This window comes from Cervus elaphus, chromosome 20 (genome assembly GCF_910594005.1).
Source record: "Cervus elaphus chromosome 20, mCerEla1.1, whole genome shotgun sequence".
Lineage (NCBI taxonomy): Eukaryota > Metazoa > Chordata > Mammalia > Artiodactyla > Cervidae > Cervus > Cervus elaphus.
Window position 1 is genome coordinate 24,156,519 of NC_057834.1, and position 122,193 is coordinate 24,278,711.

At 41.9% G+C, this 122,193-nt stretch overlaps 1 protein-coding gene across 2 annotated transcripts; it reads right to left on the reverse strand.

The window, feature by feature from the left end:
* Positions 1–69,248: 69,248 nt before the first annotated feature.
* On the reverse strand, positions 69,249–119,933 carry GPA33 (glycoprotein A33). Of its 2 annotated transcripts, none has more exons than XM_043877369.1 (7): positions 119,762–119,933; positions 103,450–103,604; positions 96,920–97,136; positions 88,088–88,240; positions 71,040–71,159; positions 70,227–70,359; positions 69,249–69,838 (listed from the first exon to the last, which is right to left on the reverse strand). In XM_043877369.1, the coding sequence occupies exons 1-7, from the start codon at positions 119,802–119,804 to the stop codon at positions 69,700–69,702; spliced, it is 960 nt and encodes a 319-aa protein (XP_043733304.1). In that variant the 5' UTR covers positions 119,805–119,933; the 3' UTR covers positions 69,249–69,699. The 2 variants fall into 2 exon arrangements, with proteins under 2 accessions (XP_043733304.1, XP_043733303.1); XM_043877368.1 differs by lacking the exon at positions 119,762–119,933 and adding an exon at positions 106,200–106,351.
* Between the last annotated feature and the right edge of the window lie 2,260 nt (positions 119,934–122,193).

Here is a 122,193-nt window from a genome sequence, read left to right on the forward strand (position 1 = left end):
TGTTTGACTATGGTATTACAGCATAATTTAAATTCCATTTCTCTTAATGTGAATGAGGCTGAACGTGTTTTATATACATAAGAGCAATACATATATATATATACACATATATACATATATTTTCTGTTAACTAGGCATTCCTGTCCTTTATCCACTATGCTCTTGAGTAATTTTTACTTTGATTTTTAGAATCCCTTTATATCTATGACATGAGTTACAAACATTTTATCACTGCTTATTGTAATTTTTTATCTTTACCAATTGTTTTTGTCATGCTGAAATTTCTGTTTTTACATTGTTCAGATTTATTGATCTTTTCTATATGGGCCTTAATATTACATTTAGAAATGACTTCCCCACATTGAGATGAAAAATAAACATATATATATATAAACATATATATATATATATATACCATTTTTATTTCTCAGACTTCCAGAATTTCATTGTTTTATAACTTTTTGATCCATCCGAATTGTATCCTGGTGACGATGTAAGACTGTATTTTTGTATTGTATTCATATTGTATTTTTTTCCAGATGATCAACTAATTTCCCCAACATCATTTATTAAATAATCCACATTTCCACACTAATTTCAAAGTGTATATTTTTCATATTATAAATTCCAATATATATTTAGGTCTAATTCCTGACTTTATATTCTACTCTATTCATGTGTTCTAGTGTCCTGTTTTACTTATTATCGCTTTACAACAAGTTTTTAATATCTGGTATGGCAAAGGAACTGTTTTATTCATTTTTAATTTAACATCTACCCTTTGTTTTTCTACTTATTAATACATTTATTTACTAGTAAAACATTTATTAAATACCCTCCATATTCCTGGCATTATGCCACATTCAGGAGAGGAAAAAATTAACAGCAGTCCCTTATTCTTAGAGAGTTCACAGAGAAGTGGGTAGATGGATGGTACCCAATCAATGTTCAATTAATGTCAAATATCTGTAGTGTTAGTGGTTAAAAGTATGGGCCTTGGGCAGATAGATAGGCTCCATTCATATCTGGACTCCACCACTTATTGGCTGTATAGCCTTGGGCAAATTGTTCTTCTCATCTAAAAGTGGTACTAATAGCACCTACCTATGGGGTTGTTAGGAGAATTAGGAGATTTGATGTACTTAGAAAATTCTTGCACTATGTATATTCTAGGCGAGACAATCTCACCCCGACCCCCATCAGCCTTCAGAGATCTCTGCATACTCTGATAAGATGTCCTCTCCCCGGCCTCCTCCTCCTTGATTGGCAGGAATGTCACATGACCCAAGACCACAGCAACCCTCACACTCATGCTGGCTTCCCCACCATGAGCCTTGAGACTGTTGGGCCAATCTCACTGTGCTTCCCCCTAACAACCATGGCTCCAAACACCAGACTCTTAAGTCATCCCTCTCCCCTCCACATCGGAAGCCCCTACAGATCTGTATGTCTCTTTCCGGCCGGCCCCACTTCAAAGCCCTCCCCATCTTATGAGACCCTTCCACTGGGCCCTCTGGAAGTCAAGGGCAGTTGTGGGCACACCCTGCTGTATACACCACCTCTTGTTAGAATGCTCCTTCCGCTTCATGCTCTGTAGTCACCTCCCACCTTTTTATACGCCCAGACCTAGAGTTGAGAAGGGTCCCCCCTGCCTCTTCATTGCTCTTTAAACACCCTTTTCCTACCATCTCCCTTGTCCTCCCTAAAACCTAAACCCTAAGAACCTCCAGACTTAAGTGTCCATTGATAGACTGTCACCCACTACCCCTCCTGTTGTTGTCATCTACCCCACCAGAGCATCCTACTCATTCCTTGCCGATTTCAGCCCCAGGCTCACTGTCACCCTCTCCAGAGCTACTTCTACCATGGTTCTAGCTGATTTCAATCTCCACGGAGATGATCTTTTCAAATCCTGACCTCTTACTCCCTCTACGCAGTGAACTTGTCCTCAATCCCTCTTCAACTACCCACTCTCCTAGTCATGAAAGTGAAAGTGAAAATGAAGTCTCTCAGTCGTGTCCGGCTCTTTGAGACCCTGTGGACTGTAGTCTGCCAGACTTCTCGTCCATGGGATTTTCCATGCAAAAATACTGTAGTGGGTTGCCATTTCCTTCCCCAGGGGATCTTCCTGACCCAGGGATCAAACTCGGGTCTCCCGCATTTCCGGCAGCCTCTTTACCATCTGACCCACCAGGGAATCCTAATCATATCTGAGTCATTATCACTACTAATAACACGACCCCACCATACATTGAATTTCAAGTGTTCTGTGCTTGACTCATCACCTCACATTTTTAGTTCATTCCTTCTGGCACCCCAAGTTCAGCAATTCTTCTGTTGCACATGGGACCTACAACCTGTTGATTCAGTCGCCATTTCCCCCATCTCTTACCGCTCTTTGTCTTCACTTTGCTTTTTGCTAAACTGAAAGGCCCCAGTCAAGCGCTGTGATCACTCCCTTGCATACACATCCTCACTTCCTTTGCTCATCCTTTTCTCTTGTTGTTTGGCACAGTCCAAACCCTGCCAGAAACCCAGTCCTGTGCCTATTCTGTTTCAACACCCACAGATCTAAATATGGCAGGAGAAAGACACCCAGCCATGTTGCCCAGTCTTACTATGAATTCTTGATCCCCACCTGCAGGGGGCCCTTAATGCTGCCATATTTCCCTAGTCCCTGACTCTCCCACAGGTCTAGTGATTACACCTTTCTTTCTTTCCTTAAGACTCCAATACCCACCTCCCCATCCGCACTCCTAGTTTTGTACTACTAGAATTTCAATAAGCTCCCTCTGCCACAACTACCCAGTGACTGGCATCTGTCCCACATCTGCATCCTCCCCACCCCAGCCCACTGGACAGATGACTTGCTCATGCTCCTCCGTAAGGCCAGCACCACTCCTCCAGGCTGCATCTCATCCGTCTCACTCAGGGCATTGCACCTGCAACCTGGATTTTTCCTCTGATACCCTTAAAGCTTCCCACCCTATTTGATCATTCCCATTGCTGTACAAACTTGGTATTATTTCTCCCATTAAAAATCAAAAGCAATCCTCATACTCCTCTATTGTTCCACTCGGGGTTCCCTTTTAGAGTTAGAGCAAAGCTTCTCTTCCTTGCCTCAATTCCTCTCCTTCCATTCTTTCTTGAACCCAGTCAGGCATTTGTCCCTCTCACTCAACTATGACTGTTCCTATCAAGGTCACGAGTGACTTTCATATTGCTAAACTGAATGGTCAAAGTCTCAGTCCCCCTCCTCTTAATTAACCAGCAACCTTTCTCTAAAGAAATGTTGAAACACAACTGAACCAGGTTCTTCACTTAGTTTCCAGAACACCACATTCTCTTGGTTCTCTCCTATCTTAGTGATTGCTCAGTCTTAGCTGCATTACCCTCCTTCAAAATTTTACAGTCCTGAGGGCTCAACCTCCAGAAAGGATCAACCCAACTGACACCCTGATTTCAAACTTCTGGACTCCAGAACTGTGAGAATAATTTCTGTTGTTTTAAGCCACCCAGTTTGTGGTATTTTGTATGGCAGCCCTAGGAAATGAAGACATAGTTCAGTAAAGCTACTTAAAAGCAAGCAAACAAACCTTTAATGGCTTTCCATCTCAAATCATGAACAAGTCAAAATTCATTTTCTAGTTACCCAAACCTGCACTACCTAACTTTCCACCCTCACCTTTGCTCCAGCCTCACTCTTCTCCTAGCTATTCTGTAAACATTGCAGGCACACTCCTGCATGGGGTCTGCACGATTGCTGATCCATCTACCTGCAGTGCTCTTCCATAGATATCTATATAGCTCTCTTCTTACTTCCTTTGTTTGCCCAGATGTCATCTTCCCAGACATCTTTTCTTCAAAACAACTGTTCCCCCACATTCCCTAGCACCCTAACCAGATTTACTATTCACTATTGCATTTAGAAGTATCTAGGATACTTTGGGAATTCCCTAGTGGCCTAGTGGTTAGGACTCAGCAGCACTCTCACTGCCAAGAGGTTTGATCCTTGATGCACAAGCTGGACAACGAGGCCAAAAAAAAAAAAAAAATGGATTTTTCATACCTTGCTTCACTCACTCATTTTTTTCCTAGTTGATTTTGTTTTTTCCCCAAATATTAAGTTTTTATTTTGTATTGGGATGTAGCTGATTACAAAATAAAAATTTAATATTTTGGAAAAAAACAAAATCAACTAGAAAAAAATTAAAATTAAAAATATTTAATTTAAAAAAATGAGTGAGTAGCTGATTAACAATGTTGTGGTAGTTTCAGTTGAACAGTGAAGGGACTCAGCCATACATATACATGTATCCATTCTCCCTCAAATCCCACTCCCACCCAGGTTGGCACATAACATTGAGAAGAGTTCCAGGTGCTCTCCAATAGGTCTTTGTTGATTATCCATTTTAAATATAGCAGTATATACATGACCTTCCCAAAGTCCTTAACTATCCCTTCCCCTTAGCAACCATAAGTTCGTTTTCTAAGTTTGTGAACCTCTTTCTGTTTTGTATATTCATTTGTATCATTTCTTTTTAGATTCCACATATAAGGGATGTCATATGATATTTCTCCTTCTCTGTCTGACTTACTTCATTCAGTATGACTCTCTATAGGTCCATCCATGTTGCTGCAAATGGCACTATTTCATTCTTTTTAATGGCCGACTAATACTGCATTTTGTATATATGCACCACATCTTCTTTACCCATTCCTCTGTCAATGGACATTTAGGTTGCTTCTGTCTCAGCTACTGTAAACAGTGCTGCAATGAACATTGGGGTGCATATATCCTCTTGGACCATGTTTTTCTCTGGATATATGCCCAGGAGTGTGATAGTAGGGTCATATGATAGCTCCATTTTTTGTTTCTTAATGAACCTCTATACTGTTCTCCATAGTGGCTGCATCAGTTTACATTCCCGTGAACAGTGTAGAAGGATTCCCTTCTCTCTAACCCTCTCCAGCATTGTTTGCAGATTTTTTGATGATAGCATTCTGACCAGTATGAAGTGATATCTCATTGTAACTTTGATTTGCATTTCTATACTAAGTTGCAATGTTGAACATATTTTTATGTGCCTCTTTGGATAAATGTCTATTCATGTTTTCTGCCCATTTTTTGAGTGGGTTGTTTCTTTTGATGCCATTAAGCATCATAAGCTGTTTGTAAATTTTGGAGATTAATCCCTTACTGGTCACATTATTTGCAAATATTTTCTCCCAATCTGTGGGTTGTCTTTTTGTTTTGTTTGTTGTTTCCTTTGCTGTGCAAAAGCTTTTAAGTTTAAGTAGGGTACTTTTATTTCCATTATTCTGAGAGATGGATTGAAAAAGATGTTGGTTTATGTCAGAGAGTGTTCTACCTATGTTTTCCTCTAGGAGCTTTAGACCAGAGGAGTATCTGGTCTCACATTTAGGTCTTAATCAACTTTGAGCTTATTTTTGTGTATGGGGTTAAGGAATAATCTAATTTCATTATTTTGCATGTGGGTGTCCAGTTTTTCCAGCACCGTTTGTTGAAGAAACTGCCTTTACAATATTGTGTAGTCTTGCCTCCTTTGTCATAGATTAATTGACCATAGGTGCATGGACTTATTTCTGGGTGTTCTAGCCTGTTCCATTGATCTATATGTCTATTTTTGTGCCAGTACCATACTGTTTTGATGACTGTAGCATTTAGTATAGTCTGAAGTCAGGGAGCCTGATTCCTCCAGCTCCAGTTTTGTTTTGTTTTTTTCCAAAGATTGTTTTGTCTATTCAGGTTTTTTTTGTGTCGCCATAGAAATTTTGAGATTTTTTTTTTTTTGTTCTAGTTCTGTGAAAAATGCCATTGATAATTTGATAGGGATTGCATTGAATCTATAGATTGCTTTGGGTAGTACAGTCATTTTGACAATATTGATTTTTTCAATCCATGAACATGGTATATCTTTCCATCTGTTTATGTCTTCCTCAATTTCTTTCATCAGCATCTTATAGATTTTGGAGTACAGGCCTTTTGTCTTCTAGGCCTAGGTAGTTTATTCTTTTAGATGCAATGGTAAATAGAATTACTTCTTGAATTTATCTTTCTGATCTTTTGATGTTAGTGTGTAGAAATGCAACAGATTTCTGTGTATTACTTTTGTAACCTATGACTTTACCAAATTCATTGTTGAGTTCTAATAGCTTTCTGGTAGCATCTTTAGGATCTTCTATCATGTCATCTGCAAACAGTGACACTTTAACTTCTTCCTTTCCAATTTGGATTCCCTTTACTTCTTTTTCTTCTCTGATTGCTGTAGCTAGGACTCCCAAAACTATGTTGAATAATAGTGAGAGTGGACATCCTTGTCTTGTTCCTGATCTTAAAAGGGATGCTTTCAGCTTTTCACTATTGAGTATGATGCCAGCTGTAGGTTTGTCATGTGTGTGTATGTGTGTTAGTTGCTCAGTCGTGTCTAACTCTTTGCCACCCCGTGGACTGTAGCCCACCATGCTCCTCTGTCCATGGGATTCTCCAGGCAAGAATTCTGGAGTGGGCTGCCATTTCCTCTTCCAGGGTATCTTCCCAACCCAGGGACTGAACTGAGTCTCCTGAATTGCAGGCAGATTCTTTATGCTCTGAGCCACCAGGGAAGCAGGCTTGTCATAGATGGCCTTTATTATGTTGAGGTATGTACCCTCTATGCCCACTTTCTGAAACATTTTATCATAAACTGGTGCTGAATTTTGTCAAAAGCTTATTCTGCAACTATTGAGATGATCATATGGCTTTTATTCTTCAGTCTGTTGATGGTGGTATATCACATTGATGGATTTGCAGAAGTTGAAAAGTCCTTGCATCCCTGGGATGAATCCCACTTGATCATGGTGTATGATCTTTTTAATATATGGTTGGGTATGAACTGCTAGCATTTTATTGAGGACTTTTGCATCTATGTTTATCAGTGATATTGGCCTGAAATTTTCTCTCTCTCTCTCTCTCTTTTTGTGTGTGTCTGTGTGGTATTTTGTCCAGTTTTGGTATCAGGGTGATAGTGATGTCATAAAAGGAGTTTGGAAGTTTTCCTTCCTCTGAAACTTTTTGGAACAGTTTCAGAAGGATAGATATTACCTTTTCTCTAAATGTTTGATATAAAATTTGGCTGTGAAGCCATCAGGTCCTGGACTTGTATTTGTTGGGAGGTTTTTAAGTATGGCTTCAATTTCAGCACTTGTGATTGGTCTGTTTATTTTTTTTTTCCTAGTTCAGTCTAGGGAGACTGCACATTTCTTCCAGGTTATCCATTTTTATTGGCAAATGGTTGTTAATAGTCTCTTATGATCATTGGTATTTCTGTGGAGTCAGTTGTAATTTCTACTTTTTCACTGATAATTTTACTGATTTGAGTCCTGTCTGGTTTTTCTTGATGAGTCTGGCTAAAGGTCTATCAATTTTGTTTATCTTTTCAAAGAACCAGCTTTTAGTTTCATTGATATTTGTGATTATTTTGTCTCTATTTTATTTCTTCTCTGATCTTTATGATTTCCTTCCTTCTACTAACTTTAGGTTATGCTTGTTCTTCTTTCTCTGGTTGTTTTAGGTGTAAGGTTAGATTGTTTATTTGAGATTTTTCTTGTTTCTTGAGGTAAGATTGTACTGCTATAAATTTCCCTCTTAGAACTGCTTTTACTGTACCCATTAAGTTTTGAACTGTTGTGCTTTTGTTTTCATTTGTCTCTAGGTAAGTTTTAATTTCTTCTTTGATTTCTCCAGTGATCCAATGGTTGTTTAGTAGCTTATTGTTCAGCCACCATGTGTTTGTGTTTCTTAGAGTTTTTTTTTTTTTTCTTGTAGTTTATTTCTAATCTCATAGCCGTGTGATCAGAAAAGATGCTTGATATGATTTCAATTTTCTTAAGCTTACCAAGGCTCATCTTGTGGCTCAGCATGTGGTCAATCCTGGAGATGTTCCATGTGTACTTGAGATGACTGTGTAGTCTGCTGCTTTTGGAATTAAATTCAATTCATCTAAAGTGTCACTTAAGGCCTCTATTTCCTTATTGATTTTCTGTCTAGATGATCTGTCCACTGATGAAAGTGGGGTATTAAAGCCCCCCACTATTATTGTATTACTGTCGATTTCTACCTTTCTGTTTGTTACCATTTGCCTTACATATTGAGGTGCTCCTATGTTGGGTACATACATATTTATAATTGTTATATCTTCTTGGATTGAACCCTTGATCATTATGTAATGTACTTCTTTGTCTCTTATAGCACTCTTTGTTTTAAAGTCTATTTTTTCTGATATGAGTATTGCTACTCAAGCTTTCTTATGATTTCCGTCTGAGTGAAATGCCTTCTCCCATTCCCTTACTTTCAATCTGTAAATCCATAGGTCTGAGGTGGGCCTTTTGTAGACAACATATACATGGGTTTTTGTATCCACTCAACCAGTGTATATCTTTTGGCTGGTGCATTTAATCCATTTACATTTAAGGTAATTATTGACATGTATGATCCTATTACCATTTTGTTAATTGTTTTGGGTTAACTTTTTGTAGACCTTTTCCTTCTCTTGTGGTTCATGCCTAAAGAAGTTCCTTTAGCATTTGTTGTAAAACTGGTTTGGTGGTTATACATTCTCTTAACTTTTGCTTTGTTTGGAAAGCTTTTGATTACTCCACCAAATCTTACTGTGAGTCTTATCAGTAGAGTATTAATGCTTGTAGATTCTTCCCTTTCATCACTTTAAATATGTCATGCCATTCCCTTCTGGCTTGTAGAGTTTCTGTTGAAAAATCAGCTGATACCCTGATGGGAGTTCCCTTGTGTGTTATTTGTCATTTTTCCCTTGTTACCTTTAATATTTTATCTTTGTCTTTAATTTTTGTCAGTTTGATTACTATGTGTCTTGGTGTGTTCCTCCTTGAATTTATCCTGCCTGGGACTCTCTGTGCTTCCTGGGCTTGGTGGTTGACTATTTCCTTTCCCATGTTAGGGAAGTTTTCAGCTATTGTCTCTTAAAATATTTTCTCAGGTCCTTTCTCTCTCTTTTCTCTTTCTATAATGTGAATGTTGGTGTACTTAATCTTGTTCCAGTCTCTCAGACTGTCTTCATTTGTGTTCATTATTTTTTCTATATTCTGTTTTGCAACAGTAATTTCCACCATTCTGTCTTCCAGGTCACTTATCCATTCTTCTATCTCAGTTATTCTGCTACTGATTCCTTCTAGTGTATTTTTCATCTGTTTATTTGTTCATTAGTTCTTCTAAGACTTTGGTAAACATTTCTTGCATCTTTTCCATTCTTTTTCCAAGATCCTGGATCATCTTCACTATCATTATTCTGAATTCTTTCTGGAAGATTGCCTATCTCCACTTCATTTAGTTGTTTTTCTGGAGATTTATCTTGTTCCTTCATCTGGGACATAATTCAATTTCTTTTCATTTTGGTTAGCTTTCTGTGATTGTGGTATTAGTTCTGGAGGCTGTAGGGTGGTAGTTTTTCTTGCTTCTTCTGTCTGCCCTCTCATGAATGAAGATAAGAGGCTTGTGCAAGCTTCCTGATGGGAAGGACTGGCTGTGGGGAAAACTGAGTCTTGCTCTGGGTGGGCAGGGCCATCCTCAGTAAAACTTTGATCCAATTGTCTGCTGTTGGTCTGGGCACCCTCCCTGTTAGTTTTGTGGCCTGAACCCAGTCCTGGATGCTGCAGAGGTTGCAAGAATACACAGAAGAACTGTACAAAAAGATCTTTATGACCCAGATAATCACAATGGTTGATCACTCACCTAGAGCCAGACATCCTGGAATGTGAAGTCAAGTGGGCCTTAGGAAGCATCACTACAAAGCTAGTGGAGGTGATGGAATCCCAGTTGAGCTATTTCAAATCGTGAAAGATGATGCTGTGAAAGTGCTGCACTCAGTATGCCAGCAAATTTGGAAAACTCAGCAGTGGCCACAGTACTGGAAAGGGTTAATTTTCATTCCAACCCCAAAGAAAGGCAATGCCAAAGAATGCTCAAAATACCACACAATTGCACTCATCTCACACGCTAGTAAAGTAATGCTTAAAATTCTCCAAGCCAGTCTTCAGCAATACGTAAACCATGAACTTCAAGATGTTCAAGCTGGTTTTAGAAAAGGCAAAGGAACCAGAGATCAAATTGCCAACATCCACTGGATCATCCAAAAAGCAAGAGAGTTCCAGAAAAACATCTATTTCTGCTTTATTGACTATGCCAAAGCCTTTGACTGTGTGGATCACAATAAACTGTGGAAAATTCTGAAAGAAATCGGAATACCAGACCACCTGACCTGCCTCTTGAGAAATCTGTATGCAGGTCAGGAAGCAAGAGTTAGAACTGGACATGGAACAACAGACTGGTTCCAAATAGGAAGAGGAGTACGTCAAGGCTGTATATTGTCACCCTGCTTATTTAACTTATATGCAGAGTACATCATGAGAAACACTGGGCTGGATGAAGCACAAGCTGGAATCAAGATTGCTGGGAGAAATATCAATAACTTCAGATATGCAGATGACACCACCCTTATGGCAGAAAGTGAGGAAGAACTAAAGAGCCTCTTGATGAAAGTGAAAGAGGAAAATGAAAAAGTTGGCTTAAAGCTCAACATTCAGAAAACTAACATCATGGCATCTGGTCCCATCACTTCATGGCAAATAGATGGGGAAACAGTGGAAACAGTGGCTGACTTTATTTTTTGGGGCTCCAAAATCACTGCAGATGGTGATTGCAGCCATGAAATTAAAAGACGTTTACTCCTTGGAAGGAAAGTTATGACCAACCCAGACAGCATATTGAGAAGCAGAGACATTACTTTGTCAGCAAAGGTCCATCTAGTCAAGGCTATGGTTTTTCCAGTGGTCATGTATGGATGTGATAGTTGGACTGTGAAGAAAGCTGAGTGCCGAAAAATTGATGGTTTTGAACTGTGGTGTTGGAGGAGACTCTTGAGAGTCCTTAGACTGCAAGGAGACCCAATCAGTCCATCCTAAAGGAGATCAGTCTTGGGTGCTCATTGGTGGGACTGATGTTGAAGCTGAAATTCCAATACTTTGGCCACCTGTTTCAAAGAGCTGACTCATTGGAAAAGACCCTGATGCTGGGAAAAAATGAGGGCAGGAAGAGAAGGGGACAATAGAGGATGAGATGGTTGGATGGCATCACAAACTCAATGGACATGGGTTTGGGGGAACTCTGGGAGTTGGTGACGGACAAGGAGGCCTGGGGTGCTGTGGTTCATGGCATTGCAGAGTTGGATACGACTGAGTGACTGACCTGACCTGAACTGAACCCAGTCCTGGAGTATACAGGCTTTATGATAGGGCTAATAGCAACCTCCATGAAGACTTGCATCAAGACACAACTCTCAGGACTGCTGCTGCTAGTGCCTCTGTCCCTGTGGCACGTCACTGCCAACCCACCCTCTGCAGGAGAACCCTCAAACCCTCACAGGGTAGGTCTGCCTCAGTCTCCTGTGGAGCGATGAGTCCTTTCCCCTACTCCTGGTGTGCACAAGGTTTTGTTTGTGCCTTCCAAAAGTAGAGTCTCTGTTTCCTCCAGTCCTGTGGAAGTCCTGTAATCAAATCCTGCTGGCCTCCAAAGTCAGATTCCCTGGTGATTCCTAGTCCCTTTGTTGGACCCCCAGGCTGGAGAGCCTGATGTGGGGCCTAGAACATTCACAACAGTGCAACAACTTTGGTATTATGTTCTCCAGTTTGTGGGTGGCAACCAGGGCATATGGGATTTGAATTTATTGTGATTGCACCCCTCCTACCATCTCATTGTGGCTTATCCTTTATCCTTGGATGTGGGTGGTGTTTGTACTTCAAATAGGATGAATGATTCTTGCTTTGTCTCTTTTTAAGGGGTTATGATTATTGCCCAAATTTCAAAAGAAATCTACTTCTTTGTTAGTTACTCAGTCATGTCTAACTCTATGTGACCCTTTGGACTGTAGGCTGCCAGCTTTTCTGTCCATGGGATTCTCCAGGCAAGAATATTGGAGTGGGTAGCCATTCCCTTCTCCAAGAGATTTTCTTGACCCCGGGATCAAACCTGGGTCTCCTGCATTGCAGGCAGATTCTTAACTGTCTGAGTCACCAGGGGGAAATATTGATATTCTATCATTTCCCTCCCATTTTTTAGCTGAAATATTTCTACAAAAAGAAGCCCCTCAACATTCACCACACATCAGCTATCTAGTTTCCCTGACCATTCACAAAAAAGAGGGAAAATGCTTCATTTACCTATTTTCAAATTTCCACCTCTAACATATTCCAGTGGAGAAGGCAATGGCACCCCACTCCAATACTCTTGCCTGGAAAATCCCATGGACGGAGGAGCCTGGTAGGCTGCATTCCATGAGGGCACTGAGAGTCAGACACGACTGAGCAACTTCACTTTCACTTTTCACTTTCATGTATTGGAGAAGGAACTGGCAACCCACTCCAGTGTTCTTGCCTGGAGAATCCCAGGGACGGGGGAGCCTGGTGGGCTGCCATCTATGGGGACACGTCTGAAGCAACTGAGCAGCAGCATCTTCCAGAGGTGGTTATTTTAGCATCATTAAGAACAATAAATAAAAGTATTTTTATATGTTTTAATCTATGATAGTAATTATCTTTATTGTTGCTCAAGTTGTCCTATTTTTGCCCAGTGGGAACTCATTTAGATTGACTTCTGAATTCTGCTAACACAATTCAAATGGTCTGTGATAACTCTCTTACTCTGGTATGACAAAATATCCTAACTTAACTTTGTACATGTCTTGCCCTAGAACTGGATTCAGCCCTTTTTCCAAAGAGCCCTATTTTCTTTTCTGGCCAATAGTGTTTAAAGATGACAACCTGAGCTCTAGTGGTACCTCACTGGTACTAGGACACTGTGCCTAAGAAGACCTAGGTTATCCAAACACTGCTTATTCCAAAGAAAGGTTTGACTCTTGACTAGCTCCTAGGAGAGAACCTCTAACTAGTTCAGTTCAGTTCAGTTCCTCAGTCATGTCTGATTCTTTGCGACCCCATGAAATGCAGCACTCCAGGCCTCCCTGTCCATCACCAACTCCCAGAGTTTACCCAAACTCATGTCCATTGAGTCAGTGATGCCATCCAACCATCTCATCCCCTGTCGTCCCCTTCTCCTCCTGCCCTCAATCTTTCCCAGCATCAGGGGCTTTTCCAATGAGTCAGCTCTTCCCATCAGGTGGCCAAAGTACTGGAGATTCAGCTTCAACATCAGTCCTTCCAGTGAACACCCAGGACTGATCTCCTTTAGGATGGACTGATTGGATGAAGGAACTTGGGCCACACCAGTCTGTGCTAACAGTGTGAGTTATGGTGTGGGCCTTGGGCCACACAATATCTGTCAGTTGACCACTGGAGGACATACCTACATAATTGACCTCTAAAATAAAAATCCTGACATCAATGCTTGAGTAAGCTTCTGTGCTTGGGAAGTGCAAGTTGCTACACACTATTGCTGAGAAAATGAAATTTTGTCTGTATGACTTACCTGGGAGCAGGCAACTGGAAGCTTGTCCCTGGTCTGCCCTGTATGCCTTCTTCCATCGTTGATTTTAGTCTGTATCCTTTCATTGCAATAAACTGTAATCCTGAGTATAACAATTTTGTTGAGCTTTGTGGGTTCTTTCAGAGAATCACTGAGCCTGAGGTTGGTTTTGAGGACCACTGATTAGAGTCAGAAACTGTGTGTGGACCTCTTCAGCATATAGAACTAGAAAAATATGTATTTTTAAGATCTAATATACATCATTATTTCATACTGATGAAGAACAGGCCTACAGGCTCTTATTTAAACTCACTAATCTTGCATTTGTATCTTCTTTCAACCACACCAAAAAAATGTGGTTCTTAGTATTACCAAATAAGCACATTTCTTTAACCCTGTAATATGCAGTCTGAGGATAGCAATACCAAATCTACTACCAAACTGGGAACAATTTATGACTTTATTTTCTGTTGTTTTTGTCCTTTGGGTTAATCCCAGGGGAAATACATGATCAAATTACTGTTTTTAAAGTCATTTTAAATATTTCCTTTCTGAGAATTATGTTATTAACTGGATATACAGATATAATCACTTATTTTTGCTTTTTTAGGGATTATATTTTTATTTAATTTTAAAAAATGCTTGTTTCTAAAGACAAATTTTTGAAATATTCAGAAAAGCTCTTCTCTTTTCCCCTTCATATTTAACAATTAAATTTTTATTATTCTTTTATTGGCTTTTATAACATGAGCAAATACATATACGTGCATATATTACCTGTATATCTATCTGTAGATATATAATTATATTCACATCTCCCCTTTCTTATATAATTGGTAGCATACTCTAAGTATCTTTCTTCGCTTTGCTTTTCCCACTTAATATTCCCTAAAGAATCCTCTGACACTGTTGATGGGAATGCCAGTTAGTGTAACCACCATGGAAAACAATGTGGAGGTTCCTTAAAAAACTAAAATAGAGGTCTGTGGGGACTTCCCTGGTGATCCAGTGGTTGAAGAAGTGCCTTGCAGTGTAGGGGATGTGGGATTGATCCCTGGTTGGGGAACTGTGATCCCACATGCTATGGAGCAACTGAGCCCCCGTGCTGCAATGACTGAGGCCCCTGTTCTGGAGTCCTCACACCACAACTAGAGAGTCTGTGCACCACACGTAAAGATCCCCCATGAGGCCACAAAGATCCCACTGCCACAACTAGCACCTGACATAGCCAAATCAAAAAAAAAAAAAAAATGTACATGCCATATGATCCAGCAGTCCCACTCCTGAGCATGTATCCAGACAAAACTATAATTCAAAAAGACACAAGCACCTTATGTTCATAGCAGCACTATTCACAATAGCCAAGACAGGGAAACAGCCTAAATGTCCATCCGCAGATGAGTAGATTTTAAAGTGTCATACGCGGGGAGGAGCCAAGATGGCGGAGGAGTAGGACGGGGAGACCACTTTCTCTCCTACAAATTCATCAAAAGAATAACTGAATGCAGAGCAAACCTCACAAAACAACTTCTGATCGCTAGCTGAGGTCATCAGGCGCCCAGAAAAGCAGACCATTGTCTTCGAAAGGAGGTAGGACAAAATATAAAAGATAAAAAGTGAGACAAAAGAGCTAAGGACGGAGACCCGTCCCGGGAAGGGAGTCTTAGGCGGCCTTGCTTGGGCTAGGGTCCGGGCCTGAGGGCCCTGAGGACAATCGGAGGGAGCTTCTGTGAGGTGCCAACTTGAACTGTGGGAGACCGAAAGAGAGAAAATTAACCGGCCGGAACACACTGCCGGCCGTTCGCAGAACAAAGGGACGGAGAAAGTCCCAAGAAGAGGTCGCAGGCTGCGGACCCGCCCAGCCCCGCCGGAGGCAGGAGGCACGGGGGAGGGGAAGGTCGCGGCGAGACACAGGGCGCAGGCACCCGACCGGCACGGGCGGGGACTGGGGCTGGGGACGCAGAGGGCGGAAGGCGCGCGCACCCGACTGGCGTCAGCGGAAACTGAGACTGGGTCCGCGGAAGGGAGTGAGTGCGCCACACCTGGGGATAGTGCGCCCATCAAGCCCCTCGCTGCCTGGACCGCTCTGATGGGGAAGGCACAGAGAGCAGGCGCAGCTTTTCCTTCCGCGCTTTTGTGTAACACCCGAGGGCTGGAACCTAGCGCAGCGCGGGGCGCGCTCCATATAGAACAGCCGGGAGCCTGAGCAGCGCAGACGGAGAAAGCAGCGTCAGCCCCTCCCGGCAGCGCCAGCCCGCCCCCGCAGGGCCAGCCCCTCCCCGCAGCGTCAGCCCCTCCCAGCAGCGCAACGGAACTAGCTACCTGAATAAGAGTCCACCTCCGCCCGCCTGTGTCAGGGCGGAAATGAGGCTCTGAAGAGACCGGCAAACAGAAGCCAAATAAACAAAGGGAACCGCTTCAGAAGGGACTGGTGCAACAGATTAAAATCCCTGTAGAAAACACCGACTTCACCTGAAGGGCCCTGTAGATATCGAGAAGTGTAAGCTGGAACGAGGAGCTATCTGAAACTGAGCCGAACCCACACTGACCGCAGCAGCTCCAGAGAAACTCCTAGATATATTTTTACTTTTTTTTTTCTAAGTAAGGAAAAAAAAAAAATTTTTTTTTTCTTTTTATATTTTTTCTTTTTTATTTTTTCTCTTTTATTTTCCTTTAAAATTCCCTATTACTCCCCCATTACTCCTTAACTTTCATTTACATAGATTTTTACGATCTTTTTAATTAGGGGAAAAAAAAAATTTTTTTTTTTCCTTTCTTTTTTTTTTTTTCTTTTTCTTTTTTTTCTTTTTTCTTCTTTTTTTTCCTTTCCGTTTTCTCTTTTATTTTCTATTTTTCTTTTTCTCTTATTTCTTTTAAAGTCCTCTAGTACTCCTCTACTACTCTTCATTTTCATTTTCACTACACTATAACCTTACCAAAAAAAAAAAGAAGCCCTATCTTTAAACCGAAGATTATTCTCTCCCAATCTTGACTCTCTGTTTTCTACCTCAGAACACCTCTATTTCCTCCTTTCCCCTTCTCTTCCCAATCCAATTCTGTGAATCCTTGTAGGTGTCTGAGATACGGAGAACACTCTGGGAACAGACAGCTGCGTAGATCTGTCTCTCTCCTCTCGAGTCCCCCTTTTTCTCCTCCTGCTCATCTCTATCTCCCTCCTCCCTTTTCTCCTGTTCATGTAACTCTGTGAACCTCTCTGGGTGTCCCTAACAGGGGAGAATCTTTTCGCCATTAACCTAGAAGTTTTATTATCAGTGCTGTAGAGTTGGAGAAGTCCTGAGACTACAGGAAGAATAAAACTGAAATCCAGAGGCAGGAAACTTAAGCCCAAAACCTGAGAACACCAGAAAACTCCTGACTACATGGAACTTTAAGCAATAAGTGACCGTCCAAAAGCCTCCATACCTACACTGAAACCAACCACCACCCAAGAGCCAGTAAGTTTTAGAGCAAGATATACCACGCAAATTCTCCAGCAACACAGGAACATAGCCCCGAATGTCAACATACAGGCTGCCCAAGGTGACACCTAACACATAGACCCATCTCAAAACTCATTACTGGGCACTCCATTGCTCTCCATAAAGAAGAAATCAAGTTCCACGCACCAGTACACTGACGCAAGCTTCCCTAACCGGGAAACCTTGACAAGCCAATCGTCTAACCCCACCCACTGGGTAAATCCTCCACAATAAAAAGGAACCACAGACCTCCAGAATACAGAAAGTCCACTCCAGACACAGCAATCTAAACAAGATGAAAAGGCAAAGAAATACCCAACAGGTAAAGGAACATGGAAAATGCCCACCAAGTCAAGCAAAAGAGGAGGAGATAGGGAATCTACCTGAAAAAGAATTTAGAATAATGATAATAAAAATGATCCAAAATCTTGAAAACAAAATGGAGTTACAGATAAATAGCCTGGAGACAAAGATTGAAAAGATACAAGAATTGTTTAATAAAGACCTAGAAGAAATAAAAAAGAGTCAATTAAAAATGAACAATGCAATGAATGAGATCAAAAACACTTTGGAGGGAACCAAGAGTAGAATAACGGAGACAGAAGATAGGATAAGTGAGGTAGAAGATAAAATGGTGGAAATAAATGAAGCAGAGAGGAAAAAAGAAAAAAGGATCAAAAGAAATGAGGACAACCTCGGGGACCTCTGGGACACTGTGAAACGCTCCAACATTCGAATCATAGGAGTCCCAGAAGAAGAAGACAAAAAGAAAGGCCATGAGAAAATACTCGAGGAGATAATAGCTGAAAACTTCCCTAAAATGGGGAAGGAAATAGCCACTCAAGTCCAAGAAACCCAGAGAGTCCCAAACAGGATAAACCCAAGGCGAAACACCCCAAGACACATATTAATCAAACTAACAAAGATCAAACACAAAGAACAAATATTAAAAGCAGCAAGGGAAAAACAACAAATAACACACAAAGGGATTCCCATAAGGATAACAGCTGACCTATCAATAGAAACCCTCCAGGCCAGAAGGGAATGGCAGGACGTCCTGAAAGTAATGAAAGAGAATAACCTACAACCTAGATTACTGTATCCAGCAAGGATCTCATTCAGATATGAAGGAGAACTCAAAAGCTTTACAGATAAGCAAAAGCTGAGAGAATTCAGCACCACCAAACCAGCTCTTCAACAAATGCTAAAGGATCTTCTCTAGACAGGAAATGCAGAAAGGTTGTATAAACGTGAACCCAAAACAACAAAGTAAATGGCAACGGGACCACACCTATCAATAATTACCTTAAATGTAAATGGGTTGAATGCCCCAACCAAAAGACAAAGATTGGCTGAATGGATACAAAAACAAGACCCCCATATATGCTGTCTACAAGAGACCCACCTCAAAGCAAGAGACACATACAGACTAAAAGTGAAGGGCTGGAAAAAAATATTTCATGCAAATGGAGACCAAAAGAAAGCAGGAGTCGCAATACTCATATCAGATAAAATAGACTTTCAAATAAAAGCTGTGAAAAGAGACAAAGAAGGACACTACATAATGATCAAAGGATCAATCCAAGAAGAAGATATAACAATTATAAATATATATGCACCCAACATAGGAGCACCGCAATATGTACGGCAAACACTAACGAGTATGAAAGAGGAAATTAATAGTAACACAATAATAGTGGGAGACTTTAATACCCCACTCACAACTATGGATAGATCAACTAAACAGAAAATTAACAAGGAAACACAAACTTTAAATGACACAATGGACCAGCTAGACCTAATTGATATCTATAGGACATTTCACCCCAAAACAAGCAACTTCACCTTTTTCTCAAGTGCACACGGAACCTTCTCCAGAATAGATCACATCCTGGGCCATAAATCTAGTCTTGGAAAATTCAAAAAAATTGAAATCATTCCAGTCATCTTTTCTGACCACAGTGCAGTAAGATTAGATCTCAATTACAGGAAAGAAATTGTTAAAAATTCAAACACATGGAGGCTAAATAACACGCTTCTGAATAACCAACAAATCATAGAAGAAATCAAAAAAGAAATCAAAATATGTATAGAAATGAATGAAAATGAAAACACAAGAACCCAAAACCTATGGGACACTGTAAAAGCAGTGCTAAGGGGAAGGTTCATAGCATTACAGGCTTACATCAAGAAACAAGAAAAAAGCCAAATAAATAACCTAACTCTACACCTAAAGCAATTAGAGAAGGAAGAAATGAAGAACCCCAGGGTTAGCAGAAGGAAAGAAATCTCAAAAATTAGGCCAGAAATAAATGCAAAAGAAACTAAAGAGACCATAGCAAAAATCAACAAAGCTAAAAGCTGGTTTTTTGAAAAAATAAACAAAATTGACAAACCATTAGCAAGACTCATTAAGAAACAAAGAGAGAAGAACCAAATTAACAAAATTAGAAATGAAAATGGAGAGATCACAACAGACAACACTGAAATACAAAGGATCATAAGAGACTACTACCAGCAGCTCTATGCCAATAAAATGGACAACTTGGATGAAATGGACAAATTCTTAGAAAGGTATAACTTTCCAAAACTGAACCAGGAAGAAATAGAAGATCTTAACAGACCCATCACAGGCAAGGAAATCGAAACTGTAATCAAAAATCTTCCAGCAAACGAAAGCCCAGGACCAGATGGCTTCACAGCTGAATTCTACCAAAAATTTAGAGAAGAGCTAACACCTACCTTACTCAAACTCTTCCAGAAAATTGCAGAAGAAGGTAAACTTCCAAACTCATTCTATGAGGCCACCATCACCCTAATTCCAAAACCTGACAAAGATGCCACAAAAAAAGAAAACTACAGGCCAATATCACTGATGAACATAGATGCAAAAATCCTTAACAAAATTCTAGCAAACAGAATCCAACAACATATTAAAAAAATCATACACCACGACCAAGTGGGCTTTATCCCAGGAATGCAAGGATTCTTCAATATCCGCAAATCAATCAATGTAATACACCACATTAACAAATTGAAAGATAAAAACCATATGATTATCTCAATAGATGCAGAGAAAGCCTTTGACAAAATTCAACACTCATTTATGATTAAAACTCTCCAGAAAGCAGGAATAGAAGGAACATACCTCAACATAATAAACGCTATATATGACAAACCCACAGCAAGCATCACCCTCAATGGTGAAAAATTGAAAGCATTTCCCCTGAAATCAGGAACAAGACAAGGGTGCCCACTCTCACCACTACTGTTCAACATAGTGTTGGAAGTTTTGGCCACAGCAATCAGAGCAGAAAAAGAAGTAAAAGGAATCCAGATAGGAAAAGAAGAAGTGAAACTCTCACTGTTTGCAGATGACATGATCCTCTACATAGAAAACCCTAAAGACTCTACCAGAAAATTACTAGAACTAATCAATGAATATAGTAAAGTTGCAGGATATAAAATTAACACACAGAAATCCCTTGCATTCCTATATACTAACAATGAAAAAACAGAAAGAGAAATTAAGGAAACAATACCATTCACCATTGCAACAAAAAGAATAAAATACTTAGGAGTATATCTACCTAAAGAAACAAAAGACCTATACATAGAAAACTATAAAACGCTGATGAAAGAAATCAAAGAGGACACAAACAGATGGAGAAACATACCATGCTCATGGATTGGAAGAATCAATATTGTCAAAATGGCTATTCTACCCAAAGCAATCTATAGATTCAATGCAATCCCTATCAAGCTACCAACGGTATTTTTCACAGAACTAGACCAAAGAATTTCACAATTTGTATGGAAATACAAAAAACCTCGAATAGCCAAAGTAATCTTGAAAAAGAAGAATGGAACTGGAGGAATCAACCTGCCTGACTTCAGACTCTACTACAAAGCCACAGTCATCAAGACAGTGTGGTACTGGCACAAAGACAGAAATATAGATCAATGGAACAGAATAGAAAGCCCAGAGATAAATCCACGAACTTATGGACACCCTATCTTTGACAAAGGAGGCAAGGATACACAATGGAAAAAAGACAACCTCTTTAACAAGTGGTGCTGGGAAAGCTGGTCAACCACTTGCAAAAGAATGAAACTAGAACACTTTCTAACACCATACACAAAAGTAAACTCAAAATGGATTAAAGATCTAAATGTAAGACCAGAAACTATAAAACTCCTAGAGGAGAACATAGGCAAAACACTCTCCGACATAAATCACAGCAAGATCCTCTATGACCCACCTCCCAGAACACTGGAAATAAAAGCAAAACTAAACAAATGGGATCTAATGAAACTTAAAAGCTTTTGCACTACAAAAGAAACTATAAGTAAGGTGAAAAGACAGCCCTCAGATTGGGAGAAAATAATAGCAAATGAAGAAACAGACAAAGGATTAATCTCAAAAATATACAAGCAACTCCTGCAGCTCAATTCCAGAAAAATAAATGACCCAATCAAAAAATGGGCCAGAGAACTAAACAGACATTTCTCCAAAGAAGACATACAGATGGCTAACAAACACATGAAAAGATGCTCAACATCACTCATTATCAGAGAAATGCAAATCAAAACCACAATGAGGTACCATTACTCACCAGTCAGGATGGCTGCTATCCAAAAGTCTACAAGCAATAAATGCTGGAGAGGGTGTGGAGAAAAGGGAACCCTCTTACACTGTTGGTGGGAATGCAAACTAGTACAGCCACTATGGAAAACAGTGTGGAGATTCCTTAAAAAACTGGAAATAGAACTGCCATATGACCCAGCAATCCCACTTCTGGGCATACACACTGAGGAAACCAGATCTGAAAGAGACACATGCACCCCAATGTTCATCGCAGCACTGTTTATAATAGCCAGGACATGGAAGCAACCTAGATGCCCATCAGCAGATGAATGGATAAGGAAGCTGTGGTACATATACACCATGGAATTTTACTCAGCCGTCAAAAAGAATTCATTTGAACCAGTCCTAATGAGATGGATGAAACTGGAGCCCCTTATACAGAGTGAAGTAAGCCAGAAAGATAAAGAACATTACAGCATACTAACACATATATATGGAATTTAGAAAGATGGTAACGATAACCCTATATGCAAAACAGAAAAAGAGACACAGAAATACAGAACAGACTTTTGAACTCTGTGGGAGAAGGTGAGGGTGGGATGTTTCAAAAGAACAGCATGTATACTATCTATGGTGAAACAGATCACCAGCCCAGGTGGGATGCACGAGACAAGTGCTCGGGCCTGGTGCACTGGGAAGACCCAGAGGAATCGGGTGGAGAGGGAGATGGGAGGGGGGATCGGGATGGGGAATAAGTGTAAATCTATGGCTGATTCATATCAATGTATGACAAAACCCACTGAAATGTTGTGAAGCAATTAGCCTCCAACTAATAAAAAAATTTAAAAAAATAAAATAAAAAAAAAAATAAAGTGTCATATGCGTATACAATGGAATACTACACAGCAATAAAAAAGAATGAAATAATGGCATTTGCAGCAACATGGATGGACTTCAGTTCAGTTCAGTTCAGTCACTCAGTCGTGTCCGACTCTTCGCGATCCCATGAACCGCAACACTCCAGGCCTCCCTGTCCATCACCAACTCCCGGAGTCCACTCAAACCCATGTCCATTGTGTCAGTGATGCCATCCAACCATCTCATCCTCTGTCGTCCCCTTCTCCTCCTGCCCTCAATCTTTCCCAGCATCAGGGTCTTTTCCAATGAGTCAGATCTTTGCATCAGGTGGCCAAAGTATTGGAGTTTCAGCTTCAACATCAGTCCTTCCAATGAACAGCCAAGACTGATCTCCTTTAGGATGGACTGGTTGGATCTCCTTGCAGTCCAAGGGACTCTCAAGAGTCTTCTCCAACACCACAGTTCAAGAGCATCAATTCTTCAGTGCTCAGCTTTCTTTATAGTCCAAGAGATTATAATAAGTGAAGTCAGACAGAAAAAGGCAAATACCATATGATATAATTTACATGTGGAATTTAAAACATGACACAAATGAACCACTAAAAAAAAAAAAAAAAAAAGACTCACAAACAGAAAGAATAGACTCGTGGTTGCCAAGGGGGATGGGATGGGGGAGGGATGCACAGGCAGTTTGGGTTAGCAGATGCAAGTTATTACACATAGAATGGATAAACAACAAAGCCTGATGTATAGCACAGGGAAATATATTCAATCCCCTATGATAAACCATAAGGGTTTGAATATGCCTGCCAATGCAGAGTAAGCAAGCTTGATCCCTGGGTCAGGAAGATCCCTTGGTACTGTACTGTAAGATTAAATATATTTTCTTTATTTGGGGAGGGTTGCTTTGTTTTTTATGTTTCATTTGTGTGAAAAATATTATAAACCTATTACAACAGTACTGTATAGTCAATTGTGTTAGTTGGGTACTGAGAACTTGTTGAACTTACAAACAAATTGGACTTAGGAATGTATTCTCAGAATGGAACTCATTTGTATGTAGGGGACTTACTGTATAGAGACCATGGAGAATCACAGGTGACCTGTAAGCATATGGACAAAAGTATGTTCAGATTTTTCCAGCCGATGTTATGGAAAAACCTGAAAGAATTTTTGGCCAACCCAGTCCATCAACTCATTCAATCCTCACAGTAATCCTATGAAATAAATGTTATTTTTGGTTCTATTTTCCAGATAAGGAAACAGTGATCCAAAGGTTAAATATTAATACATTGCCCAGGTTCACATAGCTATTAAGTGAAAGAGCTAGAATTCCAGTCAAGCTACCTGGTTCTAGTGTCTGTGCTCATAACTGTATGCTAGTGTAAGTCACCTTTCATCTTTGATCATTTTAAACATGTTTATTTAATAGCCTATTAGATTTTTATTCTGTTTTACTCAAATTTGGGGGTTCTAATTCCCTGCTAACTAACAGGGAAATAGCAAGGAGGGAACACAGCTCCACCCATCAACAGAAAGTTGGATTAAAGATTTACTGACCATCAGAACAAGACGCAGTATCCCCCTCAGTCAGTCTCTCCCATCAGGAAGCTTCCATAAGCCTCTTATCCTTCTCCATCAGAGGCCAGACAGACTGGAAACCACAATAACAGAAAACTAACCAATCTAATCACATGGACCACAGCCTTATCTAACTCAATGAAACTATAAGCCATGCCATGTAGGGCCACCCAAGACGGACAGGTCATGGTGGAGAGTTCTGACAAAATGTGCTCTACTGAAGAAGGGAATGGCAAACCACTTCAGTTTCTTGCATTGAGAACCCCATGAACAGTATGAAAAGGCAAAAAGATAGGACACTGAAAAATGAACTCCCCAGGTCGGTAGGTGTCCAATATGCTACTGGGGATCAGTGGAGAAGTAACTCAAGAAAGAATGAAGAGAGAGTTGTGGATGAGACTGGTGATGGAAGCAAGGTCCGATGCTATAAAGAGCAATATTGCATAGGAACCTGGAATGTTAGGTCCATGAATCAAGGCAAATTAGAAGTGGTCAAACAAGAGATGGCAAGAATGAACATCGACATTTTAGGAATCAATGAACTAAAATGGACTGGAACCAGTGAATTTTACTCAGATAACCATTATATCTACTACTGTGGGCAAGAATCCCCTAGAAGAAATGGAGTAGCCATCATAGTCAACAAGAGTCTGAAATACAGTACTTGGATGCAATCTCAAAAACGGTAGAATGATCTCTGTTCGTTTCCAAGGCAAACCACTCAGTATCACAGTAACCCAAGTCTATGCCCCAACCAGTAATGCTGAAGAATCTGAAGTTGAACGGTTCTATGTAGACCTACAAGACTTTCTAGAACTAACACCCAAAAAAGATTTCCTTTTCATTATAGGGGACTGGAATGCAAAAATATGAAGTCAAGAAACACCTGGAGTAACAGGCAAATTTGGCCTTGGAGTATAGAATGAAGCAGGGCAAAGGCTAATAGAGTTTTGCCAAGAGAATGCACTGGTCATAGTGAACACCCTCTTCCAGCGACACAAGAGAAGACTCCACACATGGACATCACCAGATGGTCAACACTGAAATCAGGTTGATTATATTCTTTGCAGCCAAAGATGGAGAAACTCTATACAATCAGATAAAAGAAGACTGGGAGCTGACTGTGGCTCAGATCATGAACTCCTTTATTGCCAAATTCAGACTGAAAGTGGAGAAAACCACTAGATCATTCAGGTATGACCTAAATCAAATCCCTTATGACTAGACAGTGCAAGTGAGAAATAGATTTAAGGGACTAAATCTGATAGAGTGCCTGATGAACTATGGACAGAGGTTTGTGACATTGTACAGGAGACAAGAATCCTGTACAGGGGTCGAAGAAAAAGAAATGCAAAAAAGCAAAATGGCTGTCCGAGGAGGACTTACAAATACCTGAGAAAAGAAGAGAAGTGAAAAGCAAAGGACAAAAGGGAAGATACACCCATTTGAATGCAGAGTTCCAAAGAATAGCAAGGAGAGATAGGAAAGCCTTTCTCAGTGATCAGTGCAAAGAAATAGAGGAAGACAGTAGAATGGGAAAGACTAGAGATCTCTTCAAGAAAATTAGAGATACCAAGGGAGCATTTCATGCAAAAATGAACACAATAAAGGACAGAAATGGTATGGACCTAAAAGAAGCAGAATAGAAGAGGTGGCAAGAATACACAGAAGAACTACACAAAGAAGATCTTCATGACCCCGATAACCACGATGGTGTGATCACTCACCTAGAGTCAGACATCCTAGAATACGAAGTCAAGTGGGTCTTAGGAAGCATCAATGAGAACAAAGCTAGTGGAGGTGATGGAATCCCAGTTGAACTATTTCAAATCCTGAAAGATGATACTGTGAAAGTGCTTCACTCAATATGTCAGCAAATTTGGAAAACTCAGTAGTGGCCTGGAAAAGGACTGGAAAAAGATCAGTTTTCATTCCAATCCCAAAGAAAGACAATGCCAAAGAATGCTCAAACCACCACACAATTGCACTCATCTCACACGCTAGTCAACTAATACTCAAAATTCTCCAAGCCAGATTTCAGCAATATATGAGCCGTGAACTTCCAGATGTTCAAGCTGGTTTTAGAAAAGGCAGAGGAACCAGAGATCAGATTGCCAACATCCATTGGATCATCAAAAAGCAAGAGAGTTCCAGAAAAACACCTATTTCTGCTTATTGACTATGTCAAAGCCTTTGACTGTGTGGATCACAATAAACTGGAAAATTCTGAAAGAGATGGAACTACCAGACCACCTGATCTGCCTCTTGAGAAATTTGTATGCAGCTCAAGAAGCAACAGTTAGAACTGGACATGGAACAACAGACTGGTTCCAAATAGGAAAAGGAGTACATCAAGGCTGTATTTTGTCACCCTGCTTATTTAACTTATATTCAGAGTACATCATGAGAAATGCTGGGCTGGATGAAACACAAGCTGTAATCAAGATTGCCAGGAGAAATATCAATAACCTCAGATATGCAGATGACACCACCCTTATGGCAGAAAGTGAAGAAGAACTAAAGAGCCTCTTGACAAAACTGAAAGAGGAGAGTGAAAAGGTTGGCTTAAAGCTCAACATTCAGAAAACTAAGATCATGGCATCTGGTCCCATCACTTCATGACAAATAGATGGGGAAATTGTGAAAACAGTGGCAAATTGTCTATTTTTGGGCTCCAAAATCACTGCAGATGGTAACTGCAGCCATGGAATTAGAAGACGCTTGCTCCTTTGAAGGAAAGTTATGACCAACCCAGACAGCATATTAAATAGCAGAGGCATTACTTTGCCAACAAAGGTCCATCTAGTCTAGGCTATGTTTTTTTTTCTGTAGTAATGTATGGATGTGAGAGTTGGACTATAAAGAAAGCTGAATACCAAAGAGTCTATGCTTTTGAACTGTGGTGTTGGAGAAGACTCTTGAGAGTCCCTTGGACTGCAAGGAGATCCAACCAGTCCATCCTAAAGGAGATCAGTCCTGGGTGTTCATTGAAAGGACTGATGTTGAAGCTGAAGCTCCAGTATTTGGCCACCTGATGCAAAGAGTTGATTCATTTGAGAAGACCCTGTTGCTGGGAAAGGTTGAAGGAAGGAGGAGAAGGGGACAACAGAGGGTGAGATGGTTGGATGGAATCACCAACTCAATGGACATGAGTTTGAGTAAATTCTTGGCATTGGTAATGGACAGGGAGGTCTGGCGTGCTGCAGTCCACGGGGTCACAAAGAGTCGGACATGACTGAGTGAGTGAACTGAAATGAACTGATGGATATTTTCAGATATTGGTTTAAGTTGTATGTTATGAGATAACAAATCCAATACTTCTTAGGTTTTATTTTCTCAGTTCAACTAATATTTCTTAAGCACATGCTATGTCCAAACACTTCCAGCCACTGGAATCAATGATGAATTGATTCTCTCACCTCAGGAAACTAATGGGAAAAGGAATGCTATTATTCTCCTGATCCAGGCCGAAAGATCACCCCTAGAGAATATATTCTTCTTTTGCTTGATTTTCCCCATGTTTCTATTTGTGGTATGCAGAAATTGGGTATCAGCCCATTGGTGGGTTTCAACCACTGCTTCTGATCCCAGTTTCTACAGAGATGACTTTCAGTGCTGGAAGAGGAACTTCAGTCTCATCTTGTCTCATTTGTTTCTTCTATTGAAGAAGGAAAAATGATCCAGAGATCTTAACACTTCTTAAAGTCATACAGAGCCAGGATCCCTGGGTTTTAGGTCTTACTGGGTTATTTTCACAGCATCAACCTTATAGAGAACTTAAAGGAGCAAAAACAACACAAATGCAACCCCACCATTTGGTCCTATCTAGAGAATAACTCCTATTAATGGGGCCCTGGGCAATATTTGGTGGTGGCATTGCTTCTGCCAGGCTGTTCCCTAGCAGGTCTCACCCTTATGTGCCAAGCCACAGAGCTCTCTTGAGTCATGGAGCTGGTTCAAGGGTTCTTCAGGATGTTTTTAATTTCATGAGGAAGACCATAAAAGCCAGAAAAAAGTGGGAGGAGGAAGATAAAAGTAACACGCTGAGGGAAGGCTGCTCTGAGTTGATAAACCATATAGATCTTTCCCAAAAGTAAGGACAAAGGCTCATAACATTTAGTTGCTTAGGACTAAGCAACCAACATTTATTTAGGGGTTCTGGATCTCTCTCTGAAGCAGAAAGTTCTGCAATTAAGCCCAGGACTTAAAGGGTCAAACTGTTTAGGCCCCAGCTCTGTCACTAACCAGCTGCCTGAATTCTGCTCAAGATACATCAGCCTTCTGAACCTCAGATTCCTAATCCGTATACAGAGAGTGTGGTTGTCTGACTGAGAGTGTGGATGTGAGGATGAAAATGGGTCATTGAATATGGTTTGCAAAGTTCAGTGCTTCTTCCATTCCTGAACTGGCTATCAGTGAACTTCTGAAAAATCAGCTCCCTTCCCCCATGCCATCAAGCACGTGTATATATAATGCAAAATATTTAGATAGGAAGATTGAGTAGTTGTGATTCACTGAGGTTGATTTTTCTAGAAAGTGGCTCAATTAATGTTTTAGCACAGCTTTGAAGCCTGTGTCTGGATCCTGGGTGGGATGAGACACTTTTAATCCACCTCAGAAAGCTCTTGCTTGAAGGCAGCAGCAGCATGTGCTCTCCTCAGAGTGATATGAAATTAATTGCCCACTGGCACAGTTAGTTCATCTTCTCTCTAGGCAGCACAAAAGGAAGCTCAAAAACATCTCTGGTTTTGACTGCCAAGTAGGGGAGGGAAGGAAAGTAGCCTAAATCATCAGTCCAGGTGTCTCTACACACAAATCCGCTTCTGCATTTCTGAGATGCTTATCTCATGTTTTGCTGTGCATGCTTCCTCAGCCTCAAACACTCTGGCTCCCTGAGAGAACTATGTAAAGTCAGGGTGAGCTCCCAGCCTGAAAGTTTGAAAGATTACTTAAAATGGCAATAGACCAGGCTGATATGCTTATGCTTATGTCAATGCACCTGGGGATCTGGGAAGTGCATTTTAGGTGGAATAGAATGGCTTGTATTTCCATGGGTAGCCTTGTTTTGATTCAGGGGAAAAAAAAGTTATAGAAGACTGTCAAGCTAATTAAGCAATTCTCAGTTAAGACTTTAAACTATGGAGTACCTTGTGTTGATTTTACGCAGGAAAAGTGATATGGAAACATAAAAGGTTTGTTTAAAAAACTTGAAAGAAGAATCTATAGGGGGTTGAAGACAAGATGCCAGAGTAGAAGGACTCAAGCTTACCTCCTCTCCCAAAATCACCAAAAACACAACTAACCGCTGAACAACCATGACAAAAAGACTAGAACCTATCAAAAAGACATTCTATATCCAAAGACTAAGAGAAAACCACAAGATGGTAGGAGGGGTACATTCAGTTCAGTTCAGTCACTCAGTCGTGTCCGACTCTTTGAGACCCCATGAATCGCAGCATGCCAGGCCTCCCTGTCTATCTCCAACTCCCAGAGTTTACTCAAACTCATGCCCATCAAGTCGGTGATGCCATCCAGCCATCTCATCCTCTGTCGTCCCCTTCTCCTCCTGCCCCCGATCCATTCCAGCATCAGGGTCTTTTCCAATGAGTCACCTCTTCACATGAGGTGGCCAAAGTCCTGGAGTTTCAGCTTCAGCATCAGTATTTCCAATGAACACCCAGGACTGATCTCCTTTAGGATGGACTGGTTGGATCTCCTTGCAGTCCAAGGGACTCTCATTAGTGACTTAATCAAATCCCATACCCACCTGGTGGATGATCCACAAACCAGAAAATAATTTTATTGCAGAAGTTATCCCACAGGACTTAAGAGTTCTGAGTTTTACATCAGGACCCCAGTATGGGGATTTGGCACTAGGAGGAGGATTTGGCAACCAGAGCATTTGGTATTGAGGCCAGCAAGGCTTGATTGTAAGAACTCCACACGATGGAGGGAAACAGAAATCCCACTCTTGGAGGACACAGACAAAGTCTTATGCACACTAGGACTGAGGGAAAAAGCAGTGACTTTATAGGAGCCTGAGTCAGACATACCTGCTGGGGGGGTGGGGTGGGGATGTCTCCTGGGAATGTGGTGGGTGACTGTAGCTCACTGTAAGGTCAAGGATACTGGTGGTGAAGGTACTGAGGAGTACTCATTGGTGTGAGCTCTCTTGAAGGCTGTCATTTTGACACAATGACCTGACCCCAACCTAACAACCATGTAGGCTCCATTGCTAGGATGCCTCAGGCCAAACAACTAACAGGGTGGGAACATCACCCCACTAATCAGCAGATAAGCTGCCTAAAGTCTGCTAAAGACTTCCTGAGTCCATAACCAGCTCTACCATACCCCTTGACATGACCCTACCACCAGAGGGACAAGACCTAGCTTCACTCCAAAGTGAGCGGACACCAGTTCCTCCAACCAGGAAGCCTGCACAAGCCTCTAAGATCAGCCTCACCTACCACAAGGCAGACAACAGAAGCAAGAGGGGAATGGAGACTACAAACACAGAGAAAGCTAGACAAAATGAGATGACAGATGTTCCAGATGAAGGAACAAGATAAAAACCCCAGAAGAGCAACTAAGCGAGGTGGAGATAAGCAATCTACCTGAAAAAGAATCCAGAGTAAAGATAGTAAAGATGACTCAAGATCTCAGAAAAAGAATAGAGGCACAGATAGAAAAGATATAAGAGATGCTTAACAAAGAGTTAGAAGATACAAAGAACTAACAGAGTTAAACAACACAATAACTGAAATGAAAAAGTACTATAAAGAATCAATAGCAGATCATATGAGTCAGAACAACAGATAAGTGAGCTGGAAGATAAAATGGTGGATTTCATTGCAGTAGAACAGGGTATAGGAAAAATAAAGAAAAGAAATGAGAGCAGTTTAAAAGTCTTCTGCACCAACATTCACATTATAGGGGTCTCAGAAGGAGAAGAAAGAGAGAAAGAGCCTGAAAAAATTTTTGAAGAGACAATAGTTGAAAACTTCTCTAACGTGGGAAAGAAACAGTTCATGTAAGTTCAGGAAGTGCAGAGAGTCTCACATGGGAGAAAATCAAGTAGGAAAATGGCAAGACATGTATAATCAAGTTGACAAAAGTTAAAGACAATGACAAATATTAAAAGCAATAAGGGAAAAGCAATAAATAAATAAATAAAAACAGAAGGGAACCCCCATAAGGTTATTGGGGTTTTTCAGCAGAAACTCTGCAAGCCTGAAGGGACTGGCATGACAAATTTAAAGTGATGAAAGGGAAAATCCTACAACTCAAGAATACTCTAACCAGCAAGACTCTTATTCAGATTCCACAGAGAAATCAAAAGAGTTACAGACAAGCAAAAGGTATGAGAATTCACCGCCAACCAACCAGGTTTACAACAAATGCTAAAAGGTGGAAAAGAAAATCTCACAACTAGAAACAAGAAAATTATGAATGGAAAAGCTCACTGGTAAAGATAAACATACAGTAAAGGTAGAAAGTCATTCCACACACAAATATGAAATCAAAACTAACAATTATAAGAAGAGGACAGTACCAAAGCAGGATATTGAAAATGCATTTGAAATTGGAAGACAGCGACATGAAACAATCTTGTATATCTACATGTAGACTGCTGCATCAAAACCTCACAGGAATGGCAAACTAAAAATCCACACCAGATACATACACATCCAAAAGAAAGAAGAATCCCAACACTAAAGATAGCCACCAGATCACAAGAAAAAAGATCAAAAGAGGAAGAAGAAAAACTAAAAAAAGAAATCCAAAACACAATGGCAAAACATACACATCAATAATTACCTTGAATATAAATGGATCAAATACTTGAACCAAAAGACAGACTGGCTGACCGGATTAAAAAAAACAAACCCGTATATATGCTGTCTACAAGAGAACCACTTCATATCTAGGGATACACAGAGATTGAAAATTAGGGGATGGAAAAGCTACTACATGCAGGTAGAAATCAAAGTAGGAGTAGCAATATTCCTATCAAACAAAATAGATGTTAAAATAAAGACTGTTACAAGAAACAAAGAAGAACTACATAATGATCAAGGATCTATCTAGAAAGAAGATATAGCAGTTGTAAATATACATGCACCCAACATGTGAGCACCTCAATATATAAGGCAAATGTTAACAGCCATAAAAAGAGAAATAGACAGTAAAATAATAACAGTGGGGGACTTGAACACCTCACATACACAAATGGACAGATCATCCAGATAGAAAATCAGTGAGGAAACACAAGATTAAATGACACATTACACCAGATGGACTTAATTGATATTTATAAAGCATTCCATCCAAAGGCAGCAGAACACACATTCTTTTCTTTTATTTATTTTTTATTTTTATTTTTTTTTGTTAGCTTTTATGCACATTCTTTTCAAGTGCACATGAAACATTCTTCAGGAGAGAGCACATGCTGGGCCACAAAGCAAGCCAGGGTAAATATAAGAAAGTTGAAATCACATCAAGCATCTTTTCCAACTGTAACACTATAAGTTAGAAATCAACTACAAGGAAAAAAACTGTAAAAAGGGGGGTGGCTAAAAACTATGCTATACAACAACCAATGGATCACTGAAGAAATCATAGAGGGAGTCAAAAAATACCTAGAGACAAATGAAAATGAAAATATGATGATCCAAAACCTATGGGATGCAGTAAACATAGTTCTAAGAGGGAAGTTTATAGCAATAAAATCTTACCTTAGAAAACAAGGAAAATCTCAAATAAACAACCTAACTTTACACCTAAAGCAACTACAGAAAGAACAAACAAAACCCAAAGTTAGTAGAAAGAAAGAAATCAAAGAAAGGAGAAAAAAACAGATGAAAGAGAGACAAAGAAAACAGTGGAAAAGATCAATGAAAGTGAAAGTTGGTTCTTTGAAAAAATAAGCAAAATTGAAAAACCTTTAGCCAGACTCATCAAGAAAAAAAGGAAAAGGGCTCAAATCAATAAAATTGGAAATGAAAAAAAAAAGAGAAATTACAACAGACACCACAGAAATACAAAGAATCATAAGAGACTACTAAATACAGCTATATGCCACTAAAATGGAAACCCTAGAAGAAATGGACAAATTCTTAAAAAGGTACAATCTCCCAAGACTGAAACAGGAATAAATAGAAAATATGAACAGAACAATCACAAATACTGCAATTGAAACTACACTTTAAAAACTTCCAACAGGGGCTTCCCTGGTGGCACAGTGGATAGAATTTGCCTGCCAATGCAATTGCCATGTTTGATCCTGGGAAGATGCCACATGCTGCAAAGCAACTAAACCTGTTTGCCACAACAACTGAGCCCACGCTCTAGAGCCTGTGAGCCACAACTACTCAGCCTATGTGCTGCATCTACTGAAAGCCTGTGCACCCTAGCGCCTATACTCTTCAATAAGAGAAGCCATCACAGTGAGAAGCCTGAAAATTGCAATGAAGAGTAGCCCCCCCTTGCTGCAACTAGAGAAAGCCCACACAAATCAATGAAGACCCAGTACAGCCAAAAATAAAATAAGTAAATAAATAAAAATTTTAAAAAGTCTTCCAACAAACAAAAGTCTAAGACCAGGTGGCTTCAAGGGCAAATTCTATCAAGGTGAGAAGAGTTAACACCTATCCTTCTGAAATTATTCCCCCCACTCAAAAAAAATGACAGAAGAAGGAACACTCTCAAACTCATTCTATGAGGCCACCATCAGTTCAGTACTTCACTCAGTCATGTCCAACTCTTTGCCAACCTGTGGACTGCAGCATGCCAGGCTTCCCTGTCCATCACCAGCTCTTGGAGCTCTTGGAGCTCAAACTCATGTCCATCAACTCAGTGACCTCATCCTCTGTCATCCCCTTCTCCTCCTGCCTTCAATCTTTCCCAGCAACAGGGTATTTTCCAATGAGTCAGTTTTTTGCATCACGTGGCCAAAGTATTGGAGTTTCAGCTTCAGTATCAGTCCTTCCAATGAATATTCAGGACTGATCTCCTTTAGGTTGGACTGGTTGGATCTCCTTGCAGTCCAAGGGACTCTCACGTGTCTTCCCCAACACCATAGTTGGAGGCCACCATCACACTGATATTAAAACCCGACAGATACCACAGAAAAGAAAATTACAGGCCAATATCACTGATGAATATAGATGCAATTGTCCTCAACAAAATAGTAGCAATCCAAATTCAACAATACATTAAAAGGGTCATACATAATAACCATGTGGGATTTATCCCAGGGATGCAAGGATTTTGTAATATCTGCAAATCAATCAGTGTGATATACCACAACAAACTGAAGAATAAAACCCACATGATCACCTCAATAGATGTAGAAAAAGTTCTTTTGACAAAATCCAGACACTTCTTTATGACAAAAGCTCTGTAAAAAGTGGGAATAGAGGGAACTTACCTCAACATAACAAAGGCCATATATGACAAACCCACAGCTAACATAATTCTCAATGGTGAAATGTTAAAAGCATTTCCTCTAAGATTAAGAATAAGACAAGGATATCCACTCTCACCACTTTTATTCAACAGTTTTAGAAGCCTTAACCATGACAGTCAGAGAAGGAAAAGAAATAAAAGAGATCCAAACTGGAAAAGAACAACTGTCACTGTTTTCAGATGACATGATACTACAGATAGAAAATCCCAAAGATGCCACCAGAAAACTACTAGAGCTCACCAATGAATTTGGTATAGTTGCAGAATGCAAAACTAATACCCAGAAGTCTGTTGCATTTCTATACACTAATAACAAAAAATCTTAAAATTTGTATGGTAACACAAGAGACCCCAAATAGCCAAAGCAATCTTGAGAAAGAAAAACGAAGCTGGAAGAATTAGACTCCCTGACCTCAGACTATGCTATAAAGTTGCAATAACCAAAATACTATGACAAACTGATACAAAAACCGAAATATAGATAACTGGAACAGTATAGAATGCCCAGAAATAAACCCATGCACAAACGGTCAATCTATGACAAAGGAGGCAAGACTATACAAAGGAGAAATGACAGTCTCTTCAATAAGTGGTGCTGGGAAAACTGGACAGCTACAGGCAAAAGAATGAATTATAACACTCTCTAACACCAAATGCATAAATAAACTCAAAATGGATTGAAGACCTCTATGGAAGACCAGATACTATAAAATTCTCAGGAAAACATAGCAGAACTCTCTGACATAAATTGCAACAATATCTTTTTGGATCCACCTCCTAGAGTAGTGAAAATAAAAACAACAACAAAAAAAAATGGGACCTAATTAAACTTAAAAGCTTTTGTACAGCAAAGGAAACCATAAACAAAAAGACAACCACCAGAATGGAAGAAAATATTTGCAAACAAAGCAACTGACAAGGGATTAATCTCCAAAATATACACACAGCTCATAAAACTCAACCTCAAAAAAACAACCAACCCAATGAAAAAAATGAGCAGAATATTTAAGAAGACATTTCTCCAGTAAAGACATACAGACAACCAAAAGGCACATGAAGAGACACACAAAATTGTTAGAGAAATGCAAATCAAACTATTAATACAATGAGTATCACATCACACAGGTCAAAATATATCATCAAAAAATGTACAAACAATAAATGTTGGAGACCGTATGGAAAAAAGGGAACCCTTCTACACTGTTGATGGGAATGTAAATTGGTACAGTCATTATGGAAAATAGTATAGAAGTTCCTTAAAAACTGAAAATAGAATTACCATATGATCCTACATCCCTTCTCTTGGGTATATATCCAGTGAAAAGCATTAGTTAGAAAAGATACAGGCACTCCAGTGTTCAGCAGCACTATTTCCAAAAGCCAAGACATGGAAGCAACATAAATGTCCATTGACAGAGGAATTTACAAAGAAGATGTGGTGCATGCATACAATGGAATATTACCTAGCCATAAGAAAGAATGAAATAATCCCATTAGCAGCAACATGGATGGACCGAGAGAGTACTACACTAGGTGAAGTAGATCAGACAGAGAAAGACAAACATCATGTCATGTCACTTATATGTGTAATCTAAAAATATGAACTTATTTACAAAACAGAAAGAGACCCACAGACTTAGAAAACAAAGCTTATGTTTACCAAACAGGAAGGACTGGGATTAATATATACATACTACTATATATAAAATAGATAATCAACAGAGACTTACTGTATAGCACAGGGAGCGCAATACTCTGTAATAACCTATGAAAAAACTCTGAAAAAGAATAGATATATGTGTAACTGAATCACTTTGCTGAGTATCTGAAACTAATAATACATCATAAATCAACTACAAAAGTGAAAGTCTATGTCCCTCAATCGCGTCCCACTCTTTGAGACCCCATGGGCTGTGGCTCCTCTGTCCATGGGATTCTCCAGGCAAGAACACCATGGAGTGGGTTGCCATTTCCTTCTCCAGGGGACCTTCCTAACCTAAGGATTGAACCAGGGTCTCCTGCATTGCAGGCGGATTCTTTACCGCCTGAGTCACCAGGGAAGCCCCAGTAGAGTTTCTAAAATGACTGATAGGAAAGCTTTAAATTTTAAGGATATTAACCCTCTGCTGTGTCTGCTCTTAATTTTATACAATTAATCATTCACCATAATTTTAATTATGATCTATGATAGACAGAATTTTAGTTATGTGGCTAAATCTAAAGGCTATCTTTTACTGTTCATTCTCTGCATTTGTAAGCCAGAACATGAAGTACTTCCCATATTTCCTTCTATTTATTTTATGGTTTTATTTTTTACACAAAACTCAACATCTATTTGGAATTTATATTGACATGTAGCGGCGAGGTGAAATCTCACCTGACTCTTCTCCGAATACTAACTTGCCATCTCAGACTGATTCCTTTCTGTCTTATAATGTCTCCTTATCACCTGCCAATTTCTTAAACACACCAGGGCTTGATCTCTAGCAGACAAGCACAGAAACACAGCAGGGAGGCCGACTCGGCCAAGGTCAGACAGAGGGAGCTAATGAACAGCACAGTCAAGATCGCAGCTTCAATTCTTACCATACCCCAACTGCCCTAAAGTAACGTCAGCTTTCTTAGGCCATCATCTAAAAACATAACTAAATTAAAAAACTTCCCAACAAGCTGATTGACAATAAAGGGGAGTAATTTGATATGCTCATCAAATCTCATCAATTAGAGAACCAAATTTCTGCTTTTGGTCGGGGAGGGCTCTCAGAGAGACCTCGAGTGTATATTTTGGAGACCACCAGAACAACACACACAGACAGATGTGTGAGGGACCCATCTGTACATTAAGACCAGTTCACAGCCTAGAAAGCAGCCCAGCATCTCTCTGATAACCAGCAGAGATAACTGAGCTGTAGACCATATAGATGGGTTTCCTTTAATCCTGGAGTTGTTGTCCATAGGCTTGAAGATGTCTATGAAGTCCATGAAATTATATGCAACTGTGTATTTGTAGAGATTTTTTTCTGGGGAGAGGATTGTTAAAACCTTCATCAAAATCTATGGGTTAGCAAGGTTTCTGTTCCTAAAGACTATCCTAAGATTCAAAGACTACAGTTAAGTCCATGGACCTGTGATCTGCTGACCACTTGACAAGTTCCAGGAACATAATGTCACATATGCTCCATTTAAACCCCTCCCACCAGTGGAACCCTTTTGCACTGTGGTGGGAATGTAAACTGATCCAGCCAGTATGGAGAGCAGAATGATGACTTCTTTAAAAACTAGGAATAAAAAACTACCATATGACCCAGCCATCCCACTAGTGGGCATATACCGAGAAAACCAACATTGAAGAGAACACATGTACCCCAATCTTCACTGCAGCACTATTTACAAGAGCCAGGACATGGAAACAACCGAGTTGTCCGTCAACAGATGAATGGATAAAGCAGTTGTGGTACATATATGCAATGGAATATTACTCAGCCAAAGAAAAGAAAGAATTTGAATCAATTCTAGTGAGGTGGATGAGCCTAGAGCCTGTTATTCAGAGTGAAATAAGTCAGAAAGAGAAAAAATACAAAATATTGATGCATATATGTGCAATCTAGAAAAATTGTACTGATGAACCTATTTGCAGGACAGGAATAGAGACACAGACATAGAGAACAGACTTATGGACACAGTGGGAGCAGGAGAGGATGGGACAATTGGGAAAGTATCATTGAAATATATACATTGCCATATGTAAAATAGATACCTAGTGGGATGTTGCTTTTTAACACAGGAAGCTCAGCCTGGTGCTCTGAGACAACCTAGCAGGTGGGAAGGGATGGGGGATGGGATGGGATGGGGAATGGGAGGAAGGGTCAAGGGGGAGGGAAACATATACACACCTATGGCTGATTCATGCTGACGTATGGCAGAAACCAACACAACATTGTAAAGCAATCATCTTCCAATTAAAAGAAATAAGTTTAAAAAAAAGCTTCTCTCACTATTTCTCAACTTTCTCTTCCAAGTCCTTCCTCACCCTAAGTGCATTATGATTGTTTTCTCCATACAGCTGGACTTCTACAAGTTCAGCATTCTGCCCATAAGATCACCTGCCAATTTTAGGACTAAGACACAGAATAAAGGCTCATCAGACATATTAAAAGGTGTGAGGCTAAAAGAGAAGAGTGGAAGGACTTCCCTGGCAGTCCAGTGGTTGACTCCACACTTCCAATGCAGGGGGTAGGAGTTCAATTTTTGGTTGGGGAACTAAGATCTCACGTGCCAAGTGGTGTGGCCAAGAGAGAGAGAGACAGAGAGAGAGGGAGAGAGGAAGGTTGGGGGGAAAGCTTGCTGATTTCCACTGGGAACCATTTGGATTAGGATATCTGCATTTTAGCAGGATTTAAGCATTCCTTATCATGTTTCTGGAATGCCCAAGAGGAGTGCAATCACATGCCCTTTATACAATATTTCTATAAACAATTATATGGCTAAACATTATTTTGGAGAGTCTAACCAATTAAATAAGGAAAGAAAAAGAAATCATTAAAATAATACCAAAAGAAGAAATAGAAACATAACATAGATGATATTATATACATGGAAAAGTCAAGGAAGTAACAAAATTATCAACTGTAGCTAAAGAAGTTGTAAAGTATATACAAACATCAATATGACCCATGCTAATTACACTAATTAGTCACTATTCTCAACAAGAACAACTGCAACAAAATATTTAGGAAGCACATGAAAGCTTTGGGTCTATAAAGAGATGCGCCATGCTCACGCTGTGAAGATATCAGTTCACCCCAGGTCTAGTTCACAGATTTCCTAGACCATAATTCCTGGGTTTTAGTTATTTCTGTCTCCTCAGGACCTAGCCCTTAGCAGGCACTCAATAAATATTGTTTGGATAACAGAGTGAGCTCCATATCAATCAAAATCCTAAATGAATTTTTCTAAGAACTAGAAAAGTGATGCCAAAATTCATTTTTAGACAGAAACAGGAAAGAATAGCTGAAACAGAAGAGCTCACAGAAACCATGTGTACCAGATTGAAAACATGCTACAGATCAACAGTTAGTAAAACAGTGTGATACTGGTGTGCATATACATACAGACATACTAAAGCCATAAATCAATGGAAGAGAAAGCCCAATTGAAAAAATAGATGTAAGAATTACATGTTTTTTAAAAAGAGAGAATCATTATAAAACACTGGAAATGCCAAGTATCATGGTGTCATTTATTTTTGTAAACAACATTTAACCATACACCTCTTCCCTTAATCTCAGGCATCGTGCTGTTAAATGTGTTTTCAGCTCAATCCCCAGGGCCCTGTCTTAGCTCTGGTCACCACCTCTCCTCTCAGTCTGTCCGTAGCTTCCTAGCTAGTCTCCTTTCACCTTCTCCTCTTTCCCTTCCTCCACCTGCTGCCAGAGTTGTCTTCCCAAAGCACCCACTGAGTTTTCTCAACCTTCTGCATGTGAGGGCTCCCCAGATCCACTGCAATGGTCTCCAAAGCTGGAACAGAAGTCTTTCCAATGATGGTCTTCCACAGAGAACAAAAGCCAATCAATACTACCTGACTTCAAAAAGTTGGGTGTTCGAGGTCGTGGGTGATCACGTGTTTGAGTTCTGCCATACTGGGGTTGTTTGGGGATTATTATTAATCCTAGCATGTCCAGAAATGCAAAATCAGTGAGAGCACTGAAAAAGTTATAAGAGAGGATGAACAAGTATAATGGAAAGTAAAGAAACTAAAAGCTACACTGTGGGAAATAATGCCTCAACAGACTTTCCATGTACAGCAACATTGTCTATTCAGGGGTAGATGGTGGTCCATTTACACGAGGTGAAGAAAATTGAGTACACTGGTTTTAAGGCTTCTTAAAGCTTTGAGGAACTAGTTTACTTCTCCTACTGTATGGAAATGCATCCAGGGACTTGTGAATTGAAATATCACAGTCATTCGGGACTTGAGATCATGTAAATCTACACACAACCTTTCACAAGCTAATTTGAAAATAAGAGTTGGGTAGAGTTTTACCACTGTTAAGAGTCAGATATAGTTGTCTTTTTCCAGTTTGTAGACAAAAAAAAAAATTATATAAAGAATGTATTTTTCAGGGTTTTAAGTTTGTGCTATGAATTTTTCTTCTTTCTTGGAATTCTTAATCACCCATCATCTCTTCCTGCCTGTTATCAAGACTGCTAAAGTATCACATGTCAGAGAAGCTTCACTGAGCCCCCAGCACACCTCAGAGACCTCAAGGCTGAGCCCCTGTTCCATCTAGCCTAGCACTCACCGCAGCCAGTGAAGGAGAACTATCTGGTGTGTTTCCCCAAGGTACAGTGGGCGTGGGCTCAGGTCGCCGCTCCAGGGCATGCATCTGAAAGTGTCCAATGGCCACGTAAAGTCCAAGCTGGTGGATGTGTAAATGTTCACGCCGACAAATAACAGGTAGCTGGGAGCTGCCTACAAGAATTTCTGTGTAGTTCTGGCCATTTATATATTTAAATATTTGTATTTATTTCAGAATTTGTTTACTTAGTCTACAATTTGTGATTTAAAGTCTAGGAGGCAGAAACTTGGCTAACCCATGTGGAAGAACACTGAGAAACTATAGAAGAAATGCTGATGAAACATTAAAAGAGAGATTAAATTGACTACTAGATTAGGCTATTGATAAGGAAGACACCTAAAAAAGAATTGAGGGAAAGGAGAGGAAGAGAAACATCTTAGGACTAATTAACAGGAAGAGGCAAATAATAAGCCCTGAAATATCAAGACACAGGAAGCAAATCTTACAACCCAGAGGGCTGAGGTGAACTGAACATTGTTTTCATATCATTTACTACAAATAGGTTCTACCTATTCAAAATCAAGATATGGCATTAATATTTCCTTACTAACACCTAAAATCCACCAGAATAGGTACATTTGGCCGTATTCAAATTATCTGTTTGTGTGTCTGTCTCACCACTCAAGTTCCTGGGCATCGGTTGTGTTTTTAACCCCAGTCTCTAGCATTTGACAGATTCTCAATCACATTGGATATTCCCAGGTGGCACAATGGTAAAGAATCCGTTTTCCAAAGCAGGAGACACAAGTTTGATCCCTGGGTTGGGAAGATCATCTGGAGGAGGACACGGCAACCCATTCTAGTATTCTTGCCTGGAGAATCCTATGGACAGAGGAGCCTGGTAGGCTTCAGTCCATAGAGTTGAGAAGAGTTGGACACAACTGAAGCAACTTAGCACACACGCACAATGCACATTGGTTGAGTTGAATTGATAATCGAACAATGAAATTGACAACCAAACATTAATTCCATGGCAATTAAATGCACAAATGGCATGCATAAAACTTGAATGTATAGGAAACACAAATATAGTGATAATGGTCATTTCAACATTTAGTGGAAAAAATTAAAATAAGTAATGAATTTTAAAAAGACAACATCTGAAATTCCCCAGTGGTCCAGTGGTTAGGAGTCCACCTACAAATGCAGGGAACATGGGTGTGATCCCTGGTCTAGGAAAATTCCATGTGCCAAGGAGCAACTAAGCCAATGTGCCACAACTCTTGAAGCTCATGCACCTAAAGCCTGTGCTCTGCAATTAAAGAAGCCACTACAACCAGAAGCCTGCACACCTCAATGAAAAGTAGCCCCCACTTGCCACCACTAGAGAAAGCTTGCGCACAGCAACAAAAACCCAGCACAACCAAAAATAATTAATTTTAAAAAAAAAGATGTCTGGGGCTAAGAGGGTGTTGGTGATGCATGGCATTCATCGTGTCTTGCATGGTGATGTGCATTCTGGGGGACATTCTTGCTGTGAGTGTACTGCAGACAAAAGGACTGCACTGTTGTGTAAGCGGGCGATTTGCAGTACACGCCTGCCTGCTCGGTCACTCAGCTGTGTCCAACTCTTGTGATCCTGTGTAGTGCAGCCTGCCAGGCTCCTCTCTCTATGGGATTTCCCAGGCAAGAATACTAGTGCGGGATCCCATGCTCTTCTCCTATAGAAAAAAAGAAGAGAAAAATATAATCCATAGTCTCTTGCTGTGTGTGTGCATGCTAAGTTGCTTCATTCCTATCTGACTCTTTGTGACCCTATGGACCATAGCCTGCCAGGCTCCTCTGTCCATAGGATTCTCTAGGCAAGAATGCTGGGAGTGGGTTGCCATACCCTTCTCCAGGGGATCTTCCCAGCCCAGGGACTGAACCCACGTCTTTTACATCTCCTGTATGACAGGTGAGTTCTTTACCACTAGTGCCACCTATGGACCATCCTTTCTAGCGCTTTCCTCCATCTTTGCTGCAGGCTTTTCACTTTGATCTCCTTTGTGTGTTTCCTTTTACCATGTGCCATTAAAGATGCCTTCAAGACTTGTCCCTGACTCCTTTCTCACCACACACAGTCCAGGGCATCTCCTTGGTATCCATGACCTTAATCCTTCCTGGATGTCTGTGACCCTTAAAGTCCATAATCAGCCAGAACTGTTTCCAGAGCTCTGGGTACTTAGACCTCAGACCCCACAGCTCTTTTCATTATTCTTATTTATTGCTAATCAAACCCACCTTGTTTTCAAAAGAACTTATGCTATTAAGGTGGATTATAAAGATACATTTTAAAAGCTACGTAAAAGCAATATGAAAAGGCAAAATCCATATGAAGGTAAAAATGAAGGCAATTAAAAAATAATGGAAGAGTTATTTCGCAAGGTCTGTTTAGAAAAGTTGCACACAGTTGCTTGATCTGTATCATAAGTTTGACTTTCAACTTGCTACTAGCCATCGCAGGGAAACACAAGTTCCATCAGTTCAGTCCCCATGGACCACAGCATGCTAGGCCTCCCTGTCCATCACCAGCTCCCGGAGTATACTCAAACTCATGTACACTGAGCCAGTGATGCCATCCAGCCATCTCATCCTTTGCCATCCCCTTCTCCTCCTGCCTTCAATCTTTTCCAACATCAGGGTCTTTTCAAATGAATCAGTTCTTCAAATCAGGCAGCCAAAGTATTGGAGTTTCAACTTCAGCATCAGTCCTTCCAATGAATATTCAGGAATGATTTCCTTTAGGATAGACTGGTTGGATCTCCTTGCAGTTCAGGGGACTCTTAAGAGTCTCCTCCAATACCACAGTTCAAAAGCATCAATTCTTCAGCACTCAGCTTTCTTTATAGTCCAGCTCTCACATCCATACATGACTACTGGAAAAACCATAGCTTTGACTAGATGGACCTTTGTTGGCAAAGTAATGTCTCTGCTTTTTAATATGCTGTCTAGGTTGGTCGTAACTTTTCTTCCAAGGAGCAAACATCTTTTAATATCATGGCTGCAGTCACCATCTGCAGTGATTTTGGAGCCCCCCAAAATAAAGTCTGTCATTGTTTCCACTGTTTTCCCATCTATTTGCCATGAAGTGATGGGACCAGATGCCATGATCTTAGTTTTCTGAATGTTGAGTTTTAAGTCAACTTTTTCACTCTCCTCTTTCACTTTCATCAAGAAGCTCTTTAGTTCATGTCAAATTAAAACAATATGTCTATAGCAAATTTGTTGCTCATGAGTAGCAAAAATCTTCCTAGTAAGCAGAACTGAGAGCAAATTCTCTAGTGGATTTTAATCAATAAAAAACTTGCAATGTAATGATTAGTATCCTCAATAACATCCTAAAGGTAATTACAAAAATGAGAGACCTAATACTATTTCTAACAATTTTCTACAATAGTGAGTAGAATAACATAATTATATAAAATAATTCCAGAAGAAATCAAGGTGGTACAAGCCAAGAATGCAGATCTGATGATTTGACTTGAGTCAAGGATGAGGAATATTATATACTTTGCAAAATTTTTCTGCAAATTTTATTTTATTCAATGGAAAATTTGAAATTTATTGGTTGGCAGTGATTTTTCTGAAGTGCAAAACAGTTCTTTCTTGGTAGTTAAGTGCGGACATATTTGCTTTAAAAGCTAGACAATGAGGGTGAGAGTAAAAGTGACAACCTTTAATAAATGTTGAAATGTAGATACTAACCTAAAGGAAGCCACTCCACTTGTTTCTGCACGGAGATGACCTGAAGGGCTAGCAATGGACAGAAAACAACCCAGGTTCCCTTTGAACCAGGGATATGTCAGCAGGCAAGGCCTTAGGTCTCTATGCCATGGAACAAAGACAAAATAATGAGAACTGAGACAGTGAAGACACATTGGAGAAATGCTAAAAGAGTAGAATCTTCAGGACTTGGCATAGGATAGTTAGAAGAAAAAGTAGAGTCTAGAAGGACCCTTATATTAGGGAAAGATTTTCATCTTTTTTGCTTTTTTTCCTTCTCACCAAATTTCCCTTGGCAAATCACCACTGATAAGGAGAAGAGAGGAGACCCAACACCAGAGGAATCAGCTGCAAGTGTCAAGGTGCCTAGCCAGAGCAAATGACCAAAGAGGGGCCCTAACTGAACATTCCTCTCTTCATGCCCTTGAGGCTGAGTGACTGCAATCAGGAGAAAAGGCTCTTAAAGAGGGGCAGTGCTTGAGGCTGAGGTGGAAAGAGACTCCTTGAGATTCAGGACCTCCTTGAGGGAGAGCAGTCTAATGCCTCCTAAATAGTGAGAGAGATACATACTATGCTCATAAATTGGAAGCCTCGGTATTGTTAATATGTCAGTTCTCCCCAGTTTAGTTTATTGATTCAGGGCAACCCTAATCAGAGCTACAACCAAGGAGATGGCAATCCACTCTAGTATTCATGCCTGGATGAATGGGCAGAGGAGCCTGGTGGGCTACAGCCTATGGGGTCAGAAGAGTCGGACACAACTTAGTGACTAAATCACCACCATCATCTTATAAATGTAAACGCCGATTCTCAAGTTTATATAGAAAGGCAAAGGATCCAAAATAGCCAGAACAATCTTGAAGAAGAACTAAGTTAAAGGACTCTGATTTTAAGGCTTACTATAAATCCATAGTAATCAAGACAGAATAGTACTGGCATAATGATAGACAAATAGATCAATGGGAAAGAGCAGAATTCAGAAACAGGCCCAAATATATCTGGTCAATTGACTTTTTGCAAAAGTACCAAGGCAATGGAAGAAAGAAACGTCTTTTCGATAGATGGTGTCACAGAGATTGGATAAAAATATCAACAAACTTAAACTTCACCTCCTACCTCATAACACACTCAAATATTAATATGTGATGATTCAAATATCTAAATGTGTAAGCTGAAACTAAAATGCTTCTGGAAGAAATATATGGAAAGCATTCATAAACAAGTTAGTCTCCCTAAACAAGGATGTGAGAGGATACATGGTTAGAAGGTTGTCCACATGGACGAAAGAGCAGTAGCAAAGTAAAGCAGTAAAAGGAGACTGGTCATTGAGTGAAATTTATCAAATAAGCAAATGATTGAAAGAAAATTGAATCTGAATCTTCATTTCTGGAAGAGGAATATGGAAAGGGAGAACACTCACTTGAACCATGTAGTGTTTTGAAGGCATTGGTGTAAACTAATGGTCATCAGTATAGAGAGATGAATGTATAAATAAATATAGAGGTAAAGTAGAGGATAATGTGTGTGGAAGAAATATATTTCATTCACTAGATCTTTTCACTTCTGAGAGGGGCTCCCACTGCCAAATCTGGGACAATTTAAATGTCAAAGTAAATAATGATAGGAAAAGGTCCTAGCCCAGTGGGTAAAATAAAAATGCAAGAGCCCATAGAAACTTAATAAGTTGATGAATAAGCTAAAAGTTTAATGAGAAATGGAACATTTCCATTGTCTCTTAAAACCTCTCAATAAAACAGCTTTTAATTGCAATGGGAAAACAAGTAACTTTAGAGTCGAGACACTGCAGATACCATCTCATCCAGTGATCAAAGTTAACATCATCAGTAACAGAAAAATTGAATTCCTGTGCCACCTAATAGGATGCAATGAGAAGAACACAGCTTCATTTCTGCCGTATTTTTGCTAAATATGTATGAGTTTAATCATAAAGAAACATCAGACAAACTCTAATTGAGAGACATTCTACAAAACAACTGGTGTGTATTCATCAAAAGTGTCAAAGTCATGAAAATCAAGGAAAGATTGAGGAATTGTTCCAGATTGAAGGAGGCTAAATATACATAACTAAATGCAATGAGTAATTCTGAACTAGAGTCTTCTGCTCAAATGGAAATTCCTGGAGAAACTGGTGAAACTTGAATTAGGTCTGAGGATACTGATACTGATTTCCTGATTTTGATTGCTATATTGTAGTTAAGCAGGAGAATATCCTTACAGGAAGAAAATGCACATTAAACATACATATATAGGGTGATGGGATATTGTGTGGGTAAGTTATCCTTAAATGATTCAAGAAAAGTCTTTTATATTTCAGTTCAGTTCAGTTCAGTCGCTCAGTCGTGTCCAACTCTTTGCGACCCCATGAATCGCAGCACGCCAGGCCTCCCTGTCCATCACCAACTCCTGGAGTCTACCCAAACCCATGTCCTTCGAGTCAGTGATGCCATCCAGCCATCTCATCCTCTGTCGTCCCCTTCTCCTCCTGCCCCCAATCCTTCCCAGCATCAGGGTCTTTTCCAATGAGTCAACTCTTCCCATGAGGTGGCCAAAGTATTGGAGTTTCAGCTTCCAACATCAGTCCTTCCAGTGAATATCCAGGACTGATCTCCTTTAGGATGGACTGGTTGGATCTTCTTTTATATTTGCTTGTATATTTTTTGTAATTTTGAGATTATTTCAAGGAAAATATCGTAAGGGGGAAAACTCTAGTGGAGGGATACTGCAGAATCATACACCTTCCTGTGTATGTTTGGCATCTACGTATGTGCCAACCTACAGCCTTTCCAGCCACCTGTGATGTGATTGCAGGACCAGCCATATGAGGAGTCAGTTCCCCATGTTCTGGAACTAGAAAAATATCGAAAGGTGCTTGTTCTTTTTAGGCCTTTGGAATACGATATGAATATTCCTGAAATTCCTCTTTTGGGGGGAACTTAGATAGCTCAGTTGGTAAAGAATCCGCCTGCAGTGTGGGAGACCTGGGTTCGATCCCTGGGTTGGGAAAATGCCCTGGAGAAGGGAAAGGCTACCCACTCCAGTATTCTGGCCTGGAGAATTCCATGAACAAAGGAGTCTGGCAGACTACAGTCCATGGGATCACAAAGAGTTGGACACAGCTGACTGATTAACCCACATACAAATATTATGTACTGGATTCTTAAAATATAGTAAGCCAGAGTAAAGAAAATATTAAGGAAATCATAAGGAAGAAAACATACATTTACAGTAGTGTGCTGTACTTGTTAATACCATAAGTTTACATTGTCTATTTATAAGATAAATCATCTGTCAGTAGCTGCATCAATATCATCTTATGTGTGCAAAATACTGTAGACTTTACTAACGCCAGACATCAAAAATGAAAAGATACTGTGAAAAAGAAAAATTCATATTTATTTACAAGTATAAAGAATCATGCATTGATAATGAAGAAGCTGCAATATGATTATTTACTGTAGCTAATGCCATGAAATTAAAAGACTCTTGCTCCTTGGAAGGAAAGCTATGACAAAACCTAAGACAGTATATTAAAAATCAGAGACATCACTTTGCAGAAAAGGTCATGTAGTCAAAGCTATGGTTTTTCCAGTAGTCATATACAGATGTGAGAGTTGGACCATAAAGAAGGCTGAGTGCTGAAGAATTGATGCTTTAAAATTGTGGTGCTACACCGAGGAAACCAGATCTGAAAGAGACACATGCACCCCAATGTTCATCGCAGCACTGTTTATAATAGCCAGGACATGGAAGCAACCTAGATGCCCATCAGCAGACGAATGGATAAGGAAGCTGTGGTACATATACACCATGGAATATTACTCAGCCATTAAAAAGAACTCATTTGAATAAATTCTAATGAGATGGATGAAACTGGAGCCCATTATACAGAGTGAAGTAAGCCAGAAAGATAAAGACCAATACAGTATACTAACGCATATATATGGAATTTAGAAAGATGGTAACAATAACCCTATATGCAAAACAGAAAAAGAGACACAGATGTACAGAACAGAATTTTGGATTCTGTGGAAGAAGGCGAGGGTGGGATGATCTGAGAGAACAACATCGAAATATGTATATTATCAAGGGTGAAACAGATCACCAGCCCAGGTTGGATGCATCAGGCAAGTGCTCGGGGCTGGTGCACTGGGAAGACCCAGAGGGATGGGGTGGGGAGGGAGGTGGGAGGGGGGATCAGGATGGGGAATACATGTAAATCCATGACTGATTCATGTCAATGTATGGCAAAAACCACTGCAATATTGTAAAGTAATTAGCCTCCAACTAATAAAAATAAATGGAAAATAAAATAAAATAAAATTGTGGTGCTAGAGAAGACTCTTGATAGTCCCTTAGACTGCAAGGAGGTCAAACCACTCAATCCTAAAGAAAATCAACCCTCAATATTCATTGGAAGGACTGATGCTGAACCTGAAGCTGAAGCTCCAATACTTTGGCCACCTGATCCAAAGAGCTGACTCACCGGAAAAGACCCTGATGCTGGGGAAGACTGAGGGCATGAGGAGAAGGGGGAGACAGAGGATGAGATGGTTAGATATCATCACTGACTCAATGGACATGAATTTGAGGAAACCCTGGGAGATGGTGGAGAACAGAGAAGTCTGGTGTGCTACAGTCCGTGGGATCGAAAAAAGTTGGACACAACCTAGTGACTGAACAACAGTGTAATGTTTACAGTTTCTTCATAGTAGCCTAGCCTATATATTAATGAATAAATCACTAGAAAATGTCTATGGCATCCAATATTACAGTCAAATTCATAGTACTGCTTTGTAAACATTGTTACATTTTTTTAAAACCCACTTACCTGTGATGATAGGCTTGTAGGCAGTTTCTCCAATTATGAGAGAGAGAGGCATACTACATGGTAATATAATTTTTTGAAAACAAAGTTAGAAAACTAACACATTAATTTTGTATTACAGTAAATATCACTCACCTTATGCCTATGTAAGGATAGGCTACCCACTTCAGTACAAGTCTTACACAAAATGTACTACATGATAAATACTTAGGCAGTGATGATGATAACACAATAACTTCTCATACTGTTCTTGCTGTGCAGTTTTTAGATTTTCACCTGAAGATACTCACACACATATACAACAGATAAACCTATTAGTATTAGGGCACAGTGGTTATTTACTATTCATTAAGGTGAAACGGGTCATCGTAAAGGTCTTCATTTTCTTCCTCTTCACACTGAGCGGGCTGAGGAGGGTGAGGTAGAGGAGGAAGGAGAGGTGGAGGAGATGGAAGTAGAACCTGGAGAGACAGGCACGTTCAGTGTAACTTTATAGAAATACATTGTAATTTCTGAGTTCTTTGCCTTTTCATTTCTCGAAGCATTTTTTTTATCAATATATGGTATGCCAGTCCTGTTCATTCCTCTGGTGTGGAGTCTGTTAGCTCTTAAATTTCTCCAAGATCCTATCTTGAAAACCTTCATTGCCCACCTCCTTTTTTTCTTTCCATGTATCCACAATCTGTTTCATGACTTCCTTGATAGGATCTGTTGTAAATCCTGTGAAGTCACATACAATATCTGGACACAAGCTTCACAGTGATTTATTGTTTCAGGCCTGATGGCTTTCATGGCTTTTTCTGTGACAACAATGGCATCTTCAATGGTGTAATCCTCCCAGACTTTGATGATGTTCTCTCTATTGGGGTTCTCTTCCATAGCATTGACAATCATTTCCATAGAGCACTTAGATGTCTTGGGTTGAAATCATGGGATTTGGGGTGGCCAGGGGCATTGTCCAATATCAAAAGAATTTTAAAAGACAGTCCCTTTCTGGCAAGGTATTTCCTGATTTTAGGGGCAAAGCACTGAAGGAACCAATATAGGAAAAGGGTTCTCACTGCCCAGGCCTTTTTGTACAACTAAAAGACTGGCACCTCATGTTTATCTTTTCCCTTCAAGGCTGGGGAGTTAGCAGCTTTATAGATAAGGGCAGTCCTGATCATAAACCAACTGCATTTAAACACAACAGTAGAGTTAGTCTATGCCTTCCTGCCTTGAATTCTGGTGCTCAATTCTCTTACTTAATAATAAATGTCCTTGGTAGAATTTTTTTTCCAGAATAGGGTACTTCTATCTGCATTAAAAACATGTTCAGGCAGATTTCCTTCCTCAATGATTTTCTTCATGGCATCTGGTAACTCGTCTGTTTCCTCTTGGTCAGAAGAAGGTGCTTCTCCTGTTATCAGGATGTTTTTTAAGCCAAGCCTCTTTCTAAAATTATCAAATCATACTTTGTTGGTTTTAAATTCTCCAGCTTTAGCTCCTTCACCTTCCTTTCACTTTAAGTTATATAATGACTTCGTTTTTTCTTGAATCACATTAAAGTCTATAGGCATACCTTGTTGTTATTGTTCAGTCTCTAAGTCATGTCTGACTCTTTGAGACCCCATGGACTGCAGCACATGGCTTCCCCTGTCCTTCACTGTCTCCCAGAGCATGCCTGCCTTTCTTAGAGCAATTCTGTAACACATAAAATCTGTACTGCTGATACTAGATTAAAAGGTGTTTTGCAAATAGTGCAAGGTTTTCGAGGGCTTCCCAGTGGCTCTAATGGTAAGGAATCCAACTGCCAATGCAGAAGATGTAAGAGACATGGGTTCAATCCCTGGGTTAGGAAGATCTCCTGGAGAAGGGAATGGAAACCCACTCTAGTATTCTTGCCTGGAGAATCCCATGGACAGAGGAGCCTGATGGGCTACAGTTCATAGATTGCAGAGTCGCACACAACTGAAGTGACTTAGCACCCATGCATGCAAGGTTTTTTAGACTGCTGGAGTAGTTGCAGCAATGGTTTCATGAATTTTCTCTTTTTTTTTTTTTACAATGGTCCTTATGCTGGATTCATTATTTTGGAGTGGTGGGCAGCTGCAGACCTCAATTTACTGTACATATCAAGCCATTCAACTTTTTTTTGTAATGTCATGACTCTTCTCTGCTTCTTGGGAACACTTCCAGCATCATTAGTAATAGTTCGTATGGGTCCCATGGTGTTATTCAAGGTCTACGGTATTGCACTAAACACAATGGAAAATACACAAGAATCATGAGATCTCTTTTTAGTGTCACATGCAATTGCCTGGAGAGAGAATCTGCTCACAAAATTTTTGATTAGCTGATTAGCATCCCACAGCACAGTGGACACTCATGACACTTGAGCTTATCACAATAGCAATAGGAGGTTGCTATGGGATTATATATGTTAGTACGGTATGTGTCACAGTTAATTTTATGCAACTGTGGTTTAATACTATATCTTTACACTTGTTTACATTTCCCTTTACTGGGTATGGCACCATGTATGGTCTGTTTGTGAGCATAAGCTTTGATAAATTTTATTTTTTATAATATATTTGTGTATATTTTATGATAGTAAGTGGTAAAATAGATTAGTACATACATATACTTTATATATTCATGATATACTTATCATTATTTTAAACTTTTTTGATATTTCTAGGCTACTCAATTTGCGAGTTTTTCAAATTGTTGCAGATCTCAAAAAAATCTTCCCATATACTTATTGGAAAAAAAATCTGCATATAAGGTGTTAGTCACTCAGTTGTGTCCGATTCTTTGTGATGCCATGGACTGTAGACCACCAGGCTCCTCTGTCCATGGAATTCTCCAGGCAAGAATACTGGAGTGGGTTGCTATTTCCTTCTCCAGGGGACCTTCCTGACCAAGGGATCAAACCTGACTCTCCCACGTTGCAGGCAGACTCTTTACTGACTGAGCCACCAGGGAAACCCTTACATATTAGTAGACCTATGCAATTCAAACCCTGTTGTTCAAGGGTCAACTGTACTAACAAGAAAATTGAAGTACAAAAATAAGCACATAGCCTAAAACCAACAAGTGATAAAAATCAAATTTTTAAAAGATAGACACCCCCTATTCTATGGTCAAATGAACTGCTTGGATCATTTTTTACTTCTGATGAAATTCTACAGAATTGAATGCCCCTGGGTACTCACAGCATTGACTTAACACCACTTGTATTTTCACTATGATTGTTTAAAAGTGATCAGTTTAGAAAGCTTTATTGGTCTGCTTCTAATCCTAACTTTCTTTTAAATCCCATTATTTTTAGCTTGTGATTTTGCAGACAGCAAGGTTTTTTAGAAATGCACATACAACATTATACCTGAAATGTCTATGTTACAGTAGGTAACTGCCAAACTTAAAACAAAACTCCCTAACTCTGTCTCTACTCCCACATTTTTCCCATTCAGTCATCCTGTTCATACACATGGGATAAGGAGGAAATATGATCAATGGGAAGAATATGGTCTTCAGAATCAGACAGAACTGAGTGCAATTCTTATTCTGATACTGACTTGCTATGTTAACTCAATTGACATTATCTCGCTGAGCTTCAATTTCCTCATCCACAAGGTAGAGACAGTAGATAAGACTTTCTGGAAACTGGCCACAGAAAAGTTTGTCTCAGTGAGCAAACTCAATAGCAAATAGCCAAGTGTCCCTTAAGAGGCCTTTCCTGGGGGAACTACACTTTCCAATAGGGACCAGGCATGATCTCTGCCAATGCCCAGGGCCCTAAACCAGAACATCTAGGGATAGGGTCAAAGCCAGTGGTTTCAGAACCCCCGCAGATGGCACAACACCGGTTGCACACATTGCTATAGAGGATGAGGGCTCCTTGAAGACAGCTAACTTCCTTTGTTTTGATTCCACACCAGCAGCTGAGGTCATGGTGCCCACAGGGTGAGAATGTCTAGGTCAGGTGGACAGAAGTCCATTCTACCTGACAGCTGTAAATATCGGATTGACGCTAACTGTGTTTATTCCAAATGCTAAATTCACTGTACCTTGGCTTCCTCATCTGTAAAATGGGAATAATAACAAGATTTATCTCAGAGTTGTGGTGAGAATGATGAGATGCTTTATGGAAAATGCTTGAAACAGTGGCTGGCTCAGAGCACGTGCTAAGTTTTTGTTACTCATATTGTACATCAGGGTCTATCATATTGGGTAATGTGATAATTGGCCTTTGAAAGCCAATGCCCTGTCAGTGTGCACAAAAGCAACTTAAGAACAAGGCCCTGAACTGTGGCTAATTCATTAAGAATGTACATATTACCTGGCCCCAGGCAGCCAGTCTTTCTTTGGGTAATGATATGCATGCCTGACCTTAACATATGCCTTTCTGTTTTCTAATTGTTAGTTTATAGGAATGCAAGGGGTTTCTGTGTGCTAATTTTATATCCTGCAACTTCACCATATTAGTTGATTAGCTCTAGTAATTTTCTGGTGGAGTCTTTAGGGTTTTCTATGAAGAGGATCATGTCATCTGCAAATAGTGAGAGTTTTACTTCTTTTCCTATCTGGATTCTTTTTATTTCTTTTTCTGCTCTGATTACTGTGGTCAAAACTCCCAAAACTATGTTGAATAGTAGTGGTGAGAGTGGGCACCCTTGTCTTGTTCCTGACTTTAGGGGAAATGCTTTCAATTTTTCACCACTGAGGAGAATGTTTGCTGTGGGTTTGTCATATATAACTTTTATTATGTTGAGATATGTTCATTCTATTCCTGTTTTCTGGAGGGTTTTTATCATAAATGGATGTTGAATTTTGTCAAAGGCTTTCTCTGCATCTATTGAGATAATCATATGGTTTTTATGTTTCATTTTGTTAATGTGGTGTATTATATTGATTGACTTGTGGATATTAAAGAATCCTTGCATCCCTGGGATAAAGCCCACTTGGTCATGATGTATGATCTTTTCGATATGTTGTTGGATTCTGTTTGCTAGGATTTTGTTAAGGATTTTTGCATATACGTTCATCAGTGATATTGGCCTGTAGTTTTCTCTTTTTTTGTGGCATCTTTGTCTGGTTTTGGTATTAGGGTGATGGTGGTCTCATAGAATGAGTTTGGAAGTTTACCTTCCTCTGCAATTTTCTGGAAGATTTTGAGTAGGATAGGTGTTAGCTCTTCTCTAAATTTTTTGGTAGAATTCAGTTGTGAAGCCATCTAGTCCTGGGCTTTTGTTTGCTGGAAGATTTTTGATTACAGTTTCAATTTCTGTGCTTGTGGTGGGCCTGTTAAGATTTTCTATTTCTTCCTGGTTCAGTTTTGGGAAGTTGTACTTTTCTAAGAATTCATCCATTTCTTCCAAGTTGTCCATTTTATTGGCAAATAGTTGCTGATAGTAGTCTCTTATGATCCTTTGTATTTCTGTGTTGTCTGTTGTGATGTCTCCATTTTCATTTCTAATGTTGTTCATTTGATTCTTCTTCATTTGTTTCTTGATGAGTCTGGCTAATGGTTTGTCTATTTTATTTATCTTCTCAAAGAACCAGCTTTCGGCTTTGTTAATTTTTGCTATGGTCTCTTTTGTTTCTTTTGCATTTATTACTGCCCTAATTTTTATGATTTCTTTCCTTCGACTAACCCCGGGGCTCTTCATTTCTTCCTTTTCTAGTTGTTTTAGGTGTAGAGTTAGGTTATTTATTTGACTTTTTTCTTGTTTTTTTGAGGTAAGCCTGTATTGCTATGAACCTTCCCCTTAGCACTGCTTTTACTCAGTCCCGTAGGTTTTGGGTTGTTGTGTTTTCATTTTCATTCATTTCTATGCATATTTTGATTTCTTTTTTTATTTCTTCTGTGATTTGTTGGTTATTCAGAAGCACGTTGTTTAGCCTCCATATGTTGGAATTTTTAATAGTTTTTCTCCTGTAATTGACATCTAATCTTACTGCATTTTGATCAGAAAAGATGCTTGGAATGATTTCAAATTTTTTGAATTTACAAAGGCTAGATTTATGGCCTAGGATGTGCTCTATCCTGGAGAATGTTCCATGTGCACTTGAGAAAAAGGTGAAATTGATTGTTTTGGGGTGAAATGTCCTATAGATATCAATTAGGTCTAACTGGTCTATTGTGTCATTTAAAGTTTGTGTTTCCTTGCTAATTTTCTGTTTAGTTGATCTATCCATAGGTGTGAGTGGGGTATTAAAGTCTCCCACTGTTATTGTGTTACTGTTAATTTCCCCTTTCATACTTGTTAGCATTTGCCTTACATATTGCAGTGCTCCTATGTTGGGTGCATATATATTTATAATTGTTATATGTTCTTCTTGGATTGATCCTTTGATCATTATGTAGTGTCCTTCTTTGTCTCTTTTCACAACCTTTATTTCAAAATAAACAGATGGAGAAATATAGCATGTTCATGGGTTGGCAGAATCAATATAGTGAAAATGAGTATACTACACAAAGCAATCTATAGATTCAGTATTTTTCATAGAACTAGAACAAATAATTTCACAATTTGTATGAAAATACAAAAAACTTCAAATAGTCAAAGCAATCTTGAGAAAGAAGAATGAATTTGGAGGAATCAACCTGCCTGACTTCAGGCTATACTACAAAGCTACAGTCATCAAGACAGTATGGTACTGGCACAAAGACAGAAATATAGATCAATGGAACAGAATAGAGAACCCAGAAATAAATCCATGCACCTATGGACACCTTATCTTTGACAAAGGAGGCAAGAACATACAATGGACAGAAGACAATCTCTTTAACAAGTGGTGCTGGGAAAGCTGGTCAACCACTTGTAAAAGAATGAAACTAGAACACTTTCTAACACCATACACAAAAATAAACTCAAAATGGATTAAAGATCTAAATGTAAGACCAGAAACTATAAAACTCCTAGAAGAAAACATAGGCAAAACACTCTCCAACATAAATCACAGCAGGATCCTCTATGACACACCTCCCAGAGTAATGGAAATAAAAGCAAAAATAAACAAATGGGACCTAATTAAACTTAAAAGCTTTTGCACAATGAAGGAAACTATAAGCAAGGTGAAAAGACAGCCTTCAGAATGGGAAAAAAATAATAGCAAACGAAGCAACTGACAAAGAATTAATCTCAAAAATATACAAGCAGCTCCTGCAGCTCAATTCCAGAAAAATAAATGACCCAGTCAAAAAATGGGCCAAAGAACTAAACAGACATTTCTCCAAAGAAGACATACAGATGGCTAACAAACACATGAAAAGATGCTCCACATCATTCATTATCAGAGAAATACAAATCAAAACCACAATGAGGTACCATCTCATGCTGATCAGAATGGTTGTTATCCAAAAGTCTACAAACAATAAATGCTGGAGAGGGTGTGGAGAAAAGGGAACCCTCTTACACTGTTGGTGGGAATGCAAACTAGTACAGCCACTATGGAGAACAGTGTGGAGATTCCTTAAAAAACTGGAAATAGAACTGCCACATGACCCAGCAATCCCACTGCTGGGCATACACACTGAGGAAACCAGAATTGAAAGAGACACGTGTACTCCAGTGTTCATCACAGCACTGTTTATAATAGTCAGGACATGGAAGCAGCCTAGATGTCCATCAGCAAATAAATGGATAAGAAAGTTGTGGTAGACACCCAAAGAGACACAGATGTATAGAACAGTCTTTTGGACTCTGTGAGAGAGGGTGAGGGTGGGATGATTTGGGAGAATTGCATTGAAACATGTGTATTATCATATGTGAAATGAATCACCAGTCCAGGTTTGATGCATGAGACAGGGTGCTCAGGGCTGGTGCACTGGGATAACCCAGAGGGATGGGATGGGGAGGGAGGTGGGAGGGGGTTTCAGGATGGGGAACACATGTACACCCATGGCAGATCCATGTCAATGTATGGCAAAACCACTACAATATTGTAAAGTAATTAGCCTCCAATTAAAATAAATACATTTATGTTTAAAAAAAAAAAGAAAGAAAGCTGTGGTACAATTATACACTGGAATATTACTCAGCCATTAAAAAGAATACATTTGTGGGGGGAGGAGCCAAGATGGCGGAGGAGTAGGAAGGGGAGACCACTTTCTCTCCTACAAATTCATCAAAAGAATATCTGAACGCAGAGCAGACTTCACAAAACAACTTCTGATCCTTAGCTGAGGTCATCAGGCGCCCAGAAAAGCAGCCCATTGTCTTTGAAAGGAGGTAGGAAAAAATATAAAAGATAAAAAGTGAGACAAAAGAGCTAAGGACGGAGATCCGTCCCGGGAAGCAAGTCTTTAGAGGACGTTTCCAGACACCGGGAAACCCTCGCACTGGCGGGCCTGGGGGAAGTGTTTGAATCTAGGAGGGCAACCTGACTGGGAGGGAAACAATAAATAAAACCCACAGATTACGTGCCTAAAAGCAACTCTCAGCAGAAAAGTGCCCCAGACACCCGCATCCGCCACCAGCAAGTGGGGGCGGCACGGAGAGGAGCAGGCGGCATTGTTTGGGGCAGGGTCCGGGCCTGAGTGCCCTGAGGACAATTGGAGGGAGCTTTTGTGAGTTGCCGGCTTGAACTGTGGGAGAGCAGGGAAGAGAGAGAAAATTGACCGGCCCGAACTCGCTGCCGGCCGTTCGCGGAACGGGGGGACCGAGAGAGTCCGGAGAGGGGCTCGCAGACTGCGGGCCGGCCCGGACCCGCTGGAGGCGGGAGCAGGTCGCGGCAAGACACAGCGCGCAGGCACCCGACCGACGCGGGCGGGGACTGGGGCTGGAGACGCAGAGGGCAGTAGGCGCACACACCCGACTGGCGCCGGCAGAAACCGAGATTGGGACCGTGGGAGAGGGTGCGCCGCACCCAGAGAGAGTGCGCCGGTCAAGCTTCTGGCTGCCTGGAGCGCTCTGACGCGGAAGGCACAAGAGCGGACTCAGCCTTTTGTTCCGCGCCTTTGTGGATCACCCGAGGGCTGGAGCTGCGCGCGGCGCGCTCCATGAGAAGCAGCCGGGATTCTGAGCAGCGCAGACCGAGAAACCAGCGCCAGCCTCTCCCGGCAGCGCCAGCCCATCCCCGCAGCGTCAGCCCCTCCCAGCAGCGCGACAGAACTAGCTACCTGAATAAGAGTCCACCTCCGCCCGCCTGTGTCAGGGCGGAAATGAGGCTCTGAAGAAACCGGCAAACAGAAGCCAAATAAACAAAGGGAACCGCTTCAGGAGAGAGCGGTGCAACAGATTAAAATCCCTGTAGAAAACACCAATTATACCGGAAGAGGCCTGTAGATATCGAGATCTGTAAGCTGGAACGAGGAGATATCTGAAACTGAGCGGAACCGACACTGACCGCAACAGCTCCAGAGAAATTCCTAGATATATTTTTACTTTTTTTTTTTAAATTTTTTCTTTCTTATTTTTTCTCTTTTATTTTCCTTTAAAATTCCCTATTACTCCCCCATCATTCCTTAACTTTCATTTTCATAGATTTTTATGATTTTTTTAATTAGGGAAAATTCTTTTTTTTTTCTTTCTTTCTTTTTTTCCTCCTTTTTCTCTTCTATTTTCTATTTTTCTTTTTCTCTTATTTCTTTTAAAGTCCTCTAGTACTCCTCTAATACTCCTTAATTTTCATTTTCAATGCACTATAACCTTACCAAAAAAAAAAAAAAAGAGAGAAGCCCTATTTTTTAAACTGAACTTCATATATATTTTTAAAAATTTTTTTGTGTGTGTTTTGGTTTTTGTTTTTAATATAGTATTTTTAAGAGTCTAACCTCTACTCTAGATTTTTAATTTTTGTTTTTCAATATATGATATAAATTGTGAACATTTAAGAATCCAATATTCAGTTCCCATTTTTATTCAGGAGTGTGTTGATTTTTCTCTCCCAATCTTGACTCTCTGTTTTCTACCTCAGAACACCTCTATTTCCTCCTTTCTCCTTTTCTTCCCAATCCAATTCTGTGAATCCTGGTGGGTGTCTGGGCTACGGAGAACATTCTGGGAACAGACAACTGCGTAGATCTGTCTCTCTCCTCTTGAGTCCCCCTTTTTCTCCTCCTGCTCAACACTATCTCCCTCCTCCCTCTCCTCTTCTTCATGTAACTCTGTGAACCTCTCTGGGTGTCCCTAACGGGGGAGAATCTTTTCGCCATTAACCTAGAAGTTTTATTATCAGTGCTGTGTAGTTGGAGAAGTCCTGAGACTACAGGAAGAATAAAACTGAAATCCAGAGGCAGGAGACTTAAGCCCAAAACCTGAGAACACCAGAAAACTCCTGACTACATGGAACTTTAAGTAATAAGTGACCGTCCAAAAGCCTCCATACCTACACTGAAACCAACCACCACCCAAGAGCCAATAAGTTTTAGAGCAAGACATACCAAGCAAATTCTCCAGCAACGCAGGAACATAGCCCTAAACGTCAACATACAGGCTGCCCAAGGTGACACCTAACACATAGACCCATCTCAAAACTCATTACTGGGCACACCATTGCTCTCCAGAGAGAAGAAATCAAGTTCCACGCACCAGAACACCGACGCAAACTTTCCTAACCAGGAAACCTTGACAAGCCAATCGTCTAACCCCACCCACTGGGTAAATCCTCCACAATAAAAAGGAACCACAGACCTCCAGAATACAGAAAGCCCACTCCAGACACAGCAATCTAAACAAGATGAAAAGGCAAAGAAATACCCAACACGTAAAGGAACATGAAAAATGCCCACCAAGTCAAGCAAAAGAGGAGGAGATAGGGAATCTACCTGAAAAAGAATTTAGAATAATGATAATAAAAATGATCCAAAATCTTGAAAACAAAATGGAGTTACAGATAAATAGCCTGGAGACAAAGATTGAAAAGATGCAAGAAATGTTTAATAAAGACCTAGAAGAAATAAAAAAAGAGTCAATTAAAAATGAATAATGCAATGAATGAGATCAAAAACACTCTGGAGGGAACCAAGAGTAGAATAACGGAGACAGAAGATAGGATAAGTGAGGTAGAAGATAAAATGGTGGAAATAAATGAAGCAGAGAGGAAAAAAGAAAAAAGGATCAAAAGAAATGAGGACAACCTCAGGGACCTCTGGGACAATGTGAAACGCCCCAACATTTGAATCATAGGAGTCCCAGAAGAAGAAGACAAAAAGAAAGGCCATGAGAAAATACTCGAGGAGATAATAGCTGAAAACTTCCCTAAAATGGGGAAGGAAATAGCCACCCAAGTCCAAGAAACCCAGAGAGTCCCAAACAGGATAAACCCAAGGCGAAACACTCCAAGACACATATTAATCAAATTAACAAAGATCAAACACAAAGAACAAATATTAAAAGCAGCAAGGGAGAAACAACAAATAACACACAAAGGGATTCCCATAAGGATAACAGCTGACCTATCAATAGAAACCCTCCAGGCCAGAAGGGAATGGCAGGACGTCCTGAAAGTAATGAAAGAGAATAACCTACAACCTAGATTACTGTATCCAGCAAGGATCTCATTCAGATATGAAGGAGAATTCAAAAGCTTTACAGACAAGCAAAGGCTGAGAGAATTCAGCACCACCAAACCAGCTCTTCAACAAATGCTAAAGGATCTTCTCTAGACAGGAAATGCAGAAAGGTTGTATAAACGTGAACCCAAAACAACAAAGTAAATGGCAACGGGACCACACCTATCAATAATTACCTTAAATGTAAATGGGTTGAATGCCCCAACCAAAAGGCAAAGACTGGCTGAATGGATACAAAAACAAGACCCCTATATATGCTGTCTACAAGAGACCCACCTCAAAGCAAGAGACACATACAGACTAAAAGTGAAGGGCTGGAAAAAAATATTTCATGCAAACGGAGACCAAAAGAAAGCAGGAGTCGCAATACTCATATCAGATAAAATAGACTTTCAAATAAAGGATGTGAAAAGAGACAAAGAAGGACACTACATAATGATCAAAGGATCAATCCAAGAAGAAGATATAACAATTATAAATATATATGCACCCAACATAGGAGCACCACAATATGTGTGGCAAACGCTAATGAGTATGAAAGAGGAAATTAATACTAACACAATAATAGTGGGAGACTTTAATACCCCACTCACAACTATGGATAGATCAACTAAACAGAAAATTAACAAGGAAACACAAACCTTGAATGACACAATGGACAAGCTAGACCTGATTGATATCTATAGGACATTTCACCCCAAAACAATCAACTTCACCTTTTTCTCAAGTGCACACGGAACCTTCTCCAGAATAGACCACATCCTGGGCCATAAATCTGGTCTTGGAAAATTCAAAAAAATTGAAATCATTCCAGTCATCTTTTCTGACCACAGTGCAGTAAGATTAGATCTCAATTACAGGAAAGAAATTGTTAAAAATGCAAACATATGGAGGCTAAATAACACGCTTCTGAATAACCAACAAATCATAGAAGAAATCAAAAAAGAAATCAAAATATGTATAGAAATGAATGAAAATGAAAACACAAGAACCCAAAACCTATGGGATACTGTAAAAGCAGTGCTAAGGGGAAGGTTCATAGCATTACAGGCTCACATCAAGAAACAAGAAAAAAGCAAAATAAATAACCTAATTCTACACCTAAAGCAATTAGAGAAGGAAGAAATGAAGAACCCCAGGGTTAGCAGAAGGAAAGAAATCCTAAAAATTAGGGCAGAAATAAATGCAAAAGAAACTAAAGAGACCATAGCAAAAATCAACAAAGCTAAAAGCTGTTTTTTTGAAAAAATAAACAAAATTGACAAACCATTAGCAAGACTCATTAAGAAGCAAAGAGAGAAGAACCAAATTAACAAAATTAGAAATGAAAATGGAGAGATCACAACAGACAACACTGAAATACAAAGGATCATAAGAGACTACTACCAGCAGCTCTATGCCAATAAAATGGACAACTCGGATGAAATGGACAAATTCTTAGAAAAGTATAACCTTCCAAAACTGAACCAGGAAGAAATAGAAGATCTTAACAGACCCATCACAAGCAAGGAAATCGAAACTGTAATCAAAAATCTACCAGCAAACAAAAGCCCAGGACCAGATGGCTTCACAACTGAATTCTACCAAAAATTTAGAGAAGAGCTAACACCTATCTTACTCAAACTCTTCCAGAAAAATGCAGATGAAGGTAAACTTCCAAACTCATTCTATGAGGCCACCATCACCCTAATTCCAAAACCAGACAAAGATGCCACAAAAAAAGAAAACTACAGGCCAATATCACTGATGAACATAGATGCAAAAATCCTTAACAAAATTCTAGCAAACAGAATCCAACAACATATTAAAAAAATCATACACCACGACCAAGTGGGCTTTATCCCAGGAATGCAAGGATTCTTTAATATCCGCAAATCAATCAATGTAATACACCACATTAACAAATTGAAAGATAAAAACCATATGATTATCTCAATAGATGCAGAGAAAGCCTTTGACAAAATTCAACACCCATTCATGATTAAAACTCTCCAAAAAGCAGGAATAGAAGGAACATACCTCAACATAATAAAAGCTATATATGACAAACCCACAGCAAGCATCACCCTCAATGGTGAAAAATTGAAAGCATTTCCCCTGAAATCAGGAACAAGACAAGGGTGCCCACTCTCACCACTACTATTCAACATAGTGTTGGAAGTTTTGGCCACAGCAATCAGAGCAGAAAAAGAAGTAAAAGGAATCCAGATAGGAAAAGAAGAAGTGAAACTCTCGCTGTTTGCAGACGACATGATCCTCTATATAGAAAACCCTAAAGACTCTTCCAGAAAATTACTAGAGCTAATCAATGAATATAGTAAAGTTGCAGGATATAAAATTAACACACAAAAATCCCTTGCATTCCTATATACTAACAATGAAAAAACAGAAAGAGAAATTAAGGAAACAATACCATTCACCATTGCAACAAAAAGAATAAAATACTTAGGAATATATCTACCTAAAGAAACAAAAGACCTATACATAGAAAACTATAAAACACTGATGAAAGAAATCAAAGAGAACACAAACAGATGGAGAAACATACCGTGTTCATGGATTGGAAGAATCAATATTGTCAAAATGGCTATTCTACCCAAAGCAGTCTATAGATTCAATGCAATCCCTATCAAGCTACCAACGGTATTTTTCACAGAACTAGAACAAATAATTTCACAATTTGTATGGAAATACAAAAAACCTCGAATAGCCAAAGTAATCTTGAGAAAGAAGAATGGAACTGGAGGAATCAACCTGCCTGACTTCAGACTATACTACAAAGCCACAGTCATCAAGACAGTATGGTACTGGCACAAAGACAGAAATATAGACCAATGGAACAGAATAGAGAGCCCAGAGATAAATCCACGAACTTATGGACACCCTATCTTTGACAAAGGAGGCAAGGATACACAATGGAAAAAAGACAACCTCTTTAACAAGTGGTGCTGGGAAAGCTGGTCAACCACTTGTAAAAGAATGAAACTAGAACACTTTCTAACACCATACACAAAAATAAACTCAAAATGGATTAAAGATCTAAATGTAAGACCAGAAACTATAAAACTCCTAGAGGAAAACATAGGCAAAACACTCTCCGACATAAATCACAGCAAGATCCTCTATGACCCACCTCCTAGAATATTGGAAATAAAAGCAAAACCAAACAAATGGGACCTAATGAAACTTAAAAGCTTTTGCACTACAAAGGAAACTATAAGTAAGGTGAAAAGACAGCCCTCAGATTGGGAGAAAATAATAGCAAATGAAGAAACAGACAAAGGATTAATCTCAAAAATATACAAGCAACTCTTGAAGCTCAATTCCAGAAAAATAAATGACCCAATCAAAAAGTGGGCCAAAGAACTAAACAGACATTTCTCTAAAGAAGACATACAAATGGCTAACAAACACATGAAAAGATGCTCAACATCACTCATTATCAGAGAAATGCAAATCAAAACCACAATGAGGTACCATTACACACCAGTCAGGGTGGCTGCTATCCAAAAGTCTACAAGCAATAAATGCTGGAGAAGGTGTGGAGAAAAGGGAACCCTCTTACACTGTTGGTGGGAATGCAAACTAGTACAGCCGCTATGGAGAACAGTGTGGAGATTTCTTAAAAAACTGGAAATAGAACTGCCATATGACCCAGCAATACCACTCCTGGGCATACACACTGAGGAAACCAGATCTGAAAGAGACACGTGCACCCCAATGTTCATCGCAGCACTGTTTATAATAGCCAGGACATGGAAGCAACCTAGATGCCCATCAGCAGATGAATGGATAAAGAAGCTGTGGTACATATACACCATGGAATATTACTCAGCCATTAAAAAGAATTCATTTGAACCAGTTCTAATGAGATGGATGAAACTGGAGCCCATTATACAGAGTGAAGTAAGCCAGAAAGATAAAGAACATTACAGCATACTAACACATATATATGGAATTTAGAAAGATGGTAACGACAACCCTATATGCAAAACAGAAAAAGAGACACAGAAGTACAGAACAGACTTTTGAACTCTGTGGAAGAAGGTGAGGGTGGGATGTTGCGAAAGAACAGCATGTATATTATCTATGGTGAAACAGGTCACCAGCCCAGGTGGGATGCATGAGACAAGTGCTCGGGCCTGGTGCACTGGGAAGACCCAGAGGAATCGGGTGGAGAGGGAGGGGGGAGGGGGGATCGGGATGGGGAATACGTGTAAATCTATTGCTGATTCATGTCAATGTATGACAAAACCCACTGAAAAAAATAAATTAATTAATTAAAAAAAAAAAAAAAGAATACATTTGAATCCATTCTAATGAGGTGGACAAAACTGGAGCCTATTATATAGGGTGAAGTAAGTCAGAAGGAAAAACACCAATACAGTATATTAACGCATATATATGGAATTTAGAAAGATGGTAATGATGACCCTATATATGAGACAGCATAAGAGACACAGATGTATAGAACAGTCTTTTGGACTCTGTGGGAGAAGGCAAGGGTAGGATGATTTGAGAGAATAGCATTGACACATATATCATATGTGAAACAGGCACATGTACAGAACACATGTACATCCATGGCTGATTCATGTCAATGTATGGCAAAAACCACTACAATATTGTAAAGTAATTAGCCTCCAATTAAAATAAATAAATTTAAAAAATAAATAAATAAAAGCAGATAAAGAGAAAAAAATATGCATTAATATTTGAAAGTCCAAGTGAGGATTACTTGAAAAACTGTCTCAAGTGCCTAATGAGTGTCTAGCAAACAATCTTCCCTCAAACATGGGTCTCTTTTCTTCTTTTCTTCTTTCTTTTTCTTGGCCTCTTTTGTCAAACACGGTAAGGCTATGAACCATCAGCTGGAAACCTGAATTGGGAAGGAGGCTGTACTGCTGGGCTAATGGTGACTGTAAGGGAACCGAAGATAATCTGATTGTCATTGAGTTTATGGCTTGAAATAAATACAGCAGTAGAGTAGTCTTATCAACTCATAAAGTAATTTAAGACCAAAGTAAAAGAGAAGTGAAATGGAGGACAGAAGATTCAGCACCACCCCCTTTTTCACTTTGAAAATTCCTTGTTTTCCTTCAAGATGCAACCTACAGGTCACCTCTTTGAAGCTTTCCCAAAGCCCTCTGGCTGAGTAACTCAGGCCCCTGTACTGCATTCTCATGGCATCTTCTCCATCTCACATGACCACGCTCCCACCTGTCACTTCCATCAGGAGGATCATAGCACCTCCTCAGTAATGATGTCATAGTGAGCTCTATATCCAGTACTGTGTTTGGCACATTGTTGTTGCTAATCAGTCACTCAGTCATGTCCAGCTCTTTGCAACCCCATGGACTGCAGCATGCCTGGTTTCCCTGCCCATCTCCCCGTGCTTGCTCAAACTCATGTCCATTGAGTCGGTGATTCCATCCAACTGTCTCATACTCTGTGGTTCCCTTCTCCTCCTGCCTTCAATCTTTCCCAGCATTAGGGTCTTTTCTAGTGAGTCAGTTCTTTGCATCAGGTGGCCAAAGTATTGGAGCTTTAGCTTCACAGCATTAGTCCTTCCAATGAATATTCAGGACTGATTTCCTTTAGGATTGACTGGTTTGATCTCCTTGCAGTCCAAGGGACTCTCAAGAGTCTTCTCCAACATGACAATTCGAAAGCATCAATTCTTCAGCACTCAGCATTCTTTATGGTCCAACTCTCACATTCATACATGACTACTGGAGAAACCATAGCTTTGACTAGACAAAGTAGTGTCTCTGCTTTTTAATATGGTGTCTATGTTGGTCATAGCTTTTCTTCCAAGGAGCAAGCATCTTTTAATTTCATGGCTGCATGTGAATTTCATGTAATTTCACTGCTGTCATCATCTGCAGTGATTTTGGAGCCCACGAAAATAAAGTCTGTCCCTGTTTCTGCTGTTTCCTCATCTATTTGACATGAAGTGATGGCACCAGATGCCATGATCTTAGTTTTTTTAATGTTGAGTTTCAATTTTTTCACTCTCCTCTTTCACCTTCATCAAGAGGCTTTTTAGTTCTTCGCTTTCTGCCATAAGGGTGATGTCATCTGCATATCTGAGGTTATTGATATTTCTCCTGACAATCTTGATTTCAGCTTGTGCTTCATCCAGCCTGGCATGTCACTGATGTACTCTGCATATAAATTAAATAGGGTGACAATAATACAGCCTTGAAGTACACCTTTCCCAATTTGGAACCAGTCCATTGTGCCATGCCTGGTTCTAACTGTTGCTTCTTGACCTGCATACAGGTTTCTCAATGTGTAAACATAGCAGGAGCTCACAAAATATTAATTGCTGAAGGAATGTGGTGGGTTCCAATCTCCCTCGTTTTCTTACGCAAGCCTGGAGCTAAGGCGGGTGAACTTTCAGAGCCCTTCCAGGGGCAGAGAGGTCAGCCAGGTCAGGGCTGGGGCAGGTGGCCACCTCCTTTCCACCACTTTCAAGATCATGTGTGTAAAACTTTGCACCAGGAGGGCTGGGAGACACCCAAAGTATCTAGAGGACAAGGAAATGGCCTTGAACAGGACACGGTGACAAAAAAATATTATTCATTCAACAAAAATGCATCAAGTTTTGTGTGAATATGTGCCAGGCCATGAGTAAGATCAGTTCCTATTCTCACGAACCTCACAGGCCTAGGCAGACACAGACCATGGTAATGACAGTACTGTGGAACAGGTGCAAGACAGGGGTACATAGGTCAAGAGGACTTTGAATGTGTGGTGGGAGAGGGTGACAGAGCTGAATGCTTGGGGAGGAGGAAGAATCACCAGATTTCTGACAGTTGGAATGGGGGTCTGCTTTCTTCCGTCTCTCAGGAGTGGCGCTCTTTGGGGTATATCTGGCCAGAGCCTCTCCACCACCTTCCTTAGAGTGTATGCACCGAATCCCAGGTCCATGTGTTCTTTCTGATGTTGCAGGCACCTGGAATATTCCTCCATAATCAGGCAGGGCTCTGTCCTGTCCCCAGCAATCATTGCCTGACCCTACTATGTCTACAAGCAATGGGACCCACAGGCTCTGACCCAGTTCTCTCCTCGACTCCCTCACCTCACCTCACCTCTCCCAGAAAGCCCAAGAGAGGCCCACAGCAGGCTGACACATGACAACAAATGACATAATCTCTACCTAGATGTGAATAAAACCCACTTTAAAAAAGAAATAAGAATTTCCACTGACAATTTTATTATTACTGACAGCATTTTGAACGAACCAAAGAATTTAACAAAACACATAAAAATATATTTATATAAAAATACATAAAAAATATATTTTAAATTCCCTTGGACTGCAAGGAGATCAAGCCAGTCAAACCTAAAGGAAAGCAGTCCTGAATATTCATTGGAAGGACTAATGCTATGAAGCTAAAGGACAACAGATTTACAGATTTGCTTTTCTGATCATTCAGAGAAAAAAGAAATGACAATGTTTACTTACTGGTAAATTGCATTTGAGTGAAACTAGCTCCTGGATCACAAGACCCAAGCAGCCAGGACACTGCCGAGCTCTTGGGAAGAGAAGTAAACGACCAACAGGTGAGAGGCTATGGGAGGGGCAACTAGACAGACAGCCAGCAAAGCAGATCTGGCAGCCCAGCCAAGATAGGAACAGACCGGGCAGTGCAGGGATTAGGTATCAGGAAGCAGAGATGGGCATGTCAGTTACTCTGGCCTTAAGAAGAATCACTATGACCACAGGACCAGCTGCAAACTAACTCCAGTGTATGTACTCACATGAGTATGTGTTCATTTAAATCATCTCTTCCTTCATTCATGAAATTAGCAAGTGGGTTTGGGTGGGAGTCATCTTTGTGTCTCGGGGACCAGGGAGGGGAAGGCCCAATCTACGAAAGCAGTTTCCTAAATTTAGCTGGACTGAGCCTGCTAGAAGGGCTGAGACTGTGAGGGCTCCAGGAAAAGCAGGGGGTTGAGGCCCAGGCCCTGCTCCAGGAGGCAGGACTATACACAGAGGGAGAGACACTCAGACAATTGTGCCATGTGGCCTGTGATGGGTGTGGGACAAAGTAACAAGATTGCCCCCATCTGTGTGTGAGATTAGGATGGGGTTATAGAGTTCCCTTGGATTTGAGACGGGCCTGGAGGGACAGGTAGGATTTGATAGACAGAGATGGGAGTTTCATGGGCATTCCCAGCCAAATGGAGAAAGCAAAGCCTCATGAGGGAGTGCGCAGTGGGAGTTGAGGTGGCCCTTGCAGGGAGCATCTGGAATGTTCAGAAAAGTTGTGGGAGATGCAGCTGGAGAGGGAGTTTGAAGTCAGGCCAACATGGATCCAAAGCAAGGAGTTCACACCAAAGTTGGATAAATGAAGTCTTTGTGTACTCATTTATTCTTTCATTCATTCAACAAAAATGTATTGCATGCAAAACCTCTGCCAGGTGCTGTTCCCCTGGATGCTGGGCACACAGTGGGGAGGGCAACTTCTGCCCTCCTGAGGCTAGTATCACCTCTGGGGAGCAGGAGTGCCATGGGGAAGTGGAGGCTGCTGCCTAGTCCAGGGTGAAGGGCCCTGAGCTGTAATAGGAGGGTCACTTCAAAGGGGAGGGCACTTGGCAGGTCAGTCAGAAGTGACGTCCCCTTGGCTAGGCCAAGACAAGTCCTCCAGCAGCCAACATGGGGAATGAAGCATCCCTCAATAACTGGGGCAAAGGGTCAGAAAAGTCAGGTTTGGAAAGGAGAGGAGAGGCCTTGAGGCAGGGGGATGACCCCTTAATCCTCCCACTGACCCCAGCCTGCAGCAGGCCTGGATCATCGGCCAGCCTGGTCAAGGGTCTCTCGGCCGGCGTCCCTCCTGTCTTCATGCCTGTAGTCATCCTCTCCCTCCTCTTCCTGTCTTCTGGAAATCTCTGTCAGCTGCTCTGGTGGCTCCCGGTAGGCCGCCCGGTTCCTGCAGGCATTGAGGACAGAGGGGAAGGGTTCACACTCACCCACTCAGGACTGAGGGAGCCGGGTCTAGTGCTTGCTATGAGGAGAGAGCAGCCTGTGAGAGAGGCTTGCCCCCACACCTGGCCCTGGACACCCACAGGAAACTCTACCCTGGGATTAGAGACTGGAGAACCATGGGCCCTGGAGTCATGTCCCAGATAGCAATGCCACTTTATGATTTGGGTGAATCATTTACTCTTTTCTCAACTATAAAATGGGATGGATAAAAGTTGTTTTTATTGTTAACAGCTGCCCCCTGAGGTGCTATGAGAGGAAGAGGCTGTGAGGAGCTGGGGCACATCTTCCTAACGTGCTTACACCCTTGCCAACAGGCTGCCCCCAACACTCACGGCCGTGCGACGTCGGTGTCCTCAGCCTTGCCGGTGTCCCGGCAGCAGCAGCAGTAGAGGATGATGCCGAAGATGACGAGAGCCGCAGCCACGCCCCCAGCGATGCCCGCATACAGAGCCACGTTCATGGAGGCTGGGAGAGACAGAGCCGCAAGTCCTGTGAGCCCTAACCGCAGTTCCCAACTCGAGCCCATAACACAAGATGCAGGGTGCGCATGCCAGGAATGCGGAACCACAGTAGCCAGTGTCCCCGATGTGAGAGGTGGTCCTCCCAGGCTCTGAGTGGAGCCTGCCTTCCCAGCCCAAGGGGCAGTGCCCAGCAGCACAGCCTCCTGGGCATGACCAGACAAGGCTGGAGGATGCTTTTCAGGATGCAAGTGTAGAAAACGCCAGATGGCCAACAGATCAGAGCTACTCAGGCTCCAAAAGAGCCCTCAGGTGTCATGCCAGCTCCTACTCTAGCTCATTTCCAAGCGGGTCAGGGTGTCCCTCCCCGAATGATGGGGAATGACTCTGTGGAAGCCAGGTCTGGGCACTTCCCCCAGGCCCACAGAGCAACCCTAAGGGTAGGACTAAGGTCTCTAGAAGCCAATCTTAGGTGCTATTTCCAAACAACAAAGGGAACTGGGCTAGTCTCCAGATGAGGGGAGCCTGGGACAGGAGCATCTGGTCATCACCTCAGCCACCCTGCCAATGGGAGACCCCAAAGAGGCTGCCCGGCTCACCTCCCAGTCAGCTGACTCTTTGGATCCCCAGCCAGTCACCTTCTGGCCTTCACCCTCCCTCTCTCCCTCCATCCCAAACTGCTCTTACGAGGTCTGACAGCCACAGTGATGTTGCAGGACTCGGTCCCCACCTCATTGCTGGAGATGCAGATGTAGTAACCCGACATTTCTGTGGAGATGTTCTTCAGAGAGAAGGTCTGTCCTGTGACTGGGATGCAAGAAGAGTCGGGCTGAGGAGACAGTCCATCATAGTAGAATAGAAACAGCTAGGAAGGAATGTGGGCTTCTGAACTCCTATGTATATAAAAGCATTGCCACTGAACATGTTTGAGTCTCATCTGTAATGTGGACAAAATATCCTCCTCTAGGGCTGCAGGACGATTAAACCAGGTGGACTGCACCATTCTGAAGTGTTTAGAATTCAGGCAGGAACCGTGTGTTTGAAGCCACATTAATTTTGTGACTTTGGGCAAGGAACTTAGCTTCATTAAATCTGTTTATTTATAAATAAAATAATAATAGTGCCTTCACAATAGGGTAATTGTGAACATGAAATAAACTACAAATGAATATAAGCCCACAACCAAATGCCTGATGTAAATGCTTAGGAAAATAGGAAAAGGAGTATGTCAAGGCTGTATATTGTCACCCTGCTTATTTAACTTATATGCAGAGTACATCATGAGAAACACTGGGCTAGAGGAAGCACAAGCTGGAATCAAGATTGCCAGGAGAAATATCAATAACTTCAGATATGCAGATGACACCACACTTTATGGCAGAAAGTGAAGATGAACTAAAGAGCCTCTTGATGAAAGTGAAAGAGGAGAGTGGAAAAGATGGCTTAAAGCTCAACATTCAGAAAACTAAGATCATGGCATCCGGTCCCATCACTTCATGGCAGATAGATGGGGAAACAGTGGAAACAGTGGCTGACTTTATTTTTCTGGGCTCCAAAATCACTGCAGATGGTGACTGCAGCCATGAAATTAAAAGACGCTTACTCCTTGGAAGTAAAGTTATGACCAACCTAGACAGCATATTATAAATTCCAGACATTACTCTGCCAGCAAAGGTCTGCCTAATCAAGGCTATGGTTTTTCCAGTGGTCATGTATGGATGTGAGAGTTGGACTATAAAGAAAGCTGAGTGCCGAAGAATTCATGCTTTTGAACTGTGGTGTTGGAGAAGACTTTTGTGAGTCCCTTGGACTGCAAGCAGATCCAACCAGTCCATCCTAAAGGAGATCAGTCCTGGGTGTTCATTGGAAGGTCTGATGTTGAAGCTGAAACTCCAATACTTTGGCTACCTGGTGCAAAGAGCTGACTCATTGGAAAAGACCCTGATGCTGGGAAAGATTGGGGGCAGGAGGAGAAGGAGATGATGGAGGATGAGATGGCTGGATGTCCATCGACTTGATGGACATGGGTTTGGGTAAACTCCAGGAGTTGGTGATAGACAGGGAGGCCTGGTGTGTTGCGGTTCATGGGGTCACAAAGAGTGGGACACGACTGAGCAATTGAACTGAAAATGCTTAGGAAACATAATATGCATTATATATTACATAGAAATGTTTTATAATTAGATTATATGATTATAACAACTTTTATGATCTTCAGAAACAGAATTCCTCAGCTTAGACTCATGTGAAAGCAGGCTTTAGAACCTCAAGGACTCTGGCTTCTTTATTTCTCTACCATGAGTGGTATGTGTGTGAGTGTATATGGTATTTGTATGTTGTGTATGTATGTATATGTGTGGTGGGATAGGGAGGAGGCAGGCACTCAGTCTAGACTCTTCCTCTTTCTTTTCCACCACTTAAGTAAGCCATTTAACTTCTGTGAGCTGTAGTTACTTCATTTGGAAGTGGGAGGGAAAGTATCTGATCCTCCCAAATTCAGGGCGATGGCCTAGATGTCCTCATGAGAAGACGTTCTACTAAATTTATGATCCTACAAATGTCTTCACCTTGAAAGGGAAAGCTAAAGCATAAAACATAAATGTTTGGACAAATTTATATATCCCATCCTCAATGAAGGGCTTTCCTGGTGGTGCTAGTGGTGAAGAAACCCCCTGCCACTGCAGCAGACATAAGAGATGCGGATTCAATCCCTGGGTCGGGAAGATCCCCTGGAGGAGAGCAACCCACTCTGGCAACCCACTCCAGTATTCTTGCCTGGAGAATTCCATGGACAGAGAAGCCTGGCAGGCTACAGTCCATGAGGTCTCCAACAGTTGGACACAACTGAAGCAATTCAGCACACACACACACACACACACACACACACACATCCTCACTGACGCTCTGCCATAACCACTAATATGAGAGAAGAGTTAGTGACCTTTGTCCTCTAATTTGCTGCAGAGCCAGCCTCCCCTGCTGTCACTCCCTCCGAAGGAAATATTCTAAATTGCAAATAAGATCTGAGTGACATTTCAGAGACAGTCCCTCATCTTCAATAATAAGTCCAAGTTTCTTAATATGGACTTGTTGTTACAGATCTGGCCTTGACAATATAGCTTTCAGTTCCATTCAGTTCAATCGCTCAGTCGTGTCCAACTTTTTGTGACCCCATGGACTGTAGCACACAAGGCCTCCCTGTCCATCACCAACTCCTGGAGTTTACTCATATTCATGTCCATTGAGTTGGTGATTCCATCCAACCATCTCATCCTCTGTCATCTCCTTCTCCTCCTGCCTTCAACCTTTCTGAACATTAGGGTCTTTTCAAATGAGTCAACTCTTCACATCAGGTGGCCAAAGTATTGGAGTTTCAGCTTCAACATCAGATCTTCCAATGAACACCCAGGACTGATCTCCTTTAGGATGGACTGGTTGGATCTGCTTGCAGTCCAAGGGACTCACAAAAGTCTTCTCCAACACCACAGTCCAAAAGCACCAATTGATGCTTCAGTGCTCAGCTTTCTTTATAGTCCAACTCTCACATCCATACATAACTACTGGAAAAACCATAGCCTTGACTAGATGGACCTTTGTTGGCAAAGTAATGTCTGGGCTATTTAATATGCTGTCTAGGTTGGTCATAACTTTACTTCCAAGGAGTAAGCGTCTTTTAATTTCATGGCTGCAGTCACCATCTGCAGTGATTTTGGAGCCCAAAAATAGAAAGTCTGCCACTGTTTCCACATCTATCTGCCATGAAGTGATGAGACCGGATGCCATGATCTTAGTTTTCTGAATGTTGAGCTTTAAGCCATCTTTTTCACTCTCCTCTTTCACTTTCATCGAGAGGCTCTTTAGTTCATCTTCACTTTCTGCCATAAAGGGTGGTGTCATCTGCATATCTGAGGTTATTGATATTTCTCCCGACAATCTTGATTCCAGCTTGTGCTTCCTCCAGCCCAGTGTTTCTCATGATGTACTCTGCATACATACATTAAATAAGCAAGGTGACAATATACAGCCTTGACAATATAGAACAGTTAGAACCAGTCTGTTGTTCCATGCCCAGTTCTAACTGTTGCTTCCTGACCTGCACACAGATTTCTCAAGAGGCAGGTCAGGTGGGCTGGTATTCCCATCTCTTTCAGAATTTGCCACAGTTTATTGTGATCCACACAATCAAAGGCTTTGGCATAGTCAATAAAGCAGATGTTTTTCTGGAACTCTCTTCCTTTTTGGATGATCCAGCGCATGTTGGCAATTTGATCTCTGGTTCTTCTGCCTTTTCTAAAACGCAGCTTGAACATCTGGAAGTTCACAGTTCACGTACTGTTGAAGCCTGGCTTGGAGAATTTTGAACATTACTTTACTAGTGAATGGGATGAATGCAATTGTGTGGTAGTTTGTGCATTCTTTGGCATTGTCTTTCTTTGGGATTGGAATGAAAACTGACCTTTTCCAGTCCTGTGGTCACTGCTGAGTTTTCCAAATTTTCTGACATATTGAGTGTAGTACTTTCAGAGCATCATCTTTTAGGATCTGAAATAGCTCAATTGGAATTCCATCACCTCCACTAACTGTTCGTAGTGATGCTTCTTAAGGCCCACTTGACTTTACATTCCAGGGTGTCTGGCTCTAGGTGAGTGATCACACCATCGTGATTATCTGGGTCGTTAAGATCTTTTCTGCACAGTTCTTCTGTGTATTCTTGCCACCTCTTCTTAATATCTTCTGCTTCTGTTAGGTCCATATCATTTCTGTCCTTTATTTTGCCCATTTTTGCATGAATTGTTCCCTTGGTATCTCTAACTTTCTTGAGGAGATCACTAGTCTTTCTCATCCTATTGATTTCCTCTATTTCTTTGCACTGATCACTGAGGAAGGTTTTCTTATCTCTCCTTGCTATTCTTTGGAACTCTGCATTCCAATGGGTATATCTTTCCTTTTCTTCTTTGCTTTTGGCTTCTCTTCTTTTCACAGCTATTTGTAAGACCTGTTCAGTCAGCCATTTTGCTTTTTTGCATTTCTTTTTCTTGGGGATGGTCTTGATCCCTGTCTCTTGTGCAATGTCACAAACCTCCATTCACAGTAATCCAACTTTACCTCTTACTAGTTCCCCTGGTGGCCAGTTCTTTCCCTGCCCAGCTCTACTCTGTTGCAAGATTGTGTCTCAGTGTGAATTATTCTTGCCTGAATGTGCTACTCACTATACTTCCTCAAATATGATTTTTCCAACAATCTTGTATTGTGGATGGAACAATTATTTCAATCTCCAATGCCCTAGAGGTAACTGGAGGCTTGGAGAAATTAAGTGACTTCCCCAAGGTCACAAAAATAAGAAATGACAAAACAGTAACAAAAATTCATTTTTAGGTCTAGAATTCCCAAGAACAGTTGACAACTTTCTTTAAAAAAAAAAAAATACAGAAAAGAGAACAGAGAGGGTGATAAGTAGAAAGACCATGCCAGGACCTCCCATATCATAGATGAAGAAGCACAGTTTATGAGTAATTGCCCCATTGTGGTCTCAGAAAACACCCCATGGAAGAGAACATGAATCTTGGTGTTCTGGACACTGCCACTTGCAGGAATGGCTGCAGGAACAGGCTGTGGTTTTAAAGGCTAGCATCATATAGAAACACATCATTTATTTTCAAAATGAGGCCTCTCTGACCAAGAAACTTTGTGAACAAGATTCCACATTTGATGGGGTGACCAACAAACCAATCTTAGGCTGCTGTGCCTGTGGAAATACCAAGTACAGACATATATTTTATGTGAATTTGTCTGAGAAGACACACCCAAAGGATTACCCACATGTTCACATCTATGGTTATTAAAGAACTTTGGCTTCTGGTTGGAGACAGGATGGCAGAGTAGAAGGACTTGAGCTCAACTCCTCCCACAAAAATACCAAAATCATATCTAACTGCTGAAACAACCACTGACAAAAAAGACTAGAACCCACCAAGAAAGATACTCTACATCCAAAGACAAAGAGGAAGCCACAATAAGATGGTAGGAAGGGCACATTCACAATACGCCCAATCAAATCCTATACCCACCAGATGGGCAACCCACAAGCTGGTAAATAATTATATCACAGAGGTTCTCTCACAGAAGTGAGAATTCTGAGCCTCACATCAGGCTGCCCAGCCTGGGGGTCTGGCACTGAGTGAGGGACTCCTCAGAGCACTTGGTTTTGAAGGCCAATAGGGCTTGATCACAGAAACTCCACAGAACTCTGCAAAACAGAAACCCAACTCTGTTGAGTTGCAGGGTGCACACAAGGTTTTATGTGCACTGGGACCCAGGGAAAAAGCAGTGACTTCATAGGAGCCTGAGACAGAAGTATTTGCTGGTTTTGTAGCATCTCCAGGGAAGGCAGGGGGTGGCTGTGGCCACCGTGGAGACACAAACACTGGAGGCAGAGGTATGGGGGTGTACTCTATGGTGTGAGCTCTCCTGGAGGCTGCCATTTTGACCTGGCCCCACCCAACAGCTCCAGTGCTGGGATGCCTCAGGCCAAACAACAGACAGGGCAGGAACACAGCCCCACCCATCAGCAGAGAGGCTGCCTAAGGTCTTCCTGACCCCACAACCAACTCTAAACACAGAACCTACATGGTTCTGCCCACCAGAGGGGTAAGACCCAGCTCCACCCACCAATGGGCAGGCACCAGTCCCTCCCACCAGGAAGCTTGCATAAGCCTCTAGGAGAACCTCACAAACAAGGGAGCAGACACCAGAAGCAAGAGAAACTACAGACCTGCAGCTTGTGAAATGGAGATCAGAAAGTTAGACAAAATGTGACGGCCAGAAGCATGTGTTCCAGATGAAGAAACAAGATAAAACCCCTTAAGAAGATTAAGCACGGTGGAGATAGGAAATCTACCCAAAAAAGAATCCAGAATAATAATAGTAAAGATGACCCAAGGCCTCAGAAAAAGAATGAAAGCACAGATGGGGAAGATACAAAAATGGTGAAACAAAGAGCTAAAAGATATAAAGAACAAACAGCTGAACAATATAGTAACTGAAATGAAAAGTAAACTGGAAGGAATTAATAGTGTGAATGAGGTAGAACAACAGGTGAGGGAGCTTGAAGGCAGAGTGCTGAAAGTCACTGTGGCACACCACAATAAAGAAAAAGAGCGAGAAGAAATGAGCACTTATGGGGCAACGCTAAACACACCGGTGTTCACATTGTGGGGGTCCCAGGAGGAAAAGAGAGAGGGAGAAGGGCCCTGAGAAAATATTGGAAGAGACAAAAGCTGAAAACTCCCTAACATGGGGAAGGAAACCTGACCCAAGTCCAGGAAGTACAGAGAGTCCTATGTATGATAAACTCAATGAAGACCATGTCAAGAACACATATTCACCAAATTGACAAAAATTAAAGACCAAGAAAAAGTGTTAAAAGCAACAGGAAAAAGCAAAAAATAACACACAAGGGAATTCCCATAAAGTTATCAGCTTATTTTTCAAGAGAAACTCAGCATGCCAGAAGAGAGTGGCACAATATAAAGTGATAAAAGGGAAAAATCAGTACTTGTTTTGTAGTCCAGTATTTAAGACTCCATGCTCCAAATACAGGGGCATGGGCTTGATTCCTGGTCAGGGAACTAAGATCCTGCATGTTGCATGTTGTGGCTAAAAGACAAAAAGGGGAGGGGAAGCAAACTTACAACCAAGAATACTCTACCCAATAAAGCTCTTGCTCAGAATCAATGGAGAAATCAAAAGTTTTACAGACCAGCAAAAGCTAAGACAATTCAGTACAACCAAACCAGCTTTACAACAAATCCTAAAGGAATTTCTCTAGGTGGAAAAGAAAAAGGTACAAGAAAATTACAAATGGGAAAGCTTATCAGTAAAGGCAAATAAACAGTAAAGGTAAGAAATTATCCACACACAAATATGATATAGTAACCAGCAATCATGAGAAGAGGAGAGAACAAATGCAGCATAAGGAATATACATTTGAAATCAAAAGACCAGAACTCAAAACAATCTTGCATATATATAGACTGTTATTTCGAAACCTCATGCTAACTGCAAACCAAAAATAAACAATAGATACACATACAAAAAAGAAAAGGGAATCTAAACATAACACTAAAGTTTGTCATCAAATTGCAAGAAAACAGAAGAAAAAGGAGGAAAAAAAACCCTACAAAAACAAACCCAAAACAATTAACAAAATGGGAATAAGAAAATACATATCAATAATTACCTTAAATATAAATAGATTAAATGTTCCAACCAAGGGATATAGACTGACTGAATGGATACAAAAACAAGACTCAATATATACACTGTCTAGAAGAAACCCACTTCAGATCCAGGGACCCACACAAATTGAAAGTGAGGGTATGAAAAAGGGTATTCTATGAAAATGGAAATCAAAATCTGAAGTAGCAGGGCTCATATCAGACAAAGTAGACTTCAAAATAAAGGCTGTTATAAGAGACAAAGAAGGACATTATGCAATGATCAAAGGATTAATCCAAGAAGAAGATATAACAATTATAACTATATATGCACCCAACATAGGAACACCTCAATATATAAAACAAATGATAACTGACCTAAAAAGAGAAATCGACAGTAACACAATAATAGTGGGAACTTTAACTCCCACTTACATCATTGGACAGATCATACAGACAGAAAATGAATAAGGACAGACTTCCTTGGTGGTCCAGTGGTTAAGACTCCACACTTCCAATGCAGGGGGCACAGATTTGGTCCCTGGTCAGGAAACTAAGATCCCACATGCTGTGTGATGTGACCAAAAGGATTTTTTAAAAAAAGAAAATTAATAAAGAAACACAGACATTAAATGAAACATTAAATCAGATAGACTTAACTGATATTTATAGAGTATTTCATCCAAAAGCAGCAGAATATACATTCTTCTTAAGTACACATTCTTCAGGATAAATCACATGCTAGGCCACAAAGCAAGTCTTGATAAATTTAAGAAAATTGAAAATATATCAAGCATCTTTTCTGACTACAATGCTAAAATATTAGAAATCAACTACAAGAAAACAAATACTGAAAAACACAAACACATGGAGGCTAAATAATATGCTACTAAACAACAAATAAATCACTGAAGAAATCAAATAAAAGTTTTTAAATACCCACAGGAAAATGAAAATATAAAAGTAATGATTCAAAACCTATGGGATGCAACAAAAGTAGTTCTAAGAGGAAAGTTTATAGCAATACAATCTTACCTCAGAAAACAAGAAAAATCTCCAATAAACAACCTAAACTTACACCTAAAACAATTAGAGAAAGAAGAACAGACAAAACCCAAAGTTATCAGAAGGAAAGAAATCATAAAGATCAGAGCAGAAAGAAATGAAATAGAGACAAAGAAAACAGTAGAAAATATCAATGAAACTAAAAGCCGGTTCTTTAAGAAGATAAAAAAAATTGATAAATGTTTAGCCAGATTCATCAAGAAAAAAAGGGAGAGGACTCAAATCAATAAACTTGGAAATGAAAAAGGAAAAGTTACAATGGACACCACAGAAATATAAAGGATCATAAGGGACTACTACAAGCAACCATACACCAATAAAATGGACAATCTGGAAGAAATGGCCAAATTTTAGAAAGGTATAATCTCCCAAGACTGAACTTAGAAGAATACAAAATATGAACTAATCACAAGAACTGAAATTGAAACTGTGATTTAAAACCTCCCAACTAATAAAAATCCAGAACCAGATGGCTTCATAGGCTAATCTACCTAACATTTAGAGAAGAGTTAACCAGAGTTCCAGTTATGCAATCCATTAGTACTTGGCACTTATATATAGAAAAGACTTAACACCTATCCTTCTGAAACTCTTGCAAAAATTACAGAGGAAGGAACACTCTCAAACTCCTTCTTTGAGGCCATCACCACCTTGATATCAAAACAAGACAAGGATACTACAAAAAAGAAAATTACAGGCCAATATCACTGATGAATATAGATGCAAAAATCCTCAACAAAATACTACTCAAACAAATCCAACAATACATTAAAAGGATCATATACCATGATCCAGTGGGGTTTATCCCATGGATGCAGGGCTTTTTCAATACCTGCAAATTAACCAAGTTAGTGTGATATAATGTGCTAACAAATTGAAGAATAAAAAGTATATGATCATCTCAATAGATGCAGAAAAGAAAAAATAGAAAGCTTTTGACAAAATTCAACACCTATGTATGATTAAAAAGAACTCCAGAAAGTAGGACGGATGGAAACTACCTCAACAAGATAAAGGCCATGTGTGACAAACCCACAGCTAACATTATACTCAGTGATGAAAAAGCTGAAAGCATTTCCCCAAGATCAGAAATAGGACAAGGATGTCCTTTGTTCAAACATAGTTTTAGAAGTCCTAGTCATAGCAATCAGAGAAGAAAAAAAAAAGGAATCCAAATTGGAAAAGACGTGAGACCAGAAAATGACTAGATAGCATCAAAGAATTTGGTAAAGTTGCCAGATGCAAAATTAATACACAGAAATACACTTCTATGCACTAACAATGAAAGATGAGAAGGAGAAATTAAGGAAACAATTCCATTTACCATCACATCAAAAAGTATAAAATACTTAGGAAAAACCTACCTAAGGAGACAAAAAACCTGTACTCTGAAAACTATGAGACACTGATGAAAGATATCAAAGATGACACAGGTGGAAAGATACACCCTGGTCCTGGATTGGAGAAACCAATACTATCAAAATGACAACACTATCCAAGCCAATGGCATTTTTTTGCTGAGTTAAAACAAAAAGTTTTTAAATTTGTATGGAAACAAAAGACTTATAATAGCAAAAGAAATCTTGAGGGGGAAAAAAAGTGCAGAGCTGGAGGAGTCAGGTTCCCTGACTTCAGACTATACAACAAATTACAATAATCAAATCAGTGTGGTTCTGGCACAAAAACAGAAATATAAGTCAATGGAACAGGAGAGAAAGCCCAGAAATAAACCTACACATGTTTGGCCAATTCATCTACAACAAAGGAGGCACGATTAATATCAATACAATGGATAAAAGATGATTTCTTCAATCAGCAGTGCTGGGGTACCTGGACAGCTGCATGTGAAGAACGAAGTTAGAACATTCTCAACACCACACACCTGGCTTCCCTGGTGGCTCAGTGGTAAAGAACCCGCCTGCAATGCAGGAGCCGCAGGAGATGCAGGTTCGATCCCTGGGTCAGGAAGATCCCCTGGAGGCGGGCATGGCAACCCACTCCAGTATTCTTGCCTGGAGAATCCCACGGACAGAAGAGCCTGGTGGGCTACAGTCCCCACAGGGTTGCAAAGAGTTGGACACGACTGAAGTGACTTAGCACGCACGTACTAACACCACACACAAAAACAAACTTAAAGTGGATGAAAGATCTCAATATAAGACCCAGGCAGTATACAACTTTTAGAGAAAAACATAGGCAGAACGCTTAATGACATACATCGTAACAATTTTTGGAGCCACCTCATAGAGTAATAAAAATTAAAAAATGGGATCTAATTAAACTTAAAATCCTTTGCACAGCAAAGGAGACCATAAACAAAATGAAAAAACAACACACAGGATGGGAGAAAATATTTGCGGACAACATGACCAACAAGGGATTATTTGCCAAAATATATAAACAGCTCATGTAGCTCAATATCAAAATAACAAACAATGCAATCAAAAAATGTGCAGAAAATCTAAATAAACAGTTCTCTAAAGAAGACGTACAGATGGCCAAAAAGCACATCATTAACTCAAAGATGCTCAACATCAGTAACTATTAGAGGAAGGCAAATTAAAACTACAAAGAGGTATCACCTCATCTGGCCAGAATGGTCATCATCAATAATCCTACAAACAATAAATGCTTGAGAGGTTGTGGAAAAAAGGGAACCCTCCTACAGTATTGGTGGGAATGTAAATTGGTACAACCACTATCGAGAACAGTACAGAATACTGTTCAAGAACAGAGCTACAATATGATCCAGCAATGCCACTCCTGGGCATACATCTAGGGAACGCCATACTTCAAAGAGATACATGCACCCCAGTGTTTATGCGCACTATGTGCAACAGCCAAGACATGAAAACAGCCTAAATGTCCATCAACAGACGAATGGATGAAGAAGTGGTACCTGTATACAATTAGTTCAGTCGCTCAGTCGTGTCCGACTCTTTGCAACCCCATGAATCGCAGCACACCAGGCCTCCCTGTCCATCACAAACTCCCAAAGTTTGCTCAAACTCATGCCCATCGAGTCGATGATGCCATCCAGCCATCTCATCCTCTGTCGTCCCCTTCTCCTCCTGCCCCCAATCCCTCCCAGCATCAGGGTCTTTTCCAACGAGTCAACTCTTCGCATGAGGTGGCCAAAGTATTGGAGTTTCAGCATCAGTCCTTCCAATGAACACCCAGGACTGATCTCCTTTAGGATGGACTGGTTGGATCTCCTTGCAGTCCAAGGGACTCTCAAGAGTCTTCTTCAACACCACAGTTCAGAAGCATCAATTCTTCGGCGCTCAGCTTTCCTCACAGTCCAACTCTCACATCCATACATGACCTCTGGAAAAACCATAGCCTTGACTAGACAGACCTTTGTTGGCAAAGTAATGTCTCTGCTTTTTAATATGCTATCTAGGTCGGTCATAGCTTTCCTTCCAAGGAGTAAGCGTCTTTTAATTTCATGGCTGCAGTCACCATCTGCAGTGATTTTGGAGCCCTAAAAAATAAAGTCTGTCACTGTTTCCACTGTTTCCCCATCTATTTCCCATGAGGTGATGGGACCAGATGCCATATATACAATTGCTCAGCCATAAAACAGAATGAAATAATGCCATTTGTGGCCACACAGATGGATTTAGAGATTATCTTACTAAGTGAAATAAATCAGAGAAAGACAGATATCATGTGATATCACTTATATGTGAAAGAAAGTGAAAGTGAAGTCTGACTCTTTGCGACCTGATGGACTGTAGCCTACCAGGCTCCTCCGTCCATGGCATTTCCCAGACAAGAGTACTGGAGTGGGTTGCCACTTCCTTCTCCAGGGGATCTTCCCGACCTAGGGATTGAAATCGGGTCTCCCACATTTTAGGCAGACGCTTTACTGTCTGAGCCACAAGGGAAGCCCACTTATGCGTGGAATCTAATAAAATGATATGAGGGGCGCTTATTTACAAAACAAAACAGACTCACAGATTTAGAAAACAAACATGGTTGCCAAAGGGGAAATGCAGGGAAAGGGATAAATTAGGAGGCTGAGATTAGCATATACACACTACTATATATAAGATAGTCAACAAAAACCTACAGTATAGCATAGTAACTTAAATGGGAAAAGAACCTGAAAAAGAATAGATATATGTATATGTATAACTGAATCATTCTGAAACTAACACATTTTAAATCAACTATACTCCAATATAAAATAAAATTTTTTTTAAAAGAAAGAAAAAGATATATTATACAAGCAATGGAAGCTCATTATAAAAACTTATACATATTTTACATTATGCTCATTGCAATAATATGTACATAACATACAATAATGTATGACATAAAATTATTACTTCCATTTAGTCTAATCTAGAAAATCTTGCTATGCTCATCACATCAGTTCAAAGCAGGATGAAGAGGGTCCCTATCCTTTGGTGTATATAAGGGAGAACAGACATAAAGCAATGGTGATTACATAGTGATTAGAGTTCATAATGGGAGCCCTATCAGATCTTAATCTCATCTGAAGGGTCAGAGGAGGCCTCTATGAAGAGCAGAGAACAAAATAAAAATCGTTCATAATCTCACCAGCTGGAAATAATAGCACTTTGATTTGAGATTATTTTCTTCCAATCCTTTCATATATACTTTCTCCAGCTTCATCCCCTGAAACTCAGCATGATAGTCTCTGGTTACTCATTCTCTATAACATGCTATTCCTTCTATCCTAGAATTTCATACCTTGGCAATTTTTCTGGAACACTGTTTACATGTGATAGTAACATATGATACTAAGAAAGGGTTTATGACCAAAGCAAGTTCAGCATGAGTTAGAGTTTCTGACGTGCTGACATCACCGGACACCTCTAACACGGGGTTATGGTATTAATGGCCCCATTTTCTAAGCCAATTGGGTTTTTATATTTTTAAGAGGCATCTTGAAGGAACGCAAAGCTATTCTGAGAAATACTCTATGAACCTGGACATGTTTCAGGGGTGTATGGCTCTTAACAGAGTCCCACTATTTTAGAACATGAAACTCAATCTGTGTGTTGAATGTACCCAGCACATTTCAGACAGATCAAGGTGGAAAGCCCCAGGCTCTTGCCAGGCTCTTCCCACTTCTCAGAGCCCAGCTTGGAGCTCCTGGCCTTGTTTAGGGTAGGGAACATGTGGCAGCCTAGGCCAGAGTCAGCACTTTCCTTCCCGTTTCTCAAAACAAACAATGGACATTAGAAGCTACTCTTGGATTAACCAGTGCACACACATTGCCACAAGACCTGTTTGGATTCTGGTTTGGAGCTCCCGAGTCCCTTTCCCTCTGGAAAAGACCCAATAGTTCTTGAAGTCTGACCAAAATGAATGTTTCTTCTGCAATGACACCTCGTGGTCAAGAAGGGGAACACATAGGACAGTAGGGTTTCCACATTGCCTCTGCTGCAGCTAGGGAGCAGTTTCCCTCCAGAGCAGCCCAGGTCAGTAAGAGACACTGATGTCAAATTGGCAAGGTTTGACTTTTCTGCCCCCTATCCCACCATCTCCCTGATCCCATGGTTTGTCAACAAGCTCAAACTGCCTTCAACAAGCCCGGCTGCTGGGAGCAACGTCCACGCCCACCCTTCAGAAAGCATGTGGGAGTGTGTGTGCGCACTGTGCCAGCCGTGTCCAACTCGTGTGACCCCATGAGCTGCAACCCGCCCGCCTCCTCTGTCCATGGGATTCTCCAGGCAAGAATGCTGGAGTAGGCTGCCACTTCCTCCTCCAGGGGATCTTCCTGACCCAGGGATCAAACCTGGGTCTCCTGTGTCTCTTGCATCGGCAGGTGGGTTCTTTTATCACTGAACCACCTGGGAAGCCCACCCTTCAGAACATCCTCCCCTAAAGTGCTCCCGCCCCTAGAATCACTTCTCCTGCCTTCCTTACTATGCAGATTCCTACTCCTTCAGTGCATGAAACTCAGCTGACTGACAGAGTTTACAAGGAAGTTCAGAGGTATCACATACGTGATTGCCTCTTACACTCTCCACAGTCTTTGGGGAAGGCTGTATAATGATCATCCCAATCTTGCAGATGAAGATACTAACAGTCTGAGAGGCCAGGAGTGACAGAGGAAGCCAGAACTCAAACCCTCATTTGTTGATTCCAGATTCCCTGTCCTTTTAATGCTGGCTTATTCCCGCTGATCGAAATTAAAGGAAACAATCTCTAATGTTGAGAATTCTCTCTTTAGATGTAGAAGGTTGAGGAACTCTGCTCCCCAGATTGCCTACTGTGGATTGTTTCAAAATATTTTAAAAGTCAGAAACGGGTTTCAATTGACCCACAGAAGATGACATGATAGACTCTCTGGCTTCTAACAAGCAGAGGAATCTTTCACAGGAGAGCTGTGAGTCGGGTCCCCACATCCTACAGGGCAGGGGCCAGCCTCCCTAGTCCGATACGCAGGCCCTACATCATCTCTCATCTCAGCTTCTCTTCAGTGGTATCTCCCATCCTTCCTGCAGGCACAGTTCCTAAGCTTTCTCCACACTTAGCCTACTTATTCTTAAGGAACCAGCTCAGACAACAGCTAATCATTCTACCAGGCACTTGGTCTCAGTATTTTATATGTACTTTTATTTAAACTTCACAATAGGACTTCCCTAACTCCACACTCCCAATGCAAGGGGCATGGGTTTGATCCCTGGTTGAGGAACTAAGATCTCACAGGCTGCAAAAAGAAGCCAAAAAAAAAAAAAACTTCACAATATCCCTATGAAATAAATACTATTTTGTGCCCATTTTACAGATGTACAAATGAAGGCAAAGAGAGACTAGCTTGCCAAGGTCACACAGCTAACAAGCCAGGATTCAAGTCCATGCATGCTCCTAACCACCATGCTCTCCTGCCTATTCAAGTGTCTCCTCCTTGAAGAAACCTTCTTTGACCCCTCTGGATTCTAGCACCACTGGATACAACCTATGGCAGCATTTCCCATCTTGTTACCCTCTGCTAGCTTCACTGACAGGTGGGTCAGTGGTAAAGAATCTGCCTGCCAATGCAGGAGAGGTAAGAGACAGAGGTTTGGTCCCTGGATCAGGAAGATCCCCTGGAGAAGGAAATGGCAACCCACTCCAGTATTCTTGCCTGGAAAATCCCATGGACAGAGGACTCTGGTGGGCTACAGTCCATGGGGTCACAAAAAGTTAATTGAGTGACTGAGCATGCACTCATGCAACCCTCTGCTCTACACACTCTGCTGGAAGGTCAGGTCAACCGGTGTCTGTGGCTGGCCTGTGACCATCTATGGAATCCCTGGGCTGTTCACAGCCCGGAGGCAGGAGGTCATACAGCCAGAGGAGAGCTGCCAACCAGTTTGGACACACTCAAGAAAAACTTGCCAGCCAGAAATATGTAAACAAATCCAGAAGCTTGTTGAAATCCATAATACATCTTCTATTTTATGTTCAATAGATTGGGTTCTACTAATTCTTTTTTTTTTTCTTTAACTTTCCAGAAGTTCTTGTTTTACCCCCAAACTAATGGTAGAGTGCTCAAGTTCCCCTCATTTGGCAGGAGTCCCTATCTGTGCCCTCACTTGGAGGGACTTGCTCTCCCATCTCATCTCCTCAGACCTGTTGTCTGTACCCACTGCTCCACCACCCACTTCCTTTCTGCCCACACTGGACAGAAAGTCTTCCCAGAAGTTAATCCAATGGGACTTCCCAGACCCTGTCTTTCTTGATCTTCAGCAGTGGTGGGTGCAGCTGGCTAAGCAGCTGGTGGAAACAGGGCCCAGGGATTCCACTGGGGTTTTCCCACACTAGTCGACTCCAAGGTAATGGCAGCGGGATGTTTATACAGCTCCTTTTTTCTTTCCAGTTTGTTTCCTGATCGAAAGGTCAAATACTAAACTGCCTGGTACAAAACCAGTCTCCTGGCAACCACAGCAGACTCTACCATTTCCTTCCCTGAGAATGTGGGAATCTCATAGCAGACCCAGTTGTGTAGTGGGGACCATACAATGGGGTTGAGTTTGGGGGTGGGAAGCAGAGCAGTCCGAGATGTATCTGCCTAGATAAGGGATGGAAATAGAAACTTCTCCGCCCTTAAGTGGAGCCACAGAGTTAGACCAGAGGACTTAAATGTATACTTTAGGACATAATCATAATCAAAACTAAAATCCCACCAGTGCCTGTGCAGCGACTGGTTACTGCTACATGCTTGCTTGAGAGAATTCAGTTATGGGGAATAAAGAAAACAAGTTAACATGCACGATGTAACTATCTGTCACAATAACCTATGAGGTAGGCACTATTATGAGAAAAATGCTGCTTAGAGAGATGGTCCGAGATAATCCAGTGCAAAATGCAGGGGGGAAGGGCAACCTTCAGGGGCATCTGACTGGTCAGCCCAGGGTCTCCTCTGGCAATGCTAACCACACCAGCGGCACCTCGATGTGGGGGGCTGGCCTTCCTTGCAGACCTTTTTACCTGGTGTGACTTGACGCTCTTGGTGCAGGACATTGTAGCTCTTCCAGCTGTACTGAGGGGCTGGGGAGCCCTCCTTTGACTGGCAGGTCAGCTGGATGTCGTTCCCAATGACGGTCTCTCCCTGGATGCTGCAGTCTGGCTTGGAGGGCGGCACTGTGTGGGGAGAGCCGAAGGGAAGCCGTGAATGGGTTGGGGCTTGGTGACAGCCGCTCCCTCGCCCCAGACACACATGCACTGCCTTGTTTGTTCACAGGCAGAGAAATGTAAAAACCTTGCTTAGCTCACTCGCCTGAGAAAACAGTCTGCAGGCTGGATTTGGCTGTAGTTTGCCTACCCTTGGTTTCAGTGAAAACCTCTCTCCCTGAAACCCTTCAATGCTAACTTCTTAGGAATGTTCCCTTCAGTTAAGCAGTACCCTCTTCCTGTGCTTTGCTGATGAAATGGAATGACCACAAGTGACTGGGTGATGGAAGAGACCCCTGGCGGCAGTGGGATTATGTGCAGGGCAGAGAAAGAGGGCTGTGGAGATGGAGGGGACAGAAAGGAGCAGACACACACAAAAAAGAAGCCCGCAGATAGAAGGTGGCGGAAACTAACAGGCCACCCTCAACGCACAAGCCTAACCTGACCTCTTAGAACTCCTGAAGCCCTCAAGCCGTTCACTCAACACTGTAAATTACCATACCACTGTGTACAGTGGTTTGTTCTACAAAAATACTGTATTCCTGACTCTGCTGGGCATGGAGATGAGTGTGTGAGTTTTTGTGTTTAAGGAATCCAGTGGGGGCAAAAAAAAAAAAAAAAAAAAAGCATGGAGACATGCATGGAGACATAGTGTGTGAGTTTTTGTGTTTAAGGAATCCAGTGGGGGAAAAAAAAAAAGCAATGACCAGGCAGGACGCAACAATGCTGGGACAGGAAAGGCATGACAAAAGCATGACCCAATCATGAAGCCGCAGTGGAGGTGGTGGGAGGGGCTGGAGAAAGAGAGGGAGCGGCGCTCCAGCTGGAGGGAGCAGCCTGTGCAAAGGCCCTGAGGCAAGACTTCAGGTAGTGCCCTTCTTGAGGAGAAGAAGAGGACACCCAGCGGAAAGTACTACTGCTGACTTCCCCAGGGGCACGTCTGTCCATTCTGCTTGCTTCTTTATATGCCCCCCTTGGATGGTTTGCTCGCCCCAGTAAAGAATGCTGCCCTTTCCACAATTCAGACTGCACAGGTGCATAGTCACAGGGCGTGGAGGGTGAATTCCCATCTCTGCTTGGCCCAGAGCTGCTGGGAGAAGCTATCCAGGATGCGCTTCTCCCCTCTAGCCTCACATTTGCTCTGGTATTTGCTCTCCGACAAAGGCAGGTGGTTGCTGGGTGTGCCCCCTCATTTCCTGTTGTCTTGGTGAGGGGCAGTCAGGCGTGGAGCAGCATGGGGCAAATCAAAGGCATTTCCCATTGCCACCCTAAACCTAAAAGGCCCTAGGTTCAAGAACAGGACTCAGGTATCCATGCCCAGACCCCAGAGACTGAAGCAGCCTGGGGAAGAAAAGGCTGCTACCCACCGCTACTCTCACAAACAGCCCTCTGCCCTCCCTGCTGGCCCAGCCAGCAGGTATCTGCAGGACAGAGAAAGTGAGCATCACTTCTGAGGAGACTGGCTCTGGTCAGAGCTGTTCCTGAGCCAAGTTTTATCTCTTGAGCTCTCTAGAGGTCCAGGAACATCCCTCCCTACCAGTAAAAACTCTCATCCTTGCTTCCCAGGTACTCCTTTAACAGGATCCTAACCTTTTATCCCACAAAAGAGACTGGCCACAAACACAATACCATCTTCGAAGTCTCTCATTGACTCAGAGCCATGCTAAGGGTTCATGACTAGTAGCCAGAATATGCTGAACATATCCAGTGACTAGCTTTCTTATGCCACGGTTTGCTGAGGGAAAATTATTAAAAACAAATCCCTAATCCACCCTAGAGGCAGCAGTAGAAATAACGGCAAACAAGGGACTAACCACTTCCTAGGAGACCCACCCTATGAAGGAATGTGTTAGGGTCGTTTCCCCAGGCCCTAAGCCGCAGCCCTCAAACTGCTTTCCCACCTCAGCTCACCCTACGCACCCCCAGGCCTCACCCTGTCCAGCCCCTCCCCAAAACTGCCCTCCGCAGCCCTCACCATCAAGAACAACTAGGACCTAGAATCATACAGATCTAGTTCAAACAGCCCTTCCACCCGCTGAAGGGGGATGTAGGACTCTCGTAGATCTTGGTTTCTCAGATGGCGCGTCCCAGCTCCTAAATAGATTGTAGATTATACCTGAATATTTATAGAGGGCGGAGTGATGGGAGGGAGCGGGTCCAGGCCTCTCCAAGGCCTGCGACTCCCGCTGCAGACGTCAGGGGGCGCCAGAGGCCGGGAAGACGACCGGTCCAGCCCGGCGGCGCCAGGCCCCGGGTCCCCGGGCCAGGTGACTGCCCCTTGGTGACCAAGACGGTTCCCCTCCTTCCGGAAGCTCCGTGCTCGCCTCAGTTTACTGTGAGGTCACGCAGCCTGAGTGGACAACCCCATATAATTCAAAAGCTTTTCTGCCTAAAATCAGCCCAGCAGCAAGCCGTTTGGAAATAAAACTTGTAAAAATCTTTTTTCCTGGGTTTACTTAACATATAGCACCAATTATCTTTCTTTTTAAAGCATAACAGTCTTTTCACCGAGTTTCATAATCTCAGATTAAATTTGTAGTCTTTGCCCTTGGAGTTCAACTAATTCATCTCTTAAAGTGCAGCTGGTCCTAAGAGAGGAGGGGGTGGAAATCCGGACATTCTCACTTGAGTCGGGCCCGGCCCGCTGCCCTGCCTGAAACCAGCTTGCTACCAGAAAACCAAAGCTGTTAAATACGGAAGCCAGAGAAGCCAGAATCAGCCGGAGAAGGACCAGGGGGGAGCAGAGTGAGGGACTCAGCTGGGGGTGAACCAGGATAAGGGGAGGCGGTGAGGGAGGGCAGACAGTGCAGAAGAGGAACTGGAGGAAAATGCTCCTTTCCCTGGCTGGGTAATATCTCTCTCGGGAGATAATGCAGATAAAATTAAGCGCTGTGAACACAAAACGGTTTAATGCAGCATTAATTATAATAGCTTAAATTGGAAACAGTGTCCAGTTCTAGGACAGAGGACTCAGCATTCCCTTGCTGAAGTGGCATGAAGCTTAAAGAACAGCAAGTGCCAAGACAGCAGGTAATGAAATGAAAAGAGAGAAGTTCCTGTGGTTAGGTTACAAATTCAGTTATGTACGGAAATAAGTATGTGGATAGGAGCTGGAAGAAAACATGGAGAAATAAAACCCAAAGATGTAGGTGAATGTTTGTCTTTTTTTGTTCCACCTTTCTTTAAATTAGTATTTTTTTAAGAGGCAAGGGGTCACCAAACACAGCTATTTGTTTATTTGTGTTAGGACTAAGGTCCTTGTAGCGGGAGAACAAGAACAGGACAGCAGAGCAGAAGCAGGCTTCTTTCTAACAGTCTGGTGCATTAGAGAGTTTGACATGAGGAGCCCTTCACAAACGGGCAGACTCTTGATTCCACAGAGCCAGTAGAAAGACACATCATGGCACTCCACCTCGTCTGGGTCAACTGAAACACCGCTGTAAAAATGCCGTAAGATAACAAAATGTGACGGTGTCAGCCTTGTCCAGGAGATGAGGGGAGGTGTTCCTACAGCTCTAAGACCATCAAAGCTCCCCATGAAAGCTCCCCATGAAGTAAATATCCATGTACTCAGAGGGCTGTGGGGCTTCAGTGTCCCAGACCTAGGTTAAGACCTTCGATGTGGAAGAGCAGCTACAGAACCTCAGTTTTCAGTGAGTGATGCTTCCAAGGTGGGCATGTCCTGTGGACAGTGGGCACACCCATGGCTCGCACTGCTCTGCCTCTCCAACCTTCTTTCCTTGGCACGGGTACAGGAAGGGCAAGGCACAAGTTAATGCAATGACACCATAAAACGTAACTGGCAAGCTTACATCTGCCATGGAGTGAAAGAGAGGGTATGCTGAAAAGCTGTCAGCGTTGAAGAGTTTGGGAATCACCCGGAATTGGAAGGCTTGATGGTTGGGAACGGTGAAGGGATTGAGCAGCCCTGTTTCCACCAAAGCTTGGACACTTTCTAGTGGTCATTTAACCGCTTGGGTCTCAGTGTTCCCTTCTATCAAATATGAATGTTAATACCCACTTTCACAGATGTATTGCAAAGAGGAAATGAGATCATATCCATACAGGACTTACTGAGATGCCTGGCACATAGCCAACAGACGCTCAAAAAAGGATAGTTGTTATGACTGTGAACTTGGTGTTATCTAATTAAAAGACGCTTACTCTTTGGAAGGAAAGCTATGACCAACCTAGACAGCATATTAAAAAGCAGAGACATTACTTTGCCAACAAAGGTCCATCTAGTCAAGTCTATGGTTTTTCCAGTGGTCATGTATGGATGTGAGAGTTGGACTATAAAGAAAGCTAAGCGCTGAAGAACTGATGCTTTTGAACTGTGGTGCTGGAGAAGACTCTTGAGAGTCCCTTGGACAGCAAGGAGATCCAACCAGTCCATCCTAAAGGAGATGAGTCCTGGGTGTTCATTGGAAGGACTGATGCTGAAGCTGAACTCCAGTACTTTGGTCATCTGATGCGAAGAACTGATTCATCTCAAAAGACCCTGGTGCTAGGAAAGATTGAAGGCAGGAGAAGAAGGGGATGACAGAGGATGAGATGGTTGGATGGCATCACTGAGTTGATGGACATGAGTTTGAGTAAGCTCTGGGAGTTGGTGATGGACAGGGAAGCCTGGTGTGCTGCAGTCCATGGGGTCACAAAGAGTTGGACATGACTGAGCGACTGAACTGACTGATACAGGCAAAGGTCATTGCAATTTGATGGTAGTTTTCCCTCCATTTAAGAGGATCCCCTTGGTTTGCAGAGCAGGAGGACACAGAGATTGGGTATTTGGTTACATGGAATGGGTACAGTTTCCTGCCCTCCCCTTACACAACTAAGTAAGCACATTAGTCTTTATTTGGCCACAGAAAGCCTGGAACCCAGTCATTATAGATTCGTCAATATAGGTCAGAAAAGCTGATATATCATTTTCCTGATATCATTAAAATGTCATTCCATGGCAAATTAATATGTAAATTGAATATAATTCCAACCAACTTTTTTTAAACATAACAATGTGATTTTAATATTAACATGAAAGAATAAATGTGTAAAACTGATTTGGAAAAGTTTAATAAGAGAAGATATTACACAGTGCCAGATTTTAAAAGCCATGCACACAAATACTGATAACTAAATATGTATGTGTGCATGTGTGTTTGTATCTCCACACGGACTACAGACATACTATAATCACAACAATGTGATATTGGCATAGGAGAATAAATGAAATAAGGAGTAAAAAACAGCTGTGTATATGTAACAATTTAACTTGTGACAAACCTGGCATTCCAGTGGGAAAATAATTGTTTCTTTGGTGTAATAAATGATGTTGATGTAATTGGCTATCCATTTGGAAAAAAACAAAGACCCTTAGTATCCTATGTTCAAAAATAAATTCCTGATGAAACAAAGATCTAAGGGTAAAAAAACGAGACTTACAGACATAAGAAAAGAACATTAAGTTCATTTTTATAACCCCAAAGGTGGCGTGGGAGATCTTGTACAAGACAAGAGTCCCCAAATCCAGAGCAAAAGACATCAATAGGATATGGAGGGGGGGTACTTCTCCTGTGTCTCAGAATGTCCACTAAAATCTTCAGGTTGAGGCTCTGAATGGTTAGTATCCTCAGTGCTAAGGAGAGGAGTGACCTTCCCAGTAGTGAATTTTCCAATTATCAGTTACCCTCCTGCTTCCCATTTAAGAGAAGACTAGAGATTCATCAGAGAGATTTCTTTAAAGAAGATTGTCAGAAATAGGGACCATGAGCATCTCTCCTCCTTCTCTTGGTGGAAGGTAAGGAGGCATTTCCCCGCATTTCGTTCCCAGCCAGGGAGGAACCACGAGAATACCATGTGGAGATAGCGGTTTTCTACTGTCGGGAACTGGCACCTCTCACTTGTCGCTGAGGCTTATAAAGAGTCAGAAAGTTCCTGCAGCCTACTCCTGGAACGTGATGATGGAAGGGCTGTATAGATGTCCTTGGGTATCTGAGGAACCATCTGGGGGCACATTCAGGTCCTAGCACTTGTTCAGAGAAGCTGGCTGGAGCAGACTGCAGTGGCAAGGCGAGGAGAGCATGCAGCAGTGAGAAGGAACTGCCTTTCCAGGTGCAGGCTTTAGCAGAATAAGGATGGAGGTGTGTTCTTGTCACACTGAAAGGATTTGGCCCCAGAGAGCTGTTGGCTGGGTCAAGGGGAGCCCAGAGTGGACAGTGAAGAGTAAGAGCAAGTTACCATAATCAGGGGAAGGTGGGAAAGGGTGAAAGATGTGAAAATCTGGCCTGCAGGTGTGCAAAATACTTGTGTCAGGTGGGTCCCTTGGTGGGGCCAGTGCTGAGAACCCTCTCACGCACCCCACAGAAGAGGCAGCAGTGGGATGTCTGCTCTGATTGGGATCACGGGATAGCAAGAGAGGACGGTAAGGGGCCTGGCTAGGTGGTCACGGCTTTGCTTTCCCCTTTAACACTTGGCCATGACCTCAGAGTCACAGAGGTGAGAGTGGGAGGAAGGGAACAAGGAGAATAAGGAAACAGACCCAGCCTTTAATCCACTGCTGGTCTCCTCACCTTAGGGGGTCAGCGGCAAGTTCAGGAGAGATGTGAAGCTTATCCAGGCTTCCTAGGTGGTGCTAGTGGTAAAGAACCTGCCTGCCAAGGCAGAAGACATAACAGGTGAGAGTTGGGCCCCTGGGCTGGGAGGATCCCTGGAGCAGGGTATGGCAACCCACTCCAGTATTCTTGCCTGGAGAGTCCCGTGAACAGAGGAGCCTGGTGGGCTATGGTCCAAAAGGTCGCAGAGAGTCAGACACAACTGAAGTGACTTTACATGGATGTGAAACTTGAACTGAACAGATTTTTTTTTTTCACCTAGTCAATTAACAAAATTTATAAAAAAAAAATAAGCTTCCCTTGTGGCTCAACTGGTAAAGAATCTGCCTGCAATGTGGGAGACCTGGGTTCAATCCCTGGGTTGGGAAGAACCCTGGAGAAGGCAAAGGCTACCCACTCCAGTATTCTGGCCTGGAGAATTCCATGGAATTCCATGGGGTCACAAAGAGTTGAACATGACTGAGCAACTTTCACAGGAAAATTAAGAAGATTGTTAACATTCAATTCTGGTAAGAATATAGGAAAATAAGCATGATCACATAATGTTCATGGCAATAGTAAGTTGCTTGGGAGAAAGTAATTTGCCAGTATGGAGTAACTTTTAATGAAGGCAAAGTCTTTGATCTAGAAATCCTTCTTTTTAAATTTTTTTTCCTTGATGCCTAATGATGTTGAGCAAATAGAAATCCTGCTTTTAAGAATCTATCCAACAGAAACAAAGATAACACAGTAAAAGAATATGCATATACATATATATGTATATACATATACATACATATATATATATACACATATACATACATATATATTGTTTGTACAGAAGAATGGAAACAGCTTGAGAATGCTCATCAGTATGGGCCACTGGAATAATCATAGTACATTCATGCAAGGGAATATATTATATTAATAGGTATATTTGTATGTAATGATCTGGAGAAATTTACATGAAACATTAAGAAAAAGAAAGTTACAAAAAACCTTTATAATATGATCTCTTTTTTTAAGAAAAGGAAAGAAAGAAAAATGAAATGTGTGTGTGTGTGTGTGTGTGTGTCTTGAAAAGACTTGGAGAGGAATCTAGAAGAATGCACACAAGTGCATTCAAAGTGGCCTTGGCCACCTTGTTAGCACGAGGGTGCAAGGAGGAGATGGTTATTCTTTATTCAGGTCTTTATTGTTTAACTCACTACAATGATTCAAAAACCCAGGCAGCCACCTTATGCAATTAAAAATAAAATCCCACTATGTAGTGTAAAGGGGGTAAAATTGAGGAACATGATCCATTTCTTTGGTTTAAAGTATGGCTAAAAAGTATTGCTACCCACCAGTGTGGGGATCATTTCTTAGAGTAGACACAGGCCAGCTCACTGAAGTTTTTCCAACAACTGTTTGACGTTGAGTCAGGTCAATGAAGATTCTAAAAGTAGGTGATTGTTCCAATCATTCCAAATTTATAAACTTCAATAACAAGCTATTTGTGTAAAAAGAATGTTATTGTGGGATATATTTCAGAAACAATAAAACCTGATGAATGGTGTGTTAGAGCCAAGGGCTGGGGAGATGGTGGTGTGAAGGACTTCTACTGATTAGCTGAATTTAGAGCTGGAAAAGATGCCTGACATGTAAGAGTCATGATTTGGCCCTCAGCTTCACGGCAAGGCAGTGAGAATCTTTCCAGTAGGATCTAGGATTTCCATTTTTCTTCTTTTTAGTAAGTTTTCCGTGAAAAAGAGAGGAGCTAGTGTGAAGGAAAGAGCACTGGATGGTGCATGGACAGAATCTCCAGGGCTGACCCCCAGGGACCACTCCAAATCAGCCTTGACCTCTGTCCTGGGGAGCTGTATGCCCGGAGAGAATCGTATTTGGTTCCAGGGGGAGAAGCAGACCCCCAAGCCTCCGGACAGACCAGATGAGGGGAGAAGTCTTAGCTCTTCATCAGGCATTGCTTCCAGTTTTATCTTGCCACCAGGGTGCCTCCTCCTCACACCCCACCCTCCCCAGCCTCTTCCTATCATCCCAGGAAGGAGGAGACACTCACCAAGGACCAAGAGATGGACACGTGACTTGGAGACGCCACCCAGATCTGACAGCAGCGAGACGGAGCACTCATAGGTGCCATTGTCATCCATGGTCAACTGGTCAATGGTGATGGAGGCATCTGACCGCTCAGCATTGTTTGACACTCTAGCACGATTCTGATAAAGTTCACCATAGATATACTCTTTGGTCGAAAATCTCCAGATGAGCACCCCTTCCTGGAAGGAAGAAGAAATACCACTTGGTCTTCAGCTTAAGGCCCTGGCACGATGCTGCAGACTGTCCTGTCTACCCTCACCCACTGTCCCCAGGCCCAGATGTACTGACAAGCCGACCCTGCAGAACAAAGAGCTCTACATGTGGGGCCCATTCATGGATTCCTCTTGTGATCTATAGCACTAAATCCTGGGGCAGGTAGGCACTTCACATCAGAGGCTTTCACTTCTTGTAACCTATGGCACCTCTTACTTACTCCATTTTAGTTCATTGTCTGCTCTCAAACCTTCAGTCAACCAGTATTTATTGAGTATATAAGATGTTCAAGCATTGTGTTGGGCAGTCATCCATGGCTTGCAACCCCCTTTATTTATTTGACTCTTACCTTTGGAATTTGTTTATTCATCAATATATTCATCATTTATCAAATAAAACATGGTACTAGCTAAGATCACTACTTTTGAACCAGACTGCCTCAATTCAAATCCCAGCTCTGCCACATAGTAGTTGTATGATCTTGAGCAAAATATTAGAGGAAAACAACAGAATGGGAAAGACTAGTGATCTCTTCAAGAAAATTAGGGATACCAAGGGAACATTTCATGCAAAGATGGGTACAATAAAGGACGGAAATGGTATGGGCCTAACAGAAGGAGAAGATAATAAGAAGAGGTGGCAAGAATACACGGAAGAACTATACAAAAAAGACCTTCATGACCCAGGTAACCATGATGGTGTGATCACTCACCTAGAGCCAGACATCCTGGAATGCAAAGCCAAATGGACCTTAAGAAGCATCACTACAAACAAATCTAGTGGAGGTGATAGAATTCCAGTTGAGCTATTTCAAATAGTAAAAGATGCTGCTGTTAAAATGCTGCACTCAATATGCCAGCAAATTTGGAAAACTTGGCAATGGCCACAGGACTGGAAAAGGTCAGTTTTCATTTCAGTCCCAAAGAAAGGCAATGCCAAAGAATGTTCAAACTACCGCACAATTGCACTCATCTCACACGCTAGCAAAGTAAAGCTCAAAATTCTCCAAGCCAGGCTTCAATAGTACGTGAACTGTGAACTTCCAGATGTTCAAGCTGGATTTAGAAAAGGCAGAGAAACCAGAGATCAAATTGCCAAAATCTGCTGGATCATTGAAAAAGCAAGAGAGTTCCAGAAAAACAACTACTTCTGCTTTATCGACTACACTAAAGCATTTGACTGTGTGGCTCATAACAAATTGTGGAAAATTTTTCAAGAGATGGGAATAGCAGACCACCTTACCTGACTCCTGAGAAATCTATATGCAGGTCAGGAAGCAACAGTTAGTACTGGACATGGAATAACAGACTGGCTCACAAATCGGAAAAGGAGTATGTCAAGGCTGTATATTGTCACCCTGCTTATTTAACTTATATGCAGAATACATCATGCGAGATATTGGACTAGATGAAGCACAAGCTGGAATCAAGATTGCCAGAAGAGATATCAATAACCTCAGATATGCAGATGACACCACCCTTAAGGCAAAAAGTAAAGGGGAACTAAAAAGCCTCTTGACAAAAGTGTAAGAGGAGAGTGAAAAAGCTTAAAACTGAACATTCAGAAAACTAAGATCATGGAACCCGATCCCATCATTTCATGGCAAATAGATGGGGAAACAATGGAAACCGTGAGAGACTTTATTTTGGGGGGCTCCAAAATCACTGCAGATGGTGACTGCAGCCATGAAATTAAAAGACACTTGCTCCTTGGAAGAAAAGCTATGACCAACCCAGACAGTTTATTAAAAAACAGAGACATTATTTTGCTGACAAAGGTCTGTCTAGTGAAAGCTATGGTTTTTCTAGTAGTCATGTATGAATGTGAGAGTTGGACTATAAAGAAAGTTGATTGCCAAAGAATTGATGCTTTTGAACTGTGGTGTTGGAGAAGACTCTTGAGAGTCCCTTGGACTGCAGGGAAAGCCAACCAGTCAATCCTAAAGGAAGTGTTCTGAAGTCCTGAATATTCATTGGAAGGACTGATGTTGAAGCTGAAATTCCAATACTTTGGCTACCTGATGCGAAGAGCTGACTTATTTGAAAAGACCTTGATGCTGGAAAAAATTGAAAGTGGGAGATGAAGGGGATGACAGAGGATGAGATGGTTGGATGGCATCACTGACTCAATGGACATGAGTTTGAACAAGCTCCAGGAGTTGGTGATGGACAGGGAAGCCTGGCGTGCTGTAGCCCATGGAGTCACAAAGAGTCAGACACAACTGAGCAACTGAACTGAACTGAATTGAGCAAAATATTTGACTTCTTTATGAGTCTATTTCTCCTTCTACAAAGTGGAGATAATGATAACACTTGTATCATAGGATTTTTGTGAGGATTAAAGTAGATAATACATGAAAAGCAAATGGCATTGAGCCATGGGCTTAATGAAGCCACCTCAGGTAAACAAGTAGAGAAATGGCAAGCCCCTAAGCTACTTAATTGAGAAAGTCAGGGAGAGGTCAGAGAGATAAGAGGGGAAGCCAAGATAAGACTATCAGAAAGCCAAGAGAGGGAGATTCCGAGATGGGAAGTGGTTGATAAAGAAAAGCTAGGGAAAAAAAAAAAAGAAAAGCTAGGGAGAAATGAAATAAGATGAGGACAGAATCAGTACATTAAATTTAACAAAAGAGAAGTTGCTGGTAATTACGGTGGAGTGTTAGAGGAGGAAGGCAGACCATGCTGGGTAGGGAAAAGAGTGTGGAGACATAGGGTCAGGTCTGAGGTCTGCACGTACTCTTTATGCAAGTCAGGAAAAGATACTCCAGTTGTTGAACAGACACATATGTGCCAAGCTAATGGTGATCAGGTCCCCTGGGCTGGGTACCCAGATGCATAATTCGCCTGGTTACATGCCACAGCTCTGGTAGGAACAGATGACTCTCAGGAAGCTTGGCTGAGGAAGGGAGGAAGAAGAAAGCAGGAGATGAGGACCTGTCTTGGGCTGTGGATGAGTGTATGGATGTTGGCCTTTCTCAGTTCAACTTTTTCTCTGACCTACTAGTTACAGCTACCCTAAGGCTTCCCATTCCTTGACTCTCCCCCATGTCATCTCCCACTCTTACTAGTACCTGTCCAATAATCTGCTTGAGGGCATAGATGTAATCCTTTTCTTTCCCCCCTACTTGCTCTCAAGTAACAGCAAATTAAAATTAAAAATAGGGCTGTGGTAGAACTGACAGAGTAGTCTCACACCTAGACAGCATATTAAAAAGCAGAGACATTACTTTGCCTACAAATGCCTGTCTAGTCAAGGCTATGGTTTTTCCAGTGGTCATGTATGGATGTGAGAGGTGAACCATAAAGAAAGCTGAGTGCCAAAGAGTTGATACTTTTGAACTGTGGTGTTGGAGAAGACTCTTGAGAGTCCCTTGGACTGCAAGGAGATCCAACCAATCCATCCTAAAGGGAATCAGTTCTGAATATTCATTGGAAGGACTGATGCTGAAGCTCCAATACTTTGGCCACCTGATGAGAAGAACTGAATCATTAGAAAAGACCCTGATGGTGGGAAAGATTGAAGGCAAGAGGAGAAGGGGATGACAGAGGATGAGATGGTTGGATGGCATCACCAACTCGATGGACATGAGTTTGAGCAAGCTCCGGGAGTTGGTGATGGACAGGGAAGCCTGGTGTGCTGCAGTCCTTGGGGTCACAAAGAGTCGGACACGACTGAGCAACTGAACTGAACTGAACTTACTTGCTCTCAATGTGATTGCCCCAAATCCTTTAGGAAGTAAGGAATCAGTCAACATAAGATCTTTAGTACTTATCTCAACAGAGATAAATTTATCTTTGTTAGGTGCCTGGCAGAGACCTAACATCTGGTTTGCTGAGAGAACATGTCTTCAGTTTCTGCAAGCTCACGGCAGCAGCTGACTTCTGCAGGTTTGTTCCTGGGCTTCTTGAAACATACAGGACAGGTACTCTGGCCCATCAGGGTCCCTTGGGCAACAGACAGTAAGGTGCCTCAGGCCAAGAATTACTCTCCTTTCTCTTCAGCCCTGCTGCTCTAGGACTTGGGTGTCTTGGGTCATCCTTCTTCTCTGTCAGGGAAAAGCTTAATGCTTTCTCTCTGAATAGCTGGGAATCTAATGCCAGGCATGTTTGCATTTTAAAAGTAGAAGTAACTTTAAAATTTATGAATAGCAGGCCTTCCTGGTGGCCAGTGGTTAAGATTGTTTCCACTGCAGGGGGTGAGGGTTTGATCCCTGGTTAGGGAACTAAGGTCCCATATGCTACTTGGTGCAGCAAAAAAAAAAAAAATTAAACCCAAAAAACTTATGAATAGATGTTCCTCTGCTTACAGTTAAAGAAATATAAGCTTGATCAATAATAAGATATTTTCCCCTCATCAAATTCACAAATATCAGATAGTTTAAGAATAGTCTGAATTAGAGAAATAAGTGCCTGCACTGTTGTTGGTGAACTGAAAGTTGGTCAGACATACAAAGAAGGCAACTTGACATTTATCAAAATTTTAAATGCACATAGCCTTTGACCCCAAAGTTCCATTTTAAAATAATTTATCTTACATATAAGTACATATTTATAAACAATTACAATAGTAGCTATAAATATATACCTACAGACATGCATATATGGATATTTATTGCAATATTATTTGTAGTAGCAAAACATAGGGAGTAAAACAAATGTCCATCATTGGTACGTATACAGCATTAATAAAATAAAATACATAATGTGAATTAAAAAAAATAAGATAAATATAAATGCACTGACACATGGAAACAGCTCTGAAGTATATTAAGAGGAAAAAAGCCAAGTGGAGGACAGTGTGCATGAAGTTTATAGAAACTTACATATTCATATATGTAAATATATGCCTATGTTTACATGTGATGCATCTATAGAAGGCCACCCCAAAATCTGGTAATAGTGGTTGCCTCTAGTGGACTTCCCCGGTAGTGCAGTGGTAAAGAATCACCTGATAATGCAGAAGATATGAGACCAGGTTTGATCCCTGGGTTGAGAAGATCCACTGGAGTAGGAAACGGCAACCCACTTCAACATTCTTGCCTGGAAACTTCCATGGACGAGGAGCCAGCCAGGCTTGCAAAGAGTTGGACACTACTAAGCACACACACTCACACACTCATACACACCTCTAGTGAGGGGACTAGGGGACTGGGATTCTAGGGTGGAAAGCAGATGTATTTTCATGTGTATGAATATATACATTTTCTGAACTGGCATAAAGAACCATTGGAAGGTAACACAAGAAACCATATCTTAGCCAAAAGTGGTATTCACAGTACTGAATAATTGTGGCAGAAATACCTATAAATTAGAGTAAATGCTGCCCCCAAAGAACCAGTACCGGTGAAAATTAGCCTTGTCTGGGAGAAAGGGGCATAAAGGGATTAGGGTATGGAAACTGGGGCAGGGATGGGACAAGATTGGCAAGGATGGGAATGAGACTTCTCAATGTACTTCTTCGTTATGTTTTAATTTTTGAACTGTAGGATTACTATCTATTCCAAAATAGAAAATAAAATCTCCCCATACTCCCTGAAAGAACCCAAGCAGGAAGAAAAAAAAAAAAAAGCTACAACAAAATTTGGTCTCAGGGAGAGCTCTGTGTTAATCAAAAGTAAAGACTGACTCAAATGATACAGTAAAGGTCACTTGAGACTGGACAACAGAAAGATGTTTGAGGGAAGGTAACTCTTCCAAACTAGAGATGGCACAGTACAGCCCTCCCTGGGTCCAACATTCCCTGCTCCTTCCCCACCCAGCCCAGCCTGGGTGTTAACTAGGTTTAGTCTATCTAACATGTATTGAAAGGTTTTTGTAGTGCTTGTCCTCTAAGACAGGAGTCCCCAGCCTCCAGGTCATGGACCGGCACTGGTCCTTGGCTGCGAGGAACCAGGCCACACAGCAGGAGATGAGTGGCAGGCACATGAATGAAACTTCATCTGTATTTACAGCTGCTCCCCATTACTCGCATTACCACCGAGCTCTGCCTCTGGTCAGATCAGTTTCTGGAAAATAAGCTCAGGGCTTCCACTGATTCTGTATTATGATAAGTTGTACAATTATTTCATTGTATATCACAATTTAATAATAATGGCAATAAGGTGCACAATAAATGTAATGTGCTTGAATCATCCCCAAACCATCTCCCACCCCCCAGTCCCTGGAAAAACTGTCTTTCACAAAATAGGTCCCTGGTGCCAAAAAGGTTGGTAACTGTTGCTTTATGGTCAGGTCACACTCAATCCTATACGCATGCTCCCAACGTTTTAAGAATCCTTACCGTATGACTCCTTAGAAGCTTGTCCCACTGGATAAACCCTTCTCGGTCGGGGGAGGAAGTTTGGTAGGAGCATGGAAGGGTAACATTTTTCCCCCTAGCAGCCCGAAGAACATCCTTTGGGGTTTCCACAGAGATGGTATGGACAGTCATCCAGACTGGAAAGAAAGCAGAAAGTAAATGACATGGCATGCCCATTCATTGTCCACTGGATCTCCTCCAACCACAGCACAACACACTACAACTGCGATCTTGGCCATGGCACACCAGCTATTCTCCTCCAAGCCTCGGGTGAAGACAAACACGTACACCTTGGTTCACCCTGTCCCCATCCTGCACCATCTCAATAAAGTTAAGTGGCCTGTGTGGTGGGCAAAAGCCTGGCTTTGAGCCTCAGCCCCACCCCTCCCCTTAGGCATTGTGTAAACTTTTCTTAGCCTCAGTTCTCATCCAGAAAAAGGAACACTGATACTTTTCAGAACTGTTTGGAGAATTAAATGAGATAACATGTAAATGCATTTCTTAATGCCTGGCACACAGAACATACTCAATAAATATTTCCCCCCATCTTCTTTTGTTGTGATGATAATTCAGTCAGTATTTAATACATATTTATGGAGCACTTATATATGGTAAATTTGTTGAATAAGATTAAGTCAAGGTAAAGAGAGAGAGGGTACTCCCAGGGGCGTTTATTCTGCATAAGTTTACCAGAAAAAAAGAAATGGTGAGAGAAAGTGTGGTCACACCAGCATCTCTCATCACATACATTCTTACCATGTGACATTGACTCTCCTCCATCAAGACCTGGGGTCTGCGTCCCCTCCCCGTGAATCTGAGTGGGCCTGTGACTACAGTGTGAGTGATGCCCATTTGGCTGAAGCTCTAGTAAGTGGATTTCCTTCCCATATAGTCTGGGTGCCCTTCAAACTGCTGATTTTTATGCTGTTTCTCAGGTGGGCAAGTCCATACTTGGGCCCATCAGCAATAGCCCTCCTTATTGGTTTCTGTGTCAGGGATTGGGTTCACATGGATACAACATCTTTGTGTTTCCTACTCATTTCTATGCTGTCCTTCTATATGTAGTAACTGTTTGATCAGCCCTCAGATCTTCCTTAGGAGGAATTGCCCTATATGTAGGTGTAGATTTGGTGTGACGGGAAGAGGAGGTGAGCTCAGGGTCTTTCTATGTAGCCGTCTGGGACCCATCCTAACCAGTCCGCATTTAATACGCAGCCTCTCTGTGGCCATTTCAGGAAGGAGCATCGCACTGAGTTTAAACGCACAGGCTTCAGAGCTAGAATGCCTCTTTGGAATTCCAGTTCCCCTATCTACTAAATGTATACATAGCCTTGGGCGACTTACTTAAGCTCTCTGTGCCAGAGTCCTTGCTTAAAAAATGGGTTGTTTGAAAATTAAATAACATGAAATGTGTACTTTGTTTAGAAAGATTCCTGACCCATAATCAGTGCCTAATATATGACAGTTACATTATCTATGTGTGTGTTCATATATATGTGTGTATATATATATACACATGTGTGTATGTATATATATATACACATGTGTGTATGTGTGTATATATACACATATATGTGTTCATATATATGTGTATATATATATACACATATTGAATAACTTTACTTTCTCATCTCATAGTCTTTTGTTGAGGTGCATCCTTAATTAGAACTTAATCACAAGAGAAACCATCACCATCACCATGGGTGAACTATTATAAATAAATAATAATTACTAATGACTCTAACTAAAGAATAGATCAAGGGACTTCCCTGGTGGTCCAGTGGTTAAGAATCTGCCTGTCGCGGGGGGGGGGGGGCAAAAAAAAAAAAGAATCTGCCTGTCAACGCAGGGGATATGAGTTCAATCCCTGGTCCAAGAAAAGTCCACATAAGCCTGTGCACCCTAGAACCCATGCTCTGCAATTAGAGAAGCCGCCACAATGAGAAGCCCACGTGCCACAGCTAGAGAGGAGGCCAAGAGCAGCAACAGAGACTCAGTGCAGCGAAAAATAAACAAGTTAATTAATTTAAAAAGAATAGATCACTTTTAAAGATCATAATAACACCGAGTTAGAGTCATTTTATGTTAGTTTGTGAGAGAAGAGATTGAAATGAATGGATGAGGAAGAACTCTTAAAGAAAGGGAAAATATCTTGAACAAATATAGAGTGCTATTTAAATGCTATTTGTAAACCTGAGAAGGATTTTTAAAGGCCAATCCTGTGCCCTAAGGCACACTTACATTTTCCATAATCCTAGATGAGAATTTATCCTATGTTTAAGAACTTCATGCCAACAGCCATCACTGGGAATCCTCCATAGCTAATCTAAATCCTTCTCACTGATTCAGTCAGTATCCTCTTGTTCTGACGTTACTGGCAACAAAGACCTCTGGCTTAACTTCTTAATAACTTCCCATCATAAACTCAGAGTATTCTGATGTTTGTAATCACCAGCTTTCTCATTCCTAGTTATGTAATAAACTGTAATAAGCTCAGTTCCTTTCACCTCTTCCCATAGGCTTACTGTTTATTAGCTCTGTGACCCACATTCTATGAAATCTTTGCATCCTACCCAGTGGATGAGGGAAAAGCACCGGCTGAGGATATCTAATCTATAATCAGAACACTAGGAAGTGGAGAAGTTGGTTCCTAGAGACTCCCAACCACCTCCCTTTCTACTTTTTGTGTAGGCCCACACTGGGTATCTTCTTTCCAGCTGCCCAGAACCTACCCTCTCCCCAGTAGCTGCCACTGTCACATCCTGTTGCTGCTAACAGCTGTGTCTCTCCTACTCCAGAAGTGTTCTTTCTCTCCTCCTCCGTCCTGCTCTCCTTTCTTTTTATCCAAGGCTGGGCTCTTCTGATACTGATGAAGATCATCTGTCTAAGCTAATTCACCATAAGGTGTTAAAAACTAATAGTTCGGTGATGTGTTAACCTTCCCAAGGGTATACAAATTGGGAGAGTAGGTGCTTTCACCTGCAAAGAAGGATTCAAAATCTCAGAATGTTGTGCCCCAAGTACCACCCATGAGTACCTTCATCCTAGTACTCGCTCAAGAAAGGTTATTACACAACATGGCAGAGTGGCCAAAAGCACAACTGCTAGAGCCAAACTGCCCAGGCTGGCACCCTCATCCTTAGTTTTCCTAGCAGTGCAGCCTTGCACAACTTAATTAACTTCTCTGTACCTAAGCTTCCTTGACTATAAAATGAGGTTAATTATGCTACCTAACTCAAGTTTGAGAGGGTTGGATGACAACGTACTTAGCATGCACAACCTTTACTCTGGCACATAAGCAAGAACTGTGTCCATATTCTGTATTGCCCTGTCTTCTCCTCTGCTACACTGTGCTTCTTTCATTTTCATACCCTCAGGGCTCAATAAGGTGCCTAATTAATACATAGGAGATGCTCAATTAAGCACCCTTTGCCAGCAAAATGAATGAGTTACAGAGAACTTAAGTTTAAAAGATGGGTAGGATTTACAACCAGAGAAACTTAGTTGCTAGAAAATGTCCCCAAAAAATCAAATAAATAACCAAAGGAGCCTCAGAGAGGGGACACCAAGTCTGCAGGTGGCCCCAGGTGGAAATGGTAAAGGTTGTTGAAACTCCCTAAGTGACTGGGGTGTGAAGACCCAGCTTGAAGCCTCCAGAATTGCTTGTAAATAATTAAGGTTTGTTAAGAAGATAATAAACTGTCTCTTGAGAGCTAACTAGAAAGCAATACATCCAAGGAGGCTAATGAAATGCTTGATGGAACTGGCTGCTTGAGGCAAAGATAGCACATTATGGGAACCCTTGGGAAACTGGCAGTAATGCCTCCACTTAGGAAAATCCATTTGCACAGAGAAACCACAATCTTAGTTAGGGAGGAGGTGCTGGAAGCCAGAAGGGACCCATTGTGCCCTAGGACTAGATAGACAGAGCTCTTACAGTGAGAAAGTGCTGGTCTCCAGGGCAAGGGGTGCAGCTCATACGTGCACGTGCATGTTGGTTTGTCCTGCCCCCCAAGGTGGAAAGGACCCCTGCAGGCTCTCAGAATGACAGCTGGGGAAGGAGAGATGGAGAGGTGGGGAGGAGGGGTTAGAACTCAATGGACATTTGTGGAAGTCTTTTTTCAACAAAGATCTTTAGGAATCTATACATTCCGGTCAATTTAACGAATTTTTCCTAAGGCTCTAATTTAGTGCAAGGCACTGAGAAAATGATCAGAGGCATGTTCATGTCCCACCTTCTTGGGGAATCCACCAGGACCATCTCAGCCCTTACTGGCTGTGTTGAACTGCTCCAGGGAGCTTGTGTCCCATGCACACATTATTATCATGTCAACGTGGGTCTATGTGTGCCGGCTGCCTCCCCTCATCAGATGGCAGCTCCTTCTAGCAGGGTCTGTGTCTCAGACCTCTCTTTTACTCATCACTTGCCAGTTCCCACCCCCAAGGTGTCTGCACAGAGCTGGGTGCTAATAAGACCTTGTTTGTCCAGTGGTTTGCATTCTCTGCCCAGGAAGCAGTCCCTGTCAGCCAGCATCCTAACAAAGCCTAATTAAGTGTTCAGTGCAAGTGTTAAGGAGTGAAGTGTGAAGGGATGGAGGTAGGGAGAGAGAGGAGGGACTGCGTTTGGATCCAGAAGAAGGATTTTAATGGAAAGCCTTACTGAGATGGTGGGATTTGAAATAACCCCCAAGGGACTCAGTTCACATTGTTGAACTTGTGTATCTAAGAGAGTAAAGCAGGGTGCATAACTGTGCATATAACAGTATCCCACTTGCACAGAGTCACAGAAAGAAAGTAAATGTTAGAAGAAAATATATCAAAGTATAGAATTAATAGCAGTTATCTCTGGATTCTGGATTTCTTCTTTGTGTATTTTTATTTTCCAAACATTCTGCGGCAGACATGTGGTACTCTTGTAACCATTAAACTGAGTTACATTTCTACAAGTCAAGTAGGAAATAAGGAAGGAGAGAAGTGGGGACAGACTGTTTTGTCAGCGAGCTTGCCTAACACAGAGAAATGGGAAAGCTGGAGCCAGAAGGCTATTAAAGATCTAGAGAAGGTCTCTTTCACCCCCCTGGAATGGAAGATGGAGAGACTTGAGCAGGCTCCTAGGTTACAGGGATGGAGCTCCTAGAAAAGAAGTGACTCCTTAAAAAAAAAAAAAAGGAGGAGAAGCCGGATGGAGCATTACCCCTGCCTGGGTGGGTATGGGCATAGGTGGAGGACTAGCCTTGCCCATGGCAAGAGGTACCTGTGCCCGTGTGTGCAGAAAGAGATCAGCCGGTGGGCAGGAGCGGAGAAGTGAGTTCCGAGTGGGGCTCTGCCCTCCTCCTCTGTGCTCTCTCTCAGCATGGGAGCGTCTGTCTGTCGCCATGTTCTGCTGATGCCAGGTATTTATGGCGTCCCTGACTCACCAGGGCAGAGAACAAGGAAGCAGCCCAAAGGTCATTGAGTGGCAGGAGAGGAAGGAGCCCCAGGAAGGAGGCGGGTTCCTAGAGTGACAGTTGGTGCCCTAGGCAGAGAGGGTGCTCCGGGGACAGGGTGCTCTGGGAACAGAGACAAGCTCTACAGTCAGGGGTTAGGGATATGGGAACAAAACCTGAGTGTTGCCAAGGTGGAGTGGTTTGAGGAGCAACTGAACTTTACCTCCAAGTCAAATAGATTCTCCACTGGCTGTCTCAACACCAAAATTCCCACCATTGAGTGAAGGCACTGTGTGTGTGTGTGTGTGTGTGTGCGTGTGTGCGTGCGTGTGTGCGTGCGTGTGTGCGTGTGTGTGTGCGTGCGTGCGCGCACGCGCGCGCACGCTTAGTCACTTGGTTGTGTCTGACTCTACAACTCCATGGAGCCCGCAGGCTCCTCTGTCCATGGGATTATCCAGGCAAGAATACTGGAGCAGGTTGCCCTGACCTCCTCCAGGGGATCTTCCCAGGAATGCAAGTGCTGCCTGGGAGGGAGGGAAGACACACAGTGAGTGACTCTATTCCTTTAACCCGCCGGGCAAATACATTTCCTTAATGTATTCCCTCTCACCCATCCATCCCTAGAAAGGGGACACAGGATGGATAAATGTTGATAAAAAAACAAATGCAATTAGGAAATTGAGGCTTGGAGAGAAGGATAGTGTAAAGGCAAAGGAAGAAAGACAAGGCAGGAAACAGAGCAAACCAGCTTGCTGCCTGCTGAGGTTCAAAGGGGTGGGTGCTCATTCACTGACCCCCACTCAGCAAATGGCTGCTGGACACCTGTGTTCCAAGGGCTCTGCTGGACTCTGGGGGAAGATGGCAAGCAGAGACAGACACAGTTCCCACTTTCGTGGTGTCCGATCCTCTGTGTGAGTCAAACGATAATAATGAACAATCACAGAGATAAATGTAAAACCATCATGGTAACCAGTGGTACACAGTCAATGACAGGATATAATAGAGGATGTGGGGATGAGGAGAGGTTGTCCTGAGGAGCTGACATTGAAGGATGGGCAGGAGGGGGCCACAACAGAAGAGAGGAAGAGGTGAGAGGAGGAGAGGAGAGCATGTACAGAGGTCAGGGCACGGGAGAAGGTGGGCCATGTTCCAGAAACTCAAGCTGATGTGCAGCAATGGGTGGGGGGTGGGGGGGGGGCAGGGCGGAGAGTGTGATTCCTTTAGCCTCCTGTGATGATTCCAGATAAACAGAGGCCAAGTACAAACTTCATACTTGTGCCCTCAGGGCAGTTTAGGACAATTCTTGCTATTTGCCAAACTTCACCCTTCAGGACTCTCCTAGAAAGCAATTCCAAAGTTACACCTCCCCCAGCGTGGTCAGAAATGTGGGATGGGCCCAAGTCTAACAGGCCGTGATAGCAATTGAGGGTTTTTTGTGTTTTGTTTTTGTTTTTCACTATCTACCTCTATTTGAAACAGTTCTTTTGAGTATGAGGGTTCTTTCTTGCATTGAATGAGTGAGCACTTGTCAGTTTGAAAATCACTGATGTTTATCTTTAGATAATTAAATTAGGAGAAAAATGAACAACCTACTGATAGCAGGAAGAAGCAAGAGTCCTCTAGGGTCTGGCGTTTGATGAGATAGATATTTGTTACTGTGCATTTCCAGGACAGAGACTTGAGAACATGGGTGTGTGAAGCCAGATTAAGCTTACATTTCGTACCTAAATTGCTTGCAGGGCTGTGTTACTGTATTAGCTGGCTGTGCCCCAGACAAACAGGATCTGCTGCGACAAATCTTTATCCCAGTCTTCATTTCAAGGAGGGCACCGCTATGCTCTCAGCCACTGTCTCTTATCAAAGTTTCCTGGTTTGGCTGACAGTATCCTGCTCGATATGATTTTTGTTCTCACAAATTGAGTATGATGATTGATTTCAACCCAAAGAACCTGGTGGAGAGCATAAAGGGACAAGCAGTGAATCACTGCTTGTTTGGGACATCAGCATAGTTTGTAAGATACTTCCAATTTGGAAATGAAGGAGGCAAATCCAAGTGCACCGTCCAAACACACTTGTTCTTCAGTGCCCCTCGCCCCACATCTGTGTCACAGCAAAGCTCACTTCCAGGTCCTAATGCTGAAGGTAAGGCCCCCACTTCCCGTGCTCAGCAGTCTTGGCTCTGGTCAGAGTGGGGAGCTAGGGGCTCAGCCATGGGCCTCATGGTCGCCACTGTCTTTGGACTCCTTTCTCTGGCCCTTCTCACTCCTCCGTGCCAGCTCCTCGGGCCCAGTCAATCTTCAGGGAGATCAACCCTGAATATTCACTGGAAGGACTGATGCTAAAGCTAAAGTTCAAGTATTTTGGTCATCTGATGCAAACAGATGATTCATTAGAAAAGGCCCTGGGAAAGATCGAAGGCAGAAGGAGAAGAGGGCCTCAGAGGATGGACGGCATCACTGATGCAATGAACATGAACTTGGGCAAACTCTGGGAGACGGTGAGGGACAGGGAGGCCTGGCGTGCTGCAGACCACAGGATCACAAAGAGTCAGACATGACTGGACGACTGAACAACAGCAGCAGCAATGTCTGGCCCACAGGATGCTAGTAGCCTTGCAGGAGTGGAGCTTGCATGGCCCACCCTAGGCTTTCTGGGGGCCATCTAAGAAAAGAGGGCTTAGAAATGGGCACTGGCGGAGGCAGTGGGGCTGGTTAGAGGTCAGTCCTGGTTGGAAAGAAGCCTAGTTTGGCTTCTTAGCCAAAGTTATCCAGATAGAAAGTTAGCTTAGATTTGGAAGGGACAAAAAGAAAAATTATAAAGGAGATAAGTAGGCAGAACAGCCTCAAAATCAATCATCAGGAACAAGAATCTAGCTGTTTATGTTTAGCACACATGGTAGAATCTCATAATTTAAAGGTCAATAATAGTATCTGAGAATGCTTGGTAAGATGGATACCCTAGCTGGATTAAAGGGAGTTTTATATTTGAGGAGAGAGCCCAATAAAAAGATTTGGAGAAAAAAAGAGGACCAGAAAAACTATAACTTGATCCTAGAAAATCAAAATATATTGTTCACAAATAGATTGTGAGCACTTGTTCTGGAAACTATGATACAGAAAAAAAAAAAATGTATTATATATACATACATATATATATGCCATATATATATATATATATATATATATATATATAAGCAGTAGTTCTTGTCCCCATGCTGCTTAGGCAAACAGGTGCCAAAATGGATGGAAGGTTAAATGGCAGTAAATCAGATGGGAAAAAAAAGTGATTGAGACCTCAAAGTCAAATCAGGAAAAAAACAATGTGGCCTAAATTTACCTGGAAAGGCTTTATGGAGAGAAAGAACTTGTGATACTTAAAGGTTAGTCAGAAAAAAAGAAGGTACTGACACTATAAAGAGGTCTGATGATAATATTTTTCCAGACCAAGAAGTGCAAGATGCAATGTGACAAACATTTTTGTAATATCAAAAGTGTAGAGACATTCTAGGTGCTGAAATATTGGAATTTGGAAGAATGTCCCAGTGGTTTACAGAGTCTAAATAAGAGTTAGGAGAAACTATCCTCACAATATGAGGATATATTTATATGAGGAAACTTATCCTAATAGTAATGGGCAATCACTGAATAGCTACTAGTAGGGGCAGTATCATGATCATAATTTTATCTTAACAGATCATTTTGGCTTCAGGGTGGACAGCAGATAGAAGGGGCAAAATAGGCTCACAAGCCCAGTTGGAGACTATGTAAGTAGCTTAGGAGAGGGAGCTTACTTCAGAGAGGTGTCAGAGGAAATAGAGAAAGATGAACAGATTAAAGAGATACTGGAGGGCTAAAATCATCAGGACACAGTGATGACTTAAATTTGTAGCTGAAGGAGAAGAAGCTGTCAAGGGTGATATGGTGGTTTTAAAATATGGTCCCAAAATACTTTGGAATTCCTCTCATCAAAAGGGCTCATGTCCCCTCCCTTGAACCTAGGTTCTGTGATTGCTTGATCAATAGAATATGGTGGAAGTATGGTAAAAGATGCGGGGTCAATATCTGGGCCCAGACTTGAAGTTATTGGCAGCTTCCACCTTATATCTCTTTAGATGTTCACGCTTATAATCTAGCCACCATGCTGTGAGGAAGCCCAAGCTCCCCTGTGGAGAAGTTCACAAAAAGAGGAATCAGAGTTAGCAACTACTTGCCAGTGAGTGAGCCAGAGTCTTGGAATTGGATCTTCCAACCCCAATCAAGTCACCCCAGCTGACACCGCATGGAGCAGGGACAAGCTGTCCCTGCCAAGCCCCATCCAAGTTGCAGATTTATGAGCAAAATAAATGCTTATTATTATCGTTTTAAGTTACTACTAAGTTTTGGAATAGATAATTATATAGCAATAGAAAACAGTAACAGATGACTCCTATTTTTCTGGCTTTCATTCCTGGAGGGATTGGGTGTCATTTACTAATGTAGAGATCACTGAAAAAGGCCCAGATGCGGAGACAAAGATCATGAGTTTGGTTTACAACTTGGGAGTTTGAACTGATTCTGAGATATCTAAATTGAAAAGTCACGCATACTTTTGGATTTATGGGTCTAAGGCTCAAGAGAGAGATTGAGTTTGAAGACAAAAATGGGGTCAAATGTGGGTCAATCAGAATGAGTGAGTGAGTGAAAGTCTCTCTGTTGTGTCCAACTCTTTGCAACTCCACAGTCCATGGAATTCTCCAGGCCAGAATACTGAAGTGGGTAGCCTTTCTCTTCTCCAGGGGGTTTTCGCAACCTAAGGATTGAACCCAGGTCTCCCGCAGTGCAGGCGGATTCTTTACCAGCTGAGCCACAAGAGAAGCCCAGTCAGAATGGGTGTCAACGAAAGATGCAGATGTAGATGAGTCTAAGTGGAGGGAATTCTAACATTTCATGGTAGGCCAAGAAGCTGCAAAGGAGATGTGAAAGGGTTAGCCCAGGAATGCCAGAGGAGAACCAGGAATGGGTGTATCTTGGGGCACCGACAGACTAGAGTATATTAGGAAGGAGGGAGGGATTATCAGGTTAGACCTTGCCAGGAACACAAGCACCTGCTGAGCCAGGCTCGCTTTCCCCCAGGCTTCCTCCCTGCTACCCAGCACCACAGTAAGCACTGCTCCTTGCTTACCAAGACCCTGGAATGGGGCCCTAGAGGGCAAAAAGGCAAGATGAAGATCACACCTGTGCCCATGAACCAGTTCTTCCCTGGAGCCTTGTTTTTCAAACTGTAGTCCCTGGAGGAGCAGCAACATCACTTGGGAGTTTCTTAGAAATTCAGATACCCAGGCCCTTCCCTAGACCTACTGAATCAGTCTATGTTTTGACAAGATCTCCAGATGACTTCTATGCATATGAAAGTGTGAGTTAAGACATCAATTTAGAGGCCGGGCATTAATTCAGGGAAGCAGCCAGATGTTGCAAAGTTGAGCTGCAAATCACCTGCAGAGTATCAGCCCCAGTCACAGAAACAGCTATTCATTAAACCTATTTTTCCTCAAGGTCCAGTAGGCAACTCTGAACTGAGGTTTTCACATCAGAATCACTTGGGTAAATTTTCATAATCAAAGAGATGGCCAGATTCTGCCTCTCAAGAGTCCGATTCAGAGGGTCTGGGGGGCCTGGACATGTGTACTTTTACTCCCCAGGGGATACTGATGGGCTGCCTGGGTGGCAGACACTGCCCTAAACCATCACTCATTGCAGGCATACCACTCTTAGGGTGACCATTCATTGCATTCTTCGCACTTCAAGGCTGGAGCTGGGACCGGAGCATTTTAATCTGATTTGTCTCTGACAGGCAGACAGTGTAATTCCCCAGGCACACGAGCCCTCCCTGTGAGCACTGGCTTCTGACTTGTGCTCAGGCACCAGCAGACCCTCCCCAGGCTCCAGGTGTGAGTCACACCCTGGGGTCTGCTGTGGCAACAGGGCTTAGAGCCAGGGCAGAGATGAAAGGCCAGCCTGGCCATCTTGCAGTGCACTTACTGGCCCACACTACTGGCTCTGGTCTGAATGCCACCCGCTTGGAGTGGAGATTAACTGGGCCCAAGGCCACTCTCTTAAAATTTGCCTGCGGTGCAGAAGATGTAGGAGACCCAGGTTCGACCCCTGAGTCGGGAAGATCCCCTGGAGGAGGAAATGACAACCCACACCAGTTTTCTTGCCTGGGGAATCCCTGGGACAGAGGAGCCTGGCAGGCTACAGTCTATGGGGTTGCAAAGAGCTGGACAGGACTGAAGCTACTCAGCACACACTCATGGGGTCAAGATGAACTGGGCCCAAGGCCACTCTCTTATCTGGTCTCATCTTTGTACATGTTTGAGATGCAGCCTGGTAAACCTCGGCACCTGGACCAGGTCACTGTGTGGACTCAGAGATGCAAGGGACATGAGGCTGAGATATGCCACCCTCTGACAGGGAAGGTCTCAGGAAGCTTCCCAAGCCTCTGTGACTAACAGGAACATGGTACTTCAGAGTGGGCAAATCTAAGTCATGTAGGGAAATTCGCCTGCTGGGGACTGTAGCTCTAACAAAGGCCCCTGGAGAAGGATTCTAAAATGGCATGATCAACTTTAGAAAGATAGGAAATTTGAAACTTATTAATAGTTCCCAACAAAAACCCATCATGGATGAATCATCCATGAGCTTATTGAAATTTTTTTTAGATGGAGGAGAAAAAAACAATATTTTCTCATCTTAAATATTTTGGGATGATAGATTCCCTTATTTCTTGGTGAAAAGCAGTACTTTCTGCTTTTCTAATTTAAGCTTTGAGGTTTCCTCTAGTTCAGGGAAGGTAGGGCTTTTTGTTTGGTTATGTTTTTTATCAAGTCTTCAAAGATTTTAGTGACTCCAGGCAAAAAAGTCTCAGAGACTTTTTTCCCCTTGGTGTATTCCTCTTTATGCCTCTCTTTTCCTGCAGCTGTACCTTCTACTATGTCAAGTCTTTCGTGGAGTCTGGTGGCTGAAAAAATCCCCAGAGTGGAAGAGCCTGGTCTTATACACAAGTTGGTATGTTTTCTCTAGCAGCCTTTGGGAGGGGTGACAAAATCCTTCGTCCACAGCGACTCTCATTCTCTTGGCAGATGTCTGCCAGGTCAGAGTGATCAGCCAGTTGATCATCAAAGTCTAGTTACTTTCCTATAATTTACACTTGCCCATACTAATAACAACAACAATAATAATAACGGGCATTTATTGAATGCTTATTATGTGGCAGGCACTGAATCCAGGGTCTTTACATTGACAACCTCATTTGCTATCCCTAATAATCAAATGGGAGTTACAATGTGCATTTTTATACAGTATAGGTTGCCCTCTCCATTTTACAGATTAGGAAACTGAGATTTATTGAGGCAACTAATTTGCCTCATGCTAAAGTCAGTTAAGGAAGAGGGCCTGCCCTTCTCAAGTGCCTGTGACATGAGAGGAGAAGCGGGTGGGAGCATCTGCCAAGGAGGGAGAGGTATTATGTCACTGACATTTTTGGAATTGTCATATTGACTTTTAGTTGGTGTAAGTACTGTTTTTTAAATTCTCAAATGCACCACCTTCTGTTCGACCTTTCATATGACCTAATGTGATTTTATTCTGATTCCCCAAAGTCTGATGAGTCCTGGGGCCTGTTTTCATTAATGCTGCTATGGTACTTTGCCCAAGACATCAGCAAAATTTTAGTGGTTACTGAGCAAGTTCAGGTGAAGAACAGAACAACGGGGAGAGCTGGTAGGTCCTCTGGAATCCAGCTTAATCTCCACCTCCTCCAGAAAGCCCTCCCTAATTTCCCTGTTCCTTCTCTGGTGTCCTCTCTGAGCCATGGCGGGGAGTCTCACCCAACAGCTTTTATGTTTGACTTTTGAAGGCCTTTATTGCTCACTTACACGTGGAAATGACTATTTCACCCACAAACATTTCCACTTGGCAAACACACACCCAGAGCTAGCCACCAAGCCCAGCTCCCACGGCTCCATTGCTCCAGCCCCTTCCCCTCAGTATAAAGTATGGAGGCAAAGGCGATGAGCCGCTGGTGCCAGACTTGGGGGGCGGAGGGAAGTGGAGGGGGGCAGAACACTCTATCAGTGCGTTTGAACACAATCCCAAGAACTGGTTCCACTGGATGAGTTCACCCAGGGGTCACATGCCTTCTCACAGGAAGAGGTGAAATGTACTGCTCCAGGCTGTTCACAGTTAGGGCCACTTTTCAGTCTGTTTTGTTTTGGGTTACTTTTTCCCTAAGCCCAAATCCCTTCTTTTTATTGGTGCATGGCTTTCGGGTTGCAGCCAGCAAATGCAGGGGTGTGTAGGGGAGGAGGCGGGGAGGAGGCAAGGCACGAGAGAGACTTCTAGGCTCTGGAGAAGAAGATCAGAGGTCGCTGGCCCAGCCCAGAAAGGATGATCATTTCCTCTCAGCCTCCTACCCTCGAGACTTGAAGCACGTCATTTGGGTCTGGATGTGATAGCTGAGACAGATTCCCTGATGACTGCAATTCATTCCAGGCCCCTCACTCCTGTGTTTCCTGCACAAACTATGTGCTTGGTAAAGAGCTGTTTGGATGAAAGAATGAGCCAAGTAGGCCCTCTAGCCTGATGACAAGGGCCCCTCTGCCCCAATCAGATGGGCCTTCTGGCAGGGCCTCCGAATTTGACCAGACCCTCCCGAGCAACCGACAGCTTCAAGATTGGGTTTGGAGAGATGGGGAAAGAAGGGGAACCTGGGGAAACCTGGGCACCTGGGAGAACCACCCTGGGCTGGCAGGCCAACTGGTTTGGAGCTTGCCTCTAGAAGCGGAAAAGTGAGCCCTAAATCAGACTCTGTTCCATTCCACTTCCCAGGCCTTAGGGCTCCCAAGTTTCCTGGCAGAACTCTTCACCTCCTCCTGTAACTGTGCAGGACCCTATGGGACTGCCCAGGACAGATCCTTCTCTGCATGTCCTCTGCCTGCCCCTTGTTTGTGGAAAAGCTGTGGACTTCTGGCCTACCCTGAGTCATAAAAGTCTGAATCAAGAGTGAATGCAAAAGTAGCAGGTGGGCCAGGAAAACTGGTAAGAATTTAAACACTAAATTAGCCATACAGCAGTCACAGAATGTTTAGCTCCTCCTCCCTGAAGAACCTAGACAGCACTACATGATGCACATTTCCTGAGTTGTTTTAGGGTTACTGAAACCCCTACCAAATGGAAGGAAGTATTCGATGACCGTGAGCATGCAGCACCCAGAGCTACTGGAGCATGAGAATGATGTTAACCCCTGTGACACCACCCTGTTACCTCACTAGCAGCCAAACAGAAAATGGTGCACAAGCTGATCACCCATCCTGTGACTCTCCTTCCTCACCTGGCCTTTAAAAATGCTTTCTTGAAACCCATTGGGGAGTTTAGGTCTTTTGAGCATGAGCCACCCCTTCTCCAATTATGGCCCTTGCAGTAAAACTTTCTCTTCCACACTCCAGTATTTCAGTTTATTCAGCCTCATTGTACATGGGGCACATCGACTTGGATTCAACAACATACCCTAGTCTTGCTAGATCCCTGAAGCCCACAATAATTTCTAAATTGCAAGCTAATACAAAGATGAACACTGTATGATATAACATGTGGAATCTAAAAAATACAACAAACAGATGAATGAAATGAAAAAGAAGCAGACTCATGGATATAAAGAACAAACTAGTGGTTACCAGTGGGGAGAGGGAAAAGAGGAAGGGCAAGATAGGAGTAGGAGAAAAAAGGGTTATTGTGGGATTATATAAAATCTTGTATGTAAAATATTTGACAATTGTAAAACACTACAGAATTTAAAGAATCTTTCATTCAAAGAAAAATAATATTTTTAGTTTTAAAATATGGCCAAATTTTAAAATAAATAAATAAATTGCAAGCTGATGAGATTCTCAGCATGGTTCCTAAAATTTCCCCAACCCTTATCTCTCAGATTGCTTGCTCATTCTACTTTGCGTCAGTTCCCAGGAGTCTAATGCCAAGACCTCCATCCTAACCCTTAGACACTCCATGGGTCCTCACACAATGACTTGGCCATGTAGCACTTGAGTTGGAGTCTACCATTATATTAATGAATGTCTGTTTCTTATTATGTGGGGTTTTCCCCATGTTCTGAGCTTTCAATGACCAGAGTACGAAGAGAGCTAAAGAGCTTTGACCCTTGGAAAGGGCCTTTCTAATTGGTTGTTTTTTGAAGGGCTTAGTCTTCTCTTGCCCTGTAAATGATATTGGGTGAGTAGTGTCTCTCTGTGTCAGTTTCCATGTATGTGATACAGATGTTACCACTTTCACCAGTGCCTCTTTCTCTGGTTTTAAGGCAATGGTTAAAATCTCACGTATTAGTGGTTTAATCGGTAAGTTGTGTCCGACTCTCGCAACCCCCTGGGCTGTAGCCTGGCAGGTTCCTCGGCCCATGGGATTTCCCAGACAAGATTCCTGGAGTGGGTTGCCATTTCCTCCTCCAAAATCTCAGGTAGTGAACACAAATCCTGGACCCACACATCCTGGCCTTTCTGGGGTTTAAAAACCCTGATTTTAAATATTTTGTTCTAAATTCCAGATTTTATTAATGTATTTGATCTGATGATTTGACTTGGAATCAGAAAATATAGTTTTGAGACCCTTATGAATTCTTCATTCCAGAAATGGGCTCAAATTTTGTTTACTAATGTGAGAACAAAAAAATTCTGATTCTGGCCTGGAACCTGCTGTTTCAACAACAGAACATGTCATTCTGCCCAGAGGGAATACACTGTGTCATTCGAGGCCCTCCCTGGGGGTGTCTGGGAGACCCTGGGCACTCAGCCCCTATCTTGCCCACCCCTGGGCACTACTCACCTGCACAAAGCATCCCCAGCAGAAGCTGTATCTTCCCCTCCATGGTCTCGCTCCCTCTCTGCCCCAAGTCCACACTGGCACTGGTGGGCTCCTGTCTTGAATCAGTCGGGGCTGACTGGTTAAAGCTACAGCGGCCTCTGGCCCAGCCCAGCCTTCGGTCAGTCCTGTAGTTTCTCCCTTCCTGTCTACCTCTGCCCAGCCTGGCCCCCCTGCCCCACCCCTCAGCTGGACTGACAGGCGAGCTCACCTGTGGGACTAGACTCCAGCTCCGCCCACCCCACCAAAGGCCCCAACAGGAACCTTCTTCACCTTCTCAGTTCCTTCCCCTGCCTTCTCTCCATTTAGCAGGTGGGCAAAGTCCTGGGCTTCTCACTGTAATGCGTGTTTACCTGTATGAGACAGGAAGTTGCCACCTTGTAATATAAAGGGAAGTGATCTCAGAGGAAGGCTTTCAAAGTCAATAAAAGAAGGGTGTTGGCCACAATTGCTGAAACATTTCGAGACATACTATGATCTGTTCCTCTGCTTCCCTTCCTTTTCATTTCCCCCCACCTGACGGCATGCTAGAGACACAGTCATGAGGAAGACCAGAAGTCTCTACCCCAGAGAACTGCTAATCTGACTGAGGAGGAAAATAGTATACAGTCAAACAAGACAGCCAGAAATACCATGACTGATTCATCTCAGTTTGCTTGGAGTTGCCCCAGTGTTAAAACAGAAGGCCCTATGTCCCAGGAATGCCTCTGTCTTAGGGAAACTGAGGTAGTTGGTCACCCCACTTAAAGATCACCAGTGCTGTGGGGAGCATGACCTGGGAGATGACACAGGTAATAAGACTGGCCATGGAAGGGGACCCACCTCGGCCTGGGTGGTCAGAACACAGTGTGGAAATGAGTGCTTCGATTCTCTATGTCACAGACAGGGATCTATATCTCAAAGAAGTTAAATGGGCTACCTATGGTCACATAGCTAGCAAGTGGTTTTCTGATTTTTAGCCCACTCTGCTAGTGATCCGGATGTCACCCTCTGTGAGCTCAGGGTGGTGATTAAGGTTATAAGGAAAACAGAGGCCCTCTGTCACCCCCTCCTTCTGAGCGGTCCCTGCTTTATCTGCTGCCACTTTTAGGTGTACTCACTCTCCCTTCTCCCCCTCTCACCTCCCACCCACCTTCTGCTTCCTTATGCTGGTGGTCTGCCCACCTGATGCCACTCTTTGGCCCCCTGCCTGATTCCCACCCCCTCTCCATCCCTCCCTCCTCATGGAACCTTGAGGTTCTTTCATGAAGCCTTCATCCTCATGGAACCTTGAAGTCTGGAGGCACCTTGAACCTCATGGTTACTCGGCTGTGGTCCTTCTTCCATCTTCCGCAGCTGCTCACTGAGCCCCTGTTTTGATGCCCAGGACAGTGGTTCGGCAACTGGTCAATGGTGGTACCATGTGCTTCTCCAGAGATGCCTTCCGGAACCACTCTCTCCAAAGATGCTCCCATCTCCGCTCTGCCAAGTCTCGGCACACAACCTTGTTTTCTTTCTTCAAAGCTCTAATCACTATGTGAAATTAATTTCTGCTACCCTAAAACTTTTTCCACGTCATCCCCTCTGGAAATCCTCCCCTCTCCATATCTGCTGTTGCAATCCGATATGTGCTTTAAAGCCCAGTTCAGGTATTATCTGTTCTTTCATGAAGCCTTTCCTGACTTCTTCAGTCAGAAGGGCTCTCTCCCTCCTTTGAATTCACACAGCACTCTGGATCTCTCTTAGGACACTAACTGACTACATTCTGCCTTGTGCTTGAGCTATTTTTGGTCTCTGTCTCATTCCTTCTAATAAGCTATGAGGTCATTCATTTGTTTGGCCAGTTGTTAATGATACTATGCCCCAGGCATTATTCCACCTAGCTGGGAAGAAACACCATTTTAAGCATGTAATTATGTGTCTTACTAACTTTGGTCACATCAGAGCCGGATGCATAGTGGATATCAGTATGTATTTGTGAATGGGTAGACAAATGGGCAGATGGATGGATGAAGGGATAGGGGTCATTACAAATTGTATGGGGTGAGGGAATGAACTTTTGGGTTATTGGGCTTTGTTTTGATTGTAATGTTGATGGGAGTTGGTGTAGTGGAGCAGGATGGATTATAAACTCATTTGAAGTTTATGAAGCTCAAGGGGTGTTTATATCACCCAGGATGATATGGGATGAGTGTGGGACAGGGGTTGTGGAAGAGGCGCACAACTGCCCAGTTCAGTATCCAGAGTCATCTCTCTCCAAAGAAATGGAGTCCTGGTCACAGGCAGTTACTACCCCTTAGTCTCACCATGGTGCTCTCCCAACATCTATCAGAGGATCCTCCCCTCTCTATATATCTGGTATTTCCCCAAAACCCCTCTATGCTGACAGAGGGTTAAAGTACAGTTTAATTCATTCT

Bases quoted from the DNA above. Each gene is read 5' to 3' on its own strand.
- GPA33 (XM_043877368.1), bottom strand. From the start codon at position 106,347: ATGATCTTCATCAGTATCAGAAGAGCCCAGCCTTGGATAAAAAGAAAG. The intron at 97,137-103,449 runs GTAAGGATTCTT...TCTTCCTTCCAG, and splicing joins AGCTTCTAAGGAGTCATACG to GAAGGGGTGCTCATCTGGAG. The intron at 88,241-96,919 runs GTGAGTGTCTCC...CTCCCCACACAG, and splicing joins TGTCCATCTCTTGGTCCTTG to TGCCGCCCTCCAAGCCAGAC.